Source organism: Patella vulgata, chromosome 1, assembly GCF_932274485.2.
Source record: "Patella vulgata chromosome 1, xgPatVulg1.2, whole genome shotgun sequence".
Lineage (NCBI taxonomy): Eukaryota > Metazoa > Mollusca > Gastropoda > Patellidae > Patella > Patella vulgata.
This window is the reverse complement of record NC_065879.2, coordinates 37,331,460-37,451,806: the sequence shown is the minus strand read 5'-3', so window position 1 is coordinate 37,451,806 and position 120,347 is coordinate 37,331,460. Positions and strand designations below refer to the sequence as shown.

General features: G+C 35.6%; 3 protein-coding genes, 2 long non-coding RNA genes and 6 other non-coding genes across 11 annotated transcripts; 8 read left to right on the top strand and 3 right to left on the bottom strand.

Annotated features, from left to right (window-relative positions):
• Positions 1-21,060: 21,060 nt before the first annotated feature.
• LOC126816307 (uncharacterized) lies at positions 21,061-39,342 on the top strand. Its single transcript, XR_007678300.1, has 6 exons — positions 21,061-21,155; positions 21,289-21,306; positions 35,847-36,041; positions 37,800-37,969; positions 38,586-38,729; positions 39,199-39,342. It is a non-coding gene; the product is annotated as an uncharacterized LOC126816307 (long non-coding RNA).
• Positions 39,343-40,792: 1,450 nt separating this feature from the next.
• Positions 40,793-45,185, top strand: LOC126816308 (uncharacterized). Its single transcript, XR_007678301.1, has 4 exons — positions 40,793-40,946; positions 41,704-41,852; positions 42,666-42,774; positions 45,003-45,185. It is a non-coding gene; the product is annotated as an uncharacterized LOC126816308 (long non-coding RNA).
• A 1,710-nt stretch (positions 45,186-46,895) lies between these two features.
• LOC126816154 (uncharacterized) lies at positions 46,896-72,930 on the top strand. The gene is made up of 16 exons (XM_050542391.1): positions 46,896-46,926; positions 47,298-47,468; positions 48,731-48,883; positions 49,735-49,938; positions 51,264-51,376; positions 51,888-52,020; positions 53,911-54,110; positions 55,091-55,193; positions 56,141-56,372; positions 57,651-57,823; positions 66,877-67,029; positions 67,278-67,414; positions 67,912-68,054; positions 68,497-68,594; positions 69,971-70,118; positions 71,160-72,930. Exons 2-16 carry the CDS (start codon positions 47,370-47,372, stop codon positions 71,237-71,239), a joined length of 2,169 nt encoding a protein of 722 aa, XP_050398348.1. The 5' UTR covers positions 46,896-46,926; positions 47,298-47,369; the 3' UTR covers positions 71,240-72,930.
• A 4,812-nt stretch (positions 72,931-77,742) lies between these two features.
• LOC126816139 (uncharacterized) lies at positions 77,743-88,374 on the bottom strand. The gene is made up of 9 exons (XM_050542350.2): positions 88,218-88,374; positions 86,563-86,760; positions 85,725-85,974; positions 85,428-85,448; positions 83,605-84,924; positions 83,002-83,331; positions 80,950-81,255; positions 79,107-79,268; positions 77,743-78,661 (listed from the first exon to the last, which is right to left on the bottom strand). The coding sequence occupies exons 1-9, from the start codon at positions 88,248-88,250 to the stop codon at positions 78,459-78,461; spliced, it is 2,823 nt and encodes a 940-aa protein (XP_050398307.1). The 5' UTR covers positions 88,251-88,374; the 3' UTR covers positions 77,743-78,458.
• A 4,243-nt stretch (positions 88,375-92,617) lies between these two features.
• Positions 92,618-92,688, top strand: Trnag-gcc (transfer RNA glycine (anticodon GCC)). Its single transcript has one exon. It is a non-coding gene; the product is annotated as a tRNA-Gly (tRNA).
• A 367-nt stretch (positions 92,689-93,055) lies between these two features.
• On the top strand, positions 93,056-93,128 carry Trnar-ucu (transfer RNA arginine (anticodon UCU)). Its single transcript has one exon. It is a non-coding gene; the product is annotated as a tRNA-Arg (tRNA).
• A 406-nt stretch (positions 93,129-93,534) lies between these two features.
• Positions 93,535-93,606, bottom strand: Trnaq-uug (transfer RNA glutamine (anticodon UUG)). Its single transcript has one exon. It is a non-coding gene; the product is annotated as a tRNA-Gln (tRNA).
• A 302-nt stretch (positions 93,607-93,908) lies between these two features.
• On the top strand, positions 93,909-93,982 carry Trnai-aau (transfer RNA isoleucine (anticodon AAU)). The gene has a single exon. It is a non-coding gene; the product is annotated as a tRNA-Ile (tRNA).
• Positions 93,983-94,295: 313 nt separating this feature from the next.
• On the top strand, positions 94,296-94,377 carry Trnas-aga (transfer RNA serine (anticodon AGA)). The gene has a single exon. It is a non-coding gene; the product is annotated as a tRNA-Ser (tRNA).
• Positions 94,378-94,510: 133 nt separating this feature from the next.
• Trnaq-cug (transfer RNA glutamine (anticodon CUG)) lies at positions 94,511-94,582 on the bottom strand. The gene has a single exon. It is a non-coding gene; the product is annotated as a tRNA-Gln (tRNA).
• A 13,695-nt stretch (positions 94,583-108,277) lies between these two features.
• On the top strand, positions 108,278-114,868 carry LOC126816303 (flavin reductase (NADPH)). The gene is made up of 4 exons (XM_050542632.2): positions 108,278-108,512; positions 112,121-112,322; positions 112,773-112,937; positions 113,585-114,868. The coding sequence occupies exons 1-4, from the start codon at positions 108,378-108,380 to the stop codon at positions 113,722-113,724; spliced, it is 642 nt and encodes a 213-aa protein (XP_050398589.1). The 5' UTR covers positions 108,278-108,377; the 3' UTR covers positions 113,725-114,868.
• Positions 114,869-120,347: the final 5,479 nt, after the last annotated feature.

Genomic DNA, 120,347 nt, shown 5'->3' with positions numbered 1-120,347 from the left:
TGGTGTGGTGTGGTGTGGTGTGGTGTGGGGTGGGGGTGTAGCTTTTTCCCCAAAAAATAATACTCAACATCATTTGATATTACTATTACGTAATTGCGAGATATTCTTTAACCTGGCCAATCTCTAATACTTAATGTTTAAATCCAGATATTTGTTGTTCGAGTTACATACTATTCACAAAATTAAACTACGTTGTTTTGGAACGTTTAGTATTTACAGACTAAATACTGCTGACGTCCCTTGTAAACAAAAGATAACTCGAACGTAAAAAAAAAGCATAAGCTTAAAAATAAAAAGACCAAAGAAAGCATTAAATATATGTGGAATTGAAAGAGGATATAACATCAACAAAGTTTCTAATTAAATAGAAAAATGATATTTCGGCAATAAGGTTATTAATATAGAAATGTTATGTAATGAGAACGCACCACAATATTACAGAAATCAGTTAATTAAGGGGCTTTTGGGTTTCTACGAAACCTGTTTCCATTTATCAGGGGTAACGCCTGTGGTACTGACAAGGAAAGTATGACTAGTCGTTCAGATGGAAGGAACAATCGACTATCACCTGTACATATTGGCGTGTACGTACAAGAAGCCCTAGTAGTTGGAATCAGAAGAAGAGTTGGTGGAAATGCCACTGTCCGGGCAAAACCATAGTAGATATATATAATAGTGGGTTAGTCTCACAATTACCTGGTTAATGTGTGGAATATACATGTACGTTAAACCCCGTTCCAGGTATAACAATAAGTGTGATTTGATTCAGATAATACACGGACTTTAAGTAAAGATTTCTGTTCCGACCATTCGACGAAACAATCCTAAATATTTTATGTTTTTTGTAAGTGTACTGAGCAGAGATATTCAGTATTTATCTTCATCTAATTTACTCCGCGTTAATTCCTGATAAAAGTCATTATGATTCTAACTCTACTAGATAATACAGAATAACTCATGTAAACCATCAAGGTTTTTTAATATCTGCATTAATTTTCAGCCATATTCTTACATTTCTGTTTCACCCATTTACCGTGCCCGATTCTGTGTAGAGTTATCGGCTGCAATTGGTAGAAACTTTCCTCCATCCTTGGTTAGTGTCCTTTCTTGCACTAAATGAGGTTATGTTGTGTTTTCATTCAAAGAAGGCAGTTTCATGAAAACACGACAACATATTTTTCACATTTGCTTTATATTTTTTGTAAATCGGAAGTTGATTATATTGCACTTTGCTTCTTTCTGGTCGTCTAATTCTGAATTTGGTTGATGAATTGAAAGGGGGTTTAACGTCCTACCGTTCTGCGCAGACTGGGCTAATGAAGACGGTTGTTAATTTTATATCAACAGAAGAATAGATAAGTCAGAATATAATTAAATTTCCTGTTGTAACGAGAATACCTCTTTAATTTCTAGTTAACATAAAACAAATATTAAAAAAAAACAACTAATGAAATTTGTATGAAACAAAAACAGAGTCTATACCTGTCTGAAGAGCGAGCAGGTCCTTTCACCTTGTCAGCAAATTTGAAAATAAGGCGGCAGTTGTCCCGATAAACAATTAAGTAAAATTTACTGACGACTTCTGTTATCCAAACCCTGAATCTGTATGTATTTCCCACAAATAATAAATAATAAAAATGTGTATCGATTCCACGGTTCACACCCAATTCGACTACATCCCATTTCAACTAAACCATATTTCGACTACAAATATTATTACAGAATCCCCCAACCTATCCTGACCCCACTGAACCGTTCCACTGATTAAGAGATATAATAGAGTAATGCATATTGTGGACAAGTGATTGACTAAACTAGTGAAATCATCCGTCGTTTGGATGTGATATTCTCACGTTATATTATTCGACACAGAACACTTCGGTATTTTATCAGAAAATTATTTATTTATGTCGGAAGAGTATAAGTGTAGTGACCTGAACCTATATACCCCTTTTTAGTCGTGACTCTCGTCGATCTAAAGTGGGGGAACCTTCATCAATCATATGCAAACTCTAATTTTGTTAAATTATTGAAGGCCCGTTCAAAAGTGTGTGTGGTGTGTGTGGGTGTGAGAGTGTGGCGGGGGAGGGGGTGGATGGGGGTGCTAACCCCCATTTTTTCCGGCATTTCGTGTTCGTCCGCCCCCCCCCCCTAACAGTCATCCAACCCGTACGCCTATGGTACTCAGACTGATTATTTAAAATTTTGTTAAGTTAACAAATTCTAAATACCAATTGTAAGTCATCCCTGGGCTTAAAAAGTAGGCCCATCAAAAATATAGGGAAGTTTGTAAATTGGTCCCTGTTCACAGTCTGTAAAACATGGGGGTTGGATGTCCGAATTGTTAGCACGTGCGCACTGTCTCATAAAGCCTGTCATTGAGTCAACAGGCGTGGTTTCGAATCCCCGGTTGTACGTGACAAGGAGTAGGGTCGCCTGTCCATCCCGTTTCCTCCCACTGCTAAAGACCCCTACGCGCAAGCGAATTATTGAAATAAAAAAAAATTAGACCATATGTTAGTCCCGAAATAAACCATATGTTAGGCCCGAAATGACATAGTTTGTGTCGAGTGGACGTTAAACCCCATTCCTCTCTCTTCATAACAACTTGGGTATGAGTACTGCACATTGTATTTCACCCCAATAATGCTGACACGGTCTTTACCATAGTGGTCTTCTGTCTTTGACTGAGTGGACTTCTCTATTGGTCTGAGTGGTCTTGGGCCGAGTAGTCCTTGGTCTGGGCTGTCATGCATTTAGGAGAAAATCTTTATAAGCTTGCATTTGCAAGAAAATGGGGAAAATGTTAAGATATGATCCGATCCACTTAACAAATTAACCAGACCTATTATTTTATTCTCTTTCTCTTTTTTTTTCGCCGCTTGTTTCTAAACATCACTTTCTTCATCAATTTTAGAATCGTGACAATGTTTCATACACAGTTTGTTAACGTTGGTAACGTGGAATGTGAGAAGTGGTAGAGAGAAAGAGAGAGAAATGGGGTTTAACGTCCACTCGACGCAAGTGAGATGTAGTAGCCTCTACCATACCCCAGTGAGAGTTTTGTCTGCACATTCCTTCCTGGAGTTCTTTGTCCAGCAAATCGGCATTTGTCTCCGGCACAAGCCTGTCATTTCCATCTAATTTGATCCACTGGTTAGCGCATACATTAAATTTTTCCCAGCTTGTCGCAGTGAACGGTTTTAGCTCAGTGCTTTTAACAAAATGTACACGAAGTATGCAGTTTTACTTTAGCTACAAGTCAGCCCATATTTAATTTACGCTTTCTATCAAACGTCAAAGAATTGATAAAAGAAAAGTTATGTGACAATACAAAGTAATACTAGAAGAATTAGATGGTGTAGTTTTTTTTTCACCCGAAAATGGTCGGGACGGAGAAACAGAAGCAAGCTAGCTAGAAATTTCACACCACGGCCTACAAGCGAAATAATGAAATAAAATTTAACTATATGTTAGTCCCGAAATGACCTTGTTTGTGTCGAGCGAGATTTTACCTGGCCACTATCCCCCACCATAGACAGACATCTGTTGCCTATATTTTATATATTCATATAAAAATAATAGGTTTCACCATGAATCACACACCTTTTTTTTTCTTTCATCTCTTTAATGTCAAAGACTTTCTAATTCTGTTCTTTCGGTTTGATATTTCATTTTTCACATAAATAATTTAATTTTAAAAATATAATTTATAAACAATAATAATAATGGCCTTTACCATAAAACGTATGAAACATTATTTATTTCTTTTGTGTTTTTGATATCATAGAATTTGACGTTTTTTATATTCAGCCACGTTTTTATCTGGAAACCTTTAAATACAAGCATAATTTCTACATTTTCATCAGATTCCAAATTTGTTTTCTTGGTATCAGCAGTGCAGATTCTAGTATGAAACTTGCAATAACTCTCGCCGTTTTGACCATCGTGGTGGCTGTTCATGGCCGAAGAAGTAAAAGTCACAGCAGCAGTGAGAAAAGCGATGGAAGGAGACAGCACAATGACAATAGATTTAGAGGCAATAACAACGGTAAGTGCAGTTTAAATGACTTTACTACTGGCGTGGACGATTTTTACAATATTGTAGTTTGCGAGGGATTAAAACATCTCCACTCGTATTACCATCGTTACCTTCATACCCCTGTCCTCAATGGTATTTTAAAATAAAAGGTTTACGTTTATTATTAAACAAAAGAGTAAAATATGAACCGCGGGACAACTGTGTACACCCTTGAGATACTCAATTCTATGTTCATTTAAACCCGTCTCCATATATAGTCATGTACATCGTTTATACTATGATATTATTAATAGTAATGTTGTAATCATCTTGGTGCCCTGTGTGAACTTTAAAAATAAATGTACAAAATTTGAAACAATTCATCTTATATAGATAAGCAAGTATTAAACTCAATGTAATCTCCAAATATTACAAATTTTCAAAACAAAAATGTACTCTGAGTTTATATTTTTTCTTTGATTTTAAAGAAAACAAGCTATAATATATAATGAATAAGCTATTTTAACAATAATCATTACCTTAATTACATCTTTTAATCGGCGGAGCAGTTCAGTGCTGATTAGTTGGGGGTCAGGATTTTGAGGGTATTAAAAGTTGTAGTCGAAGTCGGGTGTAGTCGAAATGGGACGTAGTCGAAATGGGAGTGAACCGTCTAATGACCCTCCAGGACCGCAAATTGTTATACTAAGCACGTTTTTAGTTACGTAATAGTTAATCCAGGATTGCCAATGACCATAATGAATATACGAATGGATGTTTATTGTGGCGTCATAGGGCGCTGAAAAATTGCAATACCATAAAGAGATACCGGAAATGCCACTGTCGAGGCACAATTATTCTCCTTATATATTTTGAATGTATATATCTTGACTTAATTTGAACAAGTGTAGGTACCGAAATGCTCTAGTTTAAATAGACATTGAATGCCAATAATATCATTCACGTAATTTTGTTTTTGCTTCAGGAAAGCGAGTTGGGAAACCAGTAGTAGAAGCTAACAGTAACTGTACAGTAGAAGAAGCTCTAGTAGAAGAACCATTACCAACAGGAGAACCAATCGCACCTACCCAAGCACCAATTACCCAAGCACCTACCCAAGCACCAATTACCAAAGCACCTACCCAAGCACCAATTACCCAAGCACCTACCCAAGCACCAATTACCCAAGCACCTACCCAAGCACCAATTACCCAAGCACCTACCCAAGCACCAATTGCCCAAGCACCTACCCAAGCACCAGTTGGCTAAGCACCAATCGTACTCCTACCTCATTAGATTAATTCTATCAACAAAATAAAAGCTGATTAAACAGTACTGATATAAATTATACGTCGTTTGTTGTTTTGACAATCTCCCCGAATAATATAAATTCCCGCCAAAAGACGCCATTTTGGTATCAGGAGTGTTTCCTATTATATCGAACACAATTAAGAAATATAACTGCGGCTTGGCATCGGTCGATTTGGATATTTGACCGAGGACTGGGTGGCAGAATGGTGTAACATGTCCGCTTTAGATCATACGGTCTGTCATGGTGTCATGTGGCATGGTTTCGATTCAACACGTAATATAGGGTCGCCTACCTAACCTCGTGGTGTTTCTCCGGATCTCCGGGTTCCCCTCTCCCAGTCTCTCAGTACCAATCGGATGATAACACTGGCCTCTAGTAATAGTAGACGTCAGACAGTCGGACGGGTATGACGACATTATACGACTACATTTAGATCATTTATCCAACAATCTGAAATGAGGTTTAACATCCTACTGTTCTGAACTGTTCTATGGGAGACATTTTGTTGGGACAGCGGCATTACGGTCTACTCTTATATCGAATTCCAACTGTCAAGGGTTTTTTTTATGTGTACGCCATTGTGTACACTGGGCCTAGGTTTTTCGTCCCATCCGAACGACCATACGTTGTCCGTTGCTATGTCCTTCGTCCTGCACCACTCACAAGGGGTAATCACGCCGGAAAATCCAGATGAACCCCTGCGTTAGCGATTTGGCGTCTAACTCACTGAGCCACCGTGACTCCCCTCAGGCCTAATGCAGGACACCAGACCTCTAATAGATTTGCGAGCCAATGTCTTACTCGCTGGGAGCCACGGTGGCTAGGTGGGTAAGATGCTGGCTCGCTATCCTGGATGTCGCGCGTTCGATCCCTGTATTGGATATAATATGAATAATGTTGAGATTAAAAGATGCCACGGTTCTTACAAATGATGGTCAATAGCGGTTGTGGTAGTATAAGTCAACAAGTATTTATTGCATCTTTATTTACCTTTCTGTGCCGATTCACTCTCTACCGGGTGTGTTGCTCGCATCAATGAGTTCATGCATGACTTATTTTTCAATATTATCACGTCCCGTAAATGACACCTCATGTTTTGACATTTTTGAATAGCATAAACATGCGCCCTTCTACTGTGTAAATGCTGTTAGTCCAGATTAATTAGAGTATCATGTTATTGCCATGAAAACATATGTCCCCATTCAGCAAAACTTTAGTATGCAAAAGTGATATTTGTGGACTTGTAACTTTTGTCTATTGAAAGCTCATAACACTAAACAGGAACCAGTGGACATATCGTCTACAAAACACGTTGTCAGGGGTTTAAACATTAAAGTTTGTGTAAATGTGTTTTTAAAATTAGTCATTTCATGACAGAGTTCACAATAGCTCAATATTTCTTAAAATTGAACTCATTCATGTGCATAATATATAACTAACATGGCATTATGTCCATCAAAATGTGGACCTGTTTGTTTTAAAAGTTCAATTTGCATAAACGATATGTCCATATGGAACCAATTTGCCAGAAGTCAGGAACCAATTTCATTCAAATGATCATCTCGATTTGTGATCGTACCAACCAATATATAACATATATATAGTATATCATGTTCGGATAATTCCCTGATTTGAAATAGGAATTCAAAAGGTTAAAATGCGATTTTCTCGAGGTAGGTTCTGGGTGACCGAGATTATTATTGTTGATGTCTCGTCGGGTACCGTCTCGTCGACTTTTATGCTGGAATGCCGTGTCTTTAATTGCATATTATATTATTATTGTGGTGTGGTGTGGTGTGGTGTGGTGTGGGGTGGGGGTGTAGCTTTTTCCCCAAAAAATAATACTCAACATCATTTGATATTACTATTACGTAATTGCGAGATATTCTTTAACCTGGCCAATCTCTAATACTTAATGTTTAAATCCAGATATTTGTTGTTCGAGTTACATACTATTCACAAAATTAAACTACGTTGTTTTGGAACGTTTAGTATTTACAGACTAAATACTGCTGACGTCCCTTGTAAACAAAAGATAACTCGAACGTAAAAAAAAAGCATAAGCTTAAAAATAAAAAGACCAAAGAAAGCATTAAATATATGTGGAATTGAAAGAGGATATAACATCAACAAAGTTTCTAATTAAATAGAAAAATGATATTTCGGCAATAAGGTTATTAATATAGAAATGTTATGTAATGAGAACGCACCACAATATTACAGAAATCAGTTAATTAAGGGGCTTTTGGGTTTCTACGAAACCTGTTTCCATTTATCAGGGGTAACGCCTGTGGTACTGACAAGGAAAGTATGACTAGTCGTTCAGATGGAAGGAACAATCGACTATCACCTGTACATATTGGCGTGTACGTACAAGAAGCCCTAGTAGTTGGAATCAGAAGAAGAGTTGGTGGAAATGCCACTGTCCGGGCAAAACCATAGTAGATATATATAATAGTGGGTTAGTCTCACAATTACCTGGTTAATGTGTGGAATATACATGTACGTTAAACCCCGTTCCAGGTATAACAATAAGTGTGATTTGATTCAGATAATACATGGACTTTAAGTAAAGATTTCTGTTCCGACCATTCGACGAAACAATCCTAAATATTTTATGTTTTTTGTAAGTGTACTGAGCAGAGATATTCAGTATTTATCTTCATCTAATTTACTCCGCGTTAATTCCTGATAAAAGTCATTATGATTCTAACTCTACTAGATAATACAGAATAACTCATGTAAACCATCAAGGTTTTTTAATATCTGCATTAATTTTCAGCCATATTCTTACATTTCTGTTTCACCCATTTACCGTGCCCGATTCTGTGTAGAGTTATCGGCTGCAATTGGTAGAAACTTTCCTCCATCCTTGGTTAGTGTCCTTTCTTGCACTAAATGAGGTTATGTTGTGTTTTCATTCAAAGAAGGCAGTTTCATGAAAACACGACAACATATTTTTCACATTTGCTTTATATTTTTTGTAAATCGGAAGTTGATTATATTGCACTTTGCTTCTTTCTGGTCGTCTAATTCTGAATTTGGTTGATGAATTGAAAGGGGGTTTAACGTCCTACCGTTCTGCGCAGACTGGGCTAATGAAGACGGTTGTTAATTTTATATCAACAGAAGAATAGATAAGTCAGAATATAATTAAATTTCCTGTTGTAACGAGAATACCTCTTTAATTTCAAGTAAACATAAAACAAATATTAAAAAAAAACAACTAATGAAATTTGTATGAAACAAAAACAGAGTCTATACCTGTCTGAAGAGCGAGCAGGTCCTTTCACCTTGTCAGCAAATTTGAAAATAAGGCGGCAGTTGTCCCGATAAACAATTAAGTAAAATTTACTGACGACTTCTGTTATCCAAACCCTGAATCTGTATGTATTTCCCACAAATAATAAATAATAAAAATGTGTATCGATTCCACGGTTCACACCCAATTCGACTACATCCCATTTCAACTAAACCATATTTCGACTACAAATATTATTACAGAATCCCCCAACCTATCCTGACCCCACTGAACCGTTCCACTGATTAAGAGATATAATAGAGTAATGCATATTGTGGACAAGTGATTGACTAAACTAGTGAAATCATCCGTCGTTTGGATGTGATATTCTCACGTTATATTATTCGACACAGAACACTTCGGTATTTTATCAGAAAATTATTTATTTATGTCGGAAGAGTATAAGTGTAGTGACCTGAACCTATATACCCCTTTTTAGTCGTGACTCTGGTCGATCTAAAGTGGGGGAACCTATTTAATCATATGCAAACTCTAATTTTGTTAAATTATTGGAGGCCCGTTCAAAGTGTGTGTGGTGTGTGTGGGTGTGTGTGTGTGTGTGTGTGTGTGGGTGTGTGCGGGGGGTGGGGTGGATAAATCGTCGGCCTTCTATCCGCCACAGTACGTGATTTGATTCTGATAATTGAGACTTAATATCATGGCAATGGTTTTCGAATCGTAGAATATTTAGGGTCTAATCTAAATATATTGTATTCAACATTAAATAATTAATAGTATGTAATAAATACTCTGCCAGTACTTTATTTGTTTTTGATGAGTGGAATTTGGAAAGACGAGTTTTGAAAGTGATTTAACAACAACGCTTCACAATAGTTATTGGTTTTATAACTTTACGCTGCCAATGTCAGGACAGAGAAATGGCTATTCTATTATTCTTCGATTTCCATAAAATAAGCCATGAAACGTTTTACGTGCGCTATATATTTGTGAACGACCAATGTCCTCATCAGGCATTGAATGTTTCGTCTACACACCACAGCCATTAAGAGAGCATAATTATGCTGTACGATTTGTGAGACGCTTAGTTTTCATACGGTATTTAATATTCTGATATATAGAAATCTATTACCACGCGTAAATTAAGTTTCGCCATTTAAACATATAATTCCCTACATCATGTCGTTTTGTGAACAAAGGACGTAGAGCTCCGATTAGTCGACAACGCTTTATTACAGAATGCATTTTTAATGGGAGATAACTCTATTTTTTCAAAATCGATTCAAAAAACATAATTATCACAATATTGATAATCATAGTTAATATTTTCTAATATATGTCTAACCAATTTATGTTTTTATTATTCTTTTCAACAAATTTCTAATTGGTTTTAAAATTGACGTTAAATTTGTATTTTTAATGTGTATATAACTGTTTAGTTTTCACCACTATTTCAACAACATGTCTGTTAAAATGAGTATTCGGATTTACACAGTTAGCGTTATGACGACAATATATCGCCACATTATTGAAACATACGCCCACCGGCAGCTAGTCGGTGAATATTTGCAATCCACTGAAACGTGGGTTAATAACAACACGAAAAGAAATTTTAACTATACGGATATTAGAGGAAATCGTATTGAATAGCTTGACATAGAGTGACAAGTAATAAAGTAAGGAACTGTGTTGAATACAAAATAGCCCATTCTTCCGCATGTTTCATTTAATACTACGGTAACAAACTGCTTATAAAATAAGTAGAGAACAGGTATATTAGAAAAATGAAAACCGGTTGAAAATTAATTATTTCCACATCGTCGTTTCAACCGGCTGCACACCCACGTACATTTGCTTTGATCTTTTCATTATAATATAGTCTTCAAAAAAAAGTAGGGGATATTAAAATGCCAATACCTATGCAGGTTGTGATATGATAAATATTCATGGACACTTGACATGCTTTGAGAGTATGTTCACAGATGAAGAACTTATCGCCCCAAGAGAACCACTGAGTTGCACATGCGACACGCAATAGCGCCATAGACGTGGGAGGGGTTCATTGACAAATTTGACACTTCAAGGAAGGGTTGATGAAAACTGCCGCGTGCTGGTTTATATATCCATGTTTGCTTTCCTATCGGTTCTTGCATAAGATTTACTGTTTAGCGTATCTTTGCTTTAATGTGTTACGGTTCATTTGATCGGGAGACGTGTTCGTCGACGTCAACGTCAACCGACAACCCTGGAAGAATTGGCCGTGGCACTGCAAGAGAAGTGGGTCAGATTGCCCCAAATCGTGATTGGACGGTTGATTAGGAGCATGCCACGACGAATTGCTGAATGTCTGAGGATTGGTGGAGCAATTACTCATTATTATTAATTAAGACTAAAATCAATAACGTCCATTTTCACTTTTGACGGTGTTTCTCTTTGCGAGTGAAAGGGGGCCGTCAGATAAGCAGCCCATATGAAATGTTTTTGTTCATGTGTAGGCAATTGGCCTGTTATTAACATACACTGGTTACCTCTAATAAAAACAGCAGTGCATTTCCGCAGTTTTGTATTGTTTCTGAATATCCCCTACGTTTTTTTTTAAAAGTATATTTGCTATGAGCGTTTAACGTTAATACACGCCAATTCAGGGCTCACGCTGTCGGTCGCCAAAGTCGCAATTTGCGATAAAAAATGAAAGTGGCGATTAAATTTTGATTTTGGCGATAAAGTTTTGAGGTACTGGCGATTCTTGTTTAGAAGTGGCTAAAAAAAAAATCTTAAAATTCTAATCGTATTTATCTTGGATTAAACATTTTTATGTTGAGTGTCAATCACGAGCGCGTAGCGGCATTACTATAAATCAATCAAATTGCTTATTAATACTCCCGAACGTGGCAATGAGTAGTGCTACACAATTGTCTTAGATTTATGGTGTCAGCTGATTGATAATTGCCGATAATGAAGTCTATCTGATAATTGCCGATAATGAAGTCTATCTCAAGTCATTGGTTATCATATTAATTAACCGTGGCGTAACAAATAGATTAGCTTTGACTATTTGATGTCGCGTGATTAAAACAAAAGAAAAAAATCAAAATGGCCGACAAATGGCTGACAATTTGTTTCAAAGAGAGTTAGGATGTTTTGATAGTTGAATTTCGTTTACTGTGGCTTCATACAACATGTATAAATATACCGGTATGGCTAATGAGACATTATTAATTCAAATTACATTATGACCATGAGTCGGAAACGTGAAAGAGTCGAATAATGACGATTCTGGATTGAGAAAACTGTCTGCATTTTTTCGTTACCGCCGCCGAAGTGTTCTAAAGTTAACGAAGAATCTGACGTTGGCTCCTCTAGACAAAATGAAATTGATACCACGACTAATGATTCTGACACTGTTACGGTACCTGAAAGTAACAATAGGCCTAGTGTACACGCGAAACGAAAATTTAAAGAAAACTGGAAATTTGGCAATCCTTGGCTGAGATTTGACGTATTACACGCAGAAAATGTTTTGTTCAATATGTGAAAATTCGAAAGTGTTTCAGATATTTTGTCAATCAGGAATTATTTAAAACATGTGTGATTATAGGATAGACAGCATTGAAGACGTATTGAAACTTACTCTAAAAGAAAAAAAAACACTTTTGTTGATGTAGGTTATATAAAATTGCAAGAAGATTATTGTGTATACCAGTTGCAACTGTTGATTGTGAACGAGGGTTCAGTAAACAAAATTTAATTAAAACGGCCAGTAGAAACTGTTTAAAACCCGATACTTTATCAAATTTAATGTCCATCACTCTCACTAAAAATCAACCAGATCTTCAAAAGTCATTTATCAATTGGGCTAATGTAAAGCAAAGGAGGATTTTTCAAATTGTTTATGATAATTAAATAATAGATCTGAAATAAAACTTTTTGTAAATTGTGTATGATATTTTAAAATAAAATGGTGTTACGCTTTGACAATATTTAGGGTGGCTGGATGGCCGAATGGTTAGTACCTGCGCGCTATATCATAAGGCCTGTCATTGAGCCAACTGGCGTGGTGTCGAATCCCCGGTTTACGTGACAAGGAGTAGGGTCGAGTCGCCTGTCGAAGCTCATGGGTTTTCTCCGGGTGCTCTGTTTACTCCCACTGCAAGCGAATTATTGAAATAAAATTAAACCATATGTTAGTTCCGAAATGACCTAGTTTGTGTTAAACCCCATTTCTCTCTCTCTCTCTCTTTGACAATATTTGTTTTTTTTATCATAAATTTTTGGCGGATAAAATATTCAAGTTGGCGGAAATAAAAAATATCCTCAATTTTTTATATAAAAATTGTGATCCATTTTGGCGAAAAAAAAAATGAAAGCCATTATGGTCTGGATAGGTTATATTTTAATGTCTAATTAATAATTTAGATAACATTTTAGGCCCAAAGAAAGACCTGCAATAGACAGATTTAGCTCTTGCATAATGTATGTTTAACCGGGTTTAACTTCATTTCATTTTATTTTTTTTTTCTGTAAAGGTACATCCTAATAAACCATCAATTATAGATCTACAATGATTGAGTTTCATACAAGTCCAGACAGACAAACAAGAAATAAGAAACACAAGACGCACTAGGAGAATTATTATTTCACTATGGCAACCATGAACCCAAGTTTCACGATTGGTGATCTAACTCTATTTTTTTTTCAAACTCGATTCAAAAAACTAAATTGTTAAAATTAGAATAATCATAGTTTTTATTTTCTAATATATGTCTAACCAAATTATGTTCTGCATTTTTTTCAACAAATTTATGATTTGGTTTTAAAATTAACGTTAAATTTGTATTTTTAATATGTATAAAACTGTGTAGTTTTCACCACTATTTCAACAACATGTCTGTTAAATTAAATGTTCAGATTTACACATTGAACGGTATGACGACAATATATCGCCACATTATTGAAACATATGCCCACCGGCACCTAATCGGTGAATAATTGCAATCCACTGAAACGTGGGTTAGTAATAACATAAAAAGGAATTTTAGCGTTACGGATATTAGAGGAATTCCTAATATATTGATGAATAGCTTGACATAATATTCTAGTCTGACAATTTTCGAAGATAAGGAACTGTGTTGATTACTGAATACAAAATAGCTCATTCTTCCGCATGTTTCATTTAATACTACGGTAACAAACTGCTTATAAAATAAGTAGAGAACAGGTATCTTAGAAAAACGAAAACCGGTTGAAAATTAATTATGCCCACCCTGTCGTTTCAACCGCCTGCACACCCACGTACATTTGCTTTGATCTTTTCATTATATTTGCTATGAGCGTTGAACGTTAATACACGCCATATACGCGCACATATGGCAAATCGTCCACGCAGTCTAATAGTGCCAATCGCCGGATTGAGGCCTATCCAATAATAATTGAACCACAAGTTAATTGTCCTATATCTAACCAGAAATAAACGAATTTATGGAGCCCGGTAAGGGACTCAAAATAAAAAATTCTGTAAACCAACAGAAAAAGTTCTGGCAGCTGGTTTACCAGATAATTTTTTTCTCTGTATATTCTCTGTTAAAAAAAAATAAATAACACCCAGAATAAATGTAACAGAAATAAATTCTGGTAAACCAGTTGCCAGAACATTATTTTTTTTCTGTAAAGGTACATCCTAACAAACCATCAGTTATAGACCTACAATGATTGAGTTTCCTACAAGTCCAGACAGACAGGAAATAAGAAACACAAGACGCACTGGGAGAATTATTATTTCACTATGGCAACCATGAACCCAAGTTTCACGATTGGCGATCTAACTCTATTGTTTTCAAAATCGATTCAAAAAACAGAATTATTTCTTACTGAGTGTAGTAAACAGGAAAAGTGCTTTCTTCTGCCAAGTCCAGCTTCTGGGAAAGCCTTTTTAACTGTCTAACGGCTAATTGTATCTCATGATTGACCATGAGAAGGGTTGCTATTTTCTCATAACTAACACCTAAGCGGCAGTATTTACGAATAAGTGTTAGTCTACTTTGATCCATGCGTGTAGTAGCGAGAACCTAAGCAAGTTATTATCTGGCGCGCGCTACTTAGTTATCCGGTGCACACAGGATAATATATCTGGCGCCAGTTATTATATGGCGGGCGCTAGTTAGTTATCCGGTGCGCACCGGATAATAACTAACGCGCGCCAGATTTTTATTTTATTTTGTGTCCCTTACTGGGCTCCGTACAACTCAATTTAAATCACTGTTTATTGGCTTTCCAAATATAAAATGCTTGGAAATGAAAGAAACTTGAAAGTCCAAAAAAAAAAAAAAATGAAAAAAATGATCCCGGAATTACCCGCGAGTGTTCTTCGTGGTTTTCTTGTGTGGTTCCGCTTGTCAGTGGTCAAGCATTGCGGAGGTCCTGACAAGGAACAGTATGTAGTTGTTCGGATGAGACTAAAACAGAGGTCTCGTGTACAAGTTGGCGTGCACGTAAAATAATCCTTAACAGCTGGAATTCAAAATAAGAGTAGGGTTTAACGTCCAATAGTTATGCACCGACCGGGATAATGAAGAAGGGGGCTTAATTAAAGATACATTATGGGAGATTCGATAAGGAGTTGGTAGTTCTCATTATAATAGTTTACAACTAGATAATGTAAAGGCAAATTGCTGAAAATTTCATTCAGATTGATCCACTTTTAACCGAGAACTAAGCGATTGAAATTTCCACCTAACCTCGATCATCATTACTAAAGTCAGTACGATAAACAGCATAGTCTCGATTATCCACTGAACCGTTAAATCGTGAAGGAAAGTTATGCACTAAATCGGCCCTTAATCCACAAAAGATCGCAGGACAGCGATGTCACCTAGAGTTGATTATGGTCTGGATAGGTTAATTAATGTCTAATTAATAATTTAGATAACATTTAAGGCCCAAAGAAAGACCTGCAATAGACAGATTTAGCTCTTGCATAATGTATGTTTAACCGGGTTTAACTTCATTTCATTTTATTTTTTTTTTCTGTAAAGGTACATCCTAATAAACCATCAATTATAGATCTACAATGATTTAGTTTCCTACAAGCCAAGACAGACAAACAAGAAATAAGAAACACAACACGCCCTGGGAGAATTATTATTTCACTATGGCAACCATGAACCCAAGTTTCACGATTGGCGATCTAACTCTACTTTTTTCAAAATCGATTCAAAAAACATAATTGTCAAAATTAGAATAATCATAGTTTTTATTTTCTAATATATGTCTAACCAAATTATGTTCGGCATACTTTGTCAACAAATTTATGATTTGGTTTTAAAATTGACGTTAAATTTGTATTTTTAATGTGTATAAAACTGTTTAGTTTTCACCACTATTTCAACAACATGTCTGTTAAATTAAATGTTCAGATTTACATATTGACGGTATGACGGCAATATATCGCCACATTATTGAAACATATGCCCACCGGCAGCTAGTCGGTGAATATTTGCAATCCACTGAAACGTGGGTTAGTAATAACAGAAAAAGAAATTTCAGCGTTACGGAAATCAGAGGAATTCCTAATATATTGGAGAATAGCTTGACATAATATTCTAGTCTGACAATTTTCGAAGATAACGAACTGTGTTGATTACTGAATACAAAATAGCTCATTCTTCCGCATGTTTCATTTAATACTATGGTAATAAAGTGCTTATAAAATAAGTAGAGAACAGGTATCTTAGAAAAACGAAAACCGGTTGAAAATTAATTATGCCCACCCTGTCGTTTCAACCGCCTGCACACCCACGTACATTTGCTTTGATCTTTTCATTATATTTGCTATGAGCGTTGAACGTTAATACACGCCATATACGCGCACATATGGCAAATCGTCCACGCAGTCTAATAGTGCCAATCACCGGATTGAGGCCTATCCAATAATAATTGAACCACAAGTTAATTGTCCTATATCTAACCAGAAATAAACGAACTTATGGACCCCGGTAAGGGACGCAAAATAAAAAATTCTGTAAACCAACAGAAAAAGTTCTGGCAGCTGGTTTACCAGATGATTTTTCTCTCTCTATATTCTCTGTTAAAAAAAAAATAAATAAATAAAACCCAGAATAAAAGTATCTGAAATAAATTCTGGTAACCCAGTTGCCAGAACATTTTCTGGTTTCTAACAGAATTATTTCTTACTGAGTGTAGTAAACAGGAAAAGTGCTTTCTTCTGCCAAGTCCTGCTTCTGGGAAAGCCTCTTTAACTGTCTATTATCTGACGCGCGCTACTTAGTTACCCGGTGCACACAGGATAATATCTGGCGCCCGTTATTATATGGCGGGCGCTAGTTAGTTATCCGGTGCGCACCGGATAATAACTAACGCGCGCCAGATTTTTTTTTTATTTTGTGTCCCTTACTGGGCTCCGTACGAACTCAATTTAAATCACTGTTTATTGGCTTTCCAAATATAAAATGCTTGGAAATGAAAGAAACTTGAAAGTCAAAAAAAAAAAAAAAATGAAAAAAATGATCCCGGAATTACCCGCGAGTGTTCTTCGTGGTTTTCTTGTGTGGTTCCGCTTGTCAGTGGTCAAGCATTGCGGAGGTCCTGACAAGGAACAATATCTAGTTGTTCGGATGAGACTAAAACAGAGGTCTCGTGTACAAGTTGGCGTGCACGTAAAATAATCCTTAACAGCTGGAATTCAAAATAAGAGTAGGGTTTAACGTCCAATAGTTATGCACCGATTGGGATAATGAAGAAGGGGGCTTAATTAAAGATACATTATGGTAGATTCGATAAGGTTTTGGTAGTTCTCATTATAATAGTTTAAAACTAGATAATGTAAAGGCAAATTGCTGACAATTTCATTCAAATTGATCCACTATTAACCGAGAACTAAGCGATTGAAATTTCCACCTAACCTCGATCATCATTACTAAAGTCAGTACGATAAACAGCATAGTCTCGATTATCCACTGAATCGTTAAATCGTGAAGGAAAGTTATGCACTAAATCGGCCCATAATCCACCAACGATCGCAGGACAGCGATGTCATCTAGAGTTGATTATGGTCTGGATAGGTTAATCAATGTCTAATTAATAATTTAGATAACATTTTAGGCCCAAAGAAAGACCCGCAACAGACAGATTTAGCTCTTGCATAATGTATGTTTAACCGGGTTTAACTTCATTTCATTTTATTTTTTTTCCTGTAAAGGTACATCCTAATAAACCATCAATTATAGATCTACAATGATTTAGTTTCCCACAAGCCAAGACAAACAAACAAGAAATAAGAAACACAAGACGCACTGGGAGAATTATTATTTCACTATGGCAACCATGAACCCAAGTTTCACGATTGGCAATCTAACTCTATTTTTTTCAAAATCAATTCAAAAAACATAATTGTCAAAATTAGAATAATCATAGTTTTTATTTTCTAATATATGTCTAACCAAATTATGTTCTGCAATTTTTTCAACAAATTTGTCATTTAGTTTTAAAATTGACGTTAAATTTGTATTTTTAATGTGTATAAAACTGTTTAGTTTTCACCACTATTTCAACAACATGTCTGTTAAATTAAATGTTCAGATTTACACATTGAACGGTATGACGACAATATATCGCCACATTATTGAAACATATGCCCACCGGCAGCTAGTCGGTGAATATTTGCAATCCACTGAAACGAGGTTTAATATTAACAGGGAAAGAAATTTCAGCCTTATGGATATTAGAGAAATTCCTAATATATTGATGAATAGCTTGACATGATATTCTAGTCTGACAATTTTCGAAGATAAGGAACTGTGTTGATTACCGAATACAAAATAGCTCATTCTTCCGCATGTTTCATTTAATACTACGGTAACAAACTGCTTATAAAATCAGTAGAGAACAGGTATCTTAGAAAAACGAAAACCGGTTGAAAATTAATTATGCACACCCTGTCGTTTCAACCGGCTGCACACCCACGAACATTTGCTTTGGTCTTTTCATTATATTTTGCTATGAGCGTTGAACGTTAATACACGCCATATACGCGCACAGATGGCAAATCGACCACGCAGTCTAATAGTGCCAATCGCCGGATTGAGGCCTATCCAGTATAATTGAACCACAAGTTACTTTCCTATCTAACCAGAAATAAACGAATTTATGGAGCCCGGTAAGGGACTCAAAATAAAAAAATTCTGTAAACCAACAGAAAAAGTTCTGGCAACTGGTTTACCAGATAATTTTTCTCTCTGTATATTCTCTGTTAAAAAAAATAATAAATAAAACCCAGAATAAAAGTAACAGAAATAAATTCTGGTAAACCAGTTGGCAGAACATTTTTATTTTTTTCTGTAAAGGTACATCCTAACAAACCATCAGTTATAGGCCTACAATGATTGAGTTTCATACAAGTCCATACAGACAAACAGGAAATAAGAAACACAAGACGCACTGGGAATTATTATTTCACTATGGCAACCATGAACCCAAGTTTCACGATTGGCGATCTAACTCTATTTTTTTCAAAATCGATTCAAAAAACATAATTGTCAAAATTAGAATAATCATAGTTTTTATTTTCTAATATATGTCTAACCAAATTATGTTTTGTTTTTGTTTTCAACAAATTTATAATTTGGTTTTAAAATTGACGTTAAATTTGTATTTTTAATGTGTATAAAACTGTTTAGTTTTCACCACTATTTCAACAACATGTCTGTTAAATTAAATGTTCGGATTTACACATTGAATGGTATGACGACAATATATCGCCACATTATTGAAACATACGCCCACCGGCAGCTAGTCGGTGAATATTTGCAATCCACTGAAACGTGGGTTAATAATAACACGAAATAAAATTTCAGCGTTACGCATATTAGAGGAATTCGTAATACATTCGTGAATATCTTAATGTTCTTGTGTGACAATTTTCGAATACAAAATAGCCTATTCTTCCGCATGTTTCATTTAATACTACGGTAACAAACTGCTTATAAAATAAGTAGAGAACAGGTATCTTAGAAAAACGAAAACCGGTTGAAAATTAATTATTTCCACCCTGTCATTTCAACCGGCTGCACACCCACGTACATTTGCTTTGATCTTTTCATTATATTTGCTATAAGCGTTGAACGTTAATATACGCCATATATACGCACACAGATGGCAAATCGTCCACGCGGTCTAATAGTGCCAATCACCGGATTGAGTTCTATCCAATAATAATTGAACCACAAGTTAATTGTCCTATATCTAACCAGAAATAAACGAACTTATGGATCCCGGTAAGGGACGCAAAATAAAAAATTCTGTAAACCAACAGAAAAAGTTCTGGCAGCTGGTTTACCAGATGATTTTTCTCTCTCTATATTCTCTGTTAAAAAAAATAAATAAATTAAACCCAGAATAAAAGTATCTGAAATAAATTCTGGTAACCCAGTTGCCAGAACATTTTCTGGTTTCTAACAGAATTATTTCTTACTGAGTGTAGTAAACAGGAAAAGTGCTTTCTTCTGCCAAGTCCTGCTTCTGGGAAAGCCTCTTTAACTGTCTAACGGCTAATTGTATCTGATGATTGACCATGAGAAGGGCTGCTATTTTCTCATAACTAACACACAAGCGGCAGTATTTACGAATGAGTGTTTGTCTATTTCGATCCATGTGTGTAGTAGCGAGGACCGGATAATATCTGGCGCGCGCAAGTTATTATATGGCGGGCGCTAGTTAGTTATCCGGTGCGCACCGGATAATAACTAACGCGCGCCAGATATTTTTTTTTATTTTGTGTCCCTTACCGGGCTCCGTACGAACTCAATTTAAATCACTGTTTATTGGCTTTCCAAATATAAAATGCTTGGAAATGAAAGAAATTTGAAAGTCAAAAAAAGAAAAATATCTAAACCCAAATGATCCCGGAATTACTGGCAAGTGTCCTTCGTGGTTTTCCTGTGAGGTTCCGCTTGTCAGTGGTCAAGCATGGCGGAGGTCCTGGCAAGGAACAGTATCTAGTTGGTCGGGTGAGACTAAAACAGAGGTCCCGTGTACAAGTTGGCGTGCACGGAAAATAACCCTTAACAGTTGGAATTCAAAATAAGAGCAGGGTTTTACGTCCAATAGTTCTGCACCGACTGGGATAATGAAGAAGGGGGCTTCATTAACCGGATTTAACTACATTTCATTGAGTTTCCTACAAGTTCAGACAGACAAACAAGAAATAAGAAACACAAGACGCACTGGGAGAATTATTATTTCACTATGGCAACCATGAACAGAAGTTTCACGATTGGCGATCTAATCACGAGGTAAAATAATTGATTTCAGCTTTAGTACAATGACTTATCTTATTTGTATATTTAGTTGCTGAAAGCATCATTATTTAATAATATATTAATCAAGTATCAATATACAATATCATACACGAGTCAACATTTTTAGCGTCATTGTGACTTGCGCAGTTGCCGTCAACCGTCACTCATAAAAGGAAATATTTCTGGACCTAGGTGGCAGACAACATCCAGTAATCAACCTGTAAGCAACAATGAAAATCATTACATTGATAGGTAGGCATGTATTTATTATTATTCGTAAATGTGACAATGTTTTAACAAATTAAACTAATAATTTATCTCATTTTATTCGTCTATTTCCAAGTTCCCGCTCTCTGATATTTATTTATTATTTTTATCATTTCAGCTGCGTGTGTCGTGTGTGGTAAGTTGTATATATTTTTTTCTATCCAATGCAGACTATAATCATATTAAAGAAGAACGTAATTGCAAATCTGATCTATCACCCCACCCGCTATTGTCAAGCAAAGAAATAAATCTTACTGTTTTGCATTAATAAATGAAATTCCAAAATATCATTTCTAATTTCCGATTACGTTTATGTCCTTTGAATTTCTAAACATTATTATCACTTCTCAACATGTGTATGGCATATTGGGTGGCTCGGTGAGTTAGACATTGGCTCGCTAACCTTGGGGGGGGGGGGGCTGTTCGATCCCGCTGTTGGCATTGAAAGTTCATCGAGATTTTCCGCGTGCCCCCCCCCCCCCCCTTTGTGCCAGTGGTTCAGGACGGAGGGCCTGTCAAGGGATAGTGTATAGTCGTTCATATGGGACGAAATCGAGGTCCCATGTACTCATTGCCATACACGTAAAAGAACCCTTGACAGTTGGAATTCGATATATGGGTAGGCCATAGTGCCGCTGCCCGGGCCAAATTTCCCTTATAACACTGTATGGCATTATGTCCGTCTTCATTAGCTCAGAACAGTAGGACATTCAACCCCATTTCATTCATTTACAAAACACATATAAATTATATCAGTGATCGACTGATAGATCCGTCTCCAAATTTTACATACATTCGAATAGTGCTTTGATGTTACTATAGCCAAATCAAATTATTATTTTGTTATCAATCGGGAACGATCTGGAGTGGAAGGGCTAATTATATGTGCTTGGGTTTATTTGCAAACAAACATGTATGATGTGTTTAATTAAGCCAAAATAAACCCGTCTCAGCAAATAACTTACACCCTTCTTCTAGCTTCTCGTAAGAAGATACCCACCTCCACCGCTGTCGATTCCATTAAACATGTCAGAGTCTTTTCCATGTAGTGATATTTATTTTGTAATATTCTGTTGTCGATCTAATTAGACATTGTTAGAGATATATTACAACAACTAGTGTATTGATTAATGAATTAAACGTTGTCTTGGCAACCGTTCTCCCTCGACGCATGTAAGATATTAACTTTGTAAGATATCTTTTTAATGTTTGTATAGCCTATGTATCATATATCATATGCATCATATATCTCATTAGCTTTTTCACCACATATCCTATTTTAAAGAACATACATGTACCAATAACAGGATACTAGGGACGAATTTGACGGTGAAGGAACCGACAATAATCTCATTTCTCTTGTTCTGCTTTCTCTTGTTCTCATTTCTCATGTTCACTTTCATGTTCTCATTCCTCATGTTGACTTTCATGTTCTCGTGTCTCGTGTTCTCATGATCTCATATTTCTTTTTTCATAACTCTTGTTTTCGTGTCACATATTTTCATGTCTCTTGTTCTCATGTTTCATGTGTTCATTTATATCATGCCCATTGTTCATGCCCATGTTCAGTCCTGTGTTCATTTCATGATCTTCATTTCTCATGTTCATGTTCTTGATCTTCATTGCTCATGTTCTCATGTTCATCTTCATTTTTCATGTTCTCGTGTTCATCTTCATGCCCCATGTTCACCTTCATCTCTACTTGCCACAGTATTGTTCTTGTATTCATTTGTATTTAAATTTATGAACCTTTGATGATGATGCAGTTTCATATTGCAGTAACATTATGACGAACTGGGCGATTCTAAATTTTCCCCTTGTCTATAGGTGTCGTTTTGCACAACCAAGCCACTCTTTATTAATTTTGTAAATCTTTTTTTATTACTACCAATTCACACTGTTAAGCATAAATATGAATATGTTCGGTTGGTGAGATATTCACATTGATATCTATTGAGAAAACTTGAAAAAGTTCGCCTTGAAGTTGGCTACTTTTAATTGCAGGGAATGTTTTTTCAAGGAGAAACTCGTCATTTTATGGTTAGCGCGTGAGCGTGAAATCACGATTCCCCGCTTGTACGCGACAAGGAGTAGGGTTGCCTTTCCAACCGCGCGGGTTCCCCCCCCCCTTCTCCCCCCCCCCCCGCCCTGCTAAAGACCCCTGCGCACAAGCGAATTATTGAAATAAAGTTAAGCCATGTGTTAGTCCTGAAATGAGCTAGTTTGTGTCGAGTGGAATTACTATGAAAGGATTTTAATCTGGTCCTGAACTTGATATCTAAAATTTCTCTTTCTCAATTTATATAAACCACAGCATAAGACAATGATTGTTCATTCTACCCACAGACGTACGGGTCTCTTTATGGTTTGGGAGGATCTGAAAAGAAATGCCCGAATATTGCATTTGTATCTAAAATATATCTTTTTACTGCCAAATCTTTATTCTACATGACGGTTAGGTGTTAACTTTTATATGCCTAACAATATTGTGTTTTCGGGGTCGCCGGTTTCAATTCCGGTAACAAACATTCCTTTCATAAATCCAACATGGCGGAAATCCGCGATGTCGGCCAAAATCTGCAAAAATAAGGTATGTTTCCAGGGTCGTGGGTTACAATTCTAGCAATAAAAATTTGTTTTACAAACCCGAGATGGTGTAAATCCAAGATGGCGGCCACAATTGGATAGACTAACGTATATTTATCGAAACCCAAGGTAAGTTTAATTCTGAATATTAGGATGGGAAAGATTGTTTGTAAGAACACGAGTTGGGAGGAAGACCTTCAATGAAAAGTTAATGCTGAGTCTGGCGCAGTGTCTAGCTACATTCAAAGTGTCTACTACTGACCTAATTGGTATAACCATGAATGTAGCCAACATCATCTCTGGATGACATAACTAAGGACATTGGACATTATAAACCCATCATCTAGCGATCAGCAAACGCTCAGAACTGGGTACACAGAAAACATATCTCACTGCGGCAAGGACGGTGCTGGGGCGTACGAATTCAAGCTACCGTGTCTCAATATTCTGGCAGGTACATCTGTCAATGACATAAAGGAGCAGATAGATTTTTGGATGCCGGATCGAGCTGCAGACTATATAGTGTTTCTCGAAAATTTGAGAATTGAAAAGGGCAAAATATTGAAGTGCTGGCATATTGTTCTTGGTACCGAGCATGAAATAGAGAAGGTTTTCAAAGAAACTGAGTTAGGAATTGGGGTTGAGAAGATGATCAAATATGAAAGTATAATACGTTCATCATCTTCTATATTTAATCTTCGCAATCATCAATCACACTGAGACTCTGTCTCTCTATTCAACGGGTTTGCCTCATGGGTGTTCATCAATGGTGTTGATGCAGCTGGTTTCAATGGTTTTGGCGAAACAGCATCTCAAAATGAAGGACATTATTGAGTCCTTCTTCGAATCAGCTATCGATACAAATGCCAATAAACTTGTCCTAGCAGTGCACCCATTCATAAAGAATAAGGGGTTCCACTGTTGTGCTGAGGTGCACTCCCTAATTGGAGAAATGATAATCTCCCCAATAATCGAGCTGTTGGGCATAGATAGCTACAAGCGAAAAGGCGAGAACAAAAATATGAACGGCGAAATTGGGATGTTGTGAAACGGCTCTTCAATGAGAAGCTCAGTAAACTAAAGAGATTAAAAACTGACTTCGAAATACGAGTACATAGAAGAGAAAATTGAATCGATAGATGTCCTAGACCGACAACTAGGAGCTATGGGATATTCTAAATCAGGAAATATTAAGGAACCTAAAGGACAATTCACTCCTTTGACAAACCTGGGATGTGAAGGCGAGTTGGCAAAGTTAAACAATCAGATTCGCGCATCAGGATGGATGACCACTGTTCAAACCCATTCAGTGAAGAATGCCGTGGCTGCCAATGCACTCCTAGTAAGCGAAGAGTTTATTGAAAAAAACGAGAGCGGGAAGCGAAGTTTCTGAAAATGGTCGAGAGTGTCAATAGAGGTAAAAAGATGAAGGCGCTCGAGGAAGCATTTCTCGCAAGTGTTAAGGTTGCCAAGGAACTGTCCGTAAGGACGAAACAAGAGCTGAAAAAGAGAACCAGCAAAATATATGAACTACGGGATATTTGTAAGAGACACAGGGGTCGGTTAACCGAGGCATCAATAAGTCAGATAGATCAAGTTTTCAAAACTTCACAAAGTCAGAATTGAAGCGGTCTATAAATTTTTTGATTCAACCTGAAACTGGTGTTGCGGAGGACATTGGTGCACTATTACAAATGGCACTGGCAGAAAGGTTATGGTGGTTGAGAGCTTATGGAGAATATATATTGAAAGGCTATTATAATATATTACTAACCGATACACGATTGTATAACATAAATTATGGACTACTATGGAGACTAGATAGAGAAGGAGAATATAAATTATTAAAATTATATATATTATCCTGATTGGATATATGACTAATTTAGGATAAACATTAATATCATCTGTGATCTTCGTTTTTCTCAAAATACCTGCCATCTTGGTTTTCCACCACATTGGATTCTCGAAAAACATTTATTGAAACAGGCGACCCTGAAACCACTATAAAGGACAAATTATTATAAGGCGAGTATTTTAGTCGCTATCTTTAATTTCCGTAATCTTTGATTAGAAAAACACATTTTTGTCACCTGAAATGAAACCGGCGATCCCGAAAACCCAATAAAGGACATATTATATGGTATATTATAAGCCAACACCGAACTGTTACGGGCAAAACTACGTTATGTTTGCTGATACTGGTCGTCAACTTGGATTTCCGCCATCTTGAATTCGTTAAACAAAATTGTATTGAGGGAGTTGAAACCGGTAATACGAACCCCCCAATCCCAATAAAGGACATATAATTATAAGGCATATAAAAGCTAACACCGAACCGTTATGCCAAAAATATTTTATTTTGGCCGCCATCTTGGATGCGTTAATTAAAATTATACTGTCGGAATTAAATCTGGCAACCCCAAAACCCCAATAATGGACATATTATAAGCTAACACCGAACCGTTTTGGCAAAAATACATTATTTTGGCCGCCATCTTGGATTCGGTCATCATGGATTTGTAAAACATATTTCTAATGCCGGAATTAAAACCGGCGACCCCGAAAACCACATAAAGGGCATATTATAAGGCATATAAAAGCCCGCACTAACTAAATAATCGACTTTTTTTTCCAAAATTCTTCCAAATTCGTGATTTTCAGTCCCTATGACATATTAAACAACCAGGCATTGCTGGTTATACGAAAAAAAAACCCTATTTATTCCCCCAACCTTATAATAGGAGGTCTTTGAACAAAATTGATCTCATAATTTTCGGCTCCCTCACTAAGTCGAATTACGACCGTTGCGATTAGCCGGATATTGACGTATTCTGTGGATGTTTATAGAACAGACAAATTAAAGTATGGTACAGTCGAAAAATTATAACCTTGTTTTATAACAAGATAGTGTAGTTTTAATTGGTCGGAGAGAATACTTGTAATAAAATCGTGCATTTTGATTGCTGTTCTAATACTAAGGAAAGGTGACATTCGACAGCACAAAGGCGTTAAGCACGCATGGATTCAGGTGGCTAACTTAAACAATAAATTGCTGTTAACGGCGCTATTCTAGTTCTAACATTATAAAACGTTAACACTTGTTCAATATTTATAATATAAGTTAATTAACGGTGGTATTTTAGTTATAAAATATTAACACTTGTATAATATTTGTAATAGTTAATGAAATATTTTCAAGAACGATCTATGTTGTTTAGAAACAATATTTCATAGTTAACAGTCCATTGTTTTTTTGTTTAAAGAAAATATACCGCGAAGCGAATTAAGTACCATAACACAGAGTTTATGCATTTGGTTTCCATTTTATTTATTTTATGCTTGTGGTTCGACACTGAAACAATATTTGAATATAGCACAATGTGTGCACTGCATTTATTGACATCTGCGGTTCGTCCTGATTTGATTTGATTACACCCTTATAATGAAGTACAGGTTGTGTGCAAACTTTGAGGCTGGGCTGCTGTCTGATAATTCAGCGCTAACACACGTTTGAAGATTCATTAGAACTATTCATACCCGGTAAAGTCTAAAATTTAGAGACAACTACAGATTTCGTCAAAGTCGCGAGATGTAAAAAGGGCCAGGACACATGATTGTTGAATAAATTGTGGGTTAGGGTAAGGGGAAGGGTTAGGGCTAGGGTTAGGTCAGGGTAAGAGCTAGCCCTGTTTACACCTCGTGACTTTTGACCAAATCTACAGCTGGCCTTAATTTTTAGACCTAACCATTCGTACCCTTTACTCATTATTAACCGATAGTGGCTTTCTAATCTAATTCAGTTATATGGACTCAGACTAGCAATTATTTGCCCATTGACTTCAATGTTAAATGACTGTAACATCACAGGCTGTAGCTTTTTGCTCAACATTCCGTTGGTTCCAATCTTTATAGGCACAATGGGGACAACATTTGGCAATCTCCTCATCATAATTTTGTAGGGGGTTGACCGTTTAGATTTTTTGCTACACGGATTTGAAGTTGACAGGGGTGAAAATCTCACTTCCGACACAATGATTGCTCTGCAGAAAGACACTTTACACCCCCTATCCCTCCGCTGTAATATCATCAGTATTACCCAAAACTGCTATGAAATTGCAAATTTGATCCCTTTTCTCCAATTCTAGACCAAAAAGTCAACCCAAAAATGCAGGAAGAGGGGAGAAAAAAATTAAGGGAAAAATTGTCTATTTATAATTACTAGTCTTAGTCCATATCTACACTTCGTAAGATCTAACATATACTCACTGCAGCTGATGTTCAGACGACTGAGAAGTAGCGGATGACGTGCGCAAATCAGTAAATGCTAATATCAGTATAAGGTTACAAATTATGTCATTATAAATTATGTCGTACACAGAAGGGTATTAAAGAGTACACTTTCTCCACGCTCTGATAAAAGAGACATTTCATAATATGCGATGTACCGAATAACGATTTTCATTGTGAAAAAACATGGCCTATGGAACTTTAATAGATAAAATAATAGTCTAATTCGGAATAAATGAGGCGATCAAATGAAATAACTTATTATGTGGGCTTCTAATTCCTCGAACTCTGGAATAATAGGCTATGATTTTGTTTAACAAGTGTTTAACAGTATCGATGGTAAAACACAAATTATAATCAATACACTTGACCGTCAGTAAGCAAACCATGTTACCAGAACTCTTACTATTCGCACGAAATAGGTCATTTTGCCTTTAATATTCATCATGTGAGTATTTATCATAATATTGGGGTCTCAATTCATCTGTCACATTTACTGAATAGATCGAAACACTAGACACAATGCTAACTTGATACCAAATCAACTATCCAAGTTAAGACACAATAGAGCTTAAAATATTTTTTAAAGCACCGATGATTTAAGCAGTGTCGTACTAAGAGGTATGAGGGTCATGGCTGCACTTATGAAAATGGGTGCCCTGTCCAACCCCCTAACAAAAATAACTTTATACTGAAATAATCTGGTTTTGTGTTTTGTTATTTATTTTTACCCAGGCGTTTAGATAAATTATGTAGTTCTTAAAAAAAAAATCTAACTTTCTAAGGGCCCCTGGCGTGCTTCATGGATAATCCGTCACTGGATTTTAGAAGGACGTGCACACCCAAAAATTGACCGACAAATTCAAAGTGATACGATTTGCTTTTGAGAAATTTCGACAATTAAGTATCATTACTAAAACAGTGCTCATTCGGATTTTACTTTCGTATACAGTTGAATGTCTTCCATTGTGTTTTAATGGGATATTTATCACATATTTATCGAATTTGTTGACTTGTATTTTATGGTACAATTTATGTTTATCTAAATACAACGTTTTGAAAAATCTAATACAAAGACATGTACACTGCGGATATAATTTATAAGCTATGGTCAGGTACAAATTAAGTTTATAAATGTGAAATCTGGAAATTGATATGACAACATGTATACACATAATATATAAATACATGTAATCGAAGATAAGTCGAATCCATGCATAGCAACGATATGTTTAAAATACCACTTTTCATACCACAATTAATGAAATTAAATATTCAAAAAGGAAGCGTGATCTTAATAGCATTGGGTATTTTGTTTAAATAAAATAATCCCTACAAGCGCCCCACCCCTTCCCACCCCTCCCCACCCCACCCCTCGTCCACACCGCAATTAGTGAAATCAAATTTTGCTAAATAATATTTGTTTCGAACGGCAACAATGATCGAAGAATCCAGTAGATTTTAAATGTAACATATTGATTATAGGTTGTTGGGTACTGATGTGGCTCTTTCTATCGATCACAGTAATTCTTCTTGGTATTTTACTCTTAACTCTGTTTGTTCACCATAACTGTCATATAGCAACCATTGTTCACGTACCTAGAATATAACAGTATCTCTGACCTCATGTTGTCAATAAATTAGAATAAACAACTAAAACCAGACAATAAATACATCCATTTTGAAAAATACTTCTAACTAATGTCTTATTCCTGTTCAAAAATGTTTAAACTGGGTTACATGTAAGAAAACGGATGTATGGCGGTTCATCGTATAGAGAGTACATTACACTCTGTATTAAGCAGGCACTTAAGGGAATTTTCATGACTGACCGCTTAACGGGAGTGGACAGGGGACCCTATTCCTTTTCACGTACAGCCGGGGAATCAAAACCACGCCATTTGACTCAATGACAGACCGTATGATACAGCACGCACGTGCTAACCATTCGGCCATCCAACCCCCATCATTTAAAGCAGTAATTACTTTATGCGAATGGTAATTTATACACCCATATATCAAAGTTTTCATTGTTGTTATTATTACCATTTTATCGCCAATGTCGGTGCGAACCCTATTCACTCTGTGCATACATTCTGACATGTATTTCACAGCATTATTTAGAGGTTGATGTCACTACTAAAAGTTAAGAAACATCCCTGTTCTCCCTTCAAGTAATAAATAAGACTTGTGACTTGAAATATCGATAAGTTTAAAAAAAGGAAATTATAAGATTATGATTATGTATTATACTTTCCAGTAGCTTATACTTTCCAGTAGCTGAATTGGAGTGTGTCGTCACTATATACTTTTTCGTGTTGGCTTAGATTCTCGGTGAAGATCGGGCGTTTGTGGGGGTTTTCCCGAGATAACGGGTGGGAGTCCAATTCCTAAAATTGTGGCGGGGGTGGGTATTTTGGTGAAAATGTTGATATAAATGTAGATCATCTTATATATTATAAGTTAAACATTAATTTTTAGCACTGTTCGTTTAGCTTTTTGTGGAGGTGGGGTGGGGTATACCAAAATGTATTTTGCTGGACAAACCCCGCATGGCTCGAAATTAACGTAATAATGGCATCTTACTAAATTTTTCAATATAATTAAAAATCCACTAAAAGTATAAAATATGTTTATTTGTTATTACTATAAAGGATGAGACGATCGATAACCTGCCAGACCTAATTGTTTTTAAAATGTTGGCTCGGGGTTAAATAGTAAAACTATCTCTGTCCACAAGGGTTATTGAGAGCCTAAGATTTATATTCTCTTATATCGTCTTTCAGAATCTTAACTAGAATCTGATTATATTGAATCATGTTTTATGAAGAATTTCATTTAGATTGTCGAATTTCTTAACTTTTTTTTAAATTTAAATGATCCTGTAAAATTTTTGTAACAAATTAGTTATTGCCTTACCACAAGACATGGTGTAATTTAATTTTTAAGTAATAGTGCATGGGGTTTATTTTAATTTTTCTATTTTGAATAAATTAAATTTGGGACTTAAACTCTTTTAGATATGATGAACGGTGACTCCATTCAGAATAGAAATTTTGTTGATGATTGTTGGTTTTGATGTTCAATTCGATTCCACGAAGAGTCTCGTAGAATATTGTAGTTAATGCCTTTATTATTTGAAACTAAATTATATGAATTCCCTTTTGTATAAATTACCAGTCAAAAGATGACAAATAAAGCAGCTCTTACACAGCAGAGAACATATTACCGCAGTACACTAATTACAAAATTACATCGGTTTCATGATACATGTCGTATAAAGTTTAAAATATTTGGTCAATTCTAGTTATGTTTTATATGATTTTGACCGTCAAAGCTACTTGTCCGATCTCCTAACAGCATCTTTATGAAAAATCTTAAAACATTTTATCAGATATTTGTATCAAACTTTACCATTCGTTTGAAATAAGGTTTATATTCTTCACCTTTTAATTAAACTTAACTTTATATTTTTAACATTCAATCAGTCTGTTTTGGGAATATTGGTGTTGGAAATGTTTTTGTTTTTTTGTTTGTTTGTTTGTTTGTTTTGTTTATCTGTGGTATTGGTACGTTTTAATATATAAAGTATAGTTGGGTTTTATCAACAGTATCACATTTGTCCCCCACCTCAACTTCTACAATTGTAGGAATTATACCTACCCCACGTATTTGAAAAAAAAGCCCCTTCCAATGTCTGAGCAAATGAGTGAATCAAACTCTACAGAAACAAAACACCAATACACTAGAAATTCTAAACTCATAGATTTTGATACCCTCTTTCAGCTACTAGACAAATTGTTCGCTAAACTTATTTTTAGCATGCAGTACAATCCAGATGGCATCCATTAGAGATCACGTAAGAATGTATATACAAAATGTTCCCAGAAGAACAAAAGAAACAACATAACATAGTCCTTGCTGGTGGTTCTGTATAAAGTGATACACTTAGATCTATTATTAATCAGAATCATTTTGCTGCAGCAAGAGAATCGATTTCTCTGTTGACATTTCACGTACATTTTTACTCCACAGCTTCTGTAAACAAATCATATAAAATTATGTAGTATAAATGGATGTATTCACATCATGTCAATTGCATTGGAAATTGGAGCCACGGTAGCTAAGTGAGTAAGACGCTGCTGGCTCGCAATTCTGGAGGTCGCGGGTTCGCTCACGGTGTTGGCCGACAACGTTCATCGAGATTTTCCGGCATAGTTTCCCCTTGTCAGTAGTGCAGGACAGCTGTCTAGTCGTTCGAATGGGACGAAAATCCGAGGTCTCGTGTACAAACAGGCGTACACGTAAAAGATCCCTTGTCAGTGTGAATTCGACGACCTACATGTATATACACTAATGTTACAAATATGGTATAAATTGACAAAATGATGATTTATTAATGGAATTTTTAATTATGTTAGATACTAGAAAGGTCTTTTGTCTAAAAGATTCCAATTGATTGATTTGAGCAGAACCAAGACATTGTTTTGATTATTTATTTATTTAGTTCTTGGGGAACATAATATTTTGTGTATTTACGTTGCTAAAACAGATGATCCAATGTGTTTTTAATTGCCGACATATTGATCAATCTCAAAATGCTTTTAGAATTTGATTAATTATTTTCGTTCGCATTTGTTGATTGTATCACTCTGGTAGCATGATGCTATAGCGACATCAGTATACAATGAAGATATTTTAGTATAAAAAGAGACTTAAATGTATGGTTTAAGATACATCTGTACAATCCCTACATTGTCGTCATGTAAAACTTAAATCTATATTTAATCCCGTATTATATTGATTACAATAAGAGCCCCTAGGGACCATAACAAAGGTCATTCCACAAAAGTAACATAGATTTTGACAGAAGCATTAACGATTTGAAAGTTGTTCGTTTTACACGCCCACATGCAATACCGTGGTTGTTGACCCGCTAGAGGACACAGTTTTGTTTCTTTTCACGGTACCATTATATTCTCATATAATTATGATAACAAACTTCGAAAGGTCGTTGATTACAAGTGAGATCCCACATGATATCAATACAATACAATTGACATTAATAGGTATAGAAGCTATATTAACTATTTAGTTGGAATATGACACATCAAATGTATGCATTTATCCTAAAACTGGTTTGAAACACGTTCCTTCGTGACCATAAGATAAAGCTTAAGGCATTCTAAATTATCTTGTGTAAGTTTAGCATACAAATAAAACAGTGGTACAACTAGCAGTGTTGCTTGTGGAACACTCGTTTTAAGCAAAATAAATAGCCAACATAATCATATAAATTAAAAAATTTCATGCTTTCCTAAATATTGACCAGACCAATTGTATATAAATATCCTTTGCTGCGAATCTTCCCACAAAGTTAAAAAAAACAAAAACAACCAAAACACTTAAATATCAAGGGTTTCGGGCATCTAGTGGTTTAACGCGTGCGCAGGAAATCACAATGTCTGTCATTGAGTCAAGTGACGTAATGTCGATTCCCCGCTTGAACGTGGCAAGAAGTAGGGTAGCCTATCCAACCTCATGGGTTTTCTCCGGGCTCCCCCCCCTCTCTCTCTCTTTCTCTCTCTCTTGAATATATCATAGAAGACTCAGTGAAAACAACACAATTAGATTATGGTATTATTAAATCGAAGGATTAGTATTAATACCCTTTATCGAGTGTCTTAACAAAACATTCAAAAAAGAGTTGTAATTCTGCAAATACTGGATTCATAAGCTGATCGTGTTATTTGCTATGCATCCGGTCACCGATTTTATCCCGAATTATGATTGTCCTTGACTATTTAAGATAAGAAATTTAAAGGTTTATTGAGATCTGTTTATACCAACTCCACTATCTCACACAATAGTGTACATTTAAATCAATACCCCGCCTTTTGTTATAGCAAATCGACATGTTTTCTGAATTACTTACATACTTAACATGTTTTATACGACCATATATAGATTGGTTTATAAAATCAATTATTCTGATCGATAGTCCGTTAACATTAATATTAGTTTACCGTTATAAAGACAGGACAGTGGCATTGGTCATATAATACACAGGAACATTCTATATATTGTTCGTGTTTAGAGATAGGTATTTCTGTTCATTCTATGATGTTAATGTTCAAAGAAATATAGTCTTAAATTGGTTATTTCATTTTCTACAGACAAAGATCTTATATGTTTTGTTTATTGCAGTATATCAAATCCAGGGATAACCGTAGAGTCCAAAGGGTATTCGTTTATGTAAGCTGATTAAATTATGCGATAAAATGTCAATTATCATTTAACAGGACGTTTCAATTCCATTAAACCTGATGACCAAACTCAGTTCTATTCACTAAAAAAAGATCTGGGGCGACTCCTTTCTATAAAACTACAAGTAGTATAAAAAAGGGAACATTATAAACTAGCAGATATGTGAACATTCCAAATACGGGGGGGGGGGGGTAATATAAGGTGTTTAAAGATTTGGATTTTTGACATGGAAGGAAGCAGTTGAGTGGAAGGTAACCTCATGCCAATAGCCACTAGAAGCAGTTGGGTAGAAGATAACTTCATGCCAATAGTCACTACAAACAGTTGGTTAGAAGGTCAAATGCCAATAGTCACTAGAACTAGAAGCAGTTGGGTATAAGGCATCATGCCAATAGCCTCTAGAAGCGGTTGGGTAGAAGATAACCTCATGCCAATAGCCTCTAGAAGATAACCTCATATGCCAAAACCCACTAGAAGCAGTTGGGTAGACGATCACCCCATGCCAATAGTCACCAGAAACAGTTGGGTAGAAAGATAACCTCATATGTCAAAAGTCACTAGAAGCAGTTGGGTAGAAGATAACCTCCTGCCAATAGGTATTTGAAGCCTCATAAGCCCAGAAATTTTGATCGTTGATCGTTATTAGTCTCATGTTAGAATATAGAAAGGGGTGAACCGTCTTCTTAATCTTATCCTTTATAATCCTTAAAGTGAAATAAATTAATTTATGAATAAAATATAAGATTCATAGTTATAACAGGCTCTAGCAAAGCATCATTGTTATTGATTTTTAGAAACTTTCTTTTATTGATTTTGTCGTATAAAAATACCATTCCGCTTGATGTCATGGATCTTTTGTCTTTTAGTTCAATATTTGATGAGGTACAAATACAAAAAAAAAAAACTAAGTTAGCTATAGAGTACATGTTAGCCACGCCATGCTCCAGGGACGACAATTGTAACCAATTACGGCTTAATAATAATGACACGAATGTGTTTGTATTAAATATTGGTTCCATTGTGTAGTAATGTATGTTTTTACTGAATTAAATTGTAAAACAATTTAAATTGTAAAGCAGCCTGTTGATCTAGATTTTAAAACAGTCTGTTGATCTAGATTTTAAAACAGTCTGTTGATCTAGATTTTAAAACAGTCTGTTGATCTAGATTTTAAAACAGTCTGTTGATCTAGATTTTAAAACTACCTCTAAATTTAAATTTTCAAACAACCTTTAAATTTAAATTTTCAAACAGCCTTTAAATATAGATGACATGTGGATTTCTAACATTAAACATATAATTTTGACTGTTTTATTTAAAATAGATAATGTTTTAAAATCTCTTAAATTAAAAGACGGTTTTAAAATTGTAAGAACAACAACTTAAATATAAATAATATACTATAGTTTTATTGAAAGGGTGACGCTCAAAAAAGAGTACGTCTGATCCCGAATTTAGAATGCCCAGTTACTGAAGTATATACATAACAAATCTTATAACTTTGGATTGAATGCTAGTTTTCTTTAATTCCAGCTTTGGGTACACCACACCGTTCCAAAAGAGAAGATGGTTTGTTAAGTCCCACAGACCTACTTAATAAGGGCGAAGAAACTTTAAATGAACTGAAAAAACAAGTAGAGAATTTCGATTCCTCCAAGATTTTTGGCGATAACGCACCATTTTCTGATGGCGAGAAAGCCCAGCTGGAGGCAATGCGTTCTACAAATTGTAAGTTATATTAAAGATACATTATGGGAGATAAGATAAAGAGCTGGCAGTTCTCACTATAATAGTTAAAAACTAGATAATGTAAAGGCAATTTGCTGAAAATTTCAGTCAAATTGATCCACTATGAACCGAGAATTAAACGATTGAAATTTCGGCCTAGCCTCGATCACCATTACTAAAGTCTGTATGATAAAAAACATAGTCTCGATCACCCATTTCAGCAAATGGGATCATAATCCAGTAAATATCGCAGGCTGGCGATGCCATCGAGAGTTGATTATGGTCTGGTGAAATCATATGAATGTATATAAGCCGATTTGCATGCAATCGTTGCTGATTTTACCTTAATTTCGAAATCAGTTATGTTCGGCGAAATAAGCGAAAGACCCAAATTGAATGGCAGTCTTTGGCGTTCGGTTATTCCAATCTACACCGATCGTATTCTCCTGTGGGGTATGTTTAGCCTCATTCATCGAGTAGCTTCATTACAAATAGAGCTCGAAAGCATTCTTGCACGCGATTCGTGTGCCAATTTTAAAATTTGTATTTTGTCTTAATTATTGGATACCAGAATCCCATCTTTTCACGGCAAGATAACAACATTTGAATTGACCATTAAGTCTTGTTTGCCATGTCAAAGACTGTGGATGATATTGAGTTAAAGACTTGCCTGCTTTAAAGATGTATTATGTAAGAGCTAAATCTGCCCATGACAGGTCTTTTTAAATGGATAATTATCGAGACTTTATTATTATCGTAGCAATAGTACTTGACAATCGAGAGTATCTTGTCAAAACTTCAAACACTCATAACATGGTTCAGAATAAAGCCATTTAACTTAAATTTTCAATAATATATTCATTTATCATTATCTATTTTAGAACTATTATAGTTAGAACTCAATTTGGCGTACTATAATACTATGACGTAATTAATGGAGAAGTCATATCATACGTACTCAAATTAAAATGATTGAGTGGTTGACACATAAAAAGATTTATAAAACCAAAACAGAGATGATTTTAGGTGAACCCAGAATATCATGTCTATCACCTGTGTTGGCCTAGTAACCAATCATCATAATTAATTACGTAATATTTGTCCAATTCAATAATTGATAGAGCTGTGTCAGGGACACTGTCTATGTTATAAGAGTGATTTAGGTCCTATAGATTTTAGACATCACGAGGATTCCTTAGTGTTAGACAGCCGCTGAGGTTCAAGAGACACCAACTGGGTGGAGCAGACCCCATTGATTTGTAGGAAAGCCATATGATGTTGGAATCCGTCAGTAAACTCGATCTGCAAATTAGGGGGTGGATAGAAAGACAAGTTAATTTTAAGTAGTGTAATCTATTATGTATTGCAACCATATGTATTCCGCTTGATATAAATGTAGAAGCGAACGCATAGCATTGCCTAGAGCTACAGTTCTGTGTCTAACAATTTAAATGAATGTGCACAATTGTCTACGTCCAAAAAGTGTACAAGTGCTATCGTGAAAATGTTTTACTTACCCCAAACTGGGTCTCGAAAAGACAATATTTCGGTTTACATTAATGGTGTCAGCCGTGGTAGATCTAAAGCTTCAAAATATATAGGCTAGTTGGCGTTATTCATGATTAAACCGGTTAACGAATGAAGCGTGCTATAAATGACTTGTAACATTGATAACTGCTCAACATGCTTATTGTTATTGCACAGAAAACCAACCCCACGTCCATGTTACAAGCCAGGTTAACGTTTTGTATTTTTCAGTTTTTAATTTTAATAATACCGACCTAGCGCGTGTATTTGAAGTACTGCATAGATATCGTCGAATGAGTAATGAGACACGAGATGCCTTTGAAGGCTTGATGGGAGAACAACGAGAAATCACAGATGATTTGTTAAACAAGTTGCCTTTAATATTATTTACAATAGTTACAGTAAGTTAGTTTGTTTCCCGTCACCATTCAACTCACTGTCATTTTTATACAGGCGATATGTCTGGTCTGCATGTACAAAGCCCAAACGCACCCAACCAGAACGTGATTTTAGCGAGTGTTGCGGAGACTGTTATGGATGTACCGTTTCCATATGGACGTGCACCCATGCCCCCCCCCACCCAATCGTTACGATGAGTCAGTTTTATCGTGGGAAAAGTTTTATTGATAACATCTATTATCATTTGTCCAAGGATATATATTTATATCACATTGCGGTTTGGGTATCGAGCAACATATCATTAAGAAAATAAACGCCATGCTGTATTTAATGGAGTGGCATTCTAATTTTTGTAAGTTGATTATATATTTGTATATTATAGTAAATAATTATATTATTGTTACTGGTGTAAATCAAGTTTATATATACAATGCTGGTCGTCGGATATTATTTATTATTCCTTACTAACGCCATAACTCTTTTGCTCATTAACTCACCACTTTATGGACTCATTAGCCTTGTAATTGAGATGATGTCTTCACATTAATTTATCACCTACTTAATCAGCTTGTAAAGCGTGTTTTTTTTTTAATGAATCGGTGAATTAATTTGTTGTAGCCTGATAACATGATGAAAATACAGAGGAAGTTGACATCGTCTCAAATAGGGCATATATGCAGGAAAGCATTGCATCTGGACATTGGAGCTTTCAGGCGTATCGCAAAGATGTTTCAGTGCCACAATAACTTCGGAAAAGATGCGGTATGTCTAAATCACGCATTACATAATCCTATGACTTTGCGAATTTATTTCTGTGGTTGTTATCAAGCTGTTTGTTAAGCTTTGAAATAAGTAAAATATTTGTGGACCAGGAACTAGGCTCCAAAGCACTACTCAGCTTGTTGTTCGTATTTTGAGAGCGATACACTTCGACCCCCCCACCCCCGGTTCCGCTAATTCAAGTACGATTGATGTGTAACTTGGCATGCTTGTTACTTTGACTAATTGTGCTTAGACAGAAATACTTCATCACAATTCCAAGATGGTGGTGATGCCGTCCTGTTAGGTTCCTGGTCTAAAATACGTCCATACTTGATTTGTATCTTTTTAAAGCTATTACAAAAGCTATCGTATCAGCCGATGCTTTGCATTACTATTCATTTCCTAGTTTCAAGTATTGTTATTATTAGTAGTATCATTATTCAATTTATCTTGTGTGTCCATCGCTCAGCCGGAAATGGATAGACAGCAAACTGCCGGTTTGGTAGATGCTTTTAAAGAAGCTAATGGAGAAGCATCTACTTGGAATGAAACTGTCTGGATGAACGTCATTCCATTTATACAAGGTCTTGACTCAGACGACATCAAGCTTATGCCAGCAGACATAGTAAAAGAAAAGTACGTCAATTAAAGTGTTAATATATACATACCCAATATTTATATACTCTTCAAAAAAAGAAACGCATAGTGACATTTCGTCGTCGGTATACCCTCGCTTTAAAATCGCCACGTTGCAACAGGAACCGCGACTTGTCGCTGAACCAAACTGTTCTCCAGCGTTGCTGTGGCCATACCTTGTGTGTCTGAACCCATTGAAGTCGGATTTGACGGTGTCGGCCTATTTCAAAACAACAGTTCTAACGGGACGTCTGTGGACTGTCTGGTCTGAGATCCTACGCCGTCCAGGAATTGCTGCTTTAGTAGGGGTCGCTGTTGTGAACCGGGTGTGACGATCCAGGGCAAGTGGGGTCACTCTTGTTTGGCCTGACCTTGGGTGGCCACATGTTGATCTTCGCTGTCAGTACCTATCCCAACGGCGATAAATGGTACTCTGGGAAACATTCAGCAGCCTGGCTACATTTGTCTGGTATTCCCTTGCTTGTAACCAATCGATAGCGTTGTTCCACTGGTCTTCGTTCAGATGTGGCATCACTTGACTTGTTGAGTGTTTACCTGTGCAAATGATTTTGAAACCGAGAACCCCGGGATTTTAAAGGCCTTAGATTTGGGTTTCATGGGAAAAGTTTGCGAAGTTGTTAAACCCATGTGTCTTGGTTCAATCAAGCGAAAAAAATGGGCTGTGCGTTTCTTTTTTAGGAGAGTATATTTTGTAAAATAAAAGTACAAATATTTATATTTGATAATATATTTTAATGAATTAGACTATAGTCAAACGCAAATCTTCGTCTGATTGATTCATTAGTCACTGTTGCTCACTATTCAAATCGAGCTGAGATTGAGAAAGGTTTCTCCTGCTGCAAACGTAGCCTTGCTAGTGTAGCCATTGTAACGCATGACCATTTCCCGTTACTAGAATCAGATTTTTATTGATATAGTTACAGAGTTGACATTCTTGCAAATATAACAAGGGTGGGCGCTATCAAATTTGTTGCTTCCAGTAAATATTAAAGATGCATTATGCAAGATATTTAACTGCCTATATAAATTATTATTCAGACATTTATTCACATAACAAGTCCATAATCAACCCTCTAGAGCATCGGATGCCTTAGATATTTAAAATTCAACATTAAAAGTACGGTACTATAACTATCGAGACTATCTTGTCAAAATTTCAAACACCTAGAACTTCGTTCAGAATAAACTAAATTGACTGAAATTTTCAATATATTCATTTGTCATTATCTTTTTTAGGAACTGTTATAGTAAGAACGACCAACTTGTTGTCTAATTATATAATGCATATTTAATGTCTGTTTAAGACAGCTAAAAATAAGGCTAATCTTGTGGAAAACATTATAATGTATATGGCCCCATTTTCATATTTTCATATTTCCCTAATTCGTTTTCATTTTCAGTTTGGATTCATTAGGTGAAGTAATGGAAGATAATGAGGACGTTGTTAAACAAATCAGAGAATCACTTGGTGGATTACATCAAATTACAGCTGCACAACTTGAGAAAATGCCCATAGATAAATTACCAATATCGGATATAAGAAAAATACCCCCACAAGCCGTAAGTTTAGCTTGTTATTAAACGACATACATACGCAAACAAACTATTCCTGTTCCCTAGTAATGTATTTCCAGTCCACACTATACAACTGAAGCCATGTCATTTTAATTATATTAACATTTGTGTCATCGGTATCGGGTCCTAAAGAGTAAGTTTCTTTCAAATAAAATTATCAAATAGTATTTTAATTCTTCAAATAATTTCCGAATCTTTGAATCGGAAATTATATTCGACAAAAAATTGTAGATGAAATTTGATGGTAGCAAGGGTTTCATCTTTAGTAAAGAACTTCCGGTAATGGGTGATGCCATGGTGTCATGTATGAACGTTAACTAAGACCTACGAGGCCACACGGTACTCTGTAGCTGTAACTCTACTGATGACGAAATCAACAATAATGTGCAATATTTTATAACACAGTGTTAATGGATGCTAAAACGGCCAAACCAGTGGGGATTGGACAGTTCTGGGATTAAATTCATATCCAGTTTTATGAACGTATAAATTTATTTGTGGATGTGGTGGGGAGGGGTGAATGGATTAGCGCGTGCGCTTTAGATCATAGATTCCCCGTTCGTACGTGACACTGAGTCGGATAGCTTTTTTTCTGAATCATAATGTTAGTCCCGATATGACCTAGTTTGTGTCGACAGGACGTTAAACCCCAATTATCTTTCTCTCGCCCTAGCTTACCACAAGACTTCCTGTTTCAAGATAATGTTCATTAATCTTTTAATACGTTTCCTTAAAATTGCAGATGAGGGATGCTGCATCCAAAATCCGTGACGAAAGACAGAAAATGACCAAGGCCAAACAACGTGAAGTATCTAAACAATTGAAAGAAGCCTTTAATGTAACGGGTAATAATCCCATCCCTGATGATATGACAGCTGCTGAGATCGCTACGTAAGTGGTTTTATACATGTAGGGTGTGTTCACTGTTATACTGCTGAAACAGTTACACGAGGTACTCGATCGTTAAAATTAAAATTTGTGAAGAGTTATATAACTTTTTTAACGCAAGTCAAGAATTGTTTAAACCTTAGTTAGTTGTTATCAAGTTGTTACAACTATTTTACGCTTGACATATAGTTATCTGATTAAACACAGACCCTATTTCGTTTTTAATAGTTCAAAAATTTGATTTACCCGTCTTCACTATGGAGACTATCAAAAGTATTAAAATACGAAACGAAATATTGATCTGTATTTTAATAAGATTGTTAGAAATATGTTTTAAGAATACTGTAATTAACAAACTTGGAAGCCTTAATCCACCCGATTGTGTTTTTGGCTTCTTGAAGATGCACTAAGTAAGAGCTAAATCTGCCTATTGCAGGACTTTATTTGGGATTCAAAAGTTAAATAAATTATTATTTAGACACTTATGCACATGACAAGCCTATAATCAACCCCCTTGATCATCGGATGGCGGGCATTTAAACGGATTAAAGTACGATCGACATTTAATGATTTTTATTTAAAAATGGTGAAGCTAGACTAAGTGTCACATTTTGTCAAAACATCAAACGGTGATAAATTAATTTGAATGAAATTTTCTAATATATTCATTTTGCATTATCTATTTTTGAATTATTATAACAAGAACGCCCAGCTCGTTATCTAAATCTTACATAATGCACCTTTAATATATTTTACAATCTGATTGGAATGCATTTATATACCCTGTAATTATTTTTTCTTTATTTTGAAATACAGAATTATACAATTTAATCCTAATGATAGGACAATCTTGGATAAAATTCCCCCGCGGATGTTAGAAAACGTCACAAACGAAATGTCAGAGGTTGAATTAGAACAAGATGAGGTAGGTAACTGAAGATGCTCTATCAGCTTTATGCAGACTTTAAAAGACTGAACAAAGAAATAGAACTTCAGAACTATATTAAGACAAAGTTCACAACTATAAATAGTATTGCAAATAACACCATTCTGGTCATTCTTGTCGTCACTTAGTCTAGGATGCTTCCCTGGCGCGGTTTAACTAGATGCCCGGGTTGCCTTGGTAATGTACGGTAATATTTTTATTTTACATAAAAAAAGACTTAAACCATCAAATTTTTTCAAGTAAAAGGTTCGGCCCGTATATAAGCAATACAGTACTCGGCCTAATAAAAAAACAACAAATACGATACCAAAGGTTTATACTAATTAAACATACATTATGTGAGAGGTAAATCTTCCTATTGCATGTCTTTCTTTGGGCCTGAAATGTTATATAAACTATTAATAAGACATTTATTAACATGACAAGACCATAATCAACTCTCAATGCAATTGCGAGGTGATCTGTTTGTATTATCTTGACGTATATTAAGACTTCTTATGCTGGGGTGCGTAGCTCTTATAATACGTCGAAGCACAGTTCTCACAATATTTATTATTCAAGGAGCTTTAATCTATAATATACTCTTCAAAAAAAGTAGGGGATATTCAGAAACAATACAAAACTGCGGAAATGCACTGCTGATTTTATTAGAGGTAACCAGTGCATGTAAATAACAGGCCAATTCCCTACAAATGAACATAAACAGTTCATATGGGCGACTTATCTGACGGTCCCATTTCACTCGCAAAGAGATACACTGTCAAAAGTGAAAATGAACGTGTTTGATTTTTGTGTTAATAATGAGTAATTGCACCACCAATCATCAGAAATTCAACAATTCGTCGTGGCATGCTCCTAATCAACTGTCCAATCACGATTTGGGACAATCTGACCCATTCCTCTTGCAGTGCCATGGTCAATTCTTGCAGTGTTGTCGATTGACGTTGACGTCGACGAACACGTCTCCCGATCAAATTAAACGTAACACACTAAAGCAAAGAAACACTAAACAGTACATCTTATGCAAGAACCGATGGGAAAGCAAACATGGATAGGATAAACCAGCAAGCGGCAGTTTTCATCAACCCTTTCTTGAAGTGTCAAATTTGACAATGAACTCCTCCCACCTGTTGCGTGTCGTGTCGCACATGCAGCTCAGTGGTTCTGTTGGGGCGATAAGTTCTTCATCTGTGAACATACTCTCAAAGCATGTCAAGTGTCCACGAGACCATGACTATTTATCATACGACAACCTGCATAGGTATTTGCATTTCAATATCCCCTACTTTTTTTGAAGAGTATATAAGAAACATAAGTACTAATTATTTGACGTTGAACTGGGTTAATTAGGAATGAACATAAATGTCAGTATTTCGTCTCTTATCGCCAACTTAATATCTTAATAATAATTAAACTAGAAATATTTGAACGTATACATGATAAGAGTTAAACATAGAATACAAAATGTGATATAAATTTACATATTTACATTACTGAGACCTAACTCAAATATAGGTACATACTGAATCAATGACTAAGTTGCATGTTAAGTAATATTAAATTAATTTAAGATAGATGTTTGGAAAAGGTAAATAGATAAGACAGTGCGTTCAGATTAGAAGGATCGGGGTTCGGAGTAAAGATTAACTTATCCACTTTAAAGCAATTAGTTAATTTAGATAAGTAATCGAGTAAAGTATATCAAACTATATGTACTATAACACGATCATTAGCCTGCGATATTTAGTGTAATGATGATCGAGGCTAGTCTGAAATTGAATTGCTAATATGTCTGTTCAGAGTGAAGCAATTTGACTGAAACTTTTTAGCATATTCTGTATTCATTACCTATTGTCTAACTATTATATCGAGGACTCTCGGCTCTTTATCTAATCTTACCTAAAGGCCCTTTAATGATCACAGACAAGGCACTATGACATTTATTTGGTATGATAAAACTGGTATCGATTACCGAGTCAACCAATGACAACGAACCTGTATCAGAGCTAATCTGTATATACAAATATTGTTGTTTTTTGGGGAGATTTTTTGGTGGGGTGGGGGGATATCTTTTAAACAATAGCTAATAATAATCTTTTGCAGCATTTTATGGGGAAGTTATAATTTAAAGAAATATAACCCCTGGCTCATCTTCAGACGTTGAAAACACTACTAGCCTTTAAAAATACATTCTGTTCTGCTTATAGAAAATTGGTATGGTGGAAAAATTGAGAAAAACATCATTGAAGAATTTTAACAGCTGGGATATTAATAAAGTCAAATCCATGAAGAATTTTATTGGTGGTCTAGCTAACCAGGAATTTAATGACATCCCAGAAGCTAACATACGAGCCGTTTTAGATGAGGGTGAATTTTCTGGTGTTGATTTACCACAATCAATGGCATGTATTCGATTTATTTATTTAATGTCTATTTCATACCGACATTTTCAATTCGTTGTCCTTTATATTCCGTATTTTGCTTAAAGGACAATATTGGTGTCGGTCATTTTAACACGTTCCAAATATAATTTTAACACAGAGATCATTGCTACGATAGATGCGTAATCAAAGTTACAACAAACGGAAGTGACGAACGCAAAAGGAAAACACACACGAGTTATCCTTCTATATAACTGACGAGTGATAACAGATACACGGGCGAATATCTGCTCACTAATAATTCCTTCGAATACCAAAAGTTGTTATACGAGACTGTGAGCGGATATCTGACGATTCAAAACAGACATTGACTGTCACTAGAAAAGAGAAAACGAAAAAATATAGAAAAATTCCGTGCATTACCATGTTTTTATTAAGTATAGAATGAATAAAAACAAGTGAATGTACGGACTATTTAAATTTTTCTCGTGTTCTCTTATCTAGTGACATTCAATTGCTTTTTTGAATTGGCAGATATCCTCTCGCAGTTTAACATAACAACTTTTGTTTTTCGAAGGAATTGTTAGTGAGCAGAAATTCGCCTGTGTATCTGTTATCACTCGTCACTTCAGTCAGTTATATAGAAGGATAACCCCCGTTTTCCTTATGTGTTCGCCACTTCCTTTTGTAGAAACCTTCACTATATGCATCTATCGTAGCAATGATCTCTGTATTAAAATTATTTTGGAACGTGTTTAGCGAGTTCTATCACATAATATGTGATAATGACTGACACCAACATTGTCCTTTAACTAACAAGTTTATAAATGTGTCGTATTCTTACTTATGTACTGTAAACAACCAATGAAAATACGAACCTGTTCTAATAACGCCAGGACACTGCTCACTGACTTATTTATAAACTCACTGAAATCTCGTGTAGGCTACAATATAGCTGTCTTCAAGCGTCTAAACGGCAGCCGTTTTAAATATTTGTAAGCTCTTATGTTTTGAAAATTAAAACCATGACGACGTAACAAAACAAAGATATAAATTCGATCTGATTGTGTCGCATGAACACCTTGTTAGTGCCACAATGATATGCGTATATTGTCTACTCTACGTCCATCTGCAGAAAACCCACTATGTTGAACAGGCCACCCTACCCAGAGCCGGATCAAGGTTCTAATGGGCCCTAGGCAGCTCGACTAGCTGGGCCCTTTGCGGAACTGGTTTGTCGTAGTAAAACTAAGACCGCTGTAAGAGAAACGAAATTTCCGAGGATATACTGATGGAATAATGTCAAGCACTACATCTTAGGCAAACATTACCATGTCAGTCGGCCAGTGACAATCAATTGATGCTCAAAGGAGCACAGCAACAGCCAATTGATGGATAAAATGAAAACAAACTTAATTTATTATTGCTTAAAAGAAGAGAAATGTATTCTGTAATTGACATTCATACATCTGAATTGCCTTTCACACGTTTGAATTCAATTAATAATGTAAAACGTCAAATTTAAAAATTTTATTTGCCCTATTTTTTCTTGGGCCCTAGGGGTAATCCGCCTCTGACCCTACCCCTACCTTGTCCTACATGACTCAATGACAGACATTGTAATCTAAGGCGTACGCATTAGACCAATCGCCCACCCCATTGTTTTCAAATATTTTTTTTAGAGAAATAATGTTTATTTATTTATTTGTAGGCCAGGGAATTAGTAAAGTTGAGTACTCCTGTGAATACTGTAAGTCATATTCCTTATTTTAATATTTCTCTTAAATATCAATAAATCCCGTTTTTAGATTTTAAGTAGCCTAGTCCAATCTGTTTAATCTTTGAACGCAATAATTGTCCACATTAAATACACTATAAATAAAAATATTCTGGTGATAAATCTCCAGTGGAAGCCCTAATTACAGTACTATTTGCGCATGCTTTAATCTGATTGGTAACTGTTTGGGTATGTTGCATGTGCTTTAATCTAGTCTTACGGTAAAAGCCCAATTGATTCATAAAGTACAAGTCTGGAAACGGCAATTAACCCAGCTTATTGTTTTGTAATCGTTTTGGCATTTATTGCATGGTTGTATTTCTTGAGCTTTCGTCTTATTTTAGCCTTTGAACAAAGAAAGCATTGAGAAACTTGGGGCTAACACTCGTGCTTTGGCAGCCGATGACGTAAAGAATATGGCTGATGCAGACCTTCTGGATACAGATGTTTTAACAATACTGAGTGCACAAAGAGAAAAACTTCCAAGAGCCACAAAGAAACAAATTATGGAAAAGGTAAAATTAAATATAACTATGTAAAACATCGACAAATTCTTTTTGGTTTTACACTGAATAGAACGACTAAATGTATGTGGGGTTACGTACTCCTCGCAGTGTTTCGTTAAATTTGACCTAAGTCAACTCAAAGACTGTCGGATTCCCCGCCAATTTCTGTCCCAAATTATGACTGGTCAACAGTCGCGTCAACAACCAATACATTACGGCGTAACAAAATAAATCGGGATTAACCAGAGCTCTAAATGTGTTAACATAAAGTATAAAGGGAGATGCTAATTGTATGCCGTTTGGCTGCTTTATATAAATGATTATTTTGGGGAATACTAACCCTAACCCTTCACAAAAAGGGTTTACAGAATTTATATCGGATATTTTGGTCAACGATGCGCGTATCTTGTTTGCTCCCGATACACCCAAGTATCACGAGTAACAAACGCTGAGATTTTATTATATGGTCACTCCCGTTTAGCGGTCAGTCATGAAAACAATTCCCTTGAGTGATTGCTTAATACAGATTCTACTATACTCAGCAGAGGTTTGATTGGGCGATAAAAATAGACACACTAAATCAATTCCCCAAGTTTTCGCTTTCAGTACAGCAATGGCCTTATGAGGGGTTTCTTGGGCCATTCCTTTAGGAGCATGTGGGGTTAATGTATTTTATATTTTTTAATACTTGTATCTTCCACAGTTAATGCACACTAGTACACCTTTCATTCCATACTCCTAGACAGAATGTTCTTTTGTTATTTACATAAAGATGTTGTATTTATAGAAATTCAGGACTGATTATGCTTACTCTGCCGTTGAATACCTAAAACTAATTCACTATTCGGTATAGCATCTTGATCATTTTCCATTTAGGAAGTTCGCTTACTATTTACTTGGATTTGCCTTTGTTTTGTGGACACTTCGTCTTTATTTGTGGAAAATTCATTATTCCTACTGATTTGTTTGGTCGGTACATGTTAATTGATGATGTACCAATTGAAAAGGTTTTATTTGAACCTACCTTCGATATTCGTTCCATAATCAAATTTGAAGGCCCGGTTGATTTAACGATGCGTTAGTCCCGAATTGACCTAGTTTTTGTTGAGTGGGCGTTAATCTCTCTGGAGTACTTTTGACATCTAAGCACCAAATCATAAATAACATTTTCTTTGGATGCAGTAAATTCGTGGGAGTAATAGTGTAACCTTTTAACCCCAGTAAGACAAAGATGTGTCGTAGTCATCCCAATTTGCCTTGATTCTATTCAGGTACGGAATTCTGCTGACCCGAAAGGTAACTTATTAAAATTGGGAGGTTTGATGAAGGAAGCTCCACTTGAACTGATAAAACAGTTAACAGCAGACGAGCTTATGGAACAGGTGACAAAAGAGTCTTGTTCAGTGGATTGTGAGGGAGCAGCGGTAAGAATTTTATTTTTCGATTGACCGGGTTAATTGGTTTTAGAGCCGATCACCACTAGCATCTGTTGATGGTCGAATACACCGAGTAGATTGATATACAACCCGATCACCTCAAGCATGACTTGGTGGCCGAGTAGACTGATGTTAGACCCTATGTAACGCTTTGGTCCTTGAGACAATTTTGGTTCTTTGCAAAATTGTTGCTTCACTCTGTCTATAGAATCAAATCACACGTACTCAATGAACCTGAATAGATAGTTATATATAAAAAACAGTGATATTTTGGTTAAATCATAATCATTGTCAAAATATCCATCAAATTCTGGCTGTTAATTGACCTATGGTTGGTAAACCAAATATGGTAATGTCTCCTCTCTTAGTCGTGGGAAATAAAGTAGTTTATTCCATACATGGGTTGGAAATTAACGAAAAGGTTATCGAAGACCTGCAGAAATTAGGGGGTATAAATTAGGGTGTAGAGCGAGTTGGGTCAGAACTCATTCAAACTTTTCTAGCAGCTGAGAACGAGGAACCTGCAAAGCCATTACAGCTTAGCAATAAAGTTGTAAAGCTATTTTATGATGTAGTCTTGTTACGACCACGTGAAGAAACAAACACAAGAAGAAAGAAGTCCTATAGTACTACACCAATTAGACAAAGTAGATTGATGTTAGACTCAATTATCGAAAGGATTAGTTGAATAAAATATCAGTAGATTGAGTGAATCTCGCTAAATTAGAAACATGTCAAAAAAGATATCCTTTAGTTAAACTGCTGTCATTTAAAATTTACATTTGAGAATGCCATCATAATCATTCGCTTTAATTATGTGATATTTATAATTATTTCAGTGTGAAGTTCTGTATAAGAAAGCTATAGAAAGTATTGGTCGACCTGATATAAAGAATCCTGATTTTAATGTAGATAATGCAAATAAACTTTGCAATATTATGTGTGGTATTCCCTTGGAGGATATTAAGTCACTGCCAGAGGACAGCAAATTATCCAGTTTGATAAACGTATTTAATGAACGCAAATGTTTGAATCAAAAACAGGTAGATGGGTAACAGCTTCTTAAAGATAGATTAGTTAAGAGCTAAATCTGCTTATTGCAAGGCTTTCATTGGGCTTCAGATGTTATAGAAATTATTAATTAGACCTTTATTTATATCACCTCAAAATCACCTCTCTAGGCCCTCGGATGGCATGGATACAGCTTGGATTTACACAGTCGTCCATTTAATAATTAAATCAATAAATGGCAAACCAAGCTGGGGATCACGTGGCTAAGTGGGTAAGACGCTAGCTCGCTAGCCTGGAGGTCGGGTGTTCGATCCCTGCATTGGCCGAGAAAGTTCATCCAGATTTTCCGGCGTGGTTCTCCCTTGTCAGTGATGCAGGACGGAGGGGCTGACAAGGAAAGCTGTCTAGTCGTTCGGATGGGACGAAAAACCAAGATCCCGTGTACACATTGGCGTGCACGTAAAAGATCCCTTGGCAGTTGGAATTCGATATAAGAGTAGGCCGTAGTGCCGCTGTCCGTGCAAAATTTCCCTCATAGCACACTGTATGGCGTATGCCCGTCTTCATTAGCCCAGGTTAGGAGCAGAACAGTAGGACGTTAAACTCCATTTCATTTCATTTACGGCAAACCAAGCTAACGTTTACCGTTAGTCACTGACGTCACTACCGGGGACTGCCAATGAAAGATCTATCAATTGGGGGTACCGTAGCCATTGAGAATGTTACTCAATAATCGAGAATATGTGGGTGGAGTTATCGTCTGTCAATCAAACGATCGGCAATCCTCGAAGACGGTGTGGAGACAGTTGATGCCTATTACTAGTCCAAACGTCCAACAGTGACAACTCCTTTCAGTATAAAGTAACTTGACTGAAACTTTCAATATTTTCTTTTTTTATCATCTATTTTTGAATTATTAAAGCAACAATGGCCAACTCTTAACTAGAACATATACATCATAAAAATATTTTTAAAAACAAAACCAACCAAAAGCAGAAACATTTGCCGCCGAGGAAGACTGTAGACGCCATTGCCGAGGACCCCCCCCCCTCCATTAAGCCTCACCAGGATAACATTTATTCGGAAACAGCAGGACTCCGGCAAAAGAACTTCCTGATGGGATGTCATATGCTATATATGTCTGTACCAAATAAATCTATCTATCTATCTACCATACTGACACACTGGCTTTCACTGTTGATGTCAGGGCCCGGTCCTTACTTTCACATTTTGATTAACTATTGTGTATTTAATTTACTCAATAATTAAGCATAATCCTACCCGACACGGGCTCAAGTGATTTCCTTAGTAGGCAGTCATTTCCATTTCAAATCTTGTGTGTTTCAATTTATTCTAGGCTAAACTTTTAGCTTCAAAAGAACTAAGTTACTTAAACTTTGCCGAAGCTGCACCATCCATTACTCGTGAAGACGTTGAAAATATGGGTGGTCAAACGTTGAAATACCTGTCGTAAGTTAAGGATTTTGTTTGTTTTTAATGTTATGTACAAATTGGTAGCCGTGGTATAGCGTGTTCCAAAGGACTGTAAAGTATTACACTTTGTGCACGACATCTGTAACTGGCGTATAGAAATATTTTATTTCTCAAGCTACTTGTGAGTAAATCTATTTGTGAAAGACAAAAAAGACAAAAACTTAAAATAACTGTACCCGTTTTAATTCATTTATTAATATTAAAATGGCTAAATTGGTCAAACCAATGGCGCTTATGTGATATGCTTACTCATTGGTCAACTGTAATTAAAAAGAAGTTATGTTCCGTTTTGAAGAACTCTTACTGTTGTAAACAACGGCATTGTTTTTGTAAATCAGTATTTAATCTATTTTACGGAAAGGGATTAGCCCTTTGATGCTGCGTCTACAGAACATCGTTGCAAAAGAGAAACTTTGCAAATAATGACTGTTTTAACAAAAGGGATCTTATTACAATGACACCTATTATTTGGTTACCATTTTATCAGTGATGCTGAATTAAAGAAGATACCAGCAGCTGTCTGTAAGGATGTGGTTCGAGAATTGGGTAAAGTGGATTTGTCAGATGTGCCTAGAAAGGAGATGGTGATGATAGCTAAATATGCCTTAGAGACTTGTTACGTACGTACAGAATGTCATTTATTTTCAACTCTAATAAACATTTTCCATATTTAGATTTAGGCGATTAAAAGAAAATACATTCAGGAGCTAACTTCAAATGAAATGGGGTTTAAATTCCTATTTTTCTGCTCCGAACTAGGCTAATGAAGACAGGTATACACCATACAGTGTGCTATGAGGGAAATTTTGCCCGTGCAGCGGCACTACGGCCTACTCTTATATCGAATTCCAACTGTCAAGGAATATTTTACGTGCACGTCAATGTATACACGGACTTCGGTTTTTCGTCCCACCCGAACTACTAGACAGCTGTCCTTGCCAGGCCCTCCGTCCTGCATCACTGACAAGGGGGAACCACGCCGGAAAATCTCGGCCAAAGAAGGAATCAAACACCCGACCTCCAGGCTAGCAGCTAACTTCAAAAATTCCATGCATACCTAGCGTAAAACTTGACTAAACCTACCGTTTTCTTGGCTAATCCTCCGCCGATTCTGGTTTATATACAAAGCCTTCCAGTTTGTACTATCGTGAAATACAAAACAAAGTTAAAGAAACGTCAAATAAACGATGCGAATAAGTTTATTCCGCTCTCTATATTCGTGAATAAAAGTGAGATATCCTTTAAGCTGCGTTCACACTAGGGGTCTAATCTGAATTGAATTCAGAATAAAGTCTTATTCCGGACTTTGGCGTCACACCCAGTTCGATAAAAACCGAACTGAATCTGAATTAACGAATCCGTATATTTTTTCTGAATTCAACCCGGAACAATTATTCCGAATCGGGTTATTCGCAGTCAAGATTTGAATGTGACACGCTTGACTCAGATCAACAGTTTTGACGGAAACGATAACTTTGCACGCATGTTGGGATGTAGCCTACATAGCCGCAGCCATTCGTCACTGAAACAATTTTGCTGCGCTAGTACAGAGTCAAGAGTGAAGTACATGTACATATATACGTGTTGATGTATAGCAAACGCTATCAAAAGAGTAATCATCCTCATTCGCATTTGATTTTGGTGCCAACGAAATCGTGACTGGCGCTGCATGGCCAGTTGTCGAAGATGTAAGACCCAGCGTCGCGAATGTAGCCTTGCTTGCCTCAGGAAATTAAACATAAGCAACGTACGATCACCAATACGAATGTCTGGCACATCCATTTTGCATATGTATGACCTTGGCTGCGCATTCAGTGTGTCGCTTTTCATTCTGAATTCAATCCGAATAAACTGTAATGTGACGCACCGCTGTTAAAGCGGGAAAAACCAATTCGAATTCCGGAGACCGGTCTCTGGAATTCGCATTGAATGTGCATGCAGTGTGAACGCAGCTTTAGACCAGGGGTGTCAAACTCATTTCGATTCAGGGGTCACATGAACTAAAATTGTACATCACGTGGGCCGGAGATATACAAAAATATCAAGATAAAGAAATTTTATTGATTTATTGGATTGCATATTATAATGTAATTCAATACTTTGAAATCGACAAAATTAGCTAACTTAGATATCTATAACATACAGTACAGAAGTCAGAATGTTTTGGCTTGATTGATTTTTCACAAAAATGTAAGATTGTTGAGTGCCCTTTACGACGCAATATCACATTTTGGCTTTCTGGAATTACTGGTGTGATTTAGTCCTTGTGACAAAGAACATATAAGAGTACACGTATCCCCCCCCCCCCACTCAGACCACCACCACTACCACCGGTTCACCAACCCAACTGTCTAATCATTTCTCAGTAACATTTATGTATTGCGAGGCAGAAAAAAAGGGTAACATATTGAATGGCCTCAACACCCATAAGGGTTCATGTGCCATTTCAAACAATTAGAACGTTTCAGAATTGAGATGATTAGGATAATTTTGCTTTTTTATGTTCACAGCAAAAAGTAACAGGCCCTTTATCTGATGCAGAGCTATTGCTTTTGGGTAACTTGGTCTGCGTTTTACCTAAAGAACGTATTGCTGAATTAACATCTATAACAGCTATTGAAGATTTGACTGCAATGATAGACAGTTGCCCATCAATACGAAGAGATGAACTTAAAGTACTAAAAGAAAAGTTTGTCTCTACTCAGGAATTGTAAGTTTTATTGTTCTTGAGACGATATCGTGATTGTTGTATGATTAAGAGGATATCGTGATTGTTGTATGATTAAGAGGATATCGTGGTTGTTGGATATCGTGGTTGTATGATTAAGAGGATGTCGTGGTTGTTGGATATCGTGGTTGTATGATTAAGAGGATATCGGGGTTGTTGTATGGTTAAAGCAGTGGTTCTCAACCGTTTTTCAACCTTTTTTCGCCAACGGCACACCTTGGAACACATGAAAAAATAGCAGCTAAATATATCTGAAAAAATTTAAATTTTGCAAAATAAAAACAGGGCAAGTCATAGACGGCATACAACCGTAGACTCATAGACACATAAAATGACTCAAACTAAGTAAAGAAAAACACAGCTATGAACATACCAGTAGACACCCGTGAATACTCAATTGAGATCACGTGGTTTTTCACATTTTCTTAGTGTGCAGTTAAAAATTTCGCGGCATACTTAGAAAGATCTTGCGGCACACCTGTGTTCCGCCGCATTGTGCCGCGACACACTGGTGGAGAATCAATGGTATAAGGGGATGTCGTGGTTGATGTATGGTTACGAGGATATCGTGGTTGTTGTATGATTAAGAAAGTCATTTACTACTACACGGCCCGGGTTTGAATCCCCGCTTGGGAATGTTTGAGAACGGTCCCTAACCCCGAAGGCGGCTCCATTGTGTCGAATATTCAATATATTGAAACTTCGGGGTGTCATTGATGCTTTGCAGCGCATATCTTGATCAAATATAACATACAAATTTATTAGCTACAGTGAATGAACTAAAGTCTCAAATAAGTGAATTTCTATACTATGATTTGTTATTAGGGGGAGGGGGGGGGCGCAACTGGTCCTAAATTCTTACACAGGTAAGCTGAACGCTGTAGTCCATAAAAACCACAACTAAAGTAATAGGTTTTCGAGTCATTATATATCACTGATTTAATTTCTATATTCTATTATAGAACTGACTTCTCAACTGTGGATGACTCCATTCTAGCTTTAGGTGCTCGACTTTTAGCTTATGATTGTGAAGCCAGCGGCGATGCACTACAGCAGATTCCAGATGTAGGTAGAATGATATTGCAGTATAATAAAATTATTCCTTCACCCCACGCTAGAAAATAAATAACAACAATCCCAATTTGGATTCAACTGCAGTGTATTTTCATTTTACGATATTGCTAAACAAAACTTTAAACAAAAAACAACATAATAAACCATCCCATTTGTATAGTTATTAGATCATTCGAACGATTTACATCCATTATAAAACTGACGATGTTTATACCATATATTTACATTCTCGCTAGAACATACGACATAGCAAAGGTGGCTCTTCTTTATACCCTCTATATCTAGAGAATAGGCATCTGGATACATAGTTCTATCCGAACATTCGTAAATCACACCGGCATAAACTGAGCACAAACTTTGACAAATGTCTTCAAAATATCAATGGTTATTGTTGTTTATTTATTTTCTTGAACAGCCCACTATAATTTGTCAAATGCAGCTGTTACTAGGCAGACATTTCCATTGCAAGTCGGAAACGGAAGAGACAACTCCGATCGCCAATCAAAAACGCGATTCAAACAAACATAGACCAACACCACAGCAATGAAACGAAATAGGTTTAACGTCCTATTGTGGCTGAGCTACTCTTATATCGGGTTGTTTCATGGGACCTCGGTTACTGGTCCCATCCAAACGACTATATTACGTTGTCCCTTTCCAGGCGCTCCGTCCTCTACCACTGACAAGGTGGAAACTACACAGGAAAAACCCGACGAACTTTCTCGATCAACACTGGGGTTGAACACGGGACCTCCAGGTTAGCAAACCAACGTCTTACTCAACGATCCACCGCCCCCCCTCCCCACCCAAACCAGGCAAATGTTATTATGAAACAAAATGCTTCCTGGATTAACATTACATATTATTAGCAATATTAATTCCTTATTAATTTCTTCCTACACTATGAGTATATTATGGATTTATCATTTTTGTTGTAGTCCGTAATGGCTGCAGGCATAACCGACTTTGTTGAATCTGTAGAGAAGGGTATGGAAAACGAGGAAATGAGAAAAGCGAATGGCAATGAGGGTGATATCCCAACTGCTGAACGTTCTCAAACTATGGCAGACAATAAGTGTATGATATTAAAAGGCATAAATGCTAGAATTGCTGAAAGGACTGCCGAGGCCGCAGCAGCGACTCAAAGTGCGAGAAAGAAAAGATCCACAGGTTTGAATTGCATATACATAAAATTACATTACCAAACTCCTTTACCAGGCGATTTTTCTTTTTATCTCACTGGGAATTTGTTTCCGTCGTCTCAGTCAAGGAGTGACAGGCAAAGTTGTTTATTCTTCAATGAATATTTTCTTCTGGTTGTCGTATTTCTAAGCGGGTTTTATAAACAAAATGTCGGGGATGTGCCCATCTATAAAAAAAGTTATAACTCTAAAGAGCGAAAATGTCATATCCCTTGAAAATATCAACTATGGGGATTAAAGAGAGAGAGAGAGAGAGAGAGAGAGAGAGAGAGAGAGAGAGAGAGAGAGAGATGGGGTTTAACGTCCACTCGACACAAACTAGGTCATTTCGGGACTAACACATGGTTCAATTTTATTTCAATAATTCGTTTGCGCGTAGGGGTCTTTAGCAGTGGGAGGAAACCGGAGGACCCGGAGAAAACCCACGAGGTTGGACAGGCGACTCTACTCCTTGCCACGTACAACCGGGGAATCGAAACCCCGCCAGTTGACTCAATGACAGACCGTATGATATAACGCGCGCGTGCTAACCATTCGGCCACCCCCCCCCCCCCAATGGGGATTATAAGACCATTTCAAACAGAAGAAAATATTTTTGTACTGAATTAGGTATGTTAAAATTAGTGTTGGGTCTCTACTGTGTGGTATGTATAAAATTCAAGAGATTAAAGATGCATTTTGTAAGATTTAGATAAAGAATTGACCGCTCCTGCCATTATAGATAATGAAAAATGAATATATTGAAAATTGTATTCAAATTACTTTATTATGGACGAAGTTATGACTGTTTGAAAATGCAGCACACCTCATTTATTGTCGCAGCAACTGTACCCAACAACCTTTTAAATGGTCATCCGATGATTTAGCGAGTTCATTAAAGGCTTATCATGTGAATAAATCTCTAAATAATAGTTTATTTAAAGTTTGAAGCCAAAAGAAAGACCTGCAATAGATTTGTCTCTTATATAATAGTGCATGGATCTACTTTCAAATTACTTCTTTATTGTATAAAACTATAAATAACTAAATGGCAGTCCTGGATGTTTAGTCCCAATATGTGCTGATAACTATATTATGATTAAACGGTTGCACGCACATTTTCGTTGTAGAAATATTTGAGAACATCTATAAAAAAAAATATGACATTTTTTAACGTGACTCTTTTGTACGAAAATTTGGCAAAACTCGGATACGACTTTTTGATTACGCATCGACGATATAATGTATATATGTTATTTACTTACAGGGACCGTAACGTGTAACGATATCAAGATGATGGGAAATTTAGCTAGCGCTTTAACAGCAAGTCACATCAATGGTCTGTCCGACACGGATTTCTCAGACTGCGCCAGTCATCTTGGTGAAGTCAACGACTGGTCTGACACACAAAAAGCTGCTTTAGTCACTAAAGCTAAAGCTGTAAGTAATACCTTCTTTCAAGTTAATGTTTCTATTACGGAATACATACAATTTATAACCCTACCGCGTATTGGTTCCTTATAACCACAAACACTATACAAATCCATCAGATATTTTGTTTTGGCCAACTGTGTATATACTTCACATTGCTGAAGAAATGATTTTACAGTTTACTTCTGGTCATTCGTTTAAGGTTGTATGATTAATGTAACTCACGGTAACGTATGTTACCGACCATATATACTATTCAAAAAAAGTAGGGGATATTTGATTTTTAAGTGTTATTAAAGTCACCTAATTCAAGATGGCCGACAGAAGTTAGACGTGTACCTGGTCATAGCAAGTTATTATAAATCATGAGTGGTATACTTTAAATTATGGTTCTAAAAACTGCATAGCTTAGATAAGTATGAAGACGAAGTGTTCTGTGAAATTAGATTAACATTATGTAGAGCCGATTTTAAAATATTTGATGTTTACAAGTGTAGATATTTTCCTCGGTTGACATATACTCAGTTGTGTGAGATTGTTGTGAGTAGATTTTGTAACAGCCAGATTCGTTCAACCTTACACTAAAACACCAAACATGCCTAAAGTGAAAGAACCGGTTGTATCCAATCTTAGAGGTCGGTCTGTATCCATAAAACGTAAACGCGGAAATCATGATTCGAGTGCCAGTTCCCATAGCATTTCTGAGTTTTTAGATGATGTTCTTTCGAATGAATCATCCTTAAAGTCATTCGTTGGAGAATTATTCAAACGAGATTTGATCATGGACCACATTATAAAAATAATTCATCCAACATTAACAGACCCTCTACGCAATCGTATAGATGATTTAGAGAACCGAGTCGATGACTTAGAACAGTATTCTAGGCGAACATGCCTAAAATTTAGTGGCATCCCCGAAACACCTGAAGAAAACACTGATAATATAGTTTTAAATATTATTAACAATGACATACTTCCTGAAAAACAGGCTAAACTCACACTAAGTCAAATTGGCCGAACTCACCGGGTTGGTGCCAAACGCAGAGAAAAGGGCCGTGATATAATAGTACGTTTCAATAGTTATAGAGACAGGGCAAAGATATATGGTTCTAAACGCAACTTAAAACAGAGAAACCTCACCCAGATTCACAAGATCTTTATCAATGAAGCCCTCACTCGTAAACGCGCTGCACTCTACAAAAGATGTCGTGATATGTTTAAATCAAAGCTAATTAAAAACTGTTGGACGTATGATGGTCGAGTTTACATACGACCTCTAGCAGACGACCGAAATATTGTCATAACCTGTGAGCAGGACTTCGATAACTTTCATACATCAACAAACAGAGTAAATTCACAAGCTAATAAGTCTTTGTTTAACTACGACGAAGCTACTTTATCACATTCTGCAATCAACACATCTTCCGACTGTATAGACGATGATAACAGAGTTGGGCCATTAAAACAACAATCCTTACGAGATTTTGGCGGGTTTGCCTCGACCCCACAGCCTGATAAAAAGAAATAATGATGCCTGACAGTATCTTTATATTTTTGAACCAATTTCATTCATCAATATCATTCCCAAACTACTGTACCTTATTGTGTACTGATTTTTCCTGTTTTTCTTAATGTCTACAAATGCATAAATATATATACGTATTTAATTATATTTAAACATCCATTGCAAGAGCTGAATCTGCGTATTGCAGGTCTTTTTTAGGCCTGAAATTATTAATTAAGACATTAATTAAAACTTATTCAGACCATAATCAACTCTCGATGTCATCGCTAGCCTGCGATATTTACTGGAGTAGGATCCGATTTGCTGCTCAGCTTTCATTCATGATTTAATCATGAAATGGATAATCGAATTCCATTTACATTATCTAGTTTTTAACTATTATAGTGAGATATGCCAGCTCTTTATCTAATCGCCCATAATGTATCTTTAAGTTGATGACCAACTGGATAGTACCTCAAATCGTTTCATGCATTCACCATTGCCCCAATTATCCTTCATGTAATAATAAGTTTGCTTAGATTTTTAAAACAATGACAAAATCTTTCTGTAAAGTAAAGTCATGTACATGTATTTTACTTGTTGGTTCCCTATTGTCTAACTATTACAGAGTAATATTAGCTTAGACCACTGTTTAGTTTATAATACATAGTTACATGTAGTTATACATTTATATTATTATATAACTAATTATGATAATAAAAAAAATCGAATGTATAAAACTATGCCCACATTATTTATGGGCGTATCTTTTAAAAGTTCTCAATTATCTACTTAAAAGTTCCATTCAAATATTAACTAATTGGGTTATCATCTCAGTTTAAACTTTTGATTTCGTTTTTTATTCCATTTAAATTACTGAAATATAAACAGCCAATTATCTAAATAATTGTCAATTATGGGAACTCAGTCTTGCATCAAAATTGCATATCGGATTGTTAAACTGACCACCCTCTAAGTATTATCACTTTAACCTTCATCTTCATTTTTTGTCAAAATTGCCTGCTTTAGATATCATCGTACGATATTGTTATATTAACTTAACTATGACCGAAACATTCAATGTTTATGTATTATACTATTGCTTTAACTGTAAATAATTCACTGTTTTTGTCTGTATGTATGTTTTATTTGTTTACTAGTTATTTACATCATGTTCTCATGTCTCTATATCCACCAAAACTAACCACTAAATATTTAAGATCTAACTGTTTGATGATTTCTCAGTCCCCTCGTGCAATACTGGCGCAAGTGCAACACTCATTATATTTTCATTGCTACTGTAATAGTTGACATTTACTACACAGTAAAGCACGAGGCATCTGAGAAATGGCAATGTCGAATAATATCTCCAATAGTTTTATGTGAACTTGATAATTTTTGTCTGCTAAGTACTGTTTTAGCCTTATTAGTTCTAAGATCAGGAGACGTTCATAAAAATCCTGGACCTTCAAATCACGATTCAAATGAAAACCTATCAGTCTATCACTTAAATGCACGTAGTATAAGACACAAACTTGAAACAATATACAACGATGTCAATGATTACCATATTTGTAGTTTCACTGAGACTCATCTGGATAACTATGTGTTAGATTCATCTCTAAAATGGGACGGTTACCATTCTCCATACCGGAAGGATCGGACGTCGCATGGTGGCGGATTATTATTATATGTTAATAAAACCATTTATTGCAAACGGCGAGATGATCTTGAGGTTACAGGTATAGAGAGTATTTGGGTGGAATGCAAATTTCCAAACACCGTATTACTTGTTGCCTTATTTTACCGCCCGCCAAACAGCACAATTGAATTCTGGTCATTGTTCGAAAGATCCATTGAACTAGCCTATCAAACCACGCTTAAGGTTGTAATTTTAGGTGATCTAAATGATGACTTGCTAGCACAACGCTGCAAGCTACGGGATATTTTATCTTTAAATAATCTCAGAAATGTTATTGATGAACCTACACGCGTTACTGGGACGTCGTCAACCTTATTAGACGTAATTTTAGTAAATGATGAAATTCAGATTAGTTCCAGTGAAACGATTAATGTCACTCCTGACATATCCGATCATAAGGGTGTTTATGCATTATTAGATTTTCTAGTTTCAAGTCCCAGGAATTTTAAACGGGAGATATTTGTATATAAGGATGGTAATTATAATAGGTTAAATACTCTTATCAAAGAACACGATTGGGAGAGTACCTTTGCAAATTCTGATATTAACTTAGTATGTTCAAAATTTTATGAAATTTTAAATAGCTATATTACATTGTGCATACCAAAGAAATCAATAACTATAAGACTAACTGACAAACCGTGGTTCAATACAGAAATACGTAGAGCGATAAGAATCAGAAACAGGTTACACAAAAAAGCTTTGAAAACACAACATGAATGCGATTTAAGAAAATACAAAGTTCAAAGAAATAAAGTAAATAATTTTAAAAAAGCGTTAAAAACAAAATACAAAGAAGAAATCACAAATTTCTTGAATTCTAACGATACAAATAGCCAGAATTACTGGAATAATTTAAGGAAAGTATTAGGCCAAAATGTATCAAATGATATTCCTCCACTTTTAGACCCCAATGGAAGAATTGCTCATTCAAATTTTGATAAAGCTGAATTACTTAACAACTATTTCGGATCAATTTCAAATAACACTCAGCAAGGAGAATTACCAAAATTCAATAAGCGAACAAATTGTCAACTTGATATTCCTTTAGTCGAAGAAAAGGAAATCGCAGATCTTATAAGTACACTGAAATTGAAAAAAGCCAATGGATTTGATAATATTAGTAACAAGTTACTAAAATATACCAAAACCTCAATATGTGTACCATTAAAATATATATTTAACAAATCACTAGAATCAGGCGTTTTTCCAACAATTTGGAAAAAAGCAAATGTCCTACCTTTCTATAAAAAAGGAGACAGCTCTCTAGTTTCAAACTACCGACCTATAAGCCTATTAAGTTCTTTGAGCAAATTATTAGAAAAGGTAGTTTTCAAACACCTGTTTAACTATTTTCATGAAAACAATCTCTTGTACAAATACCAATCAGGGTTTCGACCGAACTACTCTACTGTTCATCAACTTTTAGAAGTGTATCATGATATCTCATCTGCAATAGATAAGCAACTATATTCCTGCTATGTTTTTTGCGATATATCTAAAGCGTTTGACCGCGTATATTTACCTGGTTTGATTCACAAATTAAGTCAATATGGGGTTTCAGGCATGCTAATTACGTGGTTGTCTAGTTATGTCCAAGACCGGACTCAACGGGTATTCGTAAATGGCTCTGTGTCATCAGAAATTACTCTTCAATCAGGAGTTCCCCAGGGATCAGTTTTGGGCCCCTTTTTGTTTTTGACTTACATCAATGATGTACAAGATGTACTCCATAATGTGGCTAGATTATTTGCAGACGACACGGCACTTGGGTGTAGCAAACAGTCAGTTTCAGAGATAGAACAGTCCCTAAACTACGATCTGACGAATCTCAACATTTGGGCGAATAATTGGCTTATAAACTTTAATCCAAACAAAACAAAAGCTATTTTATTTAGCTCCAAAAAAACAGAAAATTATCCGAGTCTGATATTCGATAATCAAGCACTTGAAGTGGTTAAATGTCACAAACACTTGGGCATTACCCTTTCAAATGACGCCAAATGGACCATCCATATAGAAACTATTATCTCGTCCACCTCAAAATTATTAAATATTTTGCGTAAACTAAAATTCACCTTTAATAGACAAACTCTAAATAACGTATATTTGATATTCATAAGGCCAAAATTGGAATACGCATGTGAAGTGTGGGATGGGTGTAACGTTTCCAATACCGAAAAACTTGAAAAGGTACAGCTAGAAGCTGCCAGGATTGTGACTGGACTAACTAAAACTTGTTCTCGTGAAGCGCTTTATTTTGAAACCGGATGGAATAAATTGTCAGACAGACGTACACAAAAGCGACTAACCACATTTTTTCAAATTAAAAATCAGAGAAACCCAGCATACTTATTTGACATTCTAGAATATTATCAACAAACACCACAAAAATACAATTTAAGAAACATTAGCGAATATAGATATCCTTATTGTAGAACAGCATTACACCAAACTTCGTACTTCCCCACAACAATTCGAGATTGGGAATTATTAGAGGACCCCATAAAGCAATCAACCACTCTTAAATCCTTCAAATATCTATACAAACAAAAATTACGTTCCTTAATACATAAAGCGCCAATCTACTACTGTAAAGGTAATAGACATGAAAATATTATTCACACTAGAATACGGCATGGGTGTAGTTCGTTGCAAAATGATTTGTATGAAATAAACGTTGTGAATGATCCCACATGTTCTTGTGGCAAATTTATAGAAAATGCCGAACACTATTTCCTGCAATGTCACTTATATGATGTAATTCGTGCTGAACTATTAAATACATTGTCAAGTTATTCTGTGATAAATATAGATATCCTATTGTGCGGCAATTCAGAATTGTCAATTGAGATGAATACAAACCTTTTCCTTGAAGTTCACAAATATATCAAACTTTCAAAACGATTTAAATTTAAATAAAAGTTATTGTTAGTAGTTACATCTTAGAATAAATTATTAGCTTTAGCTTTTTTGGTGGATAACTTTTTTTTTTTTTTTTTTTTTTTTTTTTTTTTTTTTTTTTTTTTTTTTTTTTTCCCGCACCCCCCACCCCCCATTTTTTTTATTTTTTATTATTATTTCTTTTTATCATTTTATACATGCATCAGTTCATTTATATCCCATTTATTAAACTTTATTTTTCAATGTTTTAAATATAATTTTATATTCTCTTTATCACCTCTTCACTTATTTTATATAGAGCTTTGAGATATAATTCATCTGACTTTACTTATATTACTTATAAATTATTTATTATTGTATATACTATTTCGAAATCTTGTTAGTATTAAATAATGTCTATCATTTCTATGTATGGAAAGGGCTTTTCTAAGTTTTTGAAACTTGTGCTCAATCCTTTTGATATTTGTCAATAAAATATGTTTAAACTACCTAATGAAACTGACGAAGAAACAAATGACAAAATGAAATGAAGTTCACATTCATCGATTTATTCCAAATGATCGTTAGACTAAGTAAGGCACAGACTGACCATTATAAGGGTAAAATGATACCCGGGGTCAAACAGCAAAGTTACCACATCATCACAACCAAGTCAGTAACGGGTAAATCCTCCTCTGTTTGCCAAACAACCATTGATCCGACGTGGCATACTCCTAATGAGACGTCTAAGGTCATTTTGGTCCAGATTGTCCCATTCCTGTTGCAACGCAGCAGCAAGTTCTTGGACATTGGCAGGACGTTGTTGACGTTGACGTAACCTCTGTCCAAGCATGTCCCAGACATGCCCGATGGGGGAGAGGTCGGGACTCAGTGCTGACCAAGGTAATGTGGTGATGTTCTGTTGTTGGAGGTAACCTGTAACGATCCTGGCCCTGTGACATCTTGCGTTGTCATCCTGGAAGATGAAACGGCGGCCATGACGTCGTGCGAACGGCACAACATGGACTGCCAAGATGTTGTCCCGGTAGTACTGGCCTGTAACACGCCCTGCAACAACATGTAAAGCCGTTCTTCCAGCAACAGTGATGCCTCCCCACACCATAACAGAACCACCCCCAAATCGATCATGTCTGATGACGTTAACGTCTTGGAAGCGCTCGTTTCGACGACGCCACACCCTCCTACGTCTGTCCAAAAAGTCAACAGTGAACCTTGACTCATCTGAAAACATCACTTTGCTCCAGCGTCGATTATCCCAGTGTTGACGATCCCTACACCAACGACGTCTTGCCTGAATGTGATGATCTCTCAAACAAGGGATCACGCGAGGACGTCGGACGCGAAGGTGACCACTATGCAGTCGATTCCGAATCGTCTGGCCACTCACTCTCACACCAGTGTCTGTTTGAAGACGAGCGCTGATCTGATTTGCTGTGATGACACGATTTCTCAAGGCCAAGGCACGGATAAATCGATCCTGGGCTTGAGTTGTCGCCCTTGGTCGACCTGAGCGTGGTCTGTCCTGTACAGATTGTGTATCACGGTATCTGGACCATAGCCTGCTTATGACAGACTGAGAAACATTCATCGTCCGCGCCACAACCGCCTGTGTTGTGCCGATCTGTAGCATGCCAAGGGCACGTAACCTTTCATTTTGGGTAAGCCGACGCATATCAAAATTTGTTTTCTGGTCACTAAAACAATTAAACTGATGTTTCCACCCTGGAATTCAATGCCACAATGACTGTAACATTCAAAGTCAGAGTCGTGCAAATCTTGGGTTGGACCCCCATGATGATCCCAAGCATCACCTGCATTCCATGCGGTAGCTATTGGTGCGTTTGGGCGTCACATGTAACTGGAAATGTTTCTTCTGTTAGGTTCTATAGTGACTTTTTTCGTAGTCATTTGCATATTTTAGTATTATGCCCCCAAAATCAAATATCCCCTACTTTTTTTGAATAGTATATTTTGATTTAAACATATTAACATAGATATAGGACTTCAGTCTGGTGTTGCAGTCTCTAATTAAGGGTACTGCTTGTAGCAATACAACAACCGCCATTACTACTGTAAAACATTTTCATACGCCCACATTTTCATGTGGATGTATTGTCGTCACCACTGTCTGTCCGTTCACATTGTTTGTGGACACTGTACAAGTCACAATTTTTATCCGATTTTGATAAAACTTGAAATATAGGTAAATATCCCTAAGATCAAGATCTCGGTTCCTTTCGATATTGACATGTATCGGACAATAACTTAATGGATTGTGGCTCCTGGTTGTATGAAAAATCACGGTTTTATGCGGTGGACACTCTAGTGGTTACAATTTCTATCCGATTTTGATGAAACTTAAAATATATGTTTGTATTCCAAATAGCTTGGTTCTTTTCGATATTCACGCACATCGGGCCGTTACTTCCTGGATTGTGGCCCCTGCATGATTGTACTTAAAATCGCGTTTTTAGCTTGTGGACTCTCCAGAGGTCACAATTTTTATCTATTTTAAAAACCGTTTAACTATGTTCCCGTTCACGCCATAATTACGATTGGGTTCGAATTTCGTGAAAATCAGACCGAAACTACCTGACAATTTTTATCTGATTTGCATAGCCCCTGATTGGACAAAAATCACGTTTTTAACTTATGAACCTTACCATTCTAGTGACTACATTATTACTTCCCAATCCCTCCGTCCTGTACCACTGATATGGGTGGGGGGACAAGCTGGACAATCTCGATGAACTTTCTCGGCCAACTCAGGCATCGAACACGGACCTATAGGTTAGCGAGACGACGTCTTACTCATGGTGGCTCCCATGTGGTCATGAGAGGACAAACCCTATCGATATATTATTGTAGGAAAATCGCTTTCTTAGCTTGTTCTCTGGCCATCTCTTGCAAAATGTGGGCGTATCTTGCATGGCAACCGCTTGTTCATTAAAGGCTTGGGGAGCTGTAAATACTTGGACTGAAAATAATGTACTAGACATGGGAAGTATTGGACTAGGTCTTACTGCTGATGAGATATCAAGCCTGACCTTAAGTGTTGATAGCTTAGCTACGCTCGGTACTATATCTGGATGGACAACTGCACAAGTAAGTATGATAAATATTTAAATAAAAGATTTTAGAAGGATATTTGCTGATCATATAATATTGAAAGAAGGAGTTGTCATGGACGTTTGGATTCTATGCTGCTGAACAGATCAGTTAGTTGAACATTAAAAGAAAAACAAATAAAAATCTGACAAAATCATTCATTTCACTTGATACACTTCCAAATAAAATATTTGAAATATAATTGTTGTAATTTCGTTTTACTTTGTTTATTGTTTTACATTTAGCTTTCATCTGGATTTTCTAAGTGGTTTGGTGACAGGACTCATAGTACACTAACACGTGTAGAACTATCATCCATCGGTCATTTTGCTTGTGGCATATATCATACCAGCATTGGTAGTATTCCTGCAGATGCATACAAGTAGGCATATAATTATAGATTTTATGCCAGTAGTTAAGTAGGAAAATCATACAAATTATTGTTAATCTAAAATAAAATTAGTATATGTATTCCAAACCGATCAATGTATGCCGGTGTGTCTTCTAATAAACTTTATCTGGTTTTGTGAACTGGATCATGTTATATTGGTATGTTTGTTGTGATCCTGCTGGTATTTCTCGCATGTCCATGTAACTGTTATTTTTTTCATTTAATTTTTATTTCAGAAAACACTGGAGATAAGACAATAATAGTATATACGTGTACATATATCGGTTATTGAATAAATAAATGTGCTTGTATTAGTCTGTTCCTATATCTTAACAATGTTGTCTTTAATTGACCATAACATAATTAGATATACATTGATAGACTAGTGTCGAGTGAATGTTACCCCCCTCTCTCTCTCTCTCTCTCTCTCTCTCTCTCTCATTTTTTTATTGCAGTGGTTAACACTTTCAACTATTTATTGCTTCCAGATTCGCTGCGAAAGATGTCGGGTCAGCTGATATGTGCGACAGTAATCAACTAACTGCTTATGCTACCTTAGCTAAAACATCGTACGGTAATACTGTAACAAATTGGGATTCTTCTACTGTCAAAGAAGTTGGTGCCGTTATTGGTAAGTGAGCATGTCTTTTTCTTATAAATTAATCCCTACCGAATTTTCGCATCTAATAAAATGACGTGTCTAATATGTTAAAAAAAAAAATGACCACGTCATCTCAATTTCCCAAAGTGTATATAAAGAAGAGCATCTGTAGATATGTTTATGTATGTATTATTCTATGTATTGTTTTGTTTGTTTTTCTTTATATTTACTTGGGGGAGAAGGGGGTGGGGGTATATTCGTGATAGATGCGCGCCTTCTGTATTTTCACAATACTCGGTGTTTCGTTATTTGTTTATAGTAACTAATTTATTACATTGAAATTAAATGATATTTGCTTTGTGGTTTGTTACATTCTTGCATACTTTACTGTTCATTTCAATCGACAATAGCTTTTTACTGGAGTATTTGATATTTTTATGTGGTTTATTAATTCATATTTGATATTTTCTAGGTGGTTTATCGGCTTCTGACATTGGAACTCTAACTGAACAACAACTATCCGCTATCGACCCAACCGTGGTCTCTAAAATACCAGGTCCCACACTTAGTGTAAGTAAATACTGTCTCAGCTGTGTCAGAAGTCAAACTATCCCCATGTTAAAGGTCCAATACCACTCTTGTTGTAACTGAATAATATGTCCCAATCTTTATTCTGGTCAACAAATTCTACTATTTTAGATTATTTCAATTAATTGATGATACAAATTTCATCTTAACACACCTTATTTAAAAATTTTGAAAAATTCAACATAATGGTTTGAAACGTCTAACGTAAACCTTTTCAAATGAAACTTCGATTTAAAAATATTTTCGAACCCTCTGGACAAGTAAAATAGGATGTAATGGATAATTTACACAACTGGTAGGACACTTAAACATCTCGTACTTAGATAGAGCTATTATTTATTTTCTGGATTTTTCAAGCCAGCAAGAGGGTTATTGTCCCTTTAAAGATGATCAATCTGTTTCACAGAGAATTACGAGTAGTAATATCTCTGTCAAAGACGACTGCCTTAACACGTGCCGTCACAGCACGCGTTTGTCAATCGTTGGCTGAATGGCGCGTGCATTGTTTACATAAGACGTTACTGCTTCGGGCGGAATGCTGCCTTTTAGTCATTTTAATACCCATTTACACTAATAGGAAATAATTTTTATCTACAAATACGTCAAACGCCTTTATTTATTTTTCCAATACATAAAAAAAAATGTTTTAGAATTTAATTTGTCGCATTTAATATTTCTGGCTCATTAAGTCGCATCGGTGTCATCCTTATCAGTGATTGTAGCGGCCTAGCGAAAATTCACTGCTGATCAGTGTGAAAGATGATCTGTCCGATGATGTTTATAACTTGATGTTTAAATTCTATAAAATATCTCTTGTGCACCGTATACAGGTAATAAAAGGTCATGCAATTAATAAACCTTGCGTCAAATTAAACCTTGTTCCTTTTTTAATAACTTGGGCCTGTAGTAACTTTCTTAACGTCTGCTTTAACAATTAACTGATATCACATTTCATTCGTCCACATAATTTTAGTTTGTGGACATTGCACAGGTCACAATTTTTACCAGATTTTGATAAAACTTGAAACGTGTGTTTAAATCCCAAAGATCTCGGTTCCTTTCGATATTCGCGCAAAATCGGACGGTAACTTCAGGGATTATGATCCCTGATTGTACGAAAAAAAACTATTTAAGCTGGCGAACCCTCTAGAGGTCACATTGTTTATCCGATTTTGATGAAACTTAAATATATGTTTATATCCCAAAGATTTTGGTTCCTTTTGATATTGTCGCGTGTCTGACCGTATCTGGATTATTGACCCTGATTGTACGAAAAATCGCCCTTTTAGCTTATTCTTTGTCCATCTTGGAAAATCTGGACATATCTTGCATGGTAACCGCTTGTTTTTATTTTATAGGGACTTACAGCTACACAGATCGCCTATCTGAGCCCTGCTCAAGCTAAGAGTATTACTGATGCCCAGAAAGCAGATCTCTCGACTGATCAAAAGAAAGCAATTTCAAAAGTCACTGGTGTTGCAACAGACGATGACAGTGCTGCTCCGGGTTAGTACACTTATGTATATTTTATTTACAAATACATTTGATTAAAATACAGATCTCAATTTCGTTTCGTTTTTTTTATGCTCTTGCTTACCTCAGCTACTGTAATGAAGAATAATAAAAAGAAATTTGAATTATAGAATAGGACACGATATAGGATTAATTTTCAAAGATAATTTGGTTGCAAAGCATGTTCTTGCTTTATGGAAATGAATGTATCATTTTGATAACAGTCGTTGTGGTGTTTGTCTGGGATTGTCTATGCATGGTGTCATTACAATCTGTTTCACACAGGATTACGAAAGTCTTCTAATATCTCTGTAAAAGATGACTGCCTTCAACACGTGACGTCACATCACAAGGCGTCAATCATTGGTTCAATGGCGCGTGCATTGTTTACATAAGACGTTACTGGTTCGGGCAGAATGGTGGCTTTTACTCATTTTAGTACCCATTTACACTAAAAAGGAAATAGTTTTTACCTGCAAATACTTCAAACGTCTTTATTTATTTTTCTAATACATAAAAAAAAATGTTTTAGAATTTAATTTGTTGGAGGAAAAAAGTTAATGGTTGATAATCTTTCAGTTTTGATTCACTCGGATTAAAAAGATATTAGCGAGAATTATAGATGGTGTTGGATGGTTTTGACCATATTCTTTATTAGATGTTGTCTTCTCTGAATGCTGAACGGAATTTAACCATATTTAGACTGAAATTCCTTTCATGGATCCAACTTAAGGCAATATTGTAGTTTGCTATGACGATCAGGGTCTTTAAGAAATGGTCTTGCCATAGCTAACAAACGAAATGTCCATAAATCTTCCAATTTCTTATAGGTTAGAGTTCTCAGGTGGACCTCGGTTTGTGTTAAATAGGCATACTACAGTTAAAGGGTTTAGTATAGAAAGATTAATTTTATCATATTTCTACTATCAAACTGACATCGTGGGCAAAAATGTTTCATTTCTTATATTGCCATTTTTTTTTTATTCATTTTCATTTAAATCATGATTAACTTATTTGATTCTCCTCTCTTTGTAGATTCAATGAAGAATATATCCGCCATATTTGTCGGAATTATGGTTCTCATGGCTATGACTTACACCAAAGTTTTGTTTTAAAAAATAATAAAAATATGATTTGACATAGGTCTTGTCTAAACTGTGATATATTTAATTCTAACATATTATTTTTGGTTTTTAATATGTTCTAGAATCGTGTGTTCTTTTTAGTCCGAAAATTGAATTGTCAGTCCAGTTTGCAAGATTCACTTTTAAACTTATAAATTTATTTATTTATTTATTTATAAATAATCATTTTGACATTTTGTAAATTATCCAATGTATCTATGAATCATACTTTTACAATTTCTACAAAAGAATATCATTATTAATTTTCTAACTTTTATCATAAAAATATAACGATTTTTGTATTCAACAACAAAAAAAATCCCACATACCCCCCCCCCCCTCCCACACACACACACACACACACACAAAATAGAGTCCGTCCGATTTTGTGAACAATTGTTTGATATTGTTTGTTTGTTTGTATGTTTGATATTTATATTATTAACTCAAGGTTTCACATTTAACTTATTATCATATTAACAGGAAATCCTATCAATTTTTTTTATAGAACCCTAAAGTATGCCAACTTATTTTTAAATTTGCTCAAGGCTAAAATCCAGGTTGATTTAGAATATCTAGCGGTTTCCCTCCACCACAAAGTGAAGACAAGTAAAACGATATTTTCAACTATAAAAAACGGAGCGAAACAAGGTCTGTGCTTAAATTAAAAACACGAAATTGAATTCAATATTGGTCCATTTCAATCAATAGTGATGCTTTTATCTTACCGTGAAAACATGGGATCCTAATATTCAATATTTATATATAAGACACAATGAACATTTTAAAATCAGTACACCGAGTCGTGTACCCTATGGTTTCGACTGCCATTTGTAATGAACAAAGACAAACGTCCCTACAAGAAAATGCGGAAGTTATTATTAATGACAAAATAATAATTAAGAAATGGACTAAGTTTAATTTGAACTGTTCACGTATTTCACAGAACATAATTGATTTGGAATTTCAATATTTTTTTTTCTAAAAATGAATATAAATCACTTTATATACATTCATACGACATTAATATGTGCCTTTTAGACCCAATTTCGTCTATTTTAAGTTTCAGGAGATTAGAGCCATATGCCCTTTAATCAAATGGGTTCAATTTATACTCAAGAACAAATTAGATCTTATGGGCGTTTTAAAATCGTTCTTTGTTATGTTTCATGAAATGAAATACAATTTAAACAACTATTTAGAATTTTTTTTTATGGATGTTATTTATTCAATAGTGCCAAACTGGCCACTTCTTTGTAAACAAAATAAATTTTATTGTAATGTACGAAAACCATCACCCGGTTGAAACTTGTTGCTTTTTTAAACATTTGTTATTGCTTTTTATTGTAAATAAATTTAGTGTTGTAACCGTTGGGTCTGCTCGAAAATTTACGACACGATATTTTCTATATGTGACGAGTTTCTCGATGCTGCGATTATATAGACCTATAAACCATCACGGATATCGCATACAGTTTATGACGTTGTAAAAACTGTAATAATGAAGTGATGGGAGAGTGATAATTACGTTGTTATGTATTAAATATAGATAATTGAACTTAATTTAGATATTTTGTATACCAAAACTTTAACATGAAATTATACTGTTACATTATACATGTTCTTGCATTATTTTATGCGATTATATTTTTGTTTTTGTTGAGGCACTTCTACAATAAAATAAATAGCACAAAAAAAAATAATTTGTATTCTTATACGGATAAGCTTACATAATAAATAAGTTTCAAACTTTTCAAAGGCGAAATAACGGTTCGGGAAAAAAACGCACAAAATTTAAAGAGGGTTACATATGCACCCCCCCCCCCCCCCAAAGATTATATGTACTGTGTATCCTGTAGCCACTACACTACAGATAAATTCATTCGAGAAAGATGATAATGACATGAAATGGGTTTTAACGTTATACTGTTCTGGTCCGAACAGGACTAATGAAGTCGGACATACGCCATACAGTGTGCATGGGAGAAATTTTGCCCGGACAAGGGATCAAGGGATCTTTTACGTTCACGCCGATGTGTACACGGGACCTCGGGTTTTCGTACCATCCGAACGACTAGAAAGCTGTCATTGTCAGGCCCTCCGTCCTGCATCACTGACAAGGGGGAATCGCGCCGGAAAATCTCGATGAAATTTCTCGGCCAATGCAGGTATCGAACACATGACTTCCAGACTAGCGAGTCAGCGTCTTACCCGCTTAGCCACCGTGACCGACCCCTGCCCCCCCCCCCATTCGAGAACGACTCCAATCAAAGGTACATTATGTAAGATTTAGATAAAGAGCTAGCCATTCGTGCTACAATAGTTCGAAAATAGATAATGTAAAATGAATAATTTGAAAATTTCATTCTAATTACTCCATTGCGAGCGAAGATATTAGCCTTTGAAGATTTGGCAAGATGTGTGCAATAACTGCAACCAGCGTACTGGTTGTTCGAAGCTCAGTCTCGCTCCTCCATTTTTAAATTAATCAAAATATACCGTTCTAATCTATTAAATAGCCGAGAAATCCAATGCCATCGAGAGTTGATTATGGCCTGCAGGATATGTTAATTAATGTCTTAATTAATAATTATTAATTAATAATTTAGAAAACATTTCAGGCCTAAAAAAAGACCTGTAATAGGCAGATTTAGCTCTTGCATAATGTATGTTCAATCAATCCGACTGGTGCATTTGTATTCACAGGACACGAGAAATTTCACTTCCCGAAAAACTGATGAAACAAATAATAATGATGGCCGAAAATAGTGTGGCGCATAAAGCCGGGTGACTATTCTAGAGTGGTGCTGGACTTTAAATGCTTTACCAATTAGTCAATTTAAAGCAATTTCGATTCCTGAAAAAAAAAGAGTGGCTACAGACAAAATAGTCATGGGATTTAGGGCATATTATTTTGCTAACTAGAAGCCAGAACGTTTTTTCCTCAATAAAGTCTGCCGAAAAACTGATGAAACAACAAAAAAAAATATTAAATTGAATATATTTTCACTCACTTTTTATCACTTTTCTGACATGTCCGAATGTTGGTGTCAAACCAGTAGCATTATCCTTGGAAGAAAATTAAGAAATCCGATTACATCGATAAATATATTAAACCTTAAAATATCCTATCCTTCTACGATGAAAATATTGCAAATGAATATAATATTTTGTGAATTTTTAGACAGATAACCGTTGTGTTTTGCTTTAATTGCATGTACTATAGCTCTGTGTGTAACGCTGAGGAAAGGGTATAAGGTGGGCAGAATTTGTCTGCGTGTTTCCTAAAATCCACGAACGATAACTGGGGTATAGTAAAAAAAATAGCAATAAGTAGTTTTTTAACAAGAACTTTCTCAAATACAGATATTATGTCTAATCAATAAAACCAAAATATGGTATTATTTGCTAACTAAAAGGATCTTAGTTATTGATTAATTCCCATAAGGAGAATATTTTAATTTGGCCTAATACTTTACATGAACTCCCTTTATAAAATGATGTTGATATTTATGTCATGTTACTTTAAACTACTTTGGAGAGGTACGTTAATTAACACACGTTATCTACGGATTAAACGTACCATTTTTGGCATCCACTATAAATAATTAGTGGATTAATTATCAAAAATAAATAAATAACAAGAACGTCTTAGTTATCACAATAATTGTGATTGAGTCAAGACGAATCACGGTATTGGCGATAAATACACCTGTCACGTTATGTACGTCCCAACAGCAGCTTTGTCTTAAAGAAAATGAATATTTGAAATCACTTTGTGATTAATGTAAACACAAGTCAAATTCGTTGAACCAAATTTAGTAGCTTTGTAATTGAACATGCCAATGGAAATAGGTTTTATTGTCGTGTTTTCTGCAGCAACCGAGATAACGAAGGTAAGCATCGCCATGTAGTGTCCTTTTGCGGAAAACTACCTGGTGCGTAGCGATTACGGCTACTCTTCGTCGAATTCCATCTCCAATTTAAATGTTTTTAATTAAATTTCCTTCTATGCAGATCTCACAAGTAGCTAAAAGTTGTTTTGGTAAATTCTAATATAACATGCAATTCTTTCTATGGTGACGTTTAGGGTAGATATAGCCTACTCACAAATCAAAATTAACTGGTGCTTTTAGCTATATATTTTTTGTACTTAACGCCAGTATATTTAACGACATATTGTAAACATTGGCTGTTGTTGTTGATTATGAAACATAATCCGGGCTTTGTCACATTGTGTGATTTTACATTCTGGTATGACAACGCGTCTTAAGTCAGGAACGATAACTCCAAATTAACAAAGCATGTAATTGAATATCTATTAAAGCATTTTACGGAAAATGGATTTTAAGAAATGAAATTTAAGTTAGATCAAAATATCTAAGATTTTATTTATTCACTGTGTCTGTAATATGATTTCTTTTATAAACAGAATCACAGTTTATACAGCTAAAATAAAAATAGTTATCTCCCGTTTATAGTAAAACTCATCATTTTAATCATTCAGTTTAAACGCCCTGTGTTAGGTATGACGACAATATACCCACATTATTGTACGTCCCACAGCAGCTTTGTCGTAAAGACAGAATATTTGAAATCCCATTAATGGGATTAATAAACAAGAGTAATAAAACTATGAATGGTGTAAAACTTTTCAGCAGCCATCGGTATTTTGCAGAATTAAATTATACGCAATCTCACCCGTAAGGGTTTTATTCGCCCACAAAGTCTATCCTAACATTGATGAAACATGGGATTTCGGGCACTTTATTTTCCCGACTAGATAGAAAGTAAAACCTTTCCAAAAACAATATTTTATTAAAGGAGCTAAATCGCTCATATTGGGACCTAGAAATTGACACAAATGGGTCGCAACGCATATAATAATGTAATATGAATGTATATAAACTGATCTACATTAAAATTTAATCGTTTCCGTTAATTATGTTCGGCGAAATACGCTGGAAGTCTCAATCGAATCGCAATCTCTAGCTTCTGGTTATTCCAGTGGACACCCATTGCACATGCTCTCCAGCATTCTCCACATACGTCTCGCTGTCGATCCAGTATATATAAGGGAAGACAACTCGTTTGGGAGATTGGCTCTTCAGATAAGAATATTGCGCCACCGATTGACATGACTTGTGGAATATGGTTAGATCTACATGTATTTGATAAGGTCATCTTCAAGTTTGGTCAAAGGTCACGGGATGTAAACAGGGCTAGCGCTAATCCCAACCCATACCCTAATCCTGGACCTACGCCTAACGTTTACCCTAAACCTAACCTACAATCTCGCCAACAATCACGTTGGCCTAACCTTATTTACATCTAGTGACCTTGGCCTTAACAAATAGATCTAGCTGTGGAATATGTCTAGCCTCGTCCTTCGAGTCCCTTGTTGCAACTGGCGCTGAAACGCATTATGGTCGTGTACCAATGGTAAAATGTTTATTTTGTCAAATTGGATATCAGAAGCTCATCTTTTCCCGGTAAGATCACAACATCAATGTTGATTCAAATTGACAAATAATTCGTGTTTTCAATGTCGAAAATTGTGGATGATACTGAGTTAGAGATTAGGGCCTAGCTATTTTAATTGTATTTTCTCTCACGTTATCACATTATAACCGGCCTGCCCGAATGTTAGTGTGTGTGTGTGTATGTGTGTGTATGCAGGGGTGGGGTGGTGGGTTTGCTTGAGCAGGGAATTTATTTTCTACTACATTCATCTAAATAACATCGAACAAACGAACGTTTTGACACCACTACAATTTAATCCTTATCCGTATGAACCTAAATGGGGAAATATGTATCAGGGCATCCGATTTGATCAAATCGCGGATAATATCCCGGTCCTTTATGTTGTCCACTCGGACCCTCCCCTGCTAAAATTCCTGGACACGCCCCTACATTACAAGGTAAGGTTGGGGTGCCGAGAAGATTGGCACATAATGTTACAGTTGAAAATTTCACACTACTGGTTAGTTAATTCTTTAACTATTAATCAATAACACGATGAAATCTATTTTATACTCTTTTTACACCACTGAATATGCACTTTTCTATTTCTGTACTTATCCCAGGGGGTTGATTTGTCGCATAACGCGTGCGCGTTCATCACAAGGTCTGTCATTGAATCGATGGCGTGGTTTCGATTCCCATCATGTACGTGACCAGTAATAGGGTCGTCAGCCTATCCCCGTGTGTTTTCTTCGGTTCCTCCCTTTTCCTCTACTCACTGTTTATTAAAATAAAATTGAACAATATCATTATATTAGTCCCGAAATGACGTTAACCCTAATTGTCGCATGTCAGCTTATCTACACTGGGTTCCAAGAACTTTAATGACAGTTCTGCTCCGACTAAGTGACAGGGATAGTGCTACTGTCAAACAAAACTCTTAAATACCAGCACGTGCATTGCTCACAAACACTGTGACCTATAGATATTATAAGACGTGAAAGTTATTATTTCAAAGTATAAAAGTACTCTTATGTATCTATATATACTTTTATCTATTAATTGAAAGCGATCACAAATTATCAAATTTTGGTTTAAAAACTTATAAAGTTTAAATATACACATATACATATAATACTTTAAACAACAATAAACTACATAATGTACAAAGATGGGTTTGTTTTCCTTGGTGCTTGTTCTGAATAGGGGAATGGAGTGTTTATAGTAAAGGTTACGCCTGTTAAAATAAATCATATTTTTATGAAGATGTTGTATCCATTGCGTCCAAAACAGACTAGCGCTGAGCCATTTCCAGACCTAAGTAACAATTAATTGCACGTGGGAAAATGTACACATTAAATAGATACATGTAAATATAGTTTAAAATACGTATTGCAAATAAATTTTTTGTCTTGATAAAAGTTATGCCAGTCCTTTACAGCTTGACCGTTGCTCTAGTAGTAACTAAATTTGTACAGTGTTGACACTAATTCTAACAGTTTTAAGACTATTCTAAGCAGATACCTCTGATGAGGTAAGACATTTGATAAATAGATCCCAGGGAATTAATAATATACTGAACCCGACACAACAACTCATCGCATGAAGAATGATTTGAAGCATTTAATAATACAAAAATTGATTACAAAAGAAAGCTATCACGTCACGAACAAGATATTGCACTCTGCATTATCTCTCTCTCATTAAATAATAATAATAATAATAATAATAATAATAAAATTGATGATTACAAACAAGGTTCTGAAGCTTTTGATAAGTCTGTAGAACAATGGGATGTTTGGTTATTTGTAAAATATTCCCCGAAACCACAATGAAGATTAAACTTTAGTTTCGATTGACATACAGCGTATTGTCGACATTTATCTTTAATTGGTATATAGAATCCATCTGGTTTTAGTGAACATGAGTATGGATCTCCAACACCTTGGGCTGAAATCAGAAAATGTAATTAGTTTTAGCTAAATCAATAGAAACAGTATTATAATATTGTCACCTCAATTAATATATTTAGCTTATTGCTCAGATATAATTCTCCATCATTTTCTAATGAACTTATAATTTAGAAACCTAAAATAGTCATGGATTAATGATGTCAAAATGACGATTTTATTTTTTACAAACTTCAGTCTGCCCCCTCCCCACTCCAATACTAGGTATCATTTTTCTCTTAGAGGAGAATCCCATCCATGGCACATATTAAATATTAATCACTATATATTTATGAACAACTCAATTCACTTAATCAACACGCCTTGGACCGGTGTTTTCCGAAAAGTGCGTCGACCATGACTTGAGTATTACGAAGAAAATTTCGGAAAACTGTTATGCTGACAGACAGCTGGGTGGAAACTTATATTCTCCAAAGAATACTTACGTGGAACGATATCACATAACTGTGTTTCTTTATTAAAACATTTATTTTGTTCTTCACATTCATTATCAACTAATTGAGTTCCAGAGAGACAGAAAACACGAAGAAAACAATCATCATACGGATAATCTTTAAAACCAAACCGCTTATCTTTACAATAGTCACCTGAAATAGATATGAATTATTATTGATGTTGATTATTTAATTCAGTAAATATTGGTCAATTACATTTTTTGCTTTTTGGTGTGTGAAATAAGAACGGAAAACTAAGTTCCACTAGAGTGGGAAAAAAAATCCTCTGATGCAAATGTCTTTTTACTATTGTTTGAGATGTATTCAGGGCCCGTGACAGGGCTCTCAGGGCCCTGGGACAAACAGATCGTCAAAGGAGGGTCGAAATTTTTTAAAAGATACAAGGTCTCTAGCGTCATTTGGGCGTGTATCTGGGATAACTGTAGGTCACATTGCTAAAACACAGAGTCTGGCAGCAAATTTTAAGCAGGCAAAGAAATAGAAAAAACAAAAACCGTGACCAGACGCCAAAATATCAAACATGAATTTTTTAATCACATAAACTATTCGTTGAACTGATTTCAAACGGAACTTTTCGTGCACACTTGGACGCTAACTCATCAATAGCCTTAACAAAATTAACATTACGAGACAAGCCATTTTCCATACTTAAAATTGCCTGACCGAACGGATGAGCTTTTCAAAAAGATCCGCAATTGGCAAACATTGAATGACATAGCGATTTTTAGCGCCTAACGAAACAAAGTAAACGCTTCTCTTTCAGTTTCGGTCCTAATGATCGGATACCAGCCTACATGAGCGATCGATAATCACATACATGATCACTGGCGGCAGAGCGCGACACTGGCGCGCTCACCATCATTGTAAAGTTCTACAGGCCCGTACTAGGCCCCGATTACCTTGACGGTAATGAGAGCCTCAAACAGAACGAGGACGGACCGTGATTGTCCGGGTAGGTGGCTTATAATTTTAAATTCAACAATTTTTCCAAAAAAAAGTGAACTAACTGAATCCGATTTTAATCCTACCCACGCCACTAGGTACACACATTCGCCGAATTTCTTCTACTTTAAGATCAAGTAATAGTATATTTTTATTAATATATCAACAAATATTTTTAAAAACCTTACTCGGAATACCACCTTCCCCCTCCCCGTTCTCACGGGCCATGGATGTTTTATGTAAGATTTAGACAAAGAGCTGGTCGTTTTTGCTATAATAATATAGTTCAAAAATAGACAATGAAATATAAATATATATAGAAAATGTCAGTCTAATTACTTTATTCTGAGTGTTTGAAGTTTTACTTAAAATAGTCTCGATTGTCAAGTACCATTGCCACGATAATACACACAGGCTCGACTATCCATTTTAACGTTAAATCATTAATTGTGCGGATGTTTTAATCCTTTTAATGCACCGGTCATCCGATGTTTTAAAAAGTTGATTATGGGCTTTGCATGTGAACATGTCTAAATAATACTTTTTCTAACATTTGAAGCCAGAATATAGACCTGCAATAAACAGATTTAGATCTTTCACAATGCATCTTTTTAAAAATAAAACACGTAAATACGTTATACGCCTATAACAGCCGGGGTGCTTGCATACCAGAAGAATTCCAATTATTACGTGTAGGCCAACACAGCAAAGATATTTTAACTAAAACATGTATAAATCATAAGGGAGAGAGCATAATGTGTCCATAAGAGTCGATAGTCCTTTTATCAGCAGAAGAATACCAATAACGGTAAGTGTACACAGTACAAATATTTGATGAAAATGTGATATAAACGATTAAAGACGGACTTACTTTCTAAAATGTATAGCTGTTCACAGGCTTGTAACTGAGTTTGGTTTTCATATTTCACATTACAACATAAAGTTGTGTCATTTAAACCAATATCAAATGTTTTAGTAAATGATGACCGTTGATGAATACATTGAAATCCCTCTGATGTTTCCACTGTTTGATGGTTAACATTGTATGGCGAAATAGTTGTACCAGTATTAAACTCTATTGACCAACTGACTTGACTACCTGCTTTACTGTTGCAAGAAAATGTCTGAGATTGTACCCCCTCTAGTAAATATCTTGGTATTTCTAATCTTGGTCGAACTAAAACATGAACAAAGAAAATGAGTTAATTGAACGGTTAAAGTCAAGATGCGTCATTTTAGCGCTACAACATTGTGGAAGATGAATCTCTAATATGAATACTAGTCCATAAATGGTTCAATTCCGTTCAATATTTACAAAGAAATGTGATATTGAAATTTCGTCAATCTTTGCTGCTCGCTACACAACAAGCCCACCGACATTTTGTTATCTGTGAAAATCTATTGATAGGCCTTTTTAAATCTGATTGAATCCTAGCCGGGACATTATCTAGCGTTGGTATGATTTTGTTTTCTTGATCAAATGTTAAAATAATCAATCTGAGTACCTACTAGCGTGGATTAAATGAAACGAAATGAAATGGGGTTTAACGTCCCACTGTTCTTATCCGTAGCGTTGATTAAGCGTTGAGAAATTAGATATTTTAGCGAAAAATGCAAACGACGCATCAGGACTTAAAACATAGCCTTTAACATAAGACATTTAACCAAGATTAGGCCTATGTGTTCATTACGTTACTTTATTTCTTCCAATCATCTATGTTAGTGGTATTTTGTTATACGAGTGATATCCTTAATCTAATATACCCGTTAATCAGTTAAGTGTTAACCATTATGATTTGATACATTCAGCCACGAACCCATATTCCTGAAGCAATGGCCCGAGAAATCCCTCTCTGACCATTGCTGGATTAGCTACTGATACTTGCGCTTTTGAGGGAGTGTGTCTATTCTTCCCGTTCAATCACATCTATCCAAAAGCACAGCAACATGACAGCCCTTCGTTTAATCAGGGGTCTTCCCTAAAACTTTGGACAGTGATTTAAGGTATTAAAAACGATGAAAGTGTTGTTTGTCTCAAAACGATATTGTTTACAAAATCGTGTTGACAGTTGATAGCCTTGTTTGTCACACAATTAGTTTTTCTGCAATATTCTGCTTTGCACTGGTTAATTGGGCATAATAAAATCGTGAGTCATGACGTAACGTTATGTAAACATATTTAGTCCAATTTTGAGCTCTGTTTTGTATTGTTACGCAGTAAGCTATTGGTTGTTAATCGGACTATTGACCAGTGATAATTTAGAACAAGAATTTGCTTTGTTTACAGCAGTGAGTAGTTGGATTAGCTCTAATCAAACGAAACACTGCCAGGAGTATGCCAAGAACCCTGTCCTGTGTAGTACCATATTCCTGAAGCAATGTCCCGAGATTAGAACTAATCAAACGCGCAGTATGGTGTAGTACAGGCTTTCATAAGGGAGAAAATTTCAATCGCAAAAAAATATTACAGCGTACTACTAAATGAAAACTTGTTGCCAATATTTGAACAATCCAAGAATAATTGCTGAGAAATGAAACGGACCAATGGACACAGCTGAAGACAATATAATTATACGCCTGAGTTAAATGTAAGTTTTTATAAATTCACAAATAATCATTAGAGATCTTTGTTTAGGGTAAAAATGTTGTCGATTTGCTTTGTGGTGTATCCACATTTAATATTTTGCACACAAAGCTCAAGCTCTCTCTCTCTCTCTCTCTCTCTCTCTCTCTCTCTCTCCAACCCCCCAAAACACACCCAAATTAGTAAACAGACTGACTTCCGCTTGCTATTTAAAAACTTAAATTTAATGGTATAGATTTTTTGCAATCACGTATCGAAATAAAATTTGAGATCAACCCTTAATCAAAGGGGTTTAGCTTCTATAATCTCGCGTGTCTCGATCGTCATCACATCATTTACCTTCTATTACCAGTTCGGTCAGTGTAGTAACCGTGTCAAAACCATCATGACTAGCCGTACAACTGTACAAACCACTATCTGCACATGTATAATTTTCAAACATGACGCTAATATCGACGTCATTTCCATTTCGTTTAATTGTTACAACGATATTTTCTTTAAAGCTGGTAACTTTGTCAGTTTTTAAATCAGCCATTCCAATATTCGTACTGTCCGTCTTGATTTCAACAGTAACATCCATATACTGAGTAACTAAATCCAAAGAACAAACCAATCTTGGATAACCTTCACCTTCATACACCATGTAACGTGCCTGGGTAAAAGCAAAACCTGAAAAAAACACCAAGTAAACTGATTTTTAATACGGATAACAAATTAAAGGGCTATTTATTGAATACCAAATTTAATTATTTTCTAATTGCAAAAGTGTATAGTTTCAACAAAGTGCTAATTTTGTTTTAGAAATTTTGACATTTTTATAAGCCTTAAATGGAAATAAAACATACCGGTATAAAGGCAAAAGTGTTTAAAATCAACAAAGTGCTAAATTTGTTTAAGTAATTTTGAATTTTTGTATTAGCCCCAAATAAACATAAAACACACCCCTATAATAAGTTGTAGGTTCAGTGGTAGTTATTGACTCAGTAGTAGTTACAGGTGCAATTGTAGTTAAAAGTTCAGGTGTAGTTATTGACTCAATAGTAGCTGTAGTTTCCATAGTAGTTGCAAGTTCAGTAGCCGGGTCATTAGTAGTTACAGGTCTAGCTGTAGTTACAAATTCATTAGTAGTTGCAGGTTCAGTTGTAGATAAAGGTTCAGTTGTAGTCACATGTTCAGTCGTAGTTGCAGGTTCAGTTGTAGTTACAGGTGCAGTTGTAGTTGCAGGTTCAGTTGTAGTTGCAGGTTCAGTTACAAATTCAGTAGTAGTTGCAGCTTCAGTTGTAATTGCAGGTTCACCAGTAGTTACAGGTTCAGTAGTAGTTGCAGCTTCAGTTGTAATTGCAGGTTCACCAGTAGTTACAGGTTCAGTTGTAGTTGCAGGCTCAGTAGTAGTTACAGGCCCAGTTGTAGTTACCGGTTCCGTAGTAGTTACAGCTTCAGTTGTAGTCAAACGTTGAGTAGCCGGGTCAGTAATAGTTACAGGTTCAGTAGTTACAGGTTCAGTTGTAGTTGCAGGTTGAGTGGTAGTTACAGATTCAGTAGTAGTTGCAGGTTCAGTTGTAGTTGCAGGTCCAGTAGTAGTTGCAGCTTCAGTTGTAGTTACCGGTTCTGTAGCAATTGCGGGTTCAATAGTAGTTACAAGTTGGGTAGCCGGGTCAGTAGTAGTTACAGGTTCAGTTGTAGTTATTGACTCAGTTGTAGTTGCAGGTTCGGTTGTAGTTGCTGGTTCGGGTTCGGTTGTAGTTGCTGGTTCGGTTGTAGTAATTGTAGGTTCAGTTGTAGTTGCAGGCTCAGTAGTAGTTGCAGCTTCAGTAGTAGTTGCAGCTTCAGTAGTAGTTGCAGCTCCAGCTGTAGTTACCGGCTCCGTAGTAGTCGCAGGTTCAATAGTAGTTACAAGTTGAGTAGCCGGGTCAGTTGTAGTTACAGATTCAGTTGTAGTTATTGACTCAGTTGTAGTTACGGATTCGGGTGTAGTTATTTGGTCAGTAGCAGTTATTGTGTCAGTGGTAGCTTTGGATACAGTTGTGGTTTTAGTTTGTACATCAGGTTTAGTAGTTGCCGATTGTGTATTTATTACAGATACATTAGTGATTATTGGTTGTGTACTTGTTGCATTTTGGGTATTTATTACGGATTGTGTAGTAGTTTCGGATTGTGTAGTGGTCGTGGGTTCTGTAGTAGTTACGGATAGAGTGGTAGTTGCAGGTCGTGTGGTAGTAGTAATATCTTGTTCTCCATTTCCAACCTGTCCTGCTAAAGACGCTTAAAAACAGAATATCATAACTTGTCATTATCAGTAAATTACCCAAGCTGAAAATGAAAAAGCAAATTTAACAACTGCATCGTGAACTGCACAAAAACACGCTCTCTTGTAAAACCATTATCAAGTTGAAATGTTGACCAACTTCAAAAAATTATTGTACAAATTTCAAAACAGTATTTCACACAAATTAATGAAACAAGCCAAAACTAGGCGGTACACATCTTTAATATATGTAGGTAATTGCTGTAAAAGTTCAAAGCTATCCACGGACCAATACTCCAAGGCATAAATTATCGCCATAAGAGTAAAACGTCTTGATTTTACAATTACTCATAGATTCAAAAACAGTTCAACTTTACAAATGTTCACAAGTTAATAAACTGCATAACACATAATGGAACACTCAAAATAATTATGCAAAGCTTCAAGTTAATCCATGAAGTGACTTGTTGGTTTTATAAAGTCGCACACTAAAAAAAAATTGTAATTCTGAAAATATTACCTTCACTTGCTTCGGAGGAATCTATAAAGAAAAAATATAATACAAACGCCATAAAAACTACAATTCAATTGACAAAATAAAAACGACTCGAAATTCAAATTTGGTTATTTCAAAATTAATATCATAGGAAAACTGATCAGGTTCAGTCTAACACGTCTAATAAACAAACTCGAAAATATTGCCAAGTCAAATGAAATACAGAAAGCGATATATTTACAAAATAAATATTCAGATTCATCATTCACGTAATTCAGAGCGAATGTTGAGATATGGATATTAATGAAACATGTAGCTTACTTGGTAGCAGAACTGTCAGAAAAATCCCACAAGTTATAGCTAGAAAAAATAACAGTGCCAACAAACAAAGTGCAAGCATGCAGGATTTTGACGGTCCACCAGACTTCGTTTTCTCTTCATTGCTGCTGCCTAAATGGAAGGATTCGGTGCTGTCTGGTGCAATGAAAAGGTTGGGATCGCCATATGAAGAGGCACCGCTAAATGGAGAAAAGTACTGATCTTTGGTTGAACTTCGGAATTTAGTCGATGGCTATGTGAAAGGAAAGAAAATGCATGGGATGCAGAAAAAAACCCGCCGACATATTTATTTTACATTTAAACATACATTATGCAACAGCTAAATCTGCCAATTGCAGATCTTCCGTTGGGCCCGAAATGTTATCTAAATTATTATTTAGACATTAATTAACATGTATCCAGATCATAATGAACTCTCGATGTCATCGCTAGCCTGCGATATTTACTGGATTATAACCCGATCTGTTGCTCAATGCTCATTCATAATTAAATCAAAAATGGATAATCGGGGCTATGGTTTTTTTTTATCGTACCGGCTTAAGTAATGATGATCGAGGCTAGGCCCAAAATTCAATCGCTACTCGGTTCAGAGTGGATCAATTTGACAGAAATTTTCAGCAAATTCACTTTATATTATCTAGTTTTTAACTATTACAGTGAGAACTGCCAGCTCTTTATCTAATCTCCCATGATGTATCTTTAAAATTGATGTAACGTGTGGAGAAGGAAAATAGCCCACAGTAAAAAATAGTATCCTTTTTCTTAATGTGAATGTTTAATATCATAAGATAAAAGCATTAGTATCGGCGAAACAACTTACCGGTATCCAGAATTCTTTTTCAGGTTTAGTCGACGAATAGAATCGCTGAAGATTCTCAAAGTCCACAAGAACTTGTTTTTTGGGCGTTGATTGGTCTACAGGTGATGTTTTTCCAGTATAGAACTCATAATTATCATGGAGATTCTGCCAGTCTTCTTTCAGGATTTCGCGATTAACAAAACGAAAGTGATCACTGACCTGAAATAATTAAAATCCAGAGTAAATTCACAGGAGGGTTAAGGAGACCAAGATCAAGCACAAGGCCGAGCCCCATGGTAAAAGTAAAATATCCGTTATAGACTTTCTTATATAACCCCATAGCCATCTTAATTATTAATAAAGTTTTGTTGATCTCGTTTCGTTTTTAACTGTAAGTCATCCTAGCGATATACCGAAAAGGGGCCTGAAAGTACCTTTAAATCACTTGATGTCAACCCATGACAAGTCTACATTCTTATCGCTTGAAATATTAGTATTTTCAATATAATTATCAATGAATATTTATAAATGTTCAGATCAAACCTGTTTGTTTGTTTGTTAGTGTGCGTTCATTTATAATATACAAACCAAAATAGGCATGGGTAGAGTGTGCATGCATTTTAATTTGTGGGGTTTATTTGTCAACCCAGACAGACGTAACTTTTTTATGTGTACATTCAAATAATTCAATTTTCTTTCCAAACATGTCTTTTGGATACGAAATAAACTTCAGTTGTAAATTCCACATTGAGGTAAAATAGGTGCGTACATCTAATGTACGAATATAATACACAAGATCAGTTATTTTTTAGGTGGATTTCAGTAACTGAATAAAATAACACATGACACAGATATATGGAATACAAGCCAGAAATAAACTTCTACTTAACTTGAGTTTCATATAATTGTGACATGGGTTAAATAATATCAGAACCAACTATAATTATAATGGATGATCGTGTAATGCAAATTTAAAATATAATTAATATATTTTTTATTGGGGGGGGGGGGTAAAACAGTAACAAGATGTAATAATGAGAGTATACCATATATAAATCACTTTACAGGGTTTTCAGTTGATAACAAACCTCATCTCTCAACCCTGCTATATAGTTCCACGTACCCCAACGCTAATCATATCGGGCCCCAGTAAGCAAAATTGACAATATTTTTCATCAAAACGATTGATTGTTATTTATAATATTTCTGCCACATCCAACTACAATTAAGCATATAATCCTACCTGAACGGGTATAAATCATCGTATTTAAAACCGAGGCGTTAAGCCGTTACTGGGAACGCCATTTTTTAACGGGAGATGTATGACGGTGTATGTCGGATAAAAACAACGCTTCATTAATTTAAACGCGAATATTTGGAGTTATGCGATAGTTGTGCCACTAATTAGTCTTAATAGTATTAAATTATCATATTTTTAAGATGTTACATGTATTAATAAAGAAATTGAATTTGCCACTTCGTACTAAAGGCACCCAATCGTAGCTAAAAACAAGCACAGAAGTATATCTCAACGTATTTAGCTACGTTCTCGTAGCTAGGTTTTCAGTTGGGACTAACACGTGCGGTTTAAATATATGAAGTCGATAACGTGTGAACACTCGGTTACTTTATCTGTGTGATTGGTTGGGACGAAAAACGTGAATATGTGAACTAACCTTGTCGACATCTTGTTCATTTCTGCTATCCATTTAAATAGCTATACATTTAACAATAATTTTCAATATTTAGGTGTTAATCGTTTGACTCAAACCAGAATATATAGGATGTCTAGAACGATTCTAGGACGAACAGAAACACCCAGTATTATATACAGGACCATTAACCTGTTTAACCATACAATTTCTTTATCGTTGAATTGGCTTTTGTATTTTTCTCGAAAGGAAAGTGATTAGCTATTATATCGAACTTGGATCAATATAGAAGGTTTGTATTTGGATATTCAATATACCGCCCTATACAGTTTTTTAGTTGTTGGTTAACACGTAATAGTGTCTCCTATTCTATTATTACTTTTTGATTGTAACAGTCCTTATAACTGTAATGTTAAACTGTTCTTTTATCGTAATGTTTTTTTATAAATCTTACAAAACTAACCTATAAATAGGTGCATTAACAGGTACGCAATAAAACTTGCATAAATAGGGAATGTAACATATTATTGGCTGGTTGTCAATTCAAATCTCGTGTGCTATTAGATAACAGTCCAAAAATGGTTCGATTCCGTTCTGTATTAATAAAAAAAGATACTGAATTGAAAATTCGTCAACATTCAGCAGACGATATATAAACTGGACATCGTCAAACGGACAAATTCCAAAACGACCAAATTCACTTTCGTCAAAAAAGGCCCAAAACAAGCCAGCGCCACCCATGAGCGAACGTTAAACCAACAGCTACTACCATACCACTAACCGTAAGTCTAAGCTAAAATCTTTTGATTTACCCAGCCTATTGGTGGGAACAAGTCGCGAGAGTCCGAGGCGAGTCCCAAGTCTTCACCAAGCCCAATTCCGTTTAAGTCGCCAGTTCATCAAACGGGTAAGCATTTCATTTTCACCAGTTTTGCTTACTCGAAACTTCGGACAACTAGGTTATCTCGTGTCGCGATCAATATTTTATAACGAGTCGCATGTCGGGTCTTTGATGCGTCTTAAGTCGAATTCCAGTACCCACATCTGTAAGACTTTCACCGATGATATTTTGATTTTGCTTTCTTAAAGCTACTGATTGATATTTCGGTTTTTCATTTTTCGGATTTTATCTACCTTTCCACTGCTTAACACCCAAAAATGACGACCAGAAACTTTAATTCAGAGTCAAATTCGCAAATATTAATTAATCACTGCTGTTAAATACACGGCTACACACACACAAAAAAAAACCACATTGAAAGAAACAGCGACTGTCGGGCAGGATACGCCCACATTTTGCAAGAGATGGATAGAGAACAAGCTAAAAGCAAACGCGGTTTTTTTTGTACAATAATTCAGAAAGTTATGGTCTGAAATGCGCAAATATCAAAAGGGACTGAGATCTTTGGGATATAAAACCATGTTTTAACTTTCATAAAAATCGGATAAAAATTGTGACCTCTGGTGGGTCCACAACCTTCGTATTACATACTTTTACACAATCCGCGTACAAAGAACGGCCATTCTGTTGGGCAGTTTCATTTCAATTTTCCCAAAATTCGAATTCAACCTTCATTATGGTGGAATGGTGATATATTTAAGCGGTTTTTAAAATCGGAAAAAAATTGTGACCTGTTGGGCAGTTTCATTTCAATTTTCCCAAAATTCGAATTCAACCTTCATTATGGTGGAATGGTGATATATTTAAGCGGTTTTTAAAATCGGAAAAAAATTGTGACCTATAGAGAATCCGCAAGCTAAAAATGCAATTTTCGAACAATCAGGGGACATAAGTTACGTTCGGATATGCCCGATTATCAAAAGTGTGTAACGGTGATATATTCATACGTTTTTGTTGGGGTTTTTTTTAAATTGGATGAAAATTGTGACCTCAAGTAAAAAACGTGATTTTTTGTACAATCAAGGGCCATAATTCGGGAAGGAACCAAGATCTTTGTGTTATAAACGTGTATTTTCATCAAAATCGGATCAAAATTGTGATCTCTATTTGCGTATACGAGGGGTGGCCATTTTGTCCGGCAGTTTTGGCCCGATTTTCACGAAATTCGAACTCAACCAACATTACGGTGTAACGGTGATATATTCAAACGTTTTTTTTAAAAAAAAATCGGATAATAAGTGTGACCTCTAGAGGGGCCACAAGCTAAAAAAGCGATTTTTCGTATAATATCAGGGGCCATAATTCAGGAAGTTACGATCCGATATCGAAAGTAACCAAGATCTTTGGGCTAGAAACATGCATTTCAAGTTTTATCAACATCGGACCAAAATTGTGACTTCTAGAGGGTCCACAACCTTGATACACCATATATTTACACTATTTGCGTACGAGGGGCGGCCATTTTGTCCGGCAGTTTTGGCCCGATTTTCACGAAATTCGAACTCAACCAATATTACGGTGTAGCGGTGATATATTCAAACGTTTTTTTTTTTATTAAATCGGATAATAAGTGTGACTTCTAGACGGACCACAAGCTAAAAACGCGATTTTTCGTACAATGGCAATGAGACTACATGGGTGCAGGGTGCCACGTCCTCAAATCAATACTCCACATGGTGATCCCTGACTGGTGCCTATAGATTACAAACAGTAGGTATTTTAGAAAACTATTGTCGGCTATTTTTTTTTTGGGGGGGGGGGGGGGCATATTTACTTTAAATATAATTTTATTTAGGCCGGTTTATAAAAATTTTATGACCGCCCATACCCCAAATTCTTATCGAGTTCAAGTCATAGAGTTATAAATAGAACTAGAGGAGGTTCAATTACGTAAGACCTTGGCCAACTAATGGAAGCGGTCCACCATTTTGTAAGTGGGCAAGTTGACGTCCGCTGGAAATGGTAATGGTGAAAACGTGTGTTTTTAGTTGCTACAACCTTTTTCTAAGGATTTGGAGATAAGTTACCATTCGTAAGTTTATTTATTGGGCTTGCTCTCCAGATAAGAATATAGCATCACCGTTTGACATGACTTGTGGAATATGCCTAGCCTCGTTTTTCGAGTCCCTTATTACAAATAGCACTGAAACGCATTATGGTACACGATTCGTGTACCAATTGTAAAATGTTTATTTTGTCTTAAATATTGGATATCAGAAGGCCATATTTTCCCGGTAAGATCACAACATCAATGTTGATTTAAACCGACAAATAAATCGTGTTTTCAATGTCGAAGATTTTGGATGATATTGGGTTAGAGACTTAGCTACTTTAACGCCTAATTGACTATTGTCACAAACTAGGCAATTTCAGGACTATCATATTATGGTAGAATTTTATTATATTTCAATAATTCGCTTGTGCGTAGGGGTCTTTAGCAGTGGCAGAAAACCCACAAAGTTCGGCAGGCGACCCTACTCCTTGTCACAAACATTGTACAAGCTTGGGATGGAAACCACGTCATTTGACAGACCTTATGATCTGAAACGCGCGCATCAGACCACTCGACCACACCACACCCCGTTTTTTATTACTGTATATGATTGTTAGTAAACTAATTGTTTATTAATGTATAATATTGTTAATATAAACTAATTGGCTATTACTAATACTATTATATCATTATTATTATTTAAAGTAATTTTTATTACTGTATAAAATAATTATTGTAATACAATTGTTATTAAAACAGTTAATTAACTTGTTGACTCAGTTTTTGTTATAAATGTAATTTGATCTTTTATTTGATTATTGATTTAATCAATAAGGTAAGTAAAACAATAATAATTGTTTGCTGTTTTGGGGGTATTTTTTCCAAACTCAACATAATAAAATCTGCCCATTTCGAAATAATTGAAAATTTAATTAGGACAATTGAAATTCAGAGATATTTTCCACCAAAATATTTTTTAAAGAGTAGGCCTACCCTAAACAAACAATTACGGTACTAATTTTAAAAATAAATTAGTTATCAGTGCTAGTAGGCTACAGCATAACGTCCAGTTGGGCTCTACCCTAACCAGACCTAAAAGAAAAAAAATCCTTTTATTAATTTTTATTTTTAAATTTTCAAAATAAAAATTAATGAAAGCTCTTCTTTCTATGTTTTAATTAGATCTACTCCATGTCTTATTATGTTTTGGGGAAAAAAATCCTTGAACCTTGAAGTAGATTTAATTAACTTCATCCACCAATGGGCCTAACCAAAAAAAAACTTTTTCGGAATATAAAATTTCGTATTAGATTCTGAATGTAGTTTAGTATTACCATTCATTCACCACCATTGACGTTTGCCCCTCGATAGCCGCCATTTTGTTTCTCCTGAGCGAGACCATTCTATTAATAGACTCGAATAGGCTGAGCACGACAAGCGATATATAAATCTATGGTTCAAGGCGACGACTGTGAGTGTCTTTCTACGAGGCAATATGTAATATTATCTTATTAACTTTATAACGTGTACGCATCGGTGGTCTAGTGGTAGAATACTCGCCTGCCACGCGGGTGACCCGGGTTCGATTCCCGGTCGATGCACAGAATATTTTTACCTTATTGCTTGAACAGTTATCAACAAAATTTGAAGGAAACGGAAATCAAACCTGCTCAAATCTTATTTTAGCTACTAACTAGGACCAGAAAGACAACGAGCTATATTTGAAGAATAAATTTGTAAGTGTTAAAGGTAAGACAACTTATTACAGGAATTTGGTAGGTTTGTTTATCCGGTTTGTTTACTGTTAAAGGTAAGACAACTTATTACAGAAATTTGGTAGGTTTGTTTATCCGGTTTGTTTACTGTTATCGTTTATTGTTGCAGGAAATTGTGAATTTTGTCGAGGAAACTAACAACTGACACCACAAGACGTGAGAGTCGTGTATAATCGTCAAGTGATTATCGGCAGTCCCCGTAGCGCAGCGGATAGCGCGCTGGACTTCTAATCCAGAGGTCGCGGGTTCGAATCCCGCCGGGGATGATAGAGGCATGTCCTCATTTTTAGTATTTTTGGCTTCTTAGGTCAAACAGAGGTTCCCCATTTAACCTAGGCGGCTTTTTGAAAAGTAATTTAGCCCCACTCTATTTTACTTAGTAATTTGAGTTTATATGTACGGTGAGATTCTAGAAATAGAATACACTATTATTAGTATTAAATTAATATAATATTTTAAATGCCAATTTTTTTTTAAATGTTGTTAAGGAAAATCGTCCATGGCATGACCATGCCGGTACTGCGATAGGTGGTTTGGGGGAACGCGATTTAATTGGGGGTTAGTCTAAAGGAGGTTTACACACAACCATGGATATATCCTCCTAAGGATATCTTTTATAGGATTATCTCTTATAGGATTATCTATGCACACAACCTCCACTCAGAAAAAGTTAGGTTCTACCGAGACTCGAACTCGGATCGCTGGATTCAAAGTCCAGAGTGCTAACCATTACACCATAGAACCTGCTGGTTGCTCTGCCAATTATCATAGCTCAAGTTAAAAATAGTATCTACTCTTGTACAGTAGAACAGTAAAACCATGGACTTTCAGGCCCATGTAAAACAAACTCCATTCGATTTACTCACCTATCAAAAATGTACAGCTTGGACTAATTCAGGACATCTGAGGTGAACTCACAGCTACACGTAACTAATGAATGAAATTAACAAATTTCACTCAAAATTTGTAAACTGAAATATTGGCTTTGGGGACTGCACCACGCAAAACATAACAAACAAAATATAAGTTGAAATTCGTCAGTTCGTGGCCCCTTAGCTCAGTCGGTTAGAGCGCCGTGCTAATAACGCGGATGTCGTGGGTTCGACCCCCACAGGAGCCAAGTGTTATTTTTTTTTCCCGCTCTCCTCCGCCATTCCTCCAATATTATTATCAATTCAGTGAAATCAACGTAACGAGTTGTTTAGTTACAGCTATGACTGAAATGGGGTTTAACTATTTCTGCTCTGCCATTCAGACATTTAATAGTAAAAATAGTGGAGATAAATACAACTATAAACTTAGTCTGTTAATAATAATCTAACCAGCGTCGTTGGTTAATATCAAGGTTTACGACGTCACCAATAAAAGGTGAATAGGTCAGCGGATAATTATAATGCGTAATTGATAATAAGAAATAATCCCCATATTCCACAGTCGTCGTGGCCGAGTGGTTAAGGCGATGGACTAGAAATCCATTGGGGTCTCCCCGCATAGGTTCGAATCCTATCGGCGACGTAAACAATTTTTACTATTTTATTTATTATAGCAATAAAATGTTTTGCAAAGCTTAATATTTCAATTAATAAAAGGTTTTTCGAAATTAACGAAAACTAACCATAAATATGTGAAATAACTACGCAAAACAGTTAGGTTCTACCGAGACTCGAACTCGGATCGCTGGATTCAGAGTCCAGAGTGCTGACCATTACACCATAGAACCACGTCAGAGCCAAAGTATCATAAATTAATTAATCAATATTCTAGTTTCAAGCTTAATTGGAAAACTATAACAATTTAGGTGGGGTGGGGGATATTTTAGTCTTACACACTGGACCCTTTGTTCTGACTCGGGTGTTCAGTGTAGGATAAAGCATGAGACCGAGATTATGCTGGGGAAAGAAAGACTGAAGAAAATAACCCGAGAAAAAGAAAAACCGAGGCCGGGAGGCCGAGGGTTTTCTGTCGAGGGTTTTTTCTTAAGATTTTCTTCCCCAGCATAACCGAAGTCGAGGACTTTATCTTGCTTATAAACCGTCTATGTTTACATGTACACAAAATGAGAATATGCCAGAATTCCCAAAAGAAAAACCTTAGATCATGTTTTCTTATGGAGAAAAAAAACCCCTACCCTGGAAGAATAATCTGTTACAGGTTTAAAGAAAAACTTTCAGAAGAATAACCCCAAATTCCCCTCGACTTTCAGACCTCAAGTTATTCAGGGCATAGAATATACCCCAAAGATCAAAGATATTTGCCGTTACAGGTTTATAAAGTTACTGATCAACCTGTAATGTGTTGTTTTAGCACGTGCACAGGTGATCATTTGAGGAAAAGTAGTTCTTATAAATGAACACCCCAACATACTAACCCGGTGATTGTCAAAACAGACCATGCATTTTCGTGCGTGAACTGTATTGTAAATAACAAGAAATACCGTGTTAGTTACAAAATATAAATACATGCAGTTAAAACAATAAATAAATATTTTTTCAATGTAGATTGTGAAATAGTATCATTAGCTAGAAAACGCATCCAAAAGTATGAGGAACAAATACACAAAACCTAGCGAACTCGGATAAATTTCTGTTTGGCCATGTTTTAGATAATTTGTAATCTTGTAAAATACCTTTCCTACAACATCGCACATGCTATTTTTTTCGTACATGGTTATTTTGTTGCTGACAAATCGTGAATGTAAAACGTATTCCAGTCAATGCAGCATACCCCATTCACACCAAATAATTATTATATTATTCATTGGCCTGTTGTGGAATTTAAAGATAGGTTGCCAGACAACGAAACATACGCCCACAGCAGCTAAGTCGTCCGGGCAGTCAATAAGGGTGTCGCATATTTTTTCTTTTGTGGGGATGGAGAGAGAAATGGGGTTTAACGTTCACTCGACACAAAAGAGGTATTTCGGGACTAACATGGTTCAATTTTATTTCAATAATTCGTTTGGGCGTAGGGGTCTTTAGCAGTGGGAGGAAACCGGAGGACCCCGAGAAAACCCACGAGGTTGGACAGGCTACCCTACACCTGGTCAAGCACCACGCCAGTTGACTCAATGACAGACGTTATGATACAGCGCGCACGCGCTAACCATTCGGCCATCGAACCCCACTTGTCGGTAAGGAAAACATTTACAACACATAAAAATAAAAGTACGAATAACAACCCATTATGTAATTGTAATACTTGTTTGACTTCTAATTCTGCCCTATACTGACGTTGAGTACTCAAAACATTAAATATAAAGGGCCACAAATCTGGAAATCATTGAAAACCTTGAACCCCTCTGTCTCAGTCGATAACCCTTACTTACACACTGGACCCTTTGTTCTGACTCTGGTGTTCAAGTTACTGATCAGCCTGTAATGTGTTGTTTTAGCACGTGCGCTGGTGATCATTTGAGGAAAAGTAGGTGTTCATATAAATGAACACCCCAACATACTAACCCGGTGATTGTCAAAACAGACCATGCTTTTTCGTGCTTGCACTGTATTGTAAATAACAAGAACCTTCAACGCGTACATGTTTGATTCGGGGGTTTTTTTTTTGCTTTTTTTGTTTTTTTAAGTTTAAACTTCCAACCTGTTTATAAGTAGAAGAGCGCGCACAAGCATTGCACCAGATATAACCCTTCCAATTCCAACCTGTTTATAATAAGTAGATGAGCGCGCATGCATAATTAATTGCATTGCGGAAAATATTGAAATAACTCAATCGATGTTGCTGTCTTACAACCTTGATCCCTGCATTGGCCGAGAAAGTTCATCCAGATTTTCCGGCGTGGTTTCCCCCTTGTCAGTGATGCAGGACGGAGGGCCTGACAAGGACAGCTGTCTAGTCGTTCGGATGGGACGAAAAACCGAGGTCCCGTGTACACATTGGCGTGCACGTAAAAGACCCCTTGGCAGTTGGAATTCGATATAAGAGTAGGTCGTGGCGCCGCTGCCCGGGCAAAATTTCCTTCATAGCACACTGTATGGCGTATGCCCGTCTTCATTAGCCCAGGTTAGGAGCAGAACAGTAGGACGTTAAACCCCATTTCATTTCATTTCATTTCCTTACAGCCTTCTTTAGTGAGATCTAATGACGGTTATTGTACCGCAGGAGGCCGAAACATATTAAATGACAGGCCGCACGGACTTTTTTTAAACAGTATTTCGGATATTAATACTTGTACTATAAATAGAAAATACGTCAAAAATTTAGGGTAGTCTAGACCCCATAGACAATGTATCCCGATCCACGTAATATCGTTTGAAGTATATAAAATACAGGTATAACTTATTTTATAAACACGATTTCGTAACTCGTTTCTGAATGTCGATCGATAAAACGGCTCGAGCTTGGCAAAACCGATTTCTCACAATTTTTTTAAAAAAATGGTACCGTACATAAATCAGTTCTTGTTTGTTTTTTGCAAACAATTAAATCTATATTAAATAGGTATATTCAAGGTAAATTTCTGCTACATGTAGGTAGGCTATAGGCCTATCGCCCTTTTTGTAAACTTTTCCAGGTTACAAGTGCCTGTGGTGATAAGTACCTACCAAGGTCGGTAATAATTACGTGCAGGAATTCTAAATGTAAATCTTCTCAAGTTTAAATATCCCATCTTTCGTTATTCGAGACCACGTCTGTATAGACAAATATTCATAGAATAAATCTATTGTACGCGAGATTCTGCATTTAAAACTGCGAAAAGCACAAGAAATTTTCTGCGAACGCCTCTACTTTTTTTCTATTTTTTGTCTCACGATAAATTTAGCTTTACCCACAATTGTAAAACTTCACTGATATTACTACTACTAGATATAGTTAGTTTCTGCTTCCAGACTTGAAACATACTGACCTATACCATTATGTATGCAAGCTTGGCCATAATCATCTAATTAAATGAATCAAATAATAGAAGAAAACAAATCCATTATTACAAAAGCTTGCGTGTAATTGTTAACGTAAAGATTAATTAGGTTTGGGCTTGCATCAATCAAAACGGTAAATATAGGCTTACCTTATTGGCTTGGATGTAATCTATGACAAAATGAGACTACATTATACGATCAAAATTAGAAATACCTCAAACTGATTTATCTACTAATTCTAAAATATATAAACTATCAGGAGTTAAAATCGGTGCAAACAAGCAAATTAAACAACCAATCAATCAAAATAATGCAGTATGTGATAATGAACAAAATATTTTAGACACAATTCACCAATATTAGCAACAATTATATACATCTCAAAATATTGACGATATCCTAATAAACTCCTGTATTGAAAACAGTGACATAAATTCTCTAACACGGAAAAAGATAACCTATCAAATTCTATAACTAGAGAGAAGTTCTTATAAAGCTTAGAAGAAACCGTAGCCCGGGCATAATGGTATTCCATGTTATTTCTACATTTTAAATTCTTTGACACCATGGGATCCGACTAACAGAAGTAATAATCAACATCTTTTTACAGGGTGAATTATCAAAAACAATGAGAACTGGTATAATAACACTTAATTATAAGAATAAAGGCGACCACCGATTACTTAAGAACTATAGACCGATAAGATAAGATAAGATAAGATAATATGTTTATTGCATCAAAACAAGCCCGTTATGTGTCGACTATAAAATCATCACAAAAATACTAAGCACAACTTGTCTACGATATCACCTTAGGTGGAAGTGGACGAACGAACGAACGAACTAAGCACAAGAATCGATACAGTTATTAACAAATTAATCTCTAATACACAAACTGGAGCCGGATCAAATGAAACCAATTTTTGATACATTCAATTGATACACTCCTAAATTATATAAACACAAATGAGTCCAGTGCCTATATATTATCATTTAATCAAGAAAAAGCCTTCGATCGCATTAACTGCACAATTATATTTTTTTTTTTTTTAAAAAAACCGGGTTATTCATCCAGGGTAGGTTTTTGTTTTTGCATAAAAAAATATGATACAAGTTTTTTCTTACTGGAATTCTGGGATATGCTCATTTTACGTACATGTGAACATGACGGTTTATAAGCAAGATAAAGACCTCGACTTCGGTTATGCTGGGGAAGAAATACTTCAGAATAATCCCCGAAAGAAAAACCTTGCTTTTTCTCGGGTTCTTTTCCTCAGGATACGCGATACGGACCAGTACAGGAATTTACGCTTGCCAAAAGTCTCTAATATAATATCAATATCAGCTTTCCGCAATCTTTCGGTCCAGATTGATGCTACTTAGTCGAAAACTGTCAATGCGGTAATAGTCCAGGAGCTAATGACAAAATAATATGGTCATCAGTTACAAAAGGTTTGATCCCCCAAATTTGTAGCGGGTGTCGGTAGGAGTAAAAATCAATTGGTCAGATCGGGCCCTGCTGGGGCGTATAACCGCAGCAGCACCTTAAAGTAGCCCCCAGGGGGCCTAAAATTAGGTCATAAGTTACATGGCTAATACTTTGTAGGGACAATGTTATCCATAGTCGGAGTAAATATTTCACAAATCTAACCAAAATTTCCGGGGCTTTCCCCAAGTCAGACCACGCCCAATATCGCCACACGGGGCTAATAATATGGTCATCAGTTACATGGCTGAAACTTACCAGAAACGAAGATCCACACTTGGTAAATACAAGTTTCAAAAATCTAACCAAAAATTTGGGGGCTTTCCCCAAGTCAGATCGCTCTAAAGTATGTCCGACCACACCCTAAAAATGGGGCTTTTTATATGGTCATAAGTTACATGGCTGAAACTTACCAGAAACAAAGATCCATACTTGGTAAATACAATTTTCAAAAATCTAACCCAAATTTTGGGGGCTTTACCCAAGTCAGACCACTCTAAAGTATGTCCGACCACACCCTAAACATGGGCTTTTTTATATGGTCATAAGTTACATGGCTGAAACTTACTGGAAACAAAGATCCATACTTGGAAAACATATTTTTCACAAATCTAACCAGAAATGTTGGGGCTTTCCTCAAGTCAGATCGTCCTAAAGCCCACCTGGCCACGCCCTAAAAGTGGGACTTTTTATATGGACACCAGTTACATGGCTGTAACTTACCAGAAATATTGTTCCATGCATGAAAAATGTATTTTCGAAAATCTAACCATAAATGTGGGGGCTTTCCACAAGTCAGAAGGGCCTTAGAATTGCATCCCCACCCACCACCTCTATATAAATCATCTAAACATATTTACATTTTAAAAAGTGTGAAATGAAATAACAGTGTTGTAATATGTGTTTTATAACTTGGGTCTTGCAGTTCCCATGGTGATCATTAGAACAGGTTATCTCTGTGCCACCAAAAATGAACTTTTTTATCTCATAATATAAATAGTTTGTACAATATAATATTCTATAGGTATACATGTATTGTATATTAGTCTTCAGTTACAGTGTCTCATAGAGTACAATTATTTTGTTTTCTTCCACACAAAAAGTATGTAACTTTTACAGTCGGAACAAATTTCATTCATTTTGCAAGTTGAAGTCTAAGAACTTAATACAACATGGAAATTGAAAAAGACGATGGTAAAATCAATCCAATTGGTAATATAACTGAAATTTCCAAATATTCTGAATTAAGGCATAAAGTCAAGCAGTAATATATATAAGCATGTATATAAATTAGAGTAGATCCAGTACAAATATGTCCATGTTTACGGTAGATAAATACATACAAAAATACAAATACGTCAAGTTAGAAAAATCAACCATCCTTACTTCTTTATTCTGGTATACGGGGATCACAGTGGCTAAGTGGGTAAGGCGCTGGCTCGCTAGCCTGGAGGTCGGGGGTGTTCGATCCCTGCATTGGCCGAGAAAGTTCATCCAGATTTTCCGGCGCGATTCCCCTTGTCAGTCATGCAGGACGGAGGGCCTGACAAGGACAGCTGTCTAGTCATTCGGATGATACGAAAAACCCGAGGTCCCGTGTACACATTGGCGTGCACGTAAAAGATCCCTTGACAGTTGGAATTCGATATAAGATTGGCCGTAGTGCCGCTGTCCGGACAAAATTTCCCTCATAGCACACTGCATGGTGTATGCCTGTCTTCATTAGCCCAGTTCGGAGCAAAACAGTAGGACGTTAAACCCCATTTCATTTCATTTCATTCTGGTATACATCATATCGTACGAAGGCTGGTGCTCTCTTCATTCTAGCAATGGTGCCGATTCTTGTTTTTAAGAAAGGTACTCTACAAAACTGTCAAAAATTTTTGAAATCTGTAAAAAGTCACGTGTGAAGTATGCTGAAATTATGCCCCCAAAGTTGTATATGAGTTAACAGGATTTCATATGGAATGATGTAGAAGATTTACAGAGATATCTAAAATTCAAAAGAAACAGAATGATGAAGTACAAGAAAATGTCAATCCAAATTCCAATCCAAAATTGATGAGATCATGTTTAACATTGACTTCTGCATCCAGTTCAGGTGTGTTCGAGAAGGTCTGCCGGTTTTGCAGTAAATCAAACAGAAAACATCAAGGTCACAAACAGACAGTAATAACCTGTTTCACAAAGACAATCGAAAAAAATATTCAAGAATATGCAACAATTCTTCAGGATGAAAATATGCTTAAGAACATCCAAGATATAGATTTCATTGGCAAAGACATTCATTATCATGCAATGTGCAGAATAGAATATCAACACAGAGTTGAAAAGATGCGAGAAGTAAGCGGGTCATATGATAAAAGTGAATGACATGATACTAGGAATATACATACCAAAGCATTTGATGCTTTATGTAGTATTGTGACTGACATTATTCGGGAAAAACAAGAGGTCTACCTGTTAAATAAATTACTGCAATACTATCAGTCATGTTTATTAGAATTTGGTGGCGGAAACTATACAGAGTTAGGTATTTTGCTCAGCGATTTTTAGAACAAGCTGGTTAAATTCTTTGGTGAGAATATTTCAATTGACAGTGGGAATAAAAGATTTGGTAATATTGTCTTCAGTAAAGGTTTAAATGTTGATGACGCTGTTCGCAAGGCATCTGACAACGCCAGCGAAACTGAACATACAGTTCAGAACTTCAGAGTGTCACTTTCTTACTCCGATGAGAAATATTCAGTACGAAGAAAATGAAACTGCCTGAAAATTTAACCATACAACATATCATAAATGGTGAAATAGCAGTACCAGACATGGTTTCCCCTTTCTTTACACATCTACTAGTTGGTCCATACTCTAATTGTGGATAAAACAAAGTCAAGAGAATTAATTCCATTAGTCAGCATGTCATTTATTCTTTAACCAGGGGTGGGACTAAGCCATCAAAACACCTACAACAGGGTCTTTCAATGAAAAGTCTTAAAGGCAGTAAAAAAGTTATTGAGATTCTTAATCGTTTGGGACATACATAAAGTTACAATAGCATTGAGGGACTCGAAACAGAATTGACATTTACATCCAGTGAGCGCAACCAAGAAACACCCATTGGCATGATGGTGTCACCACACCTATCAACTTGGGTTACTTTTAAAAACTACGATAGATTTGTTGAAATTCTTTCTGGTAAAGACACTCTTCATGATACAGTAGGCATTCGGGATTTTGTTGAGACTGACCATCAATCACTAATAATTGCCTTGTTTTCTCTTGGTAAAAGTGAATTCATTCCTTCTGGAGTAAATAGTTATTGAAGGATTTGTTTGTTGTATCTATAGGATGCCTAAAAATGGATGTCTTTCTGGTATTAAAGGTATAGAAGCAAGCCCTTTGCCGCCATGCTCACAGGTATTAACTTTGAAAATCAAGAGAGCGAATTATATTTGTAGTGTCTGGATAAATGCTTCAAAGAATAATCTCCCCAATTTCCATCCAAAGAATAGAGGGTGGGTTTGAAATGATGATGGGGTGTATGAATTAAAGTGGTTTGATAGTGATGTTTCTCCCGTGTCAGTTGAGAGTATTTTCATAGATGAAGATAGTGACCAAGAGAGCAAGGACTCCGATGACGAATCAAACAATTCTTGTAGTGACGATGAAAGTGTGACAGATTAACTATTGGCATCACCCAGCCACACTTAGTCACTTATTTTAAATCATTTAAATGTTGTGCGTAACAAATATTTACCAATGAGGAGGAAGGATAACTAAAGTTATATGTATTAGAACTATAAATAGATTTCATAATTTCAGTAATTCATCACTGACTAACATTTTTTAAAATCCATTAGGTTGTTATTCATTATCGAAGATCGGGAACAGCAAAAACTATCGAATTCAAACCAAAGCAACTTGTGATGGAATACAGAACGTTTGAAGACATAAATTTAACATCAGTCCTAACTATCTATTCATAAGAGGTGTCGTGAATGGGATATGACATGCTTACTCTTCCTAAAACACTTGATACCATTGCTCATTTTAGGATTTCACATAGCTAATAAACATTTGTTCTATTCTTGTGCTATAATTTTGAATCTTGATGCGGTTTAACAATGTATTATTGATATTACATTATTATAAGCTTTATATAGAGGGGGTGGGTGGGGCTGCAATTTTAAGACCTGTCTGACTTGGGGAAAGCCCCCACATTTATGGTTAGATTTTCGAAAAATACATTTTTCATGCATGGAACAATATTTCTGGTAAGTTTCAGCCATGTAACTGATGACCATATAAAAAGTCCCACTTTTAGGGCGTGGCCAGGTGGGCTTTAGGACGATCTGACTTGAGGAAAGCCCCAACATTTTTGGTTAGATTTTTTAAAAATATGTTTTCCAAGTATGGATCTTTGTTTCCAGTAAGTTTCAGCCATGTAACTTATGACCATATAAAAAGCCCCATTTTTAGGGTGTGGTCGGACATACTTTAGGGCGATCTGACTTGGGGAAAGCCCCCAAAGTTTTGGTTAGATTTTTGAAAATTGTATTTACCAAGTATGGATCTTTGTTTCTGGTAAGTTTCAGCCATGTAACTTATGACCATATAAAAAGCCCCATTTTTAGGGTGTGGTCGGACATACTTTAGAGCGATCTGACTTGGGGAAAGCCCCCAAATTTTTGGTTAGATTTTTGAAAATTGTATTTACCAAGTGAGGATCTTCGTTTCTGGTAAGTTTCAGCCATGTAACTGATGACCATATTATTAGCCCCGTGAGGCGATATTGGGCGTGGTCTGACTTGGGGAAAGCCCCGGAAATTTTGGTTAGATTTGTGAAATATTTACTCCGACTATGGATACCATTGTCCCTACAAAGTTTCAGCCATGTAACTTATGACCTAATTTTAGGCCCCCTGGGAGCTACTTTAAGGTGCTGCTGCGGCTATACGCCCCAGCAGTGCCCGATCTGACCAACTGATTTTTACTCCTACCAACACCTGCTACCAATTTGGGGGATCAAACCTTTTGTAACTGATGACCATATTATTTTGTCATTAGCTCCTGGACTATAAAGGCCACATACCTTAAAGATGCATTATATAGTTTTAAAATAGATAATATGAATATATTGAAAATGTCAATCAAATTTCTTTACTGAGCGAAGTTATGAATGGTTAAAGATTTTGTCCAAACAGCCCTGATTGTCAAGTACCATTGCTACGATAATGAAGTCTATTGTCCATAACGTTAAATTATTAAATGCCGCGATTGTTCTAATCCATTTTTCAAGTGATATATTAAAATATATCGTGTAATGTCTAAATAATAATCTATATTATATTTGAAGTCTGAAAAATAACCTGCAATAGGCAGATTTAGCTCTTACACACTGCAATTTTAACGTAGGTTGTTCACATTTGGTTTGAAGCATTGAGTTAATGAGAGGACCACCCTATTGATATTCAGCGTTCTGCAACGTTCCGTTTCGCAGTTAACCACCTTCGCCGAAAACCGTCTGCAGGCGATATGGGCTATATTTTTCTAACGGCTTTATTTGAAACTCGGTTTTCGGCGCTCTGTGACCTTACGTTAAGGCAGTGATTCTCGACCAGTGTGCCGCGAGGTCGTCCTAAGTGTGCCGCGAAATTTTGAACGGCACACTAAGAAAATGTGATGAACCACGAGATCCCAATTGAGTATTCACTGGTGTATACTGATAAGTTCATAGCTGTGTTTTTCTTTATTTAGTTTGAGTCATTCTATATGTCTATGACTAGTCTATGTCTACGATTATATGCCGTCTATTACTTGCCATGTTTTTTTTTTGCAACATTCAGATATTTAGGGTTTCACACTGCGTAGCTTGTGTGAAACACTATTGTTTTTGTTAAAATTATTATTCTTATTATTATTATTCTTCTTTTGTTTTGAGTAGATCTCAGCAACTGATTGTCGGATCGTTACGATTTCTTCGGTTTTATCGGAAATGTGGGTGTGACTTAGAGGATAAAGCTATTTTGAACGTTCTGCGACAATGCGAAATGTCCGAAATCACCGAAGCTATCGTTTTTAGAAATATTGCAGTAATTTTAACAATAATCATTGGATTTTAACTTTCGATGCATTTTGGCATAGCCGGAGACGGGGCACATAGCTACGCTACTTTTGATTTTTCATTTTCGGCAAATCTTCGCAGATATTAGGCGCTAAATTTAGAAAATTTAAATTTTTACAAAAAACTTTTTTATTTATGAATATTTTTTAGTCGTGTTTTACACAAATATAACGAGTCCTCTGACTTGGGCAAAAATGTGAAAAATTTTTGTCTCGGTAATTTTCCTTGGCCACCATTGAATAATTAAGTTTTTCAGTCCTAGATTAATTATTTATTGTTCGATTTGTATAAAACAAAGTTTATATGCTCCGTTGTCTCAATTGTCATTTTTTTTGTTACCAATAGTGTTATCTGTCGGCACCGGAAGTGGCGTAAATTGACAAAAAACTACAATTTTGACAGTTAGGTACCATTTTTCGAAAGCAAATATTATTTTTTTCAAATCTGGAAAAACTGAAATTGTGCTATTTCGATTAAAAGGTGAAAAAAGGTGTAAAATTAAGCTATTTACAACCCATCCAGCGTTTTCATATTTTAAAATATTACGTCGTAACTTCCATAAACTCGTAGCAATAATCTATACGGAGAGAATGTATGTGAAAATTAATTTGTAATATGCGCAGTTGCCGAGAAATGGGCAATTTTGCATGAGTCACTTTTTACGCTAGTTTGCCTGTAAAAGAGTCAATTATTATTCGATTTCCATAAAAGTGACACCATTTGATGTGTAATGTCAATTTTAACTAGGTCAAACCAATTTAACATTTTCAATATCACCGGAAATGACGTAATTTGGGCAAAAATTGTATTTATAGCCTTCGAAACCAGTAATTTATTCAAATGAGTCATATTTGTTATTTGTTTAAAATTTTGATATTTGATTCAAAACAACTAATACAATGAACCCTTACGATCATATAGATATCACAAAATGGTTTCTAACTTGTTCAGTTGCGGAGAAATAGGCAATTTTCAACAGGTCACTTTTTAAGGTTTTTTGTCAATAAAAGTGTCAATAATTATTCGATTTTCATGAAATTTTCACTGTGTGATACATAATGCCATTTACGATTTCATACAAGTAATTTAAGATTTTCATTATCACCGGAAGTAACGTCATTTTGGCAAAAACTGTATTTTTAGCCTTCAAAACAGATATTTTATTCCAATGAATCAGATTTGTAATGTTTTTAAAATTAAGATATTTGATTCCAATCAACAAATAGAATGAACTCATTCGATCATACAGATACCTCAAAATGGTTTCTAACTTGTACGGTTGCAGAGAAATAGGCGATTTTCTACAAGTCATTTTTCAAGGTTTTTGGTCTATAAAGGTGGCAATTATTATAGGATTTACATAAAACTTTCACCATGTGATGATGCTATTTCTGATTTCATACAAGTAATTTAAGATTTTCATTATCACCGGAAGTAACGTCATTTTGGCAAAAACTGTATTTTTAGCCTTCAAAACAGATATTTTATTCCAATGAATCAGATTTGTAATGTTTTTAAAATTAAGATATTTGATTCCAATCAACAAATAGAATGAACTCATTCGATCATACAGATACCTCAAAATGGTTTCTAACTTGTACGGTTGCAGAGAAATAGGCGATTTTCTACAAGTCATTTTTCAAGGTTTTTGGTCTATAAAGGTGGCAATTATTATAGGATTTACATAAAATTTTCACCATGTGATGATGCTATTTCTGATTTCATAAACCAATTTAACATTTTCATTATCACCGGAAGTAATGTAATTTTGACAGGATCACTGACATGTAGCAAATGAATTGATTGCTGGATTTGGTTGTTTCTGCGTCCATTTTATTTCATGTGTGCAATGCTTATGTGGAAACCTGTTTAACGGTTTCATTGGTACCGGAAGTGACATAAGTTCTAGGGTAACGTGGCGATTAATAACGAGACATTTCCGGCCAATTATTGTCTCGCGCGACAAAAGCTAATATTTGGGATTCCATGTCAAACTAAAGATTAGATGTTTTGAGCAATTTTTAAGCGATTATTGAAATGGGGTTAAGGACCTACTTTTCTTTACCAACGGGGCTAATAAAGATGGCCATTACGATTCGGGGCATACCGTGTGCTATGAGAGAAATGTAGCCCGGGCGGAGGCGTTTCTGCCTACTCTTCGCCGAATTCCAACTATTACGTGCATGAGTTCTTTAGCTCGAGCGCCAATAGGTACACGGAACCTTGGTCTTTCGTACGATCCGAACGACTAGACACGGTTCAATACTTCAATACCAGGCGGAGTCCAGCACCACCGACAAGGAATTTGTGACTTAACTGTCACCATAATTAATGCCCTCTGTTACTGAGCTCTTGATATAATGATAAAGAAAAAAGGCAGAATAACTCAGTATTTTTTCAACGTGTAATTTTTTTTTTTTTTTTTTTTTTTCAATTTCGTATTTTGGTCAGCTGAAATGCCCAGTGCAACTCAGTAAAATACTGACTTTCATTTTGTGATTAGACCTTATAACTGATCGAATAATCATATTTTTTTAAAAAAAAATAATTTTTAAAATCACGTTAATTCTTTACAGATTGAAAGCAATACTAATTTCGAACATCTATTAGCGGTAGCTTAATACACACACACCCTACATGGCCTACGTGATCTACACGCACTTAGGTAACTTTTACTAGCACGTAGGCCTCGCCACCCAATAACCCCAAATACTATAGTCGCAATTTCAACCCGTTAACCGTATAACAATTCGAATAGAACATATAAAAAAAGTCTTGTGCATCTTCAAAAGATGAATTATTGAAAAACAAAAGAAAGCAAACTCTCCGATATATTTACATTTATTGTCAATCATTATCACTGGATAATGATAACCCCTAAGTCTACAGTACGAGTAAACTTCCACAGCTGGCGATCGGCTTGTCACGTGACATTTAAGTGTTTATTTGATATCTGTACCATATGACGACTTATACCGTTACACGATAATCACGTAGGCTACATTATATACATTTCTATTGTCGATTCGGCGAAATGAAGGTGGCTGTATTAGGCGCTACTGGACCGTCAGGTCAAGCAGTTGTAGAAGAGGCATTAAGCAGAGGACACGAAGTTTTGGCACTTGTCCGGAATCCGGACGGTATGACGGTCACACATGAAAAATTACAGGTAGGTGCATATCAAAGACATTATCACATGGACTTTGGATATTGCATACTGTTATATTATAGCTTACTATACATGAATGAGTGTAAAACTAAGTATATATAAAACTAGGTATATTATAAGATATCCCATAGTATGTAAAACAAATAATGATCAATGTAGGGCTACACAAAAATTATCTATTATTTAAATCAAATCAAAACAAATATGAAATATTATTAAAATTTAGGAAAAGTCCTTTGAGGTATCAGTGTTTAATATATCTATATGATAAATCGTTATATACAAATATGAAAAAAAATGGAATTGTCTTGTCTCTAGGCCAGCTGCATTCTTAAAATTTCTTTCATCACTTTTTTTTAATTAAATACATCTCTTAGATTGCAAACCCAGTCTTTTCTATTTGCAATTTATCGTCTGATGGAGATGGGGTGGGGGCAGTATATATTTCTTTAATCCAAATTAACAATGGGGACCTTACTCGGGATTAACATTGGGATTAACAATCTGTGTTTATATAAAATTTTCTTATACTGTCCCCATCAATATCTCTGTTGTTTAAAGGGACCATCCCCATTTTAACAAGAGTTTCAGAAATAAAAGTCTGTGTACGTATGAAATTTAAGCACCAATATGTAGAGGAATGGTGTACTTTACCGCAAAATATTGTGTCGTATGGACGTAAACATCAAAACCGCATATCCGGACATTTAACCTTTTAAGATTTCGGGTCAATTTAGTCGTTGGGTGACCTGATAATCTATTGCGGTTCCTTTATAGGTCTATACAGTGCTATACTTGATGTTGTAAGGTAAATTTCACCTTCACATTATTTTTATAAAATAAAAGTCTGGTTTTATCCAGATACTGTATAATACAGCTTGGGACACCGATCTTCATTTTCAAATGAAAACTGACGGGTTTAAGTTGTTTTAAAACATATCCCAAATACTGAGTTAGTTGCGGGGTAGAGGATTTTAAGGGCTTTTAACACAAAATTAAGCAGTTTTATTCTCCAAAATATAATCGGGATTGATCCTTCAACCATCCCAAATTGAAGTGGGACTTCGGTTTATTTGGAAGAATAAAATGTAATTATCTTCTTAAGAAAAAAAGTTTCACATTGCTCTGCTTGGCTGGTCATTTTTTAATATAACCATAAAATGTATTCATATCTACTGAGTGTGAATTGTGAAGAAAAAGAAATGTATGATGTTATCAAAGTTCATATTGTTTTATGCATATTTGTTTCACAAGTGGGGGGTTTGATGGCCGAATGGTTAGCATGTGCACGCTGTATCATAAGGTCTGTCATTGAGTCAACTGGCGTGGTTTCGATTCCCCGGTTGTACTTGACAAGGAGTAGGGTCGCATGTCCAACCTCGTGGGTTTTCTCCGACCCCTCCGGTTTCCTGCCACTTTTTTGTTGAAATAAAATTGAACCATGTGTTAGTTCCAAAATGACCTAGTTTGTGTCGAATGGACGTTAAACCCCATTTCTTTATCTCTCTGTTAATAAGTTAATTTTTCACATTAAGATGACCTGTGTTAGGGTATATCAAAGATTAATTAGAAAAGTTGTGGTAACACCACTGAACAGAGTTAAGTGCAGATATTGGGTGAGGGGATGTGGTGGGGGAGAGGGGTCCTTGTAGATTTGTAAAATGTCCCAAGGAGTCTGTGTGAAAAAAGGTGAGAACCGCATCCCTAGGCTACAATAGGTGTTGGTCATCTATACTCAGCCAAATTAAAAACTTGACACTCAGGATTTTTGGGACTAGATTTTTAATATTTGGTTTAAGGCAACTATTTTAGTGTTATGTTGTGCACAGACGACCTTGACATCAACAGAAAATAAGAATACGTCTCGCCGAAAGTCCTTGAAATTGATAACGTTCGTGATATCACAGTACCCCCCAAAATGAAATTCACAGACTTGGAGAACAATCGGAATAAAGTGTTTAGTAACGGTTGTCAGGGGCAGATCTAGGAATTTTGAAATGGGGGGGCGCTGCAAAATGAAGGCATTGACCGCGGAGACGGGGCACACCTTGCATCTGTAGCCATACCAAGAGCTATTTCCCAGACTGGTGTGTTTGGTTTGAGTCATTTGGGATCCCTACAACGGGTTGGGAATGGACATATTTGAGTCTGAGAAAAGGCACTTTCAGCAGTAAAAAAGGGCACTGTCGAAAATTAGGGGGGGGGGGCGCCCCTCACTCCCCCCATTGAATCCGCCTCTGGTTGTGGCCTCCTCTAGCGTCTCGTACTGCCACACAACGTCTTCTCATGGATCTCAGAACATTAGTAAACACTACCCGAGGAAGACGTCGCCACTGCTCAGCAAGAGCATGTTGAAGGTCCTGGAACGTCAGTGGTGGATTCACTCACTGACGAACACGTCGACCCTGTTCGTCCCAGATGTGTTCAATAGGATTAAGGTCGGGGCTAAGCGACGGCCAATCCAGGACTTGGACACCGGCATTTCTTAAAAAATTCTGGGTAGCATTTGCTGTATGGGGTCGAGCATTGTCTTGTTGAAACATTAGTCCAGGCCCATGTCTCTACATAAATGGAAGAAGAACAGGTTGCAAAATCTGATCCCTGTACTGGACAGCATTTAAGTTCCCTTGGACAACAACAAGAGGAGAACATCCATGTGCACAAAAAGAACCCCAAACCATGAAGTTGCCGCCACCAAATCGGTCAACTTCTCTGACGCATACTGGAGCGTAACGTTCACCTCGTCTGTGGTACACTTGGACCCTGCCATCGGCAAATCTCAAAGTGAATCGAGATTCGTCACTAAAGACAACCGAATTCCACTGTCTTTGAGTAAATCTTATGTGTCTTGTGGCCCACACAAGTCGGTTACGGCGACGAAGAGGTGTCAATATTGGTCAATTATAGGGCTTCCGAGCTCGAAGACCAGCAGTCTGCAAGCGATTTCGAACAGTTTGTGCAGTTACCCTACCACCAAACATCTCTCTACTTGTGGAGGTTGCAGTGACAAATCTGTTTCTAAGATGACATAATCGTATTGCTTGATCTTCCTGGAGTGACGTCACACGTGGCGGTCCCGCCCTTGGGCAGTCGGCAATAGTTCCAGTTTGAAGCACTCTCATTCTAAGATTAATTATTGTCTGGCGTGAACAATTAAAGGCTCTTGCAACAGTGACCACAGACTGACCAGCATAGAGACCACCTATAGCAAGTAGACATTCTACATTTGAAAGGCGCAGCATTTTCTAACAAAGATGAAAATAACAATTTTAATTTGTTTTTTCCAGTTCAAGTTATGTGTGCGTGTTCAGTTTAAGCAAACTTGCATCGATTGACCTCACGAGTTTGTGTCTTTCAGGTTTTTCATCTTTATAGGCTCAAAAGTCACGTGATCCACCTGACTTTACAATTTTATGAAATTAAAGGCTTCTTACTATTTACTATCGTTAGAAACACTTTAAAATTTATTTGACTTACCTGAAAAAAAAATTTGTTGAAATTCGTCAGTGTCAAGTTTTTAATTTGGCTGAGTATATGATTAGCGCCAATGATGACATTAACCTTGCAGCATCTGATTGTGATGGATTGATTTTCTTCCATTTTTTCAGGTCCAGAAAATAGACCTTGCAGATGAAGAAACGGTTATTCCACATATGAAAGGGTGTGACGCAGTTGTGTCATGTATAGGTTCAAAGGCATCATTTTTTTCAGGAATCACCTTATACAGTGATACCATTAAAGTTATTGCCTCATCAATGAGAAAAGCTAATGTAAACAGATTTGTGTGTATGTCAGCATGGGGAACAAAATGTAAGACTTTTTATATTTGATATTTTATTGTTGGGTTGATGGTCACCAATGTTAAAATCAGTATGCATCGGAAACTAAAAATTAAAAAAATTAGATGTTTCTAAAAAAAACAATTTCTGTGTGTTTGCATGTGTGTGATGTGCTTGCAGGCATTGCTCAAGTACCCACATCTTACTATGTTATCAATTCTTAAGACGAGAAACTTTTCCCATTGAGAGAAAAATGGAGTTAAACATCTACGCGACATAAACTAGGATTAGCAAATGAAATGTTCTGTTTTGTCAAGTTTTGTGTGAACTGTGCACTGAATTCTTGGAGTCACCTATTAAGTGGTTCGAAACAAAATTTAGATATAAAATGTCATTTTGTTTGTTAAATATTCCATAAATGACCCCTGACTGATCTCCAAGTAAATACACAAGTCACTAATGTAAGTATGTTTTTCTATAGATACACAATATGAACCGTGGTTTATGACCTATCTGTTGAGACCATTATTTCTGCGGACAGTATTAGCTGATATGAGTCGCATGGAGGATTATATTCAGGCTGAATGTCAAGATATTAACTATACTGTGGTAAGACCTCCAGGACTAACTCTTAATGAATCTACAGGTAAACAGATGTTTCAACAATTATCTATATATTCCTGGTATCAAAATCATTTGAAATCTACAATTTCAATTACTTATGTCAAAATTCTAAAGATATTGGAGATCCTAATTCAGTAACAATATATTTGAAAACATATTAGCTCAAAATAGTATGTCTAACAAGGTTTGTACCTTGCTTTACAAATCTAAAAATAGAGCTATTAGGACTGATATAACACCTTAAGTCTTTTAATGGACAATTCATCATCGTCATAAATCTAGCTTTGACTTAACAGCTTGTACTGATACACACACATTAGTGGTGTATCCTTGATTTCTGAAAGTTGAAGAGGGGATGGGGGCGGGGGGTGAAACTACTAATTTTATTATCCACAAATGTAAATGGAACTGTCAGTTGGGATAAGGGAGAGGGGGGGGGGGGGTCAGGGCCCAACAGCCTCCCTGCTTAATGTGCAAATAACAATGTAGAAATGAAGTTTAAACACATCATAAATGACATACAATCCAGTTTCATTTCATTTCAATTTTTCTATAACAGAAATATTATTACATTTTTAAGCCCTGAAGACTAAAGGGGGGTAACTCTGTAACTTTTTATTTTAGCTTTCATTAGATTTAATGTAGATTTTGCTTACAAATGTATTTTAGGAAAGGAAATCAAGACTAGTGATGGACAGTTTGTACCAAATACAAAAGGAAGCATACCAAGAAAAGATGTAGCTAAATTTATATTACAATGTTTAGAAACCCATGACTGGGATAGGAAAATGGTTGCTATTACAGTATAAATATTAGATATTTCACATGGTCGATCAAAACCAAACTTGGTAAAGCAAATATTTCCAGTCCACTTAAATCCGCTCTCTTACCTTGAATGTTTTGGCAAACAAGTTACTGCAGGACTTATTCACATTAAGTTTTGATAACTTCATAATATTGAGAGAATACTCTTCAAAACCTCACCCAAATAAATAAGTACATGTAACTGTTTTCCCTTAAGTATGTGTTATAGTTTATTGCCTTATCAAGTTGCTAAATGCCTCTAAAAGTTTACTGTTTTTATCAGTGATACCTTGCCCATGGTCTACTTGAATACAACTGATATCTTATAAACTTTGTGAATGGATATGAGTGCACTGGAATAGATATTGGGAACAACTACCTGTTGCAATATTTAAGAACTCCTGATTTTAGAAGACCACAAAAGCTTATGGATCATAGCATTTCTATCAAAGAAATAAGTTAAACATCAAATATTTTCACTATGTAACAGATTGAAATAAAGATCAAGGCAGGAAATAATATTCAATTTCATTTGCCTACCAAGAATAGTCGTATGCAATTTAATTTTATTCATGCGATCATTAAATGCTTTGTGACAGCCCTTTGTTCAAGTAATTTACAATTTGATCAAAGCAGGGCATTACATTTTGTATATATGTTTTAAACATCTATTTAGATATTATACAAGAACATTTTCATACACTTTTTAGTGCATTTATTTTAAAATATATATTTTCTAGTCAGTCTAAGTAAAATTTTGTATGATCTAACAATACCTTTTAGAGATATGTGTCCATCTTACCTGACCTTTGCTCTAGCCTATTAATAGAGGCTTTTGTTTGTACAAGATTGATTTTAAAGTTGCAAGTGCAAGGTAAGAGATAATTGATAAAGAAGTAGTTACATGTACATGTAAACCTTCATGACAACAAAAATTAAAACACAAAATAAAAATCAAATTTTATTTACTGGTAGATGGATTTTATGCCACTGATTTATTCATTGGGGAAGATCACATAGCTAATAGGCCAAAATTGTTTTGTGCACTATAATGGAAGGATACTACTGGAGGTACCAAGGATGCATGCTCTATCATATATTAAATATTCAAACACTTTTGTAATTCTATATTAAATATTCAAACACTTTTGTAGTGCCATTTTCTCCTTATTTATACTGTAAATATGTGCTTTTATTTCCAGCGATCCAAACTTTGTACATTATTTTCTAAGAAAATTGTTTTAATGGCATTTAGTAACTGAACTGGAATATACAGGTCACAATTCTATGGAATAGAATTACTGCTTATTACTGAGCAATGTTTTGAATAGACTTCTCTAGTCATTATCAAGAAATGTGACCTGTATATTTTCTAAGTAGTAAAGTTTTGTGAGTTATGAGGTTTATCACCTTAAAAGTGATACCACTGTCTTTTGGAGCATGGCCTTTTACAAATGAAAATTGTCATTAAATCATACAATTTATAGAAGGTCATTTCGGGACTAACACACGGTTCAATTTTATTTAAATCATTTGCTTGCACGTAGGGGTTTTTAGCAGTGGGAGGAAACCAGAGGACCCAGAGAAAACCCACGAGGTTGGACAGGCAACCCTAATCCTTGTCACGTACAACCGGGGGATCGAAATCACGCCAGCTGACTCAATGATGGACCTTATGATACAAAGTGCACGCGCTAACCATTCGGCCATCCAACCCCCCTGTAACATAAAAGATGCCACTTCAAGTGTAAAAGCATGACTAATAATAATACATGTACCTATCCCTATGTAGGGTGACCCGCCATAAATAAATATCTCCATATATCTCGACAATTTCGCCACAATATTTATATATATGCCAAGCCTCAAATCAGTTTCACACAATTATAGTCACTAAATAAACGATCATGTTGTACTTAATAAGCTATGACCATTAATCATCTATAAATAATAGACTGAAAACTGGTTCCATGTGTCGTCCATAACATCCAGACACTTTTGAGTAAAAGACAGGTTACGTGCCCTTGTTTTGAAATTAGTCTCGCTAAACCAGTCTATCGACCATTCTAGGGCTGATTGACAGGCCGGGATAATCAAGACTACTTTTTTACGAAACATAACAGAAAGCTAGAACAAGAAATTGAATTTAGAAATGAGCACGTTAGCTAGCTCAACAATTGTTTTAAAAAGCTTGTAAAAGTAAAATGAAACTACTGCTAGTATCATGTTCCTGTCTAACTCGAGTGTTTCAGAGATATTATTTGTACTAAACCAAAAGATGCCACTCTTAACGGTACAGTTAATGATAAAGCGATTTAAAAAATGAAACGAACGTAATTTCTAAATCTGCTGTAATAACCAAGAAGCTTCATTTTACTGCTATTCAAAATCGTCAACAATAATTTTTTTACGGCTGTAATAGTTGATAGATTTGTAGAGAATTGCACGTGCCATGGCTATTTATAGTATCATACTGTCAGAAAGTTGGCCTCGACACGGCGAATGTGCACGCTTCAGTGGTAGTCTCGAACTATCAGCGGTTGACTGTATTTCTGTAGGTGCATGGAATACACACACTGAACCAATAAATGTATATCATTTAATAGTCACGGTTTTAACACCTACTTGACTAACAATTTTAACTAACAAACATTATGTATATAAAATGACGACTTGGCTCTGTTTATGTCATACATTAATTTATAAAAGTTTTTTGTTCATTATGTCAACAGTATAAACATTACAGTTGTTATATAATATTTAGCTAGCTAGCTACCTCCTTTTCACAGAGATTTTATCTTTAGTTTGCATTTCAATATTTCTTTGAATTCTTCATGACATAATATATAATGCTCATAACTTGTATTATAAAACAGTTAATAATAAATGCTCCCTAATGTAGATAATAAATAAATGAAGTGAGTTTACAAACTAAAATGTATTGATTTATTTAAAGAAACTTTCCCAGATATATTATAGTCATTAGAACACAGGAATTCTATGTGAAAAACACTGATTTTAATATTTGTTGTTTATTTCATGTGTTTTGCACAATACTATATTATAAGTAACCTTTATCCTAGTTAAGTACAACTATCTGAATCTTTGTGGTACTTTTTCACAGAAATGCAAACTATTTTCATGCGGTTTGCATGTATTTGGATAGCCATATATAGCCATATGTACATAGATATTCAATAGTAATAGAGTTCAGTTATACACAGAATCTTTGCTCATTCGGTCATCTCTAAGCAAGAACGATTTGTATAGACCCAAATTTCCTCTCTGCGCATCTGCCCCTCCACAATTGCTTGGCTAGTTCTAAAGAGGAGCTATAAAGTTACTGTTTCTGACACTGAACCTTGTAAATGCTATATAGGGTACCGATTTATATCAAGGCGCAACCCCTATCAAAAATCAAAGTCGATGCATCATTTATTTGCAGAGTTACTGCCCATGTGTTTTTTTTTAGCTTTAAACTTGTGTTTGTTTTGGTGGCAATCAAACATCTTTGAAAAATGTTGGATCATATAATTTCACTTACTTAAAGATGCATTATGTAATATTTAGTTAAAGAGCTGACCGTTATTGCTATAATGGTTCAATAATAAATCTGACAAATAAATATATTGAAAATTTCATTAAAATTAATTAATTCTGAGCAAAGTGATCAGTGTTTACAATTTTGACAAGATGTAGAGCCGATTATTTATTATCAGAGCAAATGTTATAATAATTAGTATTTAGATTTTTGTTCACATGACAAGCCCATAATCAACTCTCTAAACCCATCGGATAGCTGAAATATTAACTGGATAAGACAATGTCATATCTTCGTTAAATGTTAAAATGGAAAATCAAGGTTTTGTTTACAATCGTAACAATGGTATTTGACAATCAAGACTATTTAAGCTATTATTGTCAAAACTTCAAACATTCATAATTTCGCTCAATAAAATAATTGGACTGAAATTTTCAATATATAGTCATAAACTATTATAGCATGAACGTCCAGCTTTCAATTTTTAAACTATTACAGCAATAACGGCCAGCTCTTTATCTAAATCTTACACACTGCATCTTTAAAAGTAATATACTTGTTTGAAATTGCATTCTGTATCAGGAAAAAAAGCTTAACACAAAAGATAGTAAAATTATTTAATGTAAGTGAATTAGTTAAAATGAACTTATCAATTAAATATGTCTTATTGTTGACACCATAATCATTCCATTTATTGCCCAACCCATTTATAAGCATTTATTTCCTTTTAGTGCATTAATTTATGTGTGTCAATAATATGAAGCTTGAAAGTATATTTTTAAAGAGGAGTTAGTATATTTGAGATCATGACTGTTCATAGTTCAAAAAAAAACTAATTTTGTATTCATTAAGTGTGTCAATAATATGAGGCTTTAATGAGGCATTAACACTTTTGAGATCCCGACTGTTATTAATTTGTGTCAATAATGTGAAGCTTTAGAAAGGTGACAGCAGTTTTGGGATCCTGATAGTTCGACAAAAAAATAATTTTACAATTCAGTGCAATTTGATTCAAAGACTATACAATTACAGGGAGATTGTGTCCAAATTAGATTGTATGTGAAATTTGCAACAAATCTGTCAGGACAATATAAGTTTAGGGGTCTAAGTAGGCCTATATAGGTTAGTTTTCAGATTTTGGTAGTCAGGGGTTATTTTTAACAGAAATATTATACCAAATTCATTTTCTTGTTGAAAGTGACAATGCCTCTTTAAAGGGTTAAGCTATATATAACCTTGAGTGGCATTTAGCGATTCAACACATTAAAAACACAACACAGTTTATATGGAAATACAATCACTGGTTTATAAGTATAGCACGACGTTTCGACAAGTATTCTCTTATCGTTATCAAGCACAAATGATATTTAGTTAAACTAAAAGGTGATATTTATAGTAAAACAAAAAAGAAGCCATAGATAAATGCTGTTATAATACAAGATAATAGTTAAATTGATCAAAGGATAATTAAAACTTAAATATAGTTAATTGATGGGGGTTAACAGTGACCAGGGAGCATTTAGTTTGTTTATATATAAGTATATTATAAACAAACTAAATGCTTTATGTTAAAAAGTGTAGGGATTTAAAGTACTTTGAAATAAATGATTTTTATTTTTATCAATGGATTTACAATGGATATTCTTAGACATGGACCTAAAAAAAGAAAATTAGTATATGACTAAATTACAAACATTACAACTTGGCTTATCAACTTTCTTTCTGTCCATTAAAAAGCTTTTTATTTTAAAACCAAAAGAATATACTTTGGTGAAACATACTTACTGAAACACACAGAGAGAAACTGTGTTGCACATCTACCAGTTCCCAGAGGATCTTATTTAGGGCGTATAGCTCATGATTGGAACCATAAAATTGATGAAAATAGGTCTCAAAGCAGGTATTATACGAGTACATAAAGTGATTTTTAAAAGCTTTATTGTCATTTTTAATCAGTTATGTATCTGTAAATTACACAAACTGTCCAAATTGAACAGGAGTAGTTTGCACCTGCTTAGTTCATTCTACACAGGTTTGTTGTTTGTGAATTAACCATTTATTAATTACCACTGCATGTCTTCTGTTTTGGATGTATTTTTCTTTGTTCATTATTATATATCCAAATGGCACTGGAAACCATTAATAAGAGTAAAGTACAGAGATGGTTGTGTCTTGAGTTAGGTCCAGAGTGAGGTTTAGCTCCTGTGATGAGATATGGCAGCAGACCAAAGATACAAATACAATTCTGATATATATATGACTGATTTGTAAAACAAATACCGAATTTAACATTGGCCTACAAATGTTAATTTTAGCATACAATAATTGACGATATACGACAACAAATGAAGAAATAAGAAATAGGAGCTGTTTGGTATGCTAAAAAATAAATACTTCTAGATGAATGCAAATGCAAATAAGACATTTAGGGCTACTTACCATACAATGATCTCGAAATTATCCAATCTATTGAGATCAGAAAACAATCTTTACCACTCTCGAAAAAAAAAGGCCCGCTTTCACGCGTTTCCCCCAACGGAAAAACGCCGGTGCAAATCTACCAATGTATTTCGGATCCGTGAGCTGAAAAGTTTGGGGAACCCCATGTAAATGACGTCATAAGTGGGAATTTCTACAAATTACAAATTAATAAATTTTTACTCTGTGCAATGCCAATGGATACATTCCTCATAACACCGGCCATGGTGAATTGACGAAATCTCGCGTTGATAAACGAGATGATGATTTATTTTTAGCGACACTGACACTGACACGAACCGCGTGCTAGGGTTAGGGTTCGGGTTGGTCCAAAAATTCGGGTTCATGGTCCAAAAATTCTGAAGTCATGTGCAATTCAAATGTCTCCCGGCGACCAAGCTACAAATTACAGCGTGTTGGCCGAAATTGTTTTCCTTATTTGAAAAAAAACAACCCACAAAACCACATTAACACACACCATGTCCACAAAATCAAGCTGAAAATTGAAAAACAAATGCAGCTAATTGATTTAATAAAAGCTGAACCTAAACATAAACACTCGGTCTGCATGCATGGCATATTAGAGCCGATTCCATTACATTTGCATTA

Excerpts from the sequence above, each read along its gene's own strand:
- LOC126816154 (XM_050542391.1), top strand. The coding sequence starts at position 47,370 with ATGGCTGATGCAGACCTTCTGGATACAGATGTTTTAACAATACTGAGT. Across the intron at positions 67,030-67,277 it reads CTGGATGGACAACTGCACAA|CTTTCATCTGGATTTTCTAA; the intron begins GTAAGTATGATA and ends TTTTACATTTAG. Across the intron at positions 70,119-71,159 it reads CGATGACAGTGCTGCTCCGG|ATTCAATGAAGAATATATCC; the intron begins GTTAGTACACTT and ends CTCTCTTTGTAG.
- LOC126816303 (XM_050542632.2), top strand. The coding sequence starts at position 108,378 with ATGAAGGTGGCTGTATTAGGCGCTACTGGACCGTCAGGTCAAGCAGTT. Across the intron at positions 108,513-112,120 it reads TCACACATGAAAAATTACAG|GTCCAGAAAATAGACCTTGC; the intron begins GTAGGTGCATAT and ends CCATTTTTTCAG. Across the intron at positions 112,938-113,584 it reads AACTCTTAATGAATCTACAG|GAAAGGAAATCAAGACTAGT; the intron begins GTAAACAGATGT and ends AATGTATTTTAG.
- LOC126816139 (XM_050542350.2), bottom strand. The coding sequence starts at position 88,250 with ATGGATAGCAGAAATGAACAAGATGTCGACAAG. Across the intron at positions 85,449-85,724 it reads TCTGACAGTTCTGCTACCAA|ATTCCTCCGAAGCAAGTGAA; the intron begins GTAAGCTACATG and ends TTTTCTTTATAG. Across the intron at positions 83,332-83,604 it reads ACCTACAACTTATTATAGGG|GTTTTGCTTTTACCCAGGCA; the intron begins GTGTGTTTTATG and ends TGTTTTTTTCAG.